At 41.5% G+C, this 143,844-nt stretch overlaps 7 protein-coding genes and 4 long non-coding RNA genes across 16 annotated transcripts; 6 read left to right on the top strand and 5 right to left on the bottom strand.

Annotated features, from left to right (window-relative positions):
• Window positions 1-18,930: 18,930 nt before the first annotated feature.
• LOC145859585 (voltage-dependent calcium channel subunit alpha-2/delta-3-like) lies at window positions 18,931-21,363 on the bottom strand. The gene is made up of 4 exons (XM_082959560.1): window positions 21,267-21,363; window positions 21,022-21,139; window positions 19,800-19,910; window positions 18,931-19,159 (listed from the first exon to the last, which is right to left on the bottom strand). The coding sequence occupies exons 1-4, from the start codon at window positions 21,346-21,348 to the stop codon at window positions 18,931-18,933; spliced, it is 540 nt and encodes a 179-aa protein (XP_082815686.1). The 5' UTR covers window positions 21,349-21,363.
• A 973-nt stretch (window positions 21,364-22,336) lies between these two features.
• LOC145859334 (uncharacterized) lies at window positions 22,337-22,941 on the bottom strand. Its single transcript, XR_014379537.1, has 3 exons — window positions 22,788-22,941; window positions 22,592-22,636; window positions 22,337-22,397 (listed from the first exon to the last, which is right to left on the bottom strand). It is a non-coding gene; the product is annotated as an uncharacterized LOC145859334 (long non-coding RNA).
• Window positions 22,942-35,196: 12,255 nt separating this feature from the next.
• LOC123725599 (uncharacterized) lies at window positions 35,197-39,042 on the top strand. Its single transcript, XR_006758141.2, has 3 exons — window positions 35,197-35,368; window positions 35,674-35,714; window positions 35,855-39,042. It is a non-coding gene; the product is annotated as an uncharacterized LOC123725599 (long non-coding RNA).
• A 31,003-nt stretch (window positions 39,043-70,045) lies between these two features.
• Window positions 70,046-71,161, bottom strand: LOC145859333 (uncharacterized). Its single transcript, XR_014379536.1, has 2 exons — window positions 70,895-71,161; window positions 70,046-70,683 (listed from the first exon to the last, which is right to left on the bottom strand). It is a non-coding gene; the product is annotated as an uncharacterized LOC145859333 (long non-coding RNA).
• Window positions 71,162-74,592: 3,431 nt separating this feature from the next.
• LOC145859584 (uncharacterized) lies at window positions 74,593-87,803 on the top strand. The gene is made up of 15 exons (XM_082959559.1): window positions 74,593-74,650; window positions 74,996-75,022; window positions 79,520-79,957; window positions 80,099-80,155; window positions 80,679-80,741; window positions 80,911-80,934; window positions 81,433-81,486; window positions 81,681-81,737; window positions 81,866-81,952; window positions 83,529-83,547; window positions 83,656-83,687; window positions 83,796-83,836; window positions 84,498-84,564; window positions 84,950-84,990; window positions 85,255-87,803. The coding sequence occupies exons 1-15, from the start codon at window positions 74,593-74,595 to the stop codon at window positions 85,345-85,347; spliced, it is 1,158 nt and encodes a 385-aa protein (XP_082815685.1). The 3' UTR covers window positions 85,348-87,803.
• A 1,181-nt stretch (window positions 87,804-88,984) lies between these two features.
• On the bottom strand, window positions 88,985-99,077 carry LOC145859525 (uncharacterized). 2 transcript variants are annotated; one of them, XR_014379727.1, is made up of 4 exons: window positions 98,844-99,077; window positions 89,740-89,847; window positions 89,471-89,522; window positions 88,985-89,290 (listed from the first exon to the last, which is right to left on the bottom strand). XR_014379727.1 is itself a non-coding variant. In XM_082959107.1 (4 exons), exons 1-4 carry the CDS (start codon window positions 92,127-92,129, stop codon window positions 89,191-89,193), a joined length of 303 nt encoding a protein of 100 aa, XP_082815233.1. In that variant the 5' UTR covers window positions 92,130-92,647; the 3' UTR covers window positions 88,985-89,190. The 2 variants fall into 2 exon arrangements, 1 of the variants encoding a protein (XP_082815233.1); XM_082959107.1 differs by lacking the exon at window positions 98,844-99,077 and adding an exon at window positions 92,087-92,647.
• LOC123732735 (uncharacterized) lies at window positions 98,954-108,796 on the top strand. 2 transcript variants are annotated; one of them, XM_045711990.2, is made up of 6 exons: window positions 99,748-99,985; window positions 100,331-100,357; window positions 102,605-102,892; window positions 103,158-103,439; window positions 103,718-104,002; window positions 108,368-108,796. In XM_045711990.2, exons 1-6 carry the CDS (start codon window positions 99,928-99,930, stop codon window positions 108,721-108,723), a joined length of 1,296 nt encoding a protein of 431 aa, XP_045567946.2. In that variant the 5' UTR covers window positions 99,748-99,927; the 3' UTR covers window positions 108,724-108,796. The 2 variants fall into 2 exon arrangements, with proteins under 2 accessions (XP_082815232.1, XP_045567946.2); XM_082959106.1 differs by lacking the exons at window positions 99,748-99,985; window positions 100,331-100,357 and adding an exon at window positions 98,954-99,090.
• Window positions 108,797-109,394: 598 nt separating this feature from the next.
• Window positions 109,395-116,469, top strand: LOC106584726 (uncharacterized). The gene is made up of 11 exons (XM_045711994.2): window positions 109,395-109,454; window positions 109,594-109,647; window positions 110,146-110,199; window positions 110,394-110,450; window positions 110,579-110,665; window positions 112,242-112,260; window positions 112,369-112,400; window positions 112,509-112,549; window positions 113,211-113,277; window positions 113,663-113,703; window positions 113,968-116,469. The coding sequence occupies exons 5-11, from the start codon at window positions 110,620-110,622 to the stop codon at window positions 114,058-114,060; spliced, it is 339 nt and encodes a 112-aa protein (XP_045567950.2). The 5' UTR covers window positions 109,395-109,454; window positions 109,594-109,647; window positions 110,146-110,199; window positions 110,394-110,450; window positions 110,579-110,619; the 3' UTR covers window positions 114,061-116,469.
• A 1,678-nt stretch (window positions 116,470-118,147) lies between these two features.
• Window positions 118,148-121,332, bottom strand: LOC145859524 (uncharacterized). Its single transcript, XR_014379726.1, has 3 exons — window positions 120,443-121,332; window positions 118,418-118,525; window positions 118,148-118,200 (listed from the first exon to the last, which is right to left on the bottom strand). It is a non-coding gene; the product is annotated as an uncharacterized LOC145859524 (long non-coding RNA).
• A 428-nt stretch (window positions 121,333-121,760) lies between these two features.
• LOC123725650 (uncharacterized) lies at window positions 121,761-130,188 on the top strand. The gene is made up of 10 exons (XM_082959105.1): window positions 121,761-121,964; window positions 122,851-123,138; window positions 123,405-123,686; window positions 123,950-124,243; window positions 124,467-124,751; window positions 124,938-125,249; window positions 125,798-126,106; window positions 126,693-126,755; window positions 126,892-126,945; window positions 127,187-130,188. The coding sequence occupies exons 2-10, from the start codon at window positions 122,958-122,960 to the stop codon at window positions 127,255-127,257; spliced, it is 1,851 nt and encodes a 616-aa protein (XP_082815231.1). The 5' UTR covers window positions 121,761-121,964; window positions 122,851-122,957; the 3' UTR covers window positions 127,258-130,188.
• Window positions 130,189-130,272: 84 nt separating this feature from the next.
• On the top strand, window positions 130,273-139,087 carry LOC145859523 (uncharacterized). 4 transcript variants are annotated; one of them, XM_082959101.1, is made up of 11 exons: window positions 130,273-130,391; window positions 133,496-134,073; window positions 134,331-134,384; window positions 134,480-134,536; window positions 135,360-135,452; window positions 135,615-135,633; window positions 135,742-135,773; window positions 135,885-135,989; window positions 136,317-136,520; window positions 136,843-136,883; window positions 137,027-139,087. In XM_082959101.1, exons 5-11 carry the CDS (start codon window positions 135,389-135,391, stop codon window positions 137,117-137,119), a joined length of 558 nt encoding a protein of 185 aa, XP_082815227.1. In that variant the 5' UTR covers window positions 130,273-130,391; window positions 133,496-134,073; window positions 134,331-134,384; window positions 134,480-134,536; window positions 135,360-135,388; the 3' UTR covers window positions 137,120-139,087. The 4 variants fall into 4 exon arrangements, with proteins under 4 accessions (XP_082815227.1, XP_082815228.1, XP_082815230.1 ...); XM_082959102.1 differs by lacking the exon at window positions 130,273-130,391 and having other exon boundaries at window positions 133,385-134,073; XM_082959104.1 differs by lacking the exons at window positions 130,273-130,391; window positions 133,496-134,073; window positions 134,331-134,384; window positions 134,480-134,536 and having other exon boundaries at window positions 135,060-135,452; window positions 136,317-136,345; window positions 136,454-136,520.
• Window positions 139,088-143,844: the final 4,757 nt, after the last annotated feature.

Raw genomic sequence — 143,844 nt, 5'->3', positions numbered from 1 at the left:
TATACAGCTATATCGTTGGTATTGAGGGTCTAATTTGATCAATTTGATCATATTTCATGTGAATATTGTACACTCAGTATACAAAACATTAAGAACACATGGTCTTTCACCAATTGTATTGGATTTAGGTTTTCTATAATTGATTCAACGTAATCACATTGCATTTTTTGGTTGAAATGATGTGGAAACAAAGTTGATTCAACCAGTTTTTGCCCAGTGGGTAGTTACTAACATGATGTTACTTGTGCACTTTGACTGATGCCAATCGATAAAAATGTTTGAACGTTTGTTCTCATGAATAATACCCCACCATGTTTTTAGTTTCCTTTTCTTAGTCTCAAGTTCGGTCTCAATACCCCATGTTGAGTGTCTCGGTCTGGGATCTATTTTCACTCAGTCTTGACTTGGTCTTGGACAATGATGAGTGAATTTCTTTCTTAAACCAGCTGAGTCTTTGGAGGTGGCAAAATGTTTTCTTTTGTAGTGACATTTGCTGTTTTGGACCTGTAAACATTGATCCTGTAGAGCAGGGCTGCCCAACCCTCTTCCTGGAGATCTACTGTCCTGTAGGTTTCCAGTCCAACCCTAATTTTGCATATCTGATTCAGCTAGTTAAGGTCTTGTTGAGTAGCTAATTAGTAGAATCAGGTGTGTTAAATTAGGGTTGGACTGAAAACCCACAGGATGGTAGATCTCCAGGAAGAGGGTTGAGCAGCCCTGCTCTAGAGGGCCTATAAGCTATTTCGCAAGTATGAAACCATCACAGTCAGTAAATGTGAGGAATTTATTCTGCAATGATCATGGAAATGAAATTAACAATAGGAAATAGATGCCGATTTCAAACTATTTTAGAATCCAAAGATGAAATAAATAGGCCTAGATTTGAACTCTTCTCATTAAAGGCACATTATATTTAGCTACCTGTTTTATTGTTATGAATAAGAGTATCATCACACAGTGTACAAAACATTCCTAATATTGAGTTGCATCCCCTTTTTCCCTCAGAGCAGCCTCAATTCGTTGGGGCATGGACTCCACAAGGTGTCGAAAGCTTTCCACAGGGATGCTGGCCCATGTTGACTCCAATGCTTCCCACAGTAGTGTCATCCCAGAGTCGCCTCTTTACTGTTGACGTTGAGACTGGTGATTTGCGGGTACTATTTAATGCCTAGGCTGGATGTCCTTTGGGTGGTGGATCATTCTTGATACACGTGGTAAACTACTGAGCATGAAAAACCCACCTTTCCCAGTCAGAGGATTACGGCAACCGCACAGCGTTACTCACACTAAATAACTTTATTTCCAGAGGACATATGAGATGGATGTGGTTCTGGACAGAGAATAATATGAATAAATATACTAATAAACATAGTTTGAGAATAAATGAGAAACAGCACATGAGCAATAATAATATTAACTGTATAAGGAGATAGTGACAAAAGCAAAGGACTGTATAATACACAGCATCAACTACTATTAACCACTAGCAATAGTAACAACCAACAGTAAATGCACAACGTTCAATAACAACATCACTCACTTCTGTCCACGCACTCCATCACTCTTGTCTACTTGGAGAGAGACTGAGGAGGCTCTGACCTGAGCAGGCAGAAGGACTGTCAGGTGTCCTGCTCCCTAGCAACCAATTGGTGGCCTGGTAGCAGAGGTCACTGGGAGTTGGGGAAACATTTTGTGATCGCCTAGTCTCTCTGGCAGCAATTCCTCAACTGTCAGCTTCATTAAATAGTACCAGCAAATCACCAGTCTCAACGTCAACAGTGAAGAGGCAACTCTGGGATGCTGGCCTTCTAGGCAGAGTTGCAAAGAAAAAGCCATATCTCAGACTGGCCAATAAAAAGAAAAGATTAAGATGGGCAAAAGAACACAGACACTGGACAGAGGAACTCTGCCTAGAAGGTCAGCATCCCAGAGTTGCCTCTTCACTGTTGACGTTGAGACTGGTGATTTGCGGGTACTATTTAATGAAGCTGCGAGTTGAGGACTTGTGAGGTGTCTGTTTCTCAAACTAAACACTCTAATGTACTTGTCCTCCTGCTCAGTTGTGCCCCGGGGCCTCCCACTCCTCTTTCTGTTCTGATTAGAGCCAGTTTGCGCTGTTCTGTGAAGGGAGTTGAACACAGCGTTGTATGAGATCTTCAGTTTCTTGGCAATTTCTCGCATGGAATAGCCTTCATTTCTCAGAACAAGAGTGGACTGACCATTATGAGCCTGTAATCGAACCCACAAATACTGATACTCCAGATTCTCAACTAGTCTAAAGAAGGACAGTTTTATTGCTTCTTTAATCAGCTCCACAGTTTTTAGCTGTGGTAACATAATTGCAAAAGGTTTATCTAATGTTCAATTACCCTTTTAAATGATTATCTTGGATTAGCTAACACAATGTGCTACTGGAACAAAGGAGTGATGGTTGCTGATAATGGCCTCAGTAGATATTCCATAAAGAATCAGCCGTTTCCAGCTACAAATATCATTTACAACATTAACAACGTCAACACAGTATTTCTGATCAATTTCATGTTACTTTAATAGATTAAAAATGTGCATTTCTTTCAAAAACAAGGACATTTCTACTTGACCACAAACTTTTAAAAGGTAGTGTAAATTAAGCAAGTATTTTTATATTCCACAGGTATTATCAGATTATCTTTTTCTTCAGATATTTATCAGACTCAAGTAAAAAAATATTGTAAACACACAAATACTTTAAGTAAAAAAGATTTTCACAAAAATATAAGCGTTCTGAGCTTTGATCACTGCTGGGAGCAATATATATAGATGTTGACCCATAATTGATTTTCTTTATTCTTAACACCCGCTTGCTTAAACTGGAATCCAGTTGCACCAATGTGTCAGAGGAAACACCACTCAACTGACGAACAGGGTCAGCCTGCAGGTGCCCGGCCCACCACAAGGAGTCGCTAGAGAGTGATGAGCCAAGTAAAGCCCCCCCAGCCAAACTCCCCCAGCCAATCCCGGACAACGCTGAGCCAATTGTGTGCCGCCCTATGGGACTGCCCGGTCACAGCTGGTCGAACCCCAGGCTGTAGTGACGCCGCAACACAGTGATGTGGTGCCTTAGACCGCTGCTCCACTCAGGAGGCCATTAAAGAACATTCTAAAAGAATCCATCCGTTTTAGTATGCCGTACACTTGAGGATTCCATTGATCATTTGGTGTGTCTAAATACGAAGTGCCATTGGTGTAACTCAATTTAATTGTGAGCAAAACGATTAATCATAACGATTTAGTCAATTATTTTGAAAGGGTAATTACCTAAAACGACCAAAACATTGTCATTTGTGTTACTCTACTGGTGGCACAATGTTACCATAATGGTAAACATGATTTAAAGTCATTAATCTGCCATATCAGTTGATTTATAATGGGAAGATGTACCTAAATACATTTAAATTAATAAAAAATCTATAAAAATGTATTAATGCCCAAATGCCACCACAATTCAAGAACGACCCTTGAACATTCAAAGTGTCAAACCAACAGTTGGTTGACTGCTGTTCTAGACAGACAGACAGGATAACTAAGATCTATTTTTCTCTCTCTCTTCCAGGTGGATTCAGGAAGCTACAGTCTGATCATTTCTGTACCATCCACATTAATGCCCACTGTTGGAGTGGATACGCAGGCATCTCAAAAAGTACAGCACAAATAAAAATGATAGCCATAGTTTGTCTTATTCACCATCACCCATGTGATTGTGTTCTGCACTTCTTTAAATGATTCTTACCATATCATTTATATGCCAAACTGTCAAACTGTCTGTTTCTGTCTTGTAGTCTGATATGCACCACATTTACAGCTCAATCCCCGACAGACCAGCAAACTCATAGTGAAACCACAACTGTCACTTTCTCTAGCTACAGATCCCAGAATACCCCTCTCATATAATGTTATATGTCTGTTCCGCTCAACAAGTTAAATGCTCGTCTCTCACAGGATGCTGTATATAGAGCATGTCTTGAGTTTAATGGTCAGACAATAAGACTTTCTGTTAAACACCTACCTATCTCTTACGTCAGTCTCTGTGATTGTATTTTTGGTTTTTCTATTTCTCATGTTTTTATTCTGATAAACTGAGGTGGCTTAATAAGTATATTGGCTTTTTATTCATCTGTTTAGCTAATTCCATTAGGTGTCAGTTAAACAAACTGTAAAACAACACCAACATCCACCTTACACATAAAACCAACTGTTGAAGTTGAACCAAACCTCAGAAACCTCAGATACCTTCAACTGATGCTATGGTTACATTTAATTAACATTTAACATCTTTACCAGACTATTTCAGATATGAAAACCCAAACTAAATACGCCCTCTAAAAATACCAACATGAGAAACATATGAATGCTTCTGACAATTACTGTAAGCACCTCAAGATGTCAACAGAAATGTAGTGTTGTTGAGTTACAGAGCCAGACATGGAGTCACAGCCAGAATATTAACTTGTGGGTGTTGCCAATGCTGTACATGAACCTTCTTTTTATCAGAGTTGTCACAGTCAAAAAGGCCTCAAATAAAACATATGAATTTACTTTGACAGTGAAGCTAATGCTTTTGGGTTCATTTTATATTTTAGGAGCAAAATATAACTACAGAACATTGACTGATTGACCTTCCCCCAACCTCATGATGTGAGACACTACTTGATAGTTAATGGACTTTGTTTGTGGTTTTCCTGCGAGGAAGTGTCTCATCTACCTCTCTATTCAAACCGTTCTCTCAGTCACAGACACCATACTCCTAGTAGTTTGTGAGAGTCGGAGGATCTGTGAAAATGGTGTTGTTCACCCCTGATATGGCTGGTCATCTGTTTTTGGTCATCCTCCTTGTCTGAGAGTTATTCCTCCATTCCAAGTTCTTGTAATAGTCTACAGCTATAGCTGTGGTAAGTTGATGTCTCATTTTATCAGTCCATTCTAATTTGATATGAATATGTAATTTTTTGCCCAGAGGGTTATTGCCATTGCTACTAAATAACGTGAGCTCAATAAGATGTCTGATCCGAAGTAATAATGTCATGAACTTGTGTAAATAGTTACTAACCTTATGTTACTATAGAACTGTGACTCATGCTAATCGATACTGGTTTTGAAAAAATGTGTCTCAAGATTTTCTTAGAATGGCTAATTTGCATAGTGACCCTTTTTTTATTTCTAGATACCTTCCAAATCAAAGCGCAAGGTCAGTATCATCGTGGTCAAATAACTCAAGCATAGTGTCACGGCTGTTATAAGAAGCGGACCAAAATGCAGCATCTGTTTCGTTCCACATATTTATTTGATCGTGAAACTAAATGCAAGTAACAAAGTAAACTTAATGCCAACTCAACAAACCGTGACACAGGATGAACAAACACACTCACAAAATATAATCACCCACAAACAGGAAGAGGAAAAACCCCTACTTAAATACGATCTCTAATCAGAGGCAATGAGGATCAGCTGCCTCCAATTAGAGATCAACCCCAGACAATCCCAACATAGAAATAGACAAACTAGAACTTAAATATAGAAATAGAAAACATAGAACAACCCAAAACACCCCCTGTCACGCCCTGCCCTACTCTACTATAGAAAATGACATCCTACTAGGGTCAGGACGTGACACAGATTGGTAACTCTTTTTCTAATTTGTCACACAGAAACGAGAGGCCATGAGTAATTGGTTAAAAAGAATGGCACCGATTGGTCTATAGGTGGAGCTGTTATAAGAACACTCACTTAAACCCTCATTTCCACCGCCTCATTTGACCTAGAGCAGGAGTGTCAAACATACGGCTGGTTTGAGTGGGGAAAAACAAACTCAATATACAGTGCATTCGGAAAGTATTCTAAAAACCTGTTTTCCCTTTGTCATTATGGGGTATTGTGTGTAGATTGGTGAGGGAATTTTTTTTAAATTCAATTTTAGAATAAGGCTGTAACGTAAAAAAAAAATGGAAAAAGTAAAGGGGTCTGAATACTTTTTGATTTCATTGTACTTTAAAATGACTAAAATCAAATCTAAACTTTAGAAACAGTAATAGACCTACATTCATACAGTTCCTTGACTGTCTAGATTGCTTATAATCACCGAAATGAAAGCTAGACAGTCAGGGAGCTTAAACATTTTTTTAAACGATGGATAGAGGACTATTTAGGGACATTTTTCATGGCGAGGAAATATAAATAATTGTCATCGCTGTCCTCCGGACCTCGTTTATGACCGAATGCAGCCCCCGGGGAAACATTTGTTTAATGCCCCTGACCTAGATACTTGAAACTTTGTATGTAGGTGTCTGTCCGCGTGCCGAACATATTCGCCTCAAGGACAGGGTAGATTTTCCTCCATCTTGGAAATCTTTTCAAACCTTTGAAAAACGTATTCTCAGGAAGGGTCTAAATAACACCTAATTCGGTATGTAGGCCCATGGTACATCTCTTAATTTAGCTAAGCTAAGTGATTGGTTCAGAGATGGCTGAGTTATTGATAAATCAGGGAATCCAATTTTTCCTTTTAAATACTTTGCAAATTCACTCCACAATGACCTATCAACTTGACAATGTTTAGGGTAATCAAAGACATTACCAAGATAATATTTTCCTTATTTTTTAAGTTAACTATTTATTTTATATTTCTTAGATCTAAAATGTCCCCTTGACATCCTTTTCTGGGAGATGTAGGCCAAGATTTGTATAACTAAACCAAGATAGACCACAGCCTGTCGTTTCCAATGGGAGCAAAATCATCCTAGTGGATCATAGTTGGGCAGAGCAAGCAATGAGGTGGGCAGAGCCAAGCATGAACTAGCGAGATCCTATTGGCGAGTTTTAGCATGTATTTGCATATTTCTGTTAGGGAACACCTACTCTGTAAAGTGCACGTGTGCAATAACTCAATTTGCCCTTGCACTCCTTCTAAACAACGCCTTTGCCAAAGGATAGTCTGCAAAACTTAGTCCACTCTGTTCGTAACAGATTTTTGTTTTGGGAACAGAAAACTGTTTGAGATCAAATGTTTTATCGGTGATAAAAATTAGCAGAATAACGGACAAAAATCCATTTCACTCCACCTTCTCAGTCAACATTTCCATGTGGGACCCATATCGGTTAATGAAGGGCTGTTCCACGGGCCCCATTAGAGAAACCCAACAGTGGGCCCACTAAGTTTTGTCCTCAGTATCCACGTTGGCCCCACATGTGGTTGCCATGTTGGGCTTCATAAGTTGTCCTAGCGGGCAAATTGAGGATTTACTTGCATGGGTCCCAGGTGTTTACCCAAATGGGTTACCCAGATGTAACCCATTTGGGTAAACACCTGGGACCCAAGTCCCCAATTTTCCCGCTAGGGCAATAAGTAGGCTGTAGATGTTGATTTCAAATTGCTGTCCACCTGGGACCAAACTGGTTTTATTCTCAGTCTCCAAGCAGGCCCCAGATGTTGCTGCCCAAGCTGCTTTCTTAAGAGATGACAAAATCATAGTTTTCTTTAAAATAAAAAGTGTATTTATATCACATCAAATGCATTGTAGGAACTTCAGTTAGAGGGATAGTTCAACATAATTACACATTTACACATTGGTTTCCTTGTCCTGTAAGCATCCTTTTGACAAGGTATGACAACAATCCATGCTTTGCTTTATTTACCTGGCTACTGTTTCCAAATGCAAACTTTTTACAATTTGTAGTACAAATCCAATGCAAATAAATGATACAAACTTTAGCATTTTTTCACGCTTCATGTCTAAATCATCTTAAATCAATAATACAGTATGTACAATGTGTATTTTCAAAGGTCTAAAGTGAAACTGCCTGTTTCTTTTATCTAGTCTGATATGTACCACGTATACAGCTCAATCCCCGACACACCAGCAACCTCAGCCCAGCAGGACAGCCTACTGATGTAGTTATGAAACCACAACTATGACTTTCTCTACAGTGCCGTGAAAAAGTATTTTCCCCCTTCTGATTTTCTCTATTTTTGCATATTGTTGATTCTGAATGTTATCAGATCTTCAACCAAAACCTAATATTAGATAAAGGAAACCTGAGTTTACAAAAAAAAAAAAATATTTAATGAACAAAGGTATGCAACACCCAATTCCCTGTGTGAAAAAAAATTGCCCCGTTACACTCAATAACTGGTTGTACCACCTTAAACTGCAATGCCTGCAACCAAACGCTTCCTTGGTTTTCATCAGACATAATGGGACCCATATCGTCCAAAATGTTGACTCAAGTTTGCCAAATAGCACCTGGAAGTACCTGGATGATCATCAAGACTCTTGGAAGAATGTTCTATGGACAGATGAGTTTAAGTATAACTTTTTGGACGACATGGGTCCCATTATGCCTTGCGAAAACCAAACACTGCATTCCACAGTGTTTGGACCTTATAACAACGGTCAAGCATGGTGGTGGTAGTGTGATGGCTTTGGAATGCTATTCTGCCTCAGTACCTGGACGACTTGCCTTAATAGAAGGAACCATGAATTCTGCTCTGTATCAAAGAACTCTACAGGAAAATGTCAGGCCATCTGTCTGTAAGCTGAAGCTAAAGCACAGCTGGGTCATGCAGCAAGACAATGATCCAAAACACACAATCAAGTGAAAATGGCTAAAAAGCAACAAATGTGAAGTTTTGGAATGGCCTAGTCAAAGTCCAGACCTAATTCCAATTGAGATGTTGTGGCAGGACTTGAAACGAGCAGTTCATGCTTGAAAACCCACAAATGTCACTGTGTTAAAGCAGTTCAGCATGGAAGAGTGGGACAACAATCCTCCACAGCAACGTGAGAGACTGATCAACAATTACAGGAAGTGTTTGGTTGGAGTCATTGCAGCTTAAGGTGGCACAACCAGTTATTGAGTGAAAGGGGGCAATTATTTTTTCCCACAGGGGTATTGGGTGCTACATAACTATGTTTCTGAAATAAATTAAATAAATATATAATTGTTGTGCTATTTGTTCACTCAGGTTTCCTTTATCTACTATGAGGTTTTTGTTGAAGATCTGATAACATTCAGTATCAAAAATATGCAAAAGTAGAGAAAATTTGAAAGGGGAAAATACTTTTTCACGGCACTGTAGCTACTGATCGTAAAATGTCCTTTGTCTGCACCACACCCTTTGAGCCTCTTACAGGATGTTGTATGTAGAGAATGGCTACAGTATTATCACTGCTCTCTATTATCACCTGGCTCCAAGATTGTATTTATACTTATTTCATGTTTTACTCGTTCTCATGTTTTTGTGTACGATCATTATGATAAACCATAAGGGTTAAATACAGTAGCTTTTTTATTCATTTGCTTAGCTAATTCCATTAGGGTAACTGTAAATCAACACCCACATCAATGCAACTGTTGAAGTTAAGTAAAGAATTAGAGCTGAAAGACAGATGATAGAAAATAGGTATTTGTGTTTATTTAGATAGTAGCAGTGTCCTCAAACGTAGGGGTTTGGGTTCGAGGTAAACATTAAGGGTTATAGGTTACAATAAAAATGTAAAACATGCAAATGTTCATATTTTCAGTTTACAGCCAGAGCTCTGAACTTTATTCCTTTCCCGTAACTTAAATGTATTTTTTTTTATCCTTAACATGCATCTTTTTAATCTGTTTAAGATGTTCTCTGCTGTAAAATTTAAAGCAGGCAGAATAAATTGACTTCAACCATCCTCTCATCTCTGTTATTTTACATGATCCCTTCCATATCCCAAAAGACAGAATTATATTTGTCAAAATAAAGCTACAAATATTTACCTCTAAAATCGTACAATCGCGTCTCTATACCATCTTTTTTACAGTTTCTTTTCAATTGTATAGTACTCTTTTTTTTAAAGGTGGAATTTTTTTGTTATTTTAATTCATATAACTACCTTGACCTAACTCTTGTTATTTTCTACACTGCATGTACAGCACACAGGGATATTGGTTTCTTTGCTCTGGCATCCACAGAGGGGTCTGTAATGTGCTCAGGATCTCATCATTGCTGTCACAGTGCTTTCTCATCCTTTATTAGTGATCCAGAGCCAAGCAGTGAAACATTTTGTTATTCTTCAATTTTTTACCCCTTGACATGGTCAAATAACTCAAGCATAGATTGATAACTGTTTTCTAATTTTGCACACAGAAACTAGAGTAACTTGGTAAAAAAGAATGGCACTGATTGGCCTATAGGAGGCGCTGTTATAAGCAGTCTAACTTAAACCTTCATATCTGCTGCCCCGTTTCACCTAGAGACAGGAAACTTTGTATGTAGGTGTATTTCCTCATGCTGCACACATTTTCCTCAAGATCTCATAAGGTCTGTTTGGATAGATTTTCCTCCATCTTGGACATTTAGGAAAATCTTTGAAAAAGGTATTCTCATGAACCATAGGTCCAAATAAAACCAAATTCAGTGTGTAGGCCCATGGAACATTGTTAAATTTAGGGTTATTGATAAATCTTGAAATCAGACTTGACATGTCCATTTAAATCCTTTGTAAATCCACTTCACAATGGCCTATCAACATCAAACGTGCAGCAAGACAATGATCCAAAACACACAATCAAGTGAAAATCAAGTGAAAATGTGTGCAGCATGAGGAAGGACACCTACATACAAAGTTTCCTGTAGCACATTGTCAAGACAACCATGAGACCAGACATAACCCTGGTCTCAGAGTCCACAAAGACCATCATTATTTTTGAGCTGTCAGTCCCTTGGGAAGATCGTCTTCAGGAGGCGTACGAGAGGAAGAGGGCAAGGTATGAGGGACTGGTCATCGACTTTCAGAAGCAGGGTTGGAAGGCTAGGTGCATGCCTATCGAGGTAGGCTCCAAGGGTTTTGCTGGGCAATCCCTCTACAGAGCCTGCAGCACACTTTGAATCAAGGGAGTGAAGAGGAGAAAAGCCATCAGCAGCACAATGTCCCTGGATCAAGAGAGGAGATCCATTGGGAGCAGCGTAATGCTACCTGGAGACAAGTCAGGATCTGATCAACCTTGGTTGGGTCGCCTGCGCGAGGGTGTGTGATGTTGACCCGAAACACCCTATGACTCCAGGTTACATCACTGATTATGTGTCCAGGAGCATCAAAATATGTATTCATTTGATTCAAAAAACAAGGAAACAATTAACAATTCCCTGTTCCTTATCTGTCGTGATTGGTTTTGAGGCTTCTTTGGTGCGTGACGTCACTCTGAGCCCTTACCAAAACACCAAACATGGCGGAGAGTTTTACTCGTCATCTGAAACCAGTAGTGACCACCAACTTCAATGACACTTAATAACATTGCTGCTGAGGAGGCCTTGCTAGCTAGCTACAGTGTTTGTGGAATCTCAGCTGTTTTCTTGTTAAACAGAATTAGCATTTTGCTAGCTAGCTAATGCGTTAGCTAAACTGCTTCTAGATTTGGGATCTCATGGGGGCTTCAGGTGCCAGTGGGTTTGAATTTAAAACTAGATCCGTGTTTAGACACCTGTGCACATTCGTTGCTATTCCTTGCTAGTTAGTGAGTTATTTGCCCAGTTATAGCAGATTGTTGGTCAGCAAACAGGGTTTGTTTGGTCATGAAAGTCGAGGGGGCTGTTGCTCAAGGAGAGAGAGGCATTGCAGCAGCAGGTAAGCTAGCCTATAGAAGAAATAATAATAAATAGATAGCCAATTCAAACCATATAATGTAGCCTAGTCTGGCTACTTACGTCAGTGTTTAACTACACTGAACAAAAACATAAAGGCAACATGTAAAGTGTTGGTCCCATGTTTCATGAGCTGAAATAAAACAAATCCCAGAAACTTTCCATACACACAAAAAGCTTATTTCTCTCAAATTTTGTGCACAAATTAGTTTACATCTCTGTTAATGAGTATTTGTCATTTGCCAATATAATCCATCCACCTGACAGGTGTGGCGTATCAAGAAGTTGATTAAACAGCATGATCATTACACAGCTGCACCTTGTGCTGGGACAATAAAAGTCCACTCTAAAATGTGCAGTTTTGTCACACAACACAATGCCACAGATGTCTAAAGTTTTGAGGGAGTGTGCCATCGTCATGCTGACTGCAAGATGGTCTTTCCACACAAGCTGTTTACAGAGAATTTAACATTAATATCTCTGTTTTAGAGAATTTAGCGGTACGTCCAACCGACCTTTAACAACGCAGACCACATGTATTGCATTGTGTGGGTGTGCAGTCTGCTAATGTCAGCATTGTGAAAAGAGTGCCCCATGGTGGCGCTGGGGTTATGGTATGGGTAGGCATAAGCTACAGACAACGAACACAATTGCATTTTTATCGATGGCAATTTGAATGCACAGAGATGCCATGACGAGATCCTGAGGCCCATTGTCGTGCCATTCATCCACCGCCTTCATGTTTCAGCATCATAATGCACGGCCCCTTGTCGCAAGGATCTCTACACAATTCCTGAAAGCTGAAAACGTCCCAATTTTTCCATGGCCTGCATGCTCACCAGACATGTAACCCACTGAGAACGTTTGGGATGCTCTGGATCAACTTGTACGACAGCGTGTTCCAGTTCCGGCCAATATCCAGAAACTTCGCACAGCCATTGAAGAGGAGGGGGACAATATTCCACAGGACACAATCAACAGCCTGAACAACTCTATGCGAAGGAGATGTGTCGCGCTACATGACGGAAATGGTGGTTGCACCACATAGTGAAAGGTTTTCTGATCCATGCCCCTACCTTTAAGGTATCTGTGACCAACATATGCATATCTGTATTCCTAGTCATGTGAAATCCATAGATTAGGGCTTAATGAATATATTTCAGTTGACTGATTTCCTTATATGAACTGTAACTCAGTAAAATATTAGAAATTGTTGCATGTTGCGTTTATATTTTTGTTCAGTATATTTAGCCATTAGCAGCATGTATTATTGTCATGTCCTATGTTCTGTCCCTATTTTGCTGTGTGCTCTCACTCTCTCTTCCTACTTTGTGCACGGAGTGAAAAGAGAGGCTCATTCTGAAAGTGCAAGCACATGACAGTTGAGCAAGATTTCAAAATGTAATCGCAGCTTAAACACTGTTTTTAAAACAACTACTGTTACTGTTTTTAAAGAGAGGGGAGTCTCAGCTTTCGGTGAGTAGAAATATTGCATTTAAACGTTCAATGTCATGTCAGATGTCCTCTTTCGTTGGCCTAGTCTTGTTAAATGTTTTTTAAATATAACGTAGGGTATGTGGGGCAAACAGAAAGGGGATTCCAGAGTGTGTAGCTCAAAGTAAGGGGTTCTATGAATTTATACGGTCACCTAGCATTTCACGCACCCTGTCTTATGAAATGGTGTCGTTAATAAAGATCATTGTTTTCTATATCTGTGTTGAGTGTTGGTGTCCTAACCTCGCTGGACCATACCATACCAATCAAACAAAGATGGTGGCTCACAGTAATCTGCTCAATCCAGTACTTGCCCCACCTATCAGGTGGTCTAGCGAGCTTTATTACAGTGGTGGGATATACAGTATGTCAGACCATGAGGACACAAACTTAGGCACAGGTGCGTCCCAGATCGCAGCCCCCGTCCCATATAATGGTCAGCCCCTTCCCCCCCAACATGCAGTCGGTGTGCCCTGTCTTTATGCCAGAAACATTTACCGGTCTGGGGCTGGAATGGTCTGTTTGGGCTGGACAGTTGGAAATGGCTGCCAAGGTAAACAATTGGAATTATGGGCTCAAGTTAAAATATATGTCTTTGTTACTATCGGGGCGGGCTCGAGACATTTATAGCGGTCTCTCCGTTGAGGATAGAAGTGACTACACACAGTTGAAAAATGCTATTGGGAAATGTTTAGACCCTTGTGACAGTCACAATGGGAACTGTGCTAACTTCCTGGCTAGGAGGAGGCTGCATAACGAAACAGCCTGGATAACGAAACAACATGTTTACACGTGATCATGTTATTGATTATGTATGTAGTGGGGACTGGCGTGTCAGTCTTCGGTCTGCTAGGCCCGCTACTAGGGAACAAAGCGGGTTTGCTTATGACCGAGTGAACAGAGGCCGAAGCAAATTCTGCTAGGAATGTGGATGTAACCGTCATATGAGAAGAAACTGCCCCTACCTGCCGGGAAACTAGAGCGGGTGTGCACGGCAGGCCAAATGCTCGCCCCCCCCCCCCTTCCTCCTCCTTCTAGGCTGGCCTCTCCATGTGACAAGAACACTTCTAGGGTGTACCTCAATGCTAAACTAAGTGGGTGGGACTATCGTCTACCAGTTGATACCGGGGCTCAAGCTTCAATTGTTTCCATAGCTAAAAATAACTAATGGAGACACTGAGTTGATGGGTTACCAGGGCTAAGTTGCTGTAGCTAATGGGCGGGAAATTGAGATCCTGAGCCGTTGGCAGACCATTTGTCAATTTGAGTCTTTAGCTGTAGTTACTGAATTCTTATGGTGGATATCCTGCCCTAAGACATTTTGCTTGGCACTGACTTTCTAGCTACATTTGGGGATGTGATTGATATGGAGGAAGATGATACCGACTAATGGGAAAGAAGCTACCTCTCTTGTTGTTGTATGATGCTAACCAACCCAAACTTGTTACTGTTCACTATGATACAGTAGTCTCACCCCACTGCGAAGGAATTATCCCGTGGGCAGTTGAAGGTCTTCCCAAGAAGTACACCAAAGGTATGCTGGAACCCTCTTCCTCTTTGCTCAACCATTGTGATGTCAAGGTGGCTCACGTCGTGTGTACAATTGACCAGGGGGTTATCCCAGTACGTGTAATTAATATGACTGATGAGAACAAGATTCTAAAACGGGGCATGGAAATTGCCACTCTGTTCACTGAGGTGGAGGTAGATAGTGAAACAGTGGACTTCGAAAAGCGGAGTGAAGAGGGCATCACCCCTTCCTGGTCTGTAAACACCATTGTGGCGCAATTTAGTTTGGAAAAGAGACGTTTTGAACGCGCCGAAATCATTCCATTCGTGAACTGCTCCATCGGCACACTTCTGTTTTTAGTACAAGAGATACAGATCTAGGGCAAACTCACCTTACAATGCATCAGATAGATACCGGTAACGCAAAACCCATTAAAATGGCCCCGTGCAGGATCCCCCTCCAACTGCAACAGGAAGCCGCATACAACATTTAGCAGATGCTAAAGCATGGCGTCATCTGCCCCTCATGTAGCTCCTGGACAGCCCCTGTCATTCTGGTAAAAAAAAAGAGACTCAATGATGTCACTGAGAAAGATGCTTACCTGCTCCTGAGAATTGACGATGCTCTTGACAGTTTGAACAAGGCTCGCTGGTTCTCCACCCTCGAGACAGTCGGGTTGGACCCCAAAGACAGATCAAAAACGGTATTTGAATTCAATGTTTTACTTTTTGGTTTATGCAATGCACCTAGTACCTTCCAGAGGTTGATGGATGTAGTCCTAGCAGATTCACAGTAGACCACCCGTTTAGTTGATTTGGATGACCTTATTGTGTCCGATCGTACCGTTCAAGAACATCTCCTCCATTTGGATGAAGTTCTTTCCGAGCTGCACCAGGTAAATCTTGCCCCTCTCTGCATCAGCTTACTGAGAAAGGAAGACAGTTTCAATGGTGGGAAAACTGCCAGCGGGCATTCACGCAGTTGAAAGCTAGCCTCACTACCGCATCAGTCGTGTCCTACCCAGATCCTAACAAGACCTTTAGCCTAGAGACCGATGATAACAATGAAGGAATAGGAGCTGTACCATATCAAAGAAGAAAGGATTGGAGTGTGTGGTAGCATATGCTAGTCGAGCTCTGACAAAGCAAGAATGCAAGTATGCTACAACGAAGAAGGAGCTGTTGGGCATGGTTACTTTCAAGAAGATACTTCAAACATGACCTCTTAGGCAAAGAGTTCATTCTGCGTACAGACCACATCTCCCTACGATGGTTGCACAACTTTCAAGGTTTAGAAGGGCAGCTAGCTCGGTGGGTGGAACAGTTGGCTAATTTTCAGTATAAGATTGTGCACCGTCCCGGAAAGCAGCATGCGAGTGCAGACACTCTGTCGAGGCTACCAGCATTCTCTGTCGTACCCTGTGTTGCGTCAAGCCCTCCCTCTGATCAGTGCCCTGTGGTTTGCGCATTGATGCATGTCAACCAGCTGGCATGGCTAGAACAGGAAGCAGGGGTGGGGGATGACTTGGCAGAAGCCCAACAAGAAGACGCGGAAATACGCCTTCTCCTCTAGCTTACAAGAAGTACAGTATAGGGGACAAGCGCAGGGAGGTAGAGTAATCAAGCCTTAATATGCACCAGTATGGGATCAGCTTCAGGTGCAAGGGCTGAGTTTAGTGCGTGTCCCCTTGCCTAATTCTGATGCCATTTGTAAGATACAAGTGGTCCTCCGCAAAGCTGTGGCGCCTACAGTTTTGGACATGGTACATAGCACAACAACAGGGGGTCATTTAGGAGTGCAAAAGCTACAGGGGAAAGCCAAAGATCGTTTCGACTGGACGGGGTGGTTTGACAATGTAGAAAAATGGTGTAAGGAGTGTGTGGACTGCACGTCCCGTAAACCCCAAGGGCGGCCGTTCTGTGCACCCCTAAACCTGTCTGTCACCTCTTGGCCGTGTGAACGTATAGCAGTGGATATCTTGGGTCCACTCACTAACACCGCCAACGGGAAAAGTACATCCTGGTAGACTGAGATTATATCTCAAAATGGACAGAGGAGTTTGTGGATGTGTTGAACATCCATAAATCTCAAACCTCTGCTTATCATCCCCAGTCAGATGGGTTGCTCGCTCGCATCTAGCACACGAGAGAGGTCATCTGGCCTCCAGCATCCACGAGAGGGGTCTTCCGGTCTTCTTCAGCAATGGGAGGCGCCAACAGCGTCTCCTTCAATGGGAGGGAGGTCAATGGGAGCCCAACTTTCTCAGGGAGCACGAGCAGTGCGACGCCGGAAGCCACTAGCGTGGTCCAAAGTTACCACATGGCTTCGGAGTGACTCATGGACGGTCTTTTCCATCCAGGATGGGGGACAGTGTGTTGAACTGGGATGTTCTTCTACCGTATGTCATGATGGTCTATCATAGTCGTTTTCATGCAAGTACCGGGTTCAACCCATTCAAAGTGCTGTTTGGTTAAGAAATTGTTCTTCTAGTCGATGTGATGCTTGACATAGATCACAGGAAAAATTGTACATCTGTCAGTGAATATGTATTGTGGCTGGATGACACTTTGTCTACATTAGTGCGGTCAGTGAAAAGACACCAAGCTAATGCCTCCGGTCAGCAGAAAGTTAACTTTGATTTTCGTGCCAATTATCTATATTAATCTGTGGTTGAATTGGTTTGGGTTCGAAATAAGGCTAAGAAGCGGGGGGTATGTCCTAAGTTACAGAGGTGCTACAAACACCCTTTCCAAGTGATAGAGCAGGTTTTAGATGTCCTCTGCCGTATAGAACTGGATGGAGAGAGGTCCTTAAACTGAACTTGACATTTGCAGAGACTCCGGTACGACCCAGCTAGGTGGGAGAGAGAGAGATTTCCTGCCCAACCTCGCAGGCCTTCCCACCAACTGGAGGTCAACCCATGACCCAGTTGGGTTATCACAGGCAGGGGTTCCAGTCGGCTGTGGATTATCCCGGAGAGACGCTGTTCTGCATCCAGGGCTGCTGTTGCCAGCTGCATCTAGCACACGATAGGCGTCATCTGACCTCCAGCATCTATGAGACAGTACTTCCGGCATTCTTCAGCAACGGGAAGCACCAGCAGCATCTCTTTCAGTGGGAGGAAGGTCAACGGGAGCCCAACTGTCTCGGGGAGCATGACCAGTGCAAGACTGGCAGCCACCAGCGTAGTCCAAAGGTACCACATGGCTTTGGAAAAACTCAGGGATGGTCTTTTCCACCCAGGATGGGGATAGTGTGGTGAAGCTGTAGGACAGCTTGTAAGGGAAGATATCACAAAATCATTAACTAATTGCTCACACCTGTGCCTGCTTACAAGACTCTGACCAAAACTCTGAGAAACTGATATAAGACAGAGCCGAGAGTGTAGGCAGGTCGTGGCAGGGAAGCTGTGCTTTGATGAACGCTGGACTTGTAGGCTTTGCAATTATCTGCATTGCTCTCACCTTAACAGAGGGAGGTTTTGGCCAGTTCTCCTTAACCGTTCGGACAAGTAAAAAATCTGTCTTACTTGTATGAAGGACAAGTGGCAGAAAGAGTTAATGTCAAGCCCTGCAGATAATTCCACCATGGGCAACTGGCTACAAGAACTGAGCCGATGGACAAGGGGCAATGAAATGTGGTATGTAAACCTTATGTATGTCCATAGAAGCTATGTGAATATGAAGTCACTGCAACCTTAGATGGCTGCACCAGACCAAATGGTGGCACTATAGATCTCATCGTCACCAGTGCCACCATATGATACTAGAGCAATAACTATTGATCAAGTGGACTTTGTCTCATGCAAATAAATTATGTCAAATATTGTGATTAGTATATCTGTATAATCACATATTGTTGCCCATGTTAGGGAAAAGTGGATATTTTATTCTGTAAAATCCTGTCCTGCCGCTTGCAGTCAGCGTACTACAGCTGTGAGAGTGTATTGAAGTATTTAGGAACGCTAATGTGGAGTGAACCAACTGAAATTTAAATCAACATGGTAATGCTTTCATTGACTGCACATAAAGGAAGATAGTTCTTACATCACAGAGGGCTGGCTTTGTTATCCAACTGATCTTGTGTCCTTTCTGTCATCCTGTGAAACCCGTTCATTGCTGCTCGCAGGTATATTTGTTCGGTCTAATGTCCATATTGTTTTCCCCTTGGAATATTGTTCTGTTTCTCTTGAACAATGTCTAATTTCTTATTTCTCTGCTGGTCAGGGAGATGCTTTACAATTGGTACATCACTCTGTTGGTAATAAGCAACTCAGTTAGTTGTGAGCAAGTACTTCTTGTTGGCGAGGCTCCCTGTGCGTTGTCAGCATTTGATGGTGCGCCTGTCTATCAATCTCTCCAGTGTTAGGTCCATTGTTGGGTCCAGGACGGTGGGCCTCAAGGACGGTGTGGTCACCTGCTAATGAGAGTGGCCAGTAGGGGGAGCAGTGCTGCTGTAAGGGGGGCAGAGAGGCCTGCTGCTCCTCCACACTCCATGGCATTCTCCTGCATCAGACACATGGGGCATCACAGGAGTTTCAGACCATAGAAATGAATTAATACATACACTATATATCTATATGCTTCAGACAATATACAGATGGTCACAAAAATGCTTAATGTCATGTTAATATACACTCATAAACAGGCGTTCATGTACTTTCCGTGTAATCACAGAATTGTGACGCCGACGCACACATATCTACACACTGCGTACCTCGGGGTGAAAAGGATGACACGATTCTGGCCACTTTCTGTCTTTCTGAAACTTCAGCCTATCACATTTCAGAGACTCATTGTGTGCAAAGGGGTTATAGAAATACTGATGATGAACCACACCTCAGACACCTCAGATACATTTAACTGATACTGTGGTGACCGTTTCTGCAACATCATTCTAGCATGATGAGACAACCAAACAGTAATGCACGCTTCCTAAATACCTACATGTATGAGACATGTATTAATACCTTTGACAATGAAGAAGCTATTCACGCTCTCAGAACACTAAAGTCTAAGTTCAGAGTTCACTTACAGTTAACTTACAAAACCCATCTACTTACAAAACATTTATACTAAAAAACACTCACAAAAGCTTTGTACTAAAAATACACTCAAACTTATTGAGGGTTAGTAAAGGATATACATAATCTCGATGGGATCCATGGAAACCAGGGGGGCAGAGCTGCAGTCACACTTGTTGTCCACGACAACCATGAAGAGATTACTGCTGGGAATCTGCTGAATTACAAAAGATCTGAGGGAGAGTTGAGTTGAAGGAGAAAGAAAGAGAGAGAGAGAGTTGAGTTGATTCAGTTGATGCTTTTAACATAAGGCTAGGCCCCTATTTTCTCCACTTCCTATCTGACTGACGTGCCCAAAGTAAACTGCCTGTTGTTCAGGCCCTGAAGCCAGGATATGCATATAATTGGTACCATTGGAAAGAAGACACTTTGAAGTTTGTAGAAATGATTAAATAATGTAGGAGACTAACACAATAGATATGGTAGGAGAAAATCCATAGAAAAAACAATGTTTTTTTTTGAGAGAGCCCATGCTATTAAAATGGAACGTATAGGGAAATAATGAAATCTAGCTCCCAGTATGCAATTCCTATGGCTTCTACTGGGTGTCAGTAGTCTTTGTTCAAGGTTTCAGGCTTGTTTCTTCCAAAACGAGTAAGAATAATGAGTTTTACTACAGGGACACAGACTTGGAAATTCGTGTATAATTTAATTCGATTTTAGGGTATCTGAGGATTAAATAGAAACTTATTTTGACTTGTTGAAACAAAGTTTAGGGGTAGATTTTTGGATTCCTATCTTGGCATGTTGAACGAGTGGATTACTCAAATCGATGGCGCCAACTAAAAATACTTTTTGGGATATAAAGAAGGATTTTATCTAACAAGACGACACTACATGTTATAGCTGGGACCTTTTGGATGACAAATCAGAGGAAGATTTTCAAAAAGTACGTGAATATTTAATCGCTATTTGTGAATTTATGAAACCTGTGCCGGTGGCAAAATATTTTGATGTGGGACGTCGTCCTCAAACAATCACATGGCATGCTTTCGCTGTAAAGCCTACTGTAAATCGGACAGTGCAGTTAGATTAACAAGAATTTAAGCTTTCAACTGATATAAGACGCTTGTATGTACCTAAATGTTTAATATCCATAATGTTTATGATTATTTATTTGAATTGCGCGTCCTCCAGTTTCACCGTAAGTTGTCCCGCTAGCGGGGCGTCTATCCCAGAACTAACGCATGAAATTACCCTGTATTGTGTATACACCATCAACACACAGGTTAAGTGAGTTTATCGGTGCCTAATACACAGGTAAGGGAACTGTGTTACAAGTACCTGGCACAGCCCTCACAGTCGATGTTTCCCGTGGTCTCTTTGATGGTACGCTCAGAGACGAAGGCAGGGTACTCCGTGTCACATGGCACCATCATGGTCTTACCCCTCGACTTTTGGGCTGGAAATGGGACATGTAAATCTTAACATAATAAAGACACGAAAGACTCACACACACACATGCATGTGTACAAGCACTCACACACACACACACACACACCTCAAGGTATATTCTTGCACACACTGACCTTTGACTGAGAGATCAACATGCCACCAGCTGTAAAGGTTGAACTCCAGCAGGAAACTGATGAGGAAAACACAAACATACATTGATATAATAATACAATAATATGTACTGTGGTTGATAATCAGTGCATCTCATTTTATCGTATCAAGGTGATTATTTTATTATTCTCACATGACAAGTTTGGTCAGGAGCCATTTCACTATGGAGAAGGGCTGGGAGAGAAGACATTAAATAATTAGTATTGACTGGATGTATGTAAGTCTGATGAGTAGTTTCGGGACAGTACGTACACGTGATACTATTTAGGGACAGTACTTACATGTGAAAATATTTAGGGACAGTACTTACATGTGAAAATATTTAGGGACAGTACTTACATGTGAAAATATTTAGGGACAGTACTTACATGTGAAAATATTTAGGGACAGTACTTACATGTGATAATATTTAGGGACAGTTCGTACATGTGATAATATTTAGGGACAGTACGTACATGTGACAATATTTAGGGACAGTACTTACATTTGACAATATTTAGGGGCAGTACTTACATGTGATAATATTTAGGGGCAGTACTTACATGTGAAAATATTTAGGGGAAGTACTTACATGTGATAATATTTAGGGGCAGTACTTACATGTGATAAAGAGCGTGCGCTGTCACTGCTGCCAGCATACTCTCTACAGAGAGCCTGGTAGTCATACAGAGTGATCCTAGAGAGAAGAGAAAATAGACCATTCATTGTGTGTGTGTGTGTGTGTGTGTGTGTGTGTGTGTGTGTGTGTGTGTGTGTGTGTGTGTGTGTGTGTGTGTGTGTGTGTGTGTGTGTGTGTGTGTGTGTGTGTGTGTGTGTGTGTGTGTGTGTGTGTTCAGGGTAATGACTGTAACATGATTTCTCCTCTAACCTTTTGAAGGAGCCCATGAGAAGCAGCTTGTTCATAACAGCACTCTCCACCTCTCCAAAGAACAGCCCCGTCTGAGGAAGAAGATGTTTATTTAAAGGCAAATACTAAGAACCAGGGGAGCTACAGGACAATACGCACACATATTTAGTATATTATTAATGGTACCTGAGAGTAGTCCTCTGACCAGAATAAATCCGTTGTTGTCTATAAGGTAACACTTAATGTCCTGTTAGATAGAAAGAAAGGAACATTAATTCAGATCTTCAAAGCATGACATCATTTAATAATTCAATACTGAGAGGAAACAGAGAAAGGTCGCAGACAGTACAGACAGGAAGTAGAAAAGCTGAGACACGGACAACGGGCTAAGAAACAGGAAGTAGCATGAGTCAGTGACAGACACCTACTGTCTGGTCTTACCTCATTATCACAGCTAATGGTGCACTTCCCATCCAGAGCAGCACACTGGATCGAATCAATAAGATGAATAAATTATTAGAATAATCCATAAAGCATGTCTCACAGCACTGGATATTGTGTGTGTGTGTGTGTGTGTGTGTGTGTGTGTGTGTGTGTGTGTGTGTGTGTGTGTGTGTGTGTGTGTGTGTGTGTCTACCTGTCTACTAGCGGTCCAGAACTTCCTCTGAAAGAAATCCAGCTTCATCTGAATCCCAACGGCTATAGTGGGTTTTAACAAAAACACAAACAGAACACAGTCAGCACACTGTTCATCTAGAAGAGGAATTAAACATGTATTAAAGAGTTTCTTCACATGTCTTCAGAGGGGGATTTATAGTTACAAGCCTATAACAGGTACAGTAGCTCTCTATGTTAGGGAGAAGTTAAGGGAGAAGTTAGGGGCTTTTCAGGGAGCTTACAAGCAACAATAGGTGACTTCCTGTCATCCAGCAGTTGTATGGCAGTGCTGGCCAAAACCACGCTCTTATTCTCATTTCCTGAACATTAGCCTCAATCAACAAATGCTGTGTAAATGGAAAATAACAATTCCTACTATTTCAATAGATCTTATAAAATACACTATATATTCCATTCCACCCTCAGCACCTCAGCATAATCACAGCTGGAAAACCAAGTCACAGAAACAAAAGGGAATAATCATTTTCTAGCCAAAAGATGGCACCATACCCACAGCCTTCAGCTGGCAATAGCAACCCACAGCACTACACTCAGTGATGGAATCCCATCAGTAGTCTACAACCAGGATGTTAGAAGTGATTCTGACACAGAGAGAGGGATGTGTTCTTATGAAATAAAAACCTGTTCTGGTACTAGCACTACAGAACCTCTGGGGACAGGGATTGTTGGAGGAGGTTATAGTATTAAACAGGGGAGGTGACAGTAAAGGAGGGATATTTTACAACAGACTAAGTGATGACAGCAGTTAGAGGAAGGTAGAGGCTGGTAGACAACAGGGAACAACAGTGAGATCCTGATCCTCTCTTTCCCTCAGTGGGAAGAAAGTGGGGCACATTAATTACAGACAGCAGTGAGAGAGATGAGCTGTACAACAACCCAGCTTCTCTAATATACAATAGCTCACTCTCCCTAACTTGTGGTTGAATTTCATCTGTAGCCTATTTTCCACCCCCACACCCCACTCAATAGATATCTTTAGTTAACCCTGTGTACTGTATCTCTGTGGGTTGTCATGGCGATTCAGTGTGTCTCTGATAGGTTTTACCATGACGATTCGGTGTATCTGTGTCTCTGATATAGGGTGTAGTTAGCCTCTTCGCTCAGTGAGACTTGTACACATTAATCTAGTCTCCTGTCAGTGCAGGTGACATCCCGTACCCCGAAAACATATTAATCAGCCCCTCTGATTGACCTATTTCCGTGAAACCTTTCCAGTCACAAGACAAATCTATAATACGGAATGCCTTACCGATCGGTACGGGCTATAAAATGTGTGAACTGTGGTAAAAATAAACGTTTAAATCCACATTTTCCAGAAGTCACTCCCTTGTCCCCATACTCCGTAGTAGTCGCCATGCAAGATTACCGCGTGATCTCAGCTGGCAACAAATCTTTGGCTTTAGGGTGTGTGAGGGATCAGCCGGGTCAAGTGGTCCGACTCCGCCCTCTGCTGGAGGTGGGCCACAGTACAGCCACTACTGATGAGCTCACCTGAGGCCAATTGACTGGTTATTGTTTGTGCTCCCTGAAGGGGCAGAGGGGGGAGAGTGGTTATGAGCCAGAGACTATGATGAATTCCAGGACAGTAGGATTCCCTGTTATAGGTTTAGCACCAACTGTTATTTTATTTATTTATATTATTTTTTTGATAGCCATTACCCTGGCCTTTGTTTGTACGGTCCCGGGGAGAGTTGAAAGAAGAACACCGATTACAGTGTCCTTCTTTTTGTTGAAGTCACGTCTCTGCGTCTGACATCAAACTGAGATGTCATTACACAGTAGAGACTCACTATCCATCGACGCACAGTCATCCTGCGCCTATCACTATTCTTGGTAAAATAGTATTATTTTTATGAATACACTGATCTGATTGGCTCACTGGAATCAGATTGGAATATGTAATGTCAAGTTAACATATACAAACGATTTGTTTCTTACTCTTTTATTTATCTAGTACAGAAAGAGGTTTGTTTTCTCATGAACCTACAGTATGGACAGTTATTGATGTGTTCTCCTCACAGGGGAACTGCAGAAACCAGACATTAGTGTCAATGACGAATCTTCTCATGACATCACCATTATTTGTGTACTTCCTGAGTCTGTCAGTGATGGTCATAGCTGTAACCTGTACACTGGAGACCAGACTCAGGCCTACAAAGAGGCTTGGGTCAGGACATTTAACACAGCATTATCCAAACTATTCTGTACCTTCAATGTTACCAAGAATGATCTGTTCAGGCATCTGCAGTTGGAGAGAGATGTGAGCTGTGACTATAGAGTGAACACAGGATCACACTCTCTGTCTCCCCGCAGTGATAAATACATTATTATAGGTAAGATACTTCCATAAAAATACAGAAATATGTATTATATGTACATTTTTTAAGTGCAGACTTGTTAGTATGGGCAAAAACTGTCTTTTCAACAAAAAATAGTTTTTCTTCTGATGACATTAAATCAATGTGGAAAATGTATTGGATTTGCCTAAATAATTTTGGGAATGTTGGTCTTTTTTTCACCCAACTTGAACCTAAATCTAATGACATGGCTGAAATGTTGTTGATTTCACTTTGAATTCACATTATCTGACAACTCAATGAAATGTAAATCAACACTAGGTGTGGAACTGACGTCTGTGCCCATTGGACAAATACTTAATTTATAGCTAACTTATTTTGAACAAATCAATTAATTTTAATTAATGTTTTTAAATCACAGTCCAAGTTAATTCAAAATAGTTAAACAAATCACAAGTCCATGTCATGTTTATGACCATCATGATTTGAACTTGCATTGTGAAAGACTGTAGGCTCTACAGTATATTTTTATATGCAGAATAGTGTGCCTTGTACTTCATTAAGTCGTTGTCCTCTCCCAACAGGTCAGAAACCAAATATTACAGTCAGTCTGAAAGAGAACTTCATCATCACCTGTTTAATTCCTGGCTCTGTCAGTTATGACACCACCTGTAACCTGTATGTTGGAGAGCAGAGTAAGCATCTTATAAAAGCACACATCTGGAAGACGAAACACACAGATTCCAAATGCTGGTTCTGTCAATTCTCTGTGGAGGAGAATGATCTTTTTAGAAGTCTACAGTCAGTGAGGAGTAGGGAGGTGAGCTGTGATTACAGAGTGAGCTCAGGACCAAACTCTCTCTCTCCACGCAGTGATGGGTACAACTTTACAGGTGAGTCATTATCTATACATTAAGAATCTATCAGTGCTGCAGGTCTTCATGATCTGACTACCCTTTGATTTGTTTAAAATGACTATATTAATTCTGACCCTCCCTCCACCACTAACTCAATCACTCACTCACTTTCGCTCGCTCCTTGGAGCATAGCACTTTGACATATGGATCTCCACACAGCCTTATTCTGGGCCAGATCCCAGGCTGATCTGGTGTTGAGTCCCAGGTTGTGTAGTTTAAATTCTTTGTTGAACTGGTTCAGTGTTTAGATCATATCTATGCGCTGTTATACTTCTGCTGTTAGATAACATGGTGACTTCATTCTAGGAAACTGTCAACAACAATCAACACCTTATCTGTCCTGAAAGACTTTATCACATTATGAATTGGTCTTATCATCTCTATAATGAGGAGAAATATAATCTACCAGGACTAGAAGCAATCTGTCCGTAGTGATTTTTATAGTCTTACTTTGCCCACTTTGAAAAGACAAGTCATAAAGGAATTTAAAAAGGCCAACAACAACATGATAATCATTAATACGATCTTTAATAAAATGCTAATTTCATTAATATGTGTTTTCTCAGTGGGTATGACTCCAGGTCCTAGATCTACTTTGCCTCCCAGCAAGACAGTGAGTCCTACAGAAGGTGTGTTGGGCCTCTAAATGACCATCTCTGCAAATACAAATTGTACAGTCAATGGTTTAGAATATGGGCCTGTAAAATTAAGAGACCAACATTATGTAATACCTTATTCTTGTGTAATCATATTGCTTCCCACTGGTTTCAACTGTTACTTCTACTTTGACCCCAGACACCACAGTGACAGCAACTTCCAGTAAGTAGATCCACTAATTTTAACCTACATGTATATTTTTGTTCACATTAATTCACTAAAGCTCCATCCAACTTATGAATTGACCCATTCATTGCTGCTTGTAATTTCAGTCCAGATTTGTGTACTTTCAGTCCATCTGATATGTAGGTAATGTGTCGTGTACTTCTCTCTTTCTGCTATTTGAATGACCTTAGATCTTAAATTAATTTACGTGTGTTCTTGTGTAATCTCTTCTCACCAGGTTTGACCTCTCCTTTGACCTCCAGTACAGCAGTGAATCCTACATCAGGTGTGTTAGTCATCTTTCTGTAGTTAGCAGATAGGACCTAAACAAATAGACTAGATTTATTTTACCCAGGTTTTTACTCTCAATTTCCCCTTATTAAAAAAAATAGGTTTATATCTCGTTAATTAAATAAACCTATTTAAATACCTTCATTTTTGTATAATCAGATCCAATGACTTTGCTTTGCACCAGGTTCGACTACTAGTTCTACTTTGACAACTGACACCCCAAAGTGGCCACATGATTTTAGTTTAGTGGCGTAATAAGTTGTGTTGTGTGTTAACTGTTATTAAACAGTCTCTCTCTTGCGTGTGCCCAGGAGGTCAAAGCTCCACAGAAAGCGTTCTGGTTAAGCATCCATCTCTAGCTGACTTTCTTTTCTCAGACAAATGAGACATTTACAGGAAGGAAGTGAAGTTTACAATTAAAAATATTCTATATTATTCTCAGAAGATAAAATGTCGTCCCCCAACTCCCTTACCATGTAGGTCCATTGCTTGTTCAAGAGGTGTTGATATCTGATAGAGTTTTGGTTAATACATCCCATGCCTCAATAGTATTTGCCAGAGCTTTGTTTATCATGGCCACTGATCGCTCTATACGACCAATATCTTGAAAATGTAATAACCATGTTTGAGGCAAGAGGATTGTAGGGGTAATCCACTAAGAATAAACTTTTTTGCTGCCACATAAATGATTATTTTCTGAACCAGTTGCAGTACAAATGAAGAGTTATCATTCAACAAAAATAAAGGTGGATCTTCACAGGGAAACACATGTTTGTAAGGAAATCTGAAACATGTGACCAGAACTGGGACACCACAGGACATTCCCAAAACATTAGTGTTCCAACAGTATTCATATGACATCTGTCACATATTGGAGTAGGAATCAGCTTCATCTTAAAATGTCTAAATGTGGTTGCATAACTTCAATGTATAAGCTTATAATGTGTAAGCTGGTGTGCTGGGTTTTTAGAGGTAAAAAATACATTTTCCCAAACGGTATCCCAGTTCAGGTCGTGCCCCAGCCCTGCATTTCACGGTTCCATACTAGAGTGACACCCAATGTAGAGCATTTAACAGACAGCAGGCAATCATAAGTGGCAGAGACTATTCTAGAAGTTAATGAAGGGAATATCCATGTAAGCATTATGTGGGATGTTAACGGGGTATCCCATGGTACACCATAAGCTTTTAAGGGTCTGGGTTTTAATAATAATATGCCAAATTATGAAATTGTGAACATTTCATCTTTCTACTGACTGAGTTGTGTTGTTCTCTATCAGAAATAATGAATACCTTTCTTCTTGTGTAATCAGATACATAATTCACTTGTATTACTTTCCAGCAGTTTCGACTGTTACTTCTACTTTGACCCCTGACATCACAGTGAGACCAACTAGTAAGTATCCCTTACTTTGCAATTGCATTGTTAGTTCACTCTAATTCACTAAAGCTCCAACAGGTTTACTCATAGACTTATTCATGGCTGCTTGTACGCTAAATTGTTCTACCTGTGTTAAATATGAATGGTGCCGGAGGGGATGGCTGCCGTTTTATGGGTTCCTAACCAATTGTGCTATTCTGGATGTTTTTTTGCGTTGTTTGTAATTTGTTTTGTACATAATGTTTCTGCCACCGTCTCTTATGACCGAAAAGAGCTTCTGGACATCAGAACAGCGATTCCTCGCTGGGCGAAGATTTTTTCTTTAATGAATTGAAGGAGAAAGATTTACGTCTCTTCACAGACCAGGCCCAAAGCCCCGTCATTCGCATGAAGAGGAGACGCCGATACAGGGGCCGCAGATCCTGATGCCTGGTGAGAATTCGTCTGCAAGTGGATAATCCTGCTTTACCATCCGTATCTTATGTTTCACCGAGTCATGGCTGAACGAGGACATGGATCATATACAGTTGGCTGGGTTTTCCCTGCATCGGCAAGACAGAACAATAAACCTCCAGTAAGAAGAAGGGTGGTGGTCTGTGTCTATTTGTCAATAACAACTGGTGCACAATCTCTAATATTAAGGAAGTCTAGAGGTTTTGCTCGCCTGAGGTAGAATATCTCATGATAAGCTGTAGACCACACTATTTACCAAGAGAGTTTATCTATATTTTTTGCAGCTGTCTATTTACCACCACAAACCGATGCAGGCACTAAGACCTCACTCAACGAGCTGTATAAGGCCATAAGCAAACAAGGGAATGCTCATCCAGAAGCGGCGTTCCTAGTGGCTGGGGACTTTAATGCAGGAAAACTTAAATCCATTTTACCTCATTTCTACCAGGATGTGAAATGTGCAACCAGAGAAAATAATCTCTAGACCACCTTCACTCCACAAACAGAGATGTGTACAAATCACTCCCTCGCCCTCCATTTGGCAAATCTGACCATAATTCTATCCTCCTGATTCCTGCTAACAAGCAAAAACTCAAGCAGGACTTACCAGTGACTCGCTCATTACGGATGTGGTCAGATGACACGCTTGCTAAGCTACAGGACTGTTTTGATAGCACAGACTGGAATATGTTTTGGGATTCATCCGATGGCATTGAGGAGTATACCACATCAATCACCGACGTCATCTGTACGTACATATGCCAACCAGAATCCATGGATTACAGGCAACATCCTGTAATAGAGCTGCCGCTTTCAAGTAGAGGGACACTTATCCAGATGCTTATAAGAAATCCTGCTATGCCCTCAGACGAACGATCAGACAGGCAAAGCATTAATACAGGGCTAAGATTGAATCCTACTACACTGGCTCTGATGCTCGTCGGATGTGGCAAGGCTTGCAAACTATTATGGATTACAAAGGGAAACCCAACCGTGAGCTGCCCAGTGACGAAAGCCTACCAAACGAGCTAAATGCCTTCTATGCTTGCATCAAGGCAAGCAACGCTAAACCATGCATGAGATCACCAGCTGTTTCGTACGACTGTGAGATCACGCTCTTCTTAGCCGATGTGAGTAAGACCTTTAAACAGGTCAACATTCACAAGGCTGCAGGGCCAGACAGATTACCAGGACACATACTGAGAGCATGCACTGACCAACTGGCAAGTGTCTTCACGGACATTTTCAATCTCTCCCTGACTGAGTCTGTAATACCGACATGTTTCAAGCAGACCCCCATAGTCCCTGTGCCCAAGAACGCCAAGGCAACCTGCCTAAATGACTACTGGCTCGTAGCACTCACATCTGTAGCCATGAAGCGCTTTCAAAGGTTGGTCATGGCTCACATCAACACCATAATCCCAGAAACTCTAGAACCCACTACAATTCACATACCGCCCCAGCAGATCCACAAATGATGCAATCGCTATTGGTCTCCACACTGCCTTTTCCCAACAGAACAAAAGGAACACCTACATGAGAATGCTGTTTGTTGACTAAAGCTCAGCGTTCAACACCATAGTTCCCCTTAAAGCTCATCTCTAAGCTAAGTACCCAGGGCCTAAAATCCTCCCTCTTCAACTGGATCCTGGAATTCCTGACGGGCCGCCCCCAGGTTGTAAGGGTAGGCAACAACAAAATCTGCCTCATTGATCCTCAACACAGGGGCCCATCAGAGGTGCGTGTTAAGTCTCCTTGTGTACTACCTGTTCACCCATGACTGCGTGATCATGCACGTCTCCAACACCATCATTCAATTTGCCGACGACACAATGGTGGTAGGCCTGATCACCGACAATGATGAGACAGCCCATAGAGAGGAGGTCAGATACCTGGCAGTGTGATGCCAGGACAACAAGCGTTCCCTCAGCACGCCCCCCATTCACATAGACGGGGCTGTAGTGGAGCGGGTTTGAGAGCTTCAACTTCCTTGATGTCCGCATCACTAACAAACTAACATGGTCCAAACACACCAAGACAGTCGTGAAGAAGGCATGACAATGCCTATCCCCTCTCAGGAGACTGAAAAGATTTGGCATGGGTCATCAGATCCTCAAAAGTTATACAGCTGCACCATCGAGAGCATCCTGACTGATTGCATCACCACTTGGTATGGCAACTGCTCGGCATCCGACTTCAGAGGGTACTGTGTACGGCCCAGTACATCATTGGGGACAAGCTTCCTGCCATCCAGGACATCTATACCAGGTGGGGTCAGAGGAAGGCCCTAAAAATTGTCAAAGACTCCAGCCACCCAAGTCATAAACTGTTCTCTCTGCTACTGCATGGCAAGTGGTACAGGATTGCTAAGTTTAGGTTCAAAAGGCTCCTTAACAGCTTCTACCCCCGAGCCATAAGACTGCTAAACAGTTAATGAAATGACTAACCAGACTATTTGCATTGACCTCCTTTTTATTCTGCTGCTGCTCGCTGTTTATTCCCTATGTATAGTCACTTTTCATCTTCCTACATATACATATTACCTGAATGACCTCCTATATATAGCCTCGTTATTGTTATTTTATTGTGTTACTTTTTAAAATTGTATTTGTTTACTTACTTACTTAATAAAACGGCATTGTTGAAAGTAAGTGTTTCATGGTAAGGTTGTATTGTAACACCTGTTGTATTCGGCGCATGTGACAAAACCATTTTATTTTATTTTATTTGAAACAAATTTACATTTCTCTTCTCATCTCTTCTCACCTGGTTTGACCTCTCCTTTGGCCCCCAGCACAGCAGTGAATCCTACATCAGGTGTGTTGGTAATCTTTAGTTAGTAAAATAATTGACTTATATTATCTTACCCAGGTATTTCTATTCTTTTTTTCATCACAAATGTGCCTAATTACTAGAAAAGAGGTTGATATTGGATTGATTAAATCATCCCATTAAGATACCTTATTGTATAACCAGATCCAATGACTTTGCTTTGCACCAGATTTGACTGTTAGTCCTACCTTGACAACTGACACCCCAAAGAGTCCAACTGAAAGTGAGTATGACCACACAATTTTTGTTTATTGGTGTTGACTAAGTTGTGATGTGTGTTAACTGTTAACAAACCGTCTCTATCTTGTATGTGCACAGGAGGTCAAAGCTCCACAGAAAGCGTTGTGAATTCAAACAGTCCAAAAAGAGTTTTGGGTAAGTATCCTTATTTAGTAATCCCACAGCAAAAATACACTTGTCTTTTCCTTCTAGAACTGACTTTGCTGATAACTACTTTGTTGAGGGAAAATGTACTTGTTGTGATTGTGATATGTTGTTGCCTCACCAAGCTATCTTAAGAGGAATGCACTAATGTAAGTCACTCTGGATAAGAGCCTCTGCTAAATGACTAGTCGTGGAAATTTCCATCAGTGACACCTGAAGTCAATATTAAATTAATCATTCTTTATTATCAACAAGCTGGAGAGGTTCCAACAAACTTAATGTACCATAGTAAACATCGGTCGGGAGCTCCGCCGGAGAAGTCCCATTAGTTCTCTTATATAGTGCTTAAATAGACAAGCTATATTTGCAAGATTTAGCTTATTCTTTATTTATAATTAATTTATCATTAACGTTTGGTTCATGCATGTGACCAACCAATACCTCACGAGGCTTCTTCTCTTCAAGCTGAGACTTTGAAACTGATACACAGCCTTTCGGTTTTCAAAACAATGTTCTTGGCGTACTGCCAAATTGCTTATACTGATAGTGAGGATTCCTCCCAGTCACGATCAATCAGTCATTTACATGAACCCAGTCGAATTGGTTATTAGAAAAGCACAAACAACATTTTCCTTCACAGACTCAAATGTAAAACGCTTAGCTGACTAGCTGTCTTTTCTCACATATATGAAAAAGGAAACGTTTACCAAGACTAATAATAATGTGGTATTCTAACACCTGTCTACCATTGAAGTATTTACATTTGGATTAAGAGATAATGACCTCTCCTGATGTCATCATGTCACCAAACAGCGGTGCAATTATGGCAGGCAGCAGTGGGTATGGCTTCTGGAGTGGGCGTGTTCCTGATGGGATTGACAGCTGTCTATCTCTGCAGGAGGACCAGTGAGTACTTCTGATTCTGCATAACAAATCATTTGCAAACATTTTCTTTCTCATATTAATGTAAGTGCCTTTGACATGGGTTAATCTTTCAACTCCTTTTGGTGATATTGTGTATTGTAGGCTATATTCAATATCATTCATGTAGCCTAATTTGTTTTTCAGAGAAAACCAATTCTCAGAGGTAAGAATTCCCTTGTGAATATGATGCAGATTGGATCAACCTTTAGTTCTGTATTGTCCATGATGAGATGTTCTTACCACAACCTTCTTATACTTTTATGTTGTACAGACCTACAGCCAGACAGGATGATCACAGCCAATGTATGTTCCAAACAAAATACATCAAACACTGCACACACTACTAACACAACTACACACATGCATGTACAAACACAAATTCTAATTTAATTTTTATTTATTTTCTGTTGTAGGTGATTTGGTGATGGGACCTATGAGCAGTGCAGCCATGTTGGATTCAAGGGATGCTGGGATCTATTCTCTCATCACTTATGTACCGTCCACGTTTTTGCCCTCAGGTGAGTTTCATCCTGACCTGGGACGTGAATATTGGACCCTCAGCACAATAACACTTGGTCACTCAATGCCAACCATACTAACTTAAAATCTATTAGTCAAAGCATCTTAAGAGTATGAGAACAGAGCTGTAGGTCTCCAGGGTGGTTTGAGTCAGGAGGAGAAGAATGAAGTGACATCAAGCCCTGTTATTTTCACTTCTTCTGACCCCCCCCCCCCCGTCGTGTCTTTGGGGGTACCATTAAACTGAAGATATGTTTATCAATTAGCTCCCTGTAATTATTATCACGCGATTAAACTGATTAATCGTTTAATTGTAATTAACTAGGAGGTCGGGGCACCAAGGAGAATATTCAGATTACAAAGCTATAATTTTCCTAATATAACTTTCCTTTACTATAATATTATATTCTATTATAGTATAGGTCGATTATCTTCTAAGTTTAAATGGTGTATTTACCTCTAGTCCAGTCTCATTCCAAAACGTCGTAAATTGTATCTGCACGAACCCAGTCTTTACTAAAATCATCCATACATCAATTGTCTTAAAATCATTTATTTACTACACTAAGTAATTAACAGAAAAACATACAAACAGTAATTATCGTCAACAAAGGATTGGTATCGGAATGTGCCCTTGTGGGCTAAACAGGCTGGTCGGCCTGTTGAACAATGGGTCGTAAATGGTCAGCTGAGAAGTTTACACAGAGTTCATTAACAATTGACAATTGAAGGCTCACTCATTCGGGAACAATTGCAATCAATATATATATTTACGCTCAGTGTGTCGTTCTGATTCTTGTTGGAGAGTAGTTCTGTTGGGGAGTTTTGTCCGCTTTCTCTCTCTCTCTCTCTCGGTTAGAATGGATCTTTCAGAGCGACATTCATTAATGTCGTCATAGAATGGTGGTTTCGTTGGTCTTCGCGTTCGATGATATAATTTACTTAGCTGCAGACTAATAATTAATATCAAAGACTTGTTCTTATTCTGTCGGTATCAATAGTCTAAAAGTTAACCACGTGGTATGGTTCACTTTCAGTAGAGGAATTGGAAGGTAGAACCTATGTGCCAACGGAGTGTAGGCCTGGTCTGGAGAAATGTAAATCAGGGAGTGTTTTATAGTGCACATCGAACAGGCTGGTCAAATGACGCCTGGTCCTGTATATGTCCCTGGGGCGTGCCTATGACTGAGTTAGAGTTGGTTACAGAAATACAATTCTATCACATTACATCAGTACATAGCATCTCAATGTCTTACAAAGGCTTTATCCTTATCAATACATTCCATACACCCATATGAGGCAAGTTTTAAACTGAGTCTATTATATGAACAGTTGTATGGTAATATGGCTATATTGTCTCTTCTGAGTATCACAAAATGGTACCAGCGGATCAGTTCGTAGCTGGATTCTTCAATTCTATGAGTTGGAAGAATTTCCTTTGTCTCTCTATGAAACATGGGGTAGGAGATTCTCCTCAGAGGGTTTTTTCCAACCCTGGGTTGGGGGGAAGGTAAGTTGGGTGATGGTACAAAGGGGAGGGGGTCAACTGTCCTTCCTGTACCCAAAGAGGCCAACGTCATGACACCCCCCACACACACAACCTCTAACTTATGGCTTTGTCGCTCTCTGTGAGATGCAGGTCCTGTGCAGGTATCTGCAAATGAAGATGCAGGGATCTACAGCCTGATCCCTTATGTATCATCCAAATCTATACTATCAGGTTTGTCTATTTAACTCTATCCCAAAGATTCATAACATGTGGGGCTTTTTATAGGACTCAAAGTTGTTTAGGCTTGGATTTTGGTCTGATGTAGTCATATCAGTAAGCATGTATGTATATAAATTATACATAAGATAATGTGTTAGAGTATCTTGAAAGCATGAGAACAGAGCTGTAAATCTGCAGGATGGTATGAGTCAGGAGAAGTGACATTAAGCACAGCAAAGTAACACACACAACCACACCCACACGTGCACACACACACACACACAAACACTCACTCAGGCTCCCTCTGTGTTGTACAGGTCCTTTTGAAGAAAATGGAAAGTCATCTGAAAATGAGAATGTAAGTTCAGAATCACCCACTGTGTTTGGTGATTGTGAACGACTCTTAGTTTTAGATTGATGTTACATCCTTTTACATGACATTACATTTACAGTACTGTAGAATCAAAGGACTGAAGTTAAACTGTTTCTTTTCTCTAGTCTGATATGTACCGCGTATACAGCCCAATCCTCGACAGACCAGCAACCTCAGCCCAGCCGGATGGGTTGTACAGTCTTCTGCAGACACACTGACACTACACCACTGGCTTTCTGTAGCTATGTATGTGTGTGTATGTGTGTCTCACAGAAATACTTTTTCTTGCAGTATGTCCTTTATTTATCAAACATCATGTTACTGTAAATAAGTATCTAAATCATCTACTGCAGTGCCGTTTCTATTCATAAGTGAAATAAGCGGCCGCTAAAGGCCCCCCCTCCCCCCCAAAAAAGTTGGGAAGTCAGTCGGGGTCTCAACATACTGTTACTTAGGATAGTAGCATACACAACGTGCAGTTTCGAAATGTGGTTCCGCATCAGCAATTTTCCTCTTGTTATGTCAGTCATAGACAGTCACTCAATTAGCCCATATCAGCTAACATTTTATAGATAGCTGGCGAGACCAACTTGCCTAGCAATCTAAGCCTTGTAGTAATGGGCGAATTACTGCCCAGGGGCCTGACCTACAGGGGGCCCCAATTGATTTTGTTAGTCACTCTCACTCAGATATCAAATGAACATGGCATAAGTCATGGCAAAATGTGTAGAATTGCAGGAAATGATCTATAAAATGTCTAAAATGTCTCTCCATCCCATTGCACAATGTGTAGAATTGCAGGAAATTAGCTTTATAATTGCAACTTTCTCTCCGCCCCATGGCAAAATGAGTAGAATTGCATGACATTAACTGTAAAGCTGCACAGTTAAATTGATTTAAATTAAGTCATTAAGATCCAAGGTGGAATTTTCTAAAAACAAATGCAGAAATTCTCCATGTTTTTTTATGAAAAATATGAAACTGCTTGGCCATAATGACCATTGTTATGTTTGGAGGAAAAAGGGGGAGGCTTGCAAGCCAAAGAACACCATCCCAACCGTGAAGCACGGGGGTGGCAGAATCATGTTGTGGGGGTGCTTTGCTGCAGGAGGGACTGGTGCACTTCACAAAATAGATGGCATCATGAGGCAGGAAAATTAGGTGGATATATTGAAGCAACATCTCAAGACATCAGTCAGGAAGTTAAAGCTTGGTCGCAAATGGATCTTCCAAATGGACATTGACCCCAAGCATACTTCCAAAGTTGTGGCAAAATGGCTTAAGGACATCAAAGTCAAGGTATTGCAGCTGGACTTGTACCTGGCAACCATCCACCCGGCTCCTTTGGGCCGTGAGAGGGTGTCCGCCCTCATCTCGTGCCTCATCGGGAAAGCAGATCGGGGTCTGTTGGTTCCATCCTCCTGCACCCAATACCCATGGGTACTCTCCGATACCCATGGAGCTGGGAGGGGCGGTGCGCAGGGAGACTGGAGGGGGTTCCAGCTCACTTTTTCCCCGCATTTTTCCCCGCATTCCCAGCATAAGGCGCTCGTTGATTCAGGTGCGTCTGGGAATTTTATAGATAGATCGTTCGCCCATAGTTTAGGGATCCCCATTGTTCCCGTGGCTGTGCCTTTCCCTGTTCATGCCTTAGATAGTCGACCATTAGGGTCAGGGTTGATCAGGGAAGCCACCGCTCCTCTGGGCATTGTGACGCAGGGGGGTCACAAGGAGAGAATTAGTCTCTTCCTTATTGACTCCCCTGCATTTCCAGTGGTGCTAGGCCTACCCTGGTTAGTTTGTCATGACACCACTGTTTCTTGGCCACAGAGGGCTCTCACGGGGTGGTCGCGAGAGTGCTCGGGGAGGTGTTTAGGGGTTTCCATTGGTGCTACTACGGTGGAGAGTCCAGACCAGGTCTCCACCGTGCGCATTCCCCCTGAATATGCCAATTGGCTCTCGCCTTCTCCAAAAAGAAGGCGACTCAATTACCACCCCATCGACGGGGTCATTGCGCGATAAATCTCCTGGTAGACGCTGCACTTCCCAGGAGTCATGTGTATCCCCTCTCACAGGCGGAGACGGAGGCTATGGAAACATATGTCTCCGAATCCCTGCGTCAGGGGTACATTCGGTCATCCACTTCACCCGCCTCCTCAAGTTTATTTTTTGTGAAGAAGGAGGAGGGAGGTCTGCACCTGTGTATTGACTATCGGGTTCTGAACCAGATCACTGTGAGGTATAGTTACCCGCTACCGGTCATAGCCACAGTCAATGTACGGGGCGCGCTTCTTCACCAAACTAGATCTCAGGAGCGCTTACAACCTGGTGCGTATCTGGGAGGGAGACGAGTGGAAGACGGCTTTCAGTACCAACTCAGGGCACTATGAGTGGGCCGAGATGTCACAGAACTCGCTTTGCCACTCCTCCACTAACCTGTCGCCCTTCCAGTGCATACTGGGGTACCAGCCGGTTCTGGCACCGTGGCATCAGAGTTAGACCGAGGCTCCTGCGGTGGACGACTGGTTCAGGTGCGCGGAGGAGACATGGGAAGCTGTCCGTGTTCACCTTCAGCGGGCCGTGCTGCGCCAAAAAGAGAACGTGGACCGCCACCGCAGTGAGGACCCGGTGTTCGCACCTGGGGACCGGGTCTGGCTCTCGACCTGAAACCTGCCCCTCCACCTGCCCTGCCGGAAGCTGGGTCCGCAGTTTGTGAGGCCATTTAAAGTCCTGAGGAGAGTGAACGAGGTTTGTTATAGGTTACAGCTTCCCCCCGATTACCATATTAACCCCTCGTTCCATGCGTCTCTCCTCAGGCCGGTGATGGCTGGCGCACTCCAGGAGTCTGAGGTGCGGGAGGTTCCTCCGCCCCCTCTGGACATCGAGGGGGCTCCGGCATACTCCGTTCGCTCCATACTGGATTCGAGGCGTCGGGCGAGAGGCCTTCAGTATCTCGTGGAGTGGGAGGGGTACGGTCCGGAGGAGAGGTGCTGGGTTCCGGTCGAGGACGTGTTGGACCCTTTAATGCTGCAGGAGTTCCACCGTCTTCGTCCGGATCACCCTGCACCTCGCCCTCCGGGTCGGCCCCAAGGCCTTGTCTTCTTTTGTCTTGTCTTCCCACACACCTGGTTTCAATCCCATCAATTACATGTTGTGTATTTAACACTCTGTTCCCCCCATGTCCTTGTCCGGTATTTTTTTCTGTAAGTGCTTGTGCACGTTCTGTCTGGTGTGCATCGTGTTATGTACCCAATTATTGATTGTTCTGTTTTCCGGTGGGTTTTTATTATTAAACTGCGCTGTTGGAAACACAGTTTTTGCTCTCCTGCGTCTGACTTCTCTGCCGCCAGTACGCACCCCTTACAGTATGTAAACTTCTGACCCACTGGGAATGCGATGAAAGAAATAAAAGCTGAAATAAATCCTTCTCTCCACCATTATTCTAACATTTCACATTCTTAAAATAAAGTGGTTATCCTAACTGACCTAATTTTTACTAGGATTAAATGTCAGGAATTGTGAAAAACTGAGTTTAAATGCATTGGGCTAAGATGTATGTAAACTTCTGACTTCAACTGTATATATTTTTCAAATGACACTTACATAGACAACAACTTTAAGAATTCATTTTAGACATATTTATATTTTCATATTCATAAGACGACACAAATGACATTTAGCTACAATTGATAAAATGCTGAATAGTTACACTTCATTTTTAAGTATCACTTCAATTTAATTTTTAAGTAAAACTTCTTCAGTGCTCTTCCATATCACTCCTCATCCTCAGCAATGCTGTTCACAGCCAAGGCATTCCAGAACTGCCTTCAATTTGCATGCATCAGAGGACACAGCTTGGTGATGATGTCCATCTTCTTGGACTCTTATAGCTCTATTGCTTATTTGGATTTGCATTTTACAGACCTACATTTTACAGACCTTGTTACTTTCATCCTCATTCTAATCACATTGGCCTACGTTAGCTCAACCGTCCTGCGGAGGGGGGCGGCACACCGATCCTGTAGAGGGCCTATAAGCTATTTTGCAAGTATGAAACCATCACAGTCAGGAAAGGTGAGGAATTTATTCTGCAATGATACAGTAGATGCCGATTTCCAATTATTTTAGAATCCAAAGATAAAATAAATAGGCCTAGACTTGACACTTCTCACTAAAGGCACATTATTTAGCTACCTGTTTTTTTGTTATGACTAAGAGTGACATCATAAGCTGAGTGTACAAAACATTCCTAATATTGAGTTGCACCCCCTTTTGGCCTCAGAGCAGCCTGAATTCGTTGGGGCATGGACTCCACAAGATGTCAAAAGTGTTCCACAGGGATGATGGCCCATGTTGACTCCAATGTTTCCCACAGTTGTGTCAAGCTGGCTATATGTTCTTTGTATCAATCCTGATACACACGGGAAACTGTTGAGCATGAAAAACCCACCTTTCCCAGTCAGAGGAATGCGGCAACTGCACAGAGTTCCACACACTAAATCACTTTATTTCCAGAGGATATATGAGATGAATGTGGTTCTGGACAGAGAATAATATGAATGAATATACTAATAAAAATAGCATGAGAATAAATGCGTAACAGCACATGAGCAATAATAAAGGACTGTATAATACACAGCATCAACTACTATTAACCACTAGCAATAGTAATGAACAACAGTAAATGCACAAGTTTCAATAGCAACATCACTAACTTCTGTCCACGCACTCCATCACTCTTGTCTACTTGGAGAGAGACTGAGGAGGCTCTGACCTGAGCAGGCAGAACGAGTGTCAGGTGTCCTGCTCCCAAGCAACCTATTGGTTGCCTGGTAGCAGAGGTCACTAGGAGTTTGGGGAGACAGTTTGTGATCGCTTAGTCTCTCTGGCAACAGTGGGGGATGATGGGTGGAGTGAGCTGCATGAAGTTATAAAACTCACAGGCAGGGAAATCCGTAACAGTGGGAAGGAACATTGCTGAAGCCCAGATCTTCAGCCCTACAAATTAAATTGAGCCCCTTGATACCCTTGTTTCATTATTAGTTCCTCAAGAAAAAAAACGTTCAAAGAAAAAAATCATAATATATTTGCAAAGCTTCTTGGTATCTTCTAACAGACAGATTCATGAAAGCTTCGATTCATTTGAACAGAATGAATCAGATCACACACACACACACACACACACACACACACACACACGCACACGCACACAGAGAGAGAGACAGAGTTTGGGAGAAACTGATACATACCAACCAGTGTCCAGTTGCAAGTACTGTACGGTTTATGGTAAATAGTTAAGATACTGTAAAGCGGAAGATATCAAAATACTGTTGCTGTGATAAATAATGAAGATGCTTTTTTGTCACACCCTGATCTGTTCCACCTGTCTTGTGCTTGTCTCTACCCCTCACCAGGTGTCTCCCATTTGTCCCCATTATCTCCTGTGTATTTATACCTGCGCTTTCTGTTTGTCTGTTGCCAATTCGTCTTGTCACGTTAAGTCCTACCAGCGTGTTCCCGCATTTCCTGTGCTCTTGTTTTTGTTTTTCTCAGTCTTCCCAGTTGTGACCTTTCTACCTGTCCTGACCCTGATCCTGCCTGCCGTCCTGTACCTGCCTGACTCTGATTTGGATTACGACCCTTTGCCTGCCTTGACTTACCTTTTGCCTGTCCCTTATACTTAATAAACTCTGAGACTCATACTATCCGCTTCCTGTGTCTGCATCTGGGTCTCAGCCTGAGTCCTGATAGTACAAACTGGCCATGACTGAGCCAGCAGACTCGGACCAGCTCCGCAACTCTGTCTCCTCCCAAAGAGCCACCATTGGAAGACACAAGGAGATACTTCAAGGTCTTATGGAAGGATTCCAGACCTTGGCGGAACACCATGACTGTGCCTTCAATACATTGCTGGAGCAATTTCGCGGATTGTCTGCTAGGCAGCCCGCCACTACAGTAACCCCCCAGACTGTAAGTTACCCCGCGACCAGTGGCGCTTCTCCCCAATCTACTCTGGCTTCCTGAGAACCCTGCTTACCTCCTCCGGAGCGTTATTCTGGAAATCCAGGATCCTGCCGGGCATTTCTCTCCCAGTGTTCTCTCATCTTTGAGCTGCAGCATTCTTCATTTACCTCGGATCGCTCGAGGATAGCATACTTGATAACACTGATGTCTGGGAGTTCTCTCGCCTGGCATACAGCGGTGTGGGAGCAACAATCCACCGTTTGCCTCAGTCTGGAGGAGTTTGTGGCAGAGGTACGTAAAGTGTTCGATTCTTTGCTGTCCGGGGGAGAGGCGGCTCATAAGCTGCTCCAACTACATCAGGACTCCCGGCATGTGGCAGACTACGCTGTGGATTTTTGCACGCTGAGAGTGCCTGGAACCCGGAAGCCCTGTTCTCGTACCCCTCTCCATTCCCATGGACGTCAGAGTGCTGGATGGGCGCTCTATTGGCAGAGTCACCCACACTACGTTTCCCATTAACCTGAGAGTGTCAGGTAATCACAGTGAGTCTATGCAGTTCCTGCTCATTGAATCCCCTCATGTACCTGTGGTTTTGGGGTTTTCATGGCTCCAGAGGGACAATCCTGTGCTACTGGTTCTATCATAGATTGGAGCCTCTTCTGCCATGCGCATTGTCTGAAATCGGCGCAGCCTACCCCAGGACGTCTTCCTGCGGGCTTGGGAGAAGCCTCGGATCTCTCTGCCATTCCCGCGGAGTACCAGATCCTCCGGGAGGTTTTCAATAAGGCCCGTGCTACATATCTCCCTCTGCATCGACCCTACGACTGCGCAATCGACCTTCTCCCGGGCACTACACCGCCTTGCGGGCGGCTTTATTCCCTGTCGAGTCCGGAGACCAAGACCATGGAGAGGTAGATTGAGGATTAAGTTGCTGCACGGAGTATTCGTCCATCTGCCTCCCTCGCCGGCGCAGGGTTCTTCTTTGTGGAGAAAAACCCTGCGCCAGTGTATCGACTACCGGGGCTTAAATGACATCACAGTTAAAAACCGTTACCCTCTACCAATCATCTCCATCTCCTTCGAGCGTCTCCAGGGGGTGACAATCTTCTTTAAGTTGGACCTTTGGAATGCCTACCATCTGGTTTGGATACGGGAAGGAGACGAATGGAAGACAGCTTTTAACATGGCAAGCAGGCCCTATGAGTACCTTGTTATGCCATTCGGACTGACCAATGCTCCTGCAGTGTTCTAGGCCCTGGTCAATGATGTGCTCCGTGATATGTTAAACCGGTTCATGTTTGCCAACCTTGACAACACCCTAATTTCTTCCTGGCCTGCTCAAGAACACGTCCAACAGGTCCTTCAGTGTCTCCTGGAAAATCAGCTTAAAAAAAAAAGTGAACTCTATCACTCCATCATCTCCTTCCTTGGGCACATCATTGCTGCTGGAAATATTCAGATGGACTCTGACAAGGTGAGAGCGGTGGTGGATTAGCCTCAACCCAACCCAAAAGTTGCATCCTTGTGCTTTCCTTTCTCATCGTCTTAACCCTGGTGAAAGGAACTATGATACGGGAAATGGAGAACTACTCGCGGTCAAGATGGTGTTGGAGGAGTGGAGGCACTGGATAGAGGGGGTGGAACATCTATTCATAGTGTGGACTGATCACAAGAACCTGGAATATCTCCTCACCGCCATGCGCCTCAACTCTAGGCAAGTGCGATGGGCCCTGCTTTTCACTCAGTTCAACTTTACCATCTCCTACCGCCCGGGGTCAAAGAATGTGAAGACAGATGCGCTCTAACACCGCTCTAGCCCCTCTGCTACACTGTCAGGCCCCGAAACTGTCATCCCTACCTCTTGTCTAGCAGCTGCACTCATCTGTGGTATAGAGAACCAGGCCCGGCTAACCGGATGTTTGTCCCGGACTCTGCCTGTTCCCCGGTCCTGGAATGGGCTCATTCCTCCAGACTTGCCAGCCATCCTGGCTCCCGTCGGACCCTGGCCTTCGCACGACAAAGCTTTTGGTGGGCCACCATGGTTCCTGATGTCTCCACGTTCATCGCCGCCTGCACTGTGTGTGCTCAGAATAAGACTTTGCGGCAAGCTCCAGCTGGCATTCTTCAACCATTCCCTGTGCCTCACCGCCCCTGGTCACATATAGATCCCTGGACTTCGTCATTGGTCTCCATCCATCAGATGGCAACAACACTATCCTTCCAGTGGTGGATAGGTTTTCCAAAGTCGCCCATTTCATTCCCCTTCCCAAGTTATCCTCTGCCAAGGAGGCTGCCCAGCTCATGGTGCAGCAAGTCTTCCGGATCCATGGACTTCCGGTGGACATGGTCTCTGACTGCGGTCCTCAGTTCTCTTCCCAGTTCTGGAAGGCGTTCTGCACCCTCATTGGGTCATCAGCCAGCCTGTCCTCCGGTTTTTACCCCCAGTCCAATGACCTGTCAGAGCGAGCCAGTCAGGACCTGGAGACGGCTCTTCGTTGCCTCGTCTCCGCCAACCCCACCACTTGAAGCCAGCAACTTGTGTGGGTGGAATACGCCCGCAACACCCTTCCCTTCTCGGCCACTGGTCTCTCGCCTTTCGAGTGTTCCATGGGATATCAGCCCCTGCTCTGTCCTGAGTAAAAGGAAGAGGTCAGCATGTCTTTGGCCCAGATGTTTGTCCGCCACTTGTCACCATACATGCAAGAAAACTTGGTTTGCTCTTCTCAAGACGCCCTACAGGTATCGGCAACAGGTGGACCGCCACCGGACCCCTGCTCCCCGCTATCGTCTCAGGCAGAGGGTATGGCTGTCCACTCGAGATCTGCGGAGGGTGGAGTCCTGTAAACTTTCCCCCCGTTTTCTCGGCCCTTTCCCCATCTCTAAGATCCTTAGCCCCTCTGCTGTTCGTCTTCTGTTGCCCCGCACTCTCCGTTTACATCCCACTTTTCATGTATCTAGAATTAAACCCCTGTCTCAAATCTCTTTGTCTCCTGTTTCCAGAATCATCTAGAAAGTCATTGTATGCTGTATCTTTAAAATGTCCCTTCACTGGAACTAAGGGGCCTAGCCTGAACCATGAAAAACGGCCCCAGACCATTATTCCTCCTCCACCAAACTTTACAGTTGACACTATGCATTGGGGCAGGTAGCGTTCTCCTGGCATCCGCCAAACCCTGATTCATCCATCAGACTGCCAGATGGTGAAGTGTGAATCACCACTCCAAAGAATGCATTTCCACTTCTCCAGAGTCCAATGGCAGCAAGCTGACACCTCCCCAGCCGACGCTTGGCATTGGGCATGGTGATCTTTGGCTTGTGTGCGTCTGCTCGGCCATTGAAACCCATTTCATGAAGCTCCCGACGCACGACGCAAAGTCATTGCGCTGACGTTGCTTATAGAGGCAGAAATTGGGGCAGCCCTAGCAGGGCAGAAATTTGACGAACAGACTTGTTGGAAAGGTGGCATCCAATGATGATGCCACATTGAAAGTCGCTGAGCTCTTCAGTAAGGCCATTCTACTGCCAATGTTTGTCTATGGAAATTGCATGAATGTGCACTCGATTTAATACACCTGTCAGCAATGGGTGTGGCTGAAATAGCCGAATCCACTAATTTGAAGGGGTATCCACGTACTTTTGGCGATGTAGTGTATTTATAAGTGACTATTTACCAGTTGTGCACTCATTCTTAGAGAGTCGGTTTTTGCTTGTTTGGGGGATGTCTACAAATGAAAGGAGTTGCAGGTTGGTTTTAAAAATGCCTTTTGTCCGGTATCTCACAAACACACTGTCAGCAGCGTCTTGAGCCAACTCCGAGCTGGGGTAGTTCATTTAAAGTCTAACCGTTTGAGAGAGTGGCACAGCCACAGGAAGTAGGGGTGCCCCCCCCCCCCAAAAAAAGAAAATGTAAAAAAAAAATAATAATAATAACAAAATCTTGTCCTTAAACGTTGCAAAGTTATGGGCAAAGACACAAAACATCCACATCAAATTAAATATTTTTCTTGATCAAATAACATGGAAAATAACCACTTTTTGTTTAGTATTAATTTACCATCCTTACAAACCACTTAATGTAAATGTACATTACTGTATTGTACATAGGCTGGTCATCTAGGTGTGTACCTGTATACTTTCCATCACCATGAGGAAAAACAATGCACAATACAGTAATTGAGTACATTGAGACACCAAGTGGTTTGTGATGATGTGGCTCAGTTGGTAGAGCATGGTGCTTGCCATGCTAGGGTTGTGGTTCCGATTATCATGGGAGACCGGTATTTAAATGTATGCACTCACTACTGTAAATTGCTCTGGATAAGAGTGTCTACTGAAAATAAATTAATAGACCATTTTAGTTTTCAATAGTAGCATTTTCAGACTAGATCTTTCATTTAATCAGTAGCGGGGCGTGGGTAAAATCATTGGGGAAGCCAATCCAGAAAAAAAGCCATATTGCAAACCTTGTGTTGTGATAATTGTGTTGTTTGCTCTATAACTATAATTGTGTTGTTTGCTCTTCATATGCCTTGCGTGTCACGTCCTGACCAGTATAAGGGTTAATTGTTATTGTAGTTTGGTCAGGACGTGGCAGAGGGTATTTGTTTTATGTGGTTCGGGGTGGTGTTTTATTTAGTGGGGCATTTGATTTGTGTATTCCGGGGTTTGGGCACTGTTTTGTATTCATGTATTTCAATGTTTGGTTAATTGGGGTGGGGACTCTCAATTGAAGGCAGGTGTTGTCTATTTGCCTTTGATTGAGAGTCCTATATATTAGGGGGTGTTTGTAATTTGTGGGGGATTGTTTCTTGTTTAGCGTGTGTGAGCCTGACAAGACTGTTTCGTTGATCGTGAGTTTGTCGTTATTATTATTTTGGTGTTCACTTTTGAGTTTAATAAACGTCAAGATGAGCATCCACATACCTGCTGCATTTTGGTCCTCCTTTCCCGACGACAACCGTGACATTGCGACTGTGATATATAGGCCTAAGGCTGAGACAATAAGACACAGTGGCAGAATAAATTCAATCACACCTTTGTTTCATCACAAAACCGGAGTAAACTCTGTCCAGTGAAGTATACAAGGCATATTGCATGTAACAAACAGTTACATGACCTACAGTATGGTCAAGTAATTCATGTTTCTGACATTTTTGGACTACTAAACAACTACGGATTTAGAACCACAGAGAGTTACCGCAAGTCACAAAGAAAACAGGAGCTGCCTCCACTATTCCAGCACCATTTCAACATCATCAAATCACCTATGCTTAGTCTAGTACAGTGACAACTAAAAGATACCAAAAACAATTTATTCCAATCAACGTAAGCTAAATATGATGTGGCTGTTCTGATTTGTGTGTGTGTGTGTGTGTGCGTGCTTTCGTGCAAGTACAAAAAACCTGTCAACTCACCCTGCTTGTAGAAAAATGCCAATGCCATCCTCCTCTCTTTCATGTTCATGAAACGTTCTATGACTGTCATACAGTACACGCTATTATTTTTTGTTGTCCTAGGCTGCCTGGATAAAATGCTAGCTAGCTCGCTAGACTAACTTCCTTTTATGGGCAACGTTAGCTAGTTAACACTAGCCTCCTATATCTCAAATCAAATTTTATTGGTCACATACACATGGTTAGCAGATGTTAACACGAGTGTAGCGAAATGCTTGTGCTTCTAGTTCTGACTATGCAGTAATATCTAACAAGTAATCTAACAAATACACAACAACTACCTTATACAAACAAATACACACAAATGTAAAGGGATGAATAGAATATGTACATATAAATATATGGATGAGTGATGGCGTGCGACATAGGCAAGATACAGTAGAAGGTTTTAGAATACAGTATATACATATGAGATGAGTAATGTAGGATATGTGAACATTATTGAAGTGGCGTTATTTAAAGTGACTTGTGATACCTTTATTAAGTCAATTTATTTAAGTGGCCAGAGATTTGAGTCTGTATGTTGGCAGCAGCCTCTCTATGTTAGTGATGGCTGTTTAACAATCTGATGGCCTTGAGATAGAAGCTGTCTTTCAGTCTCTCGGTCCCAGCTTTGATACACCTGTACTGACCTCACCTTCTGGATGATAGCGGGGTGAACAGGCAATGGCTCAGGTGGTTGTTGTCCTTGATGATCTTTTTGGCCTTGCTGTGACGTCGGGTGCTGTAGGTGTCCTGGAGGGCAGGTAGTTTGCCCCCGGTGATGCGTTGTGCAGACTTCACTACCCTCTGGAGAGCCTTGCAGTTGAGGGCGGTGCAATTGCTGTACCAGGCGGTGATACAGCCCAACAGGATGTGCTTGATTGTGGATTTGTAAAGGTTTGTGAGCATTTTAGGTGTCAAGACACATTTCTTCAGCCTCTTGAGGTACTATGGTGTTAAATGCTGAGTTATAGTCAATGAACAGATTTCTTACATAGGTATTCCTCTTGTCCAGATGGGATAGGGCAGTGTGCAGTGTGATGGCGATTGTATCGTCAGTGGACCTATTGGGGCGATAAGCAAATTGGAGTGGGTCTAGGGTATCAGGTAGGGTGGAGGTGATATGATCCTGGGGCGATAGTCATTTAGTTCAGTTACCTTAGCTTTCTTGGGAACAGGAACAGAGGTGGCCATCTTGAAGCATGTGGGGACAACAGACTGGGATAGGGTTTGGTTGAGTATGTCTGTAAACACACCAGCCTGCTGGTCTACGCATGCTCTGAGGATGTTGCTAGGGATGCCGTCTGGGCCGGCAGCCTTGCAAGGGTTAACACCTTTAAATGTTTTACACACGTTGGCCACGGTGAAGAAGAGCCCACAGGCTTTGGTAGAGGGCCGTGTCAGTGGCACTGTATTGTCCTCAAAGCAAGCAAAGAAGCTGTTTAATTTGTCTGGGAGCAAGACGTCGATGTCCGCGACGGGGCTGGTTTTCTTTTTGTAATCCGTGATTGACTGTAGACCCTTTCACATATGCCTCGGGTTTGAGCAGTTGAATTGCGACTCTACTTTGTCTCTATACTGACACGTTGCTTGTTTGATTGCCTTGCGGAGGGAATAGCTGCACTTTTTTTGTATTCGGTCATGTTTCCGATCACCTTACTATGATTAATTAAAAGCGATTGTTCGCTCTTTCAGTTTTGCACAAATGCTGCCAACAGTGAAGAGGCGACTCCGGGATGCTGGCGTTCTAGGCAGAGTTGGAAAGAAAAAGCCATATCTCAGACTGGCCAATAAAAAGAAAAGATTAAGATGGGCAAAAGAACACAGACAGTGGACAGAGGAACTCTTCCTAGAAGGCCAGCATCCCGGAGTCGCCTCTTCACTGTTGATGTTGAGACTGGTGTTTTGCGGGTACTATTAAATGAAGCTGCCAGTTGCCAGTTGAGGACTTGGGAGGCGTCTGTTTCTCATACTAGACACTCTAATGTACTTGCTCAGCTGTGCACCGGGGCCTCCCACTCCTCTTTCTATTCTGATTAGAGCCAGTTTGCGCTGTTCTGTGAAGGGAGAGGTACACAGATCTTCAGTTTCTTGGCAATTTCTCGCATGGAATAGCCTTCATTTCTCAGAACAAGAATAGACTGATGAGTTTCCGAAGAAAGTTCTTGGTTTCTGGCCATTTTGAGCCTGTAATCAAACCCAGAAATGCTGATGCTCCAGATACTCAACTAGTCTAAAGAAGGACAGTTTTATTGCTTCTTTGAGCAGAACAACAGTTTTCAGCTGTGCTAACATAATTGCAAAAGGGTTTTCTAATGATCAATTTGCCTTTTAAAATGATAAACTTGGATTAGCTAACACAACGTGCCATTGGAACACAGGAGTGATGGTTGCTGATAATGGCCCTCTGTACGCCTATTTAGATATTCCATTAAAGATCAGCCGTGTCCGCTACAGTAGTCATTTACAACATTAACAATGTCTACACTGTAATTCTGATAAATGTGATATTATTTTAATGGACAAAAAAATAGCTTTTCTTTCAAAAACAAGGACATTTCTAAATGACCCCAAACTTTTGAACGGTAGTGTATATCAAGCAAGTATTTTTATATTCCACAGGTATTATCAGATTAACTTTTTCTACAGATATTTATCAGACTCAAGTAAAAATGCTGGTAAACACACAAATACGTTTAGTAAAAAAGATTCTCACAAAAGTAGTGCACTGAGCCTTTACTAGTCTTGTAATAGCGGACCGATATAGATGTCTTCAACAAGGCTAACTACTTCCCGTGGCTATGGAGAGTGGTGAATGTTCTGCTAATGAACTAATCACTGTTAATGATTCCACTCGTTCGCAGAGGCATGCACGATTAGAGCTCAGACAGATCAAAAATATAAGCGTTCTGAGCTTTGATCACAGCTGGGAGCAATATATAGATGTTGACCAATAATTGATTTTCTTTATTGTGTACAAAATATATATTTTTATTATTATGTATGTTAAAAAATAGAGGAAATTACAGAGGTCCGGACCTTGGTGTCCTCCTATGTTTTTACGGCCCTGCGGGGAGGGGTCTATATTAAAGAATTAATTTGTATTTTTCCCCAATTTCGTGACTATGATCTTTTCTCATCGCTGCAACTCCCTTACTGGCTCAGGAGAGGCGAAGGTCAAGTCATGCGTCTTTCAAAACATGACCTACCAAGCCACGCTTCTTAACACTCGCTTGCTTAACCCGGAAGCCAGCTGCACCAATGTGTCGGAGGAAACACAGTTCAACTGACGACTGGGTTCAGCCTGCAGGTGCCCAGCCCACCACAAGGAGTCACTAGAGCACAGTGAGCCAAGTAAAGCCCCCCCAGCCAATCCCGGACAACGTTGAGCCAATTGTGCGCCGCAATATGGGGAGGGCCGGTCACAGCCAGTTGTGATACAGCCTGGGATCGAACCCCAGTCTGTAGTGATGCCACAACACTGCGATGCAGCTCCTTAGACCGCTGTGCCACTCAGGAGGCCATTAAACAGCATTCTAAAAGAATCCCACCCTTTTAGTATGCCGTTCACTTGAGGATTCCATTGATCATTTGGTGTGTCTAAATACAAAGTGCCACTCAGTGTAACTCAATTTAATTGTGAGCAAAACGATAAATCATATTGATTTAGTCAATTATTTTTAAAGGGTAATTAACTAAAACGACCAAAACATTCTCATTGGTGTTACTCTACTGGAGGCACAATGTTACCATAATGGTAAACATGATTTAAAGTTATTAAGCCGCCATATCAGTTTATTTACAATGGGAAGATGTACCTAAATACATTTAAATTTATAAAAAATCTACAAAAATGTATTAATGCCCAAATGCCACTGCAAATCAAGAACGTTCCTTGAAAATTCAAAGTGTCAAACGAAGAGTTGGTTGACTGCAGTTCCAGACAGACAGACAGGATAACTAAGATCTATTTTTCTCTCTGTCTCTTCCAGGTGGATTCAGGGGAAACAGGAAGCTACAGTCTGATCATTTCTGTACCATCCACATAAATGCCCACTGTTGGAGTGGATACGCAGGCATCTCAAAAAGTACAGCACAAATAAAAATGATAGCCATAGTTTGTCTTATTCACCATCACCCATGTGATTGTGTTCTGCACTTCTTTAAATTATTCTTACCATATCATTTATATGCCAAACTGTCAAACTGTCTGTTTCTGTCTTGTTGTGTGATATGCACCACATGTACAGCTCAATCCCCGACAGACCAGAAAACTCTTAGTGAAACCACAACTGTCACTTTCTCTAGCTACAGATCCCAGAATACCCCTCTCATATAACGGCATATGTCTGTTCCGCTCAACAAGTTAAATGCTCGTCTCTCACAGGATGCTGTATATAGAGCATGTCTTGAGTTTAATGGTCAGACAATAAGACTTTCTGTTAAACACCTACCTATCTCTTACGCCTGTATCTGTGAATGTATTTTTGGTATTTCTATTTCTCATGTTTTTATTCTGATAAACTGAGGTGGCTTAATAAGTATATTGGCTATTTATTCATCTGTTTAGCTAATTCCATTAGGTGTCAGTTAAGCAAACTGTAAAACAACACCAACATCCACCTTACACATAAAACCAACTGTTGAAGTTGAACCAAACCTCAGAAACGTCAGATACATTCAACTGACGCTATGGTTACATTTAATTAACATTTAACATCTTTACCAGACTATTTCAGATATGAAAACCCAAACTAAATACGCCCTCTAAAAATACCAACATGAGAAACATATGAATGCTTCTGACAATTACTGTAAGCACCTCAAGATGTCAACAGAAATGTAGTGTTGTTGAGTTACAGAGCCAGACATGGAGTCACAGCCAGAATATTAACTTGTGGGTGTTGCCAATGCTGTACATTAACCTTACTTCTTTTTATCAGAGTTGTCACAGTCAAATAGGCCTCAAATAAAACATATGAATTTACTCTGACAGTGAAGCTAATGCTTTTGGGTTCATTTGATATTTTAGGAGCAAAATATAACTACAGAACATTGGCTGATTGACATTCCCCCAACCTCATGATGTGAGACACTACTTGATAGTTAATGGAGTTAATTTGTGGTTTTTCTGCGAGGAAGTTTCTCATCTATCTCTCTATTCAAACCGTTCTATCAGTCACAGACACCATACTCCTAGTAGTTTGTGAGAGTCTGTGAAAATGGTGTTGTTCACCCCTGATATGGCTGGTCATCTGTTTTTGGTCATCCTCCTTGTCTGAGAGTTATTCCTCCATTCCAAGTTATTGTAATAGTCTACAGCTATAGCTGTGGTATGTTGATGTCTCATTTTATCAGTCCATTCTAATTTGATATGAATATGTAATTTTTTGCCTAAAGGGGTATTGCCATTGCTACTAAATAACGTGAGCTCAATAAGATGTCTGATCTGAAGTAATAATGTCATGAACGTGTGTAAATAGTTACTAACATTATGTTACTATAGAACTGTGACTCATGCTAATCGATACTGGTTTTGAAAAAATGTGTCTCAAGATTTTCTTAGAATGGCTCATTTGCATAGTGACCCTTTTTTTATTTCTAGATACCTTCCAAATCAAAGCGCAAGGTCAGTATCATCGTGGTCAAATAACTCAAGCATAGTGTCACGGCTGTTATAAGAAGCGGACCAAAATGCAGCGTCTGTTTCGTTCCACATATTTGTTTGATCGTGAAACTAAATGCAAGTAACAAAGTAAACTTAATGCCAAAACAACAAACCGTGACACAGGATGAACAAACACACTCACAAAATATAATCACCCACAAACAGGAAGAGGAAAAACCCCTACTTAAATATGATCTCTAATCATAGGCAATGAGGATCAGCTGCCTCCAATTAGAGATCAACCCCAAACAATCCCAACATAGAAATAGACAAACTAGAACTTAAACATAGAACTAGAAAACACAGAACAACCCAAAACACCCCCTGTCACGCCCTGCCCTACTCTACTATAGAAAATGACATCCTACTAGGGTCAGGATGTGACACATAGATTGGTAACTCTTTTTCTAATTTGTCACACAGAAACGAGAGGCCATGAGTAATTGGTCAAAAAGAATGGCACCGATTGGTCTATAGGTGGAGCTGTTATAAGAAGACTCACTTAAACCCTCATTTCCACTGCCCCATTTGACCTAGAGCAGGAGTGTCAAACATACGGCTGGTTTGAGTGGGGAAAAACAAACTCAATATACAGTGCATTCAGAAAGTATTCTAAAAACCAGTTTTTCCTTTGTCATTATGGGGTATTGTGTGTAGATTGGTGAGTGAATTATTTTTAAATTCAATTTTAGAATAAGGCTGTAACGTAACAAAATGTGGAAAAAGTAAAGGGGTCTGAATACTTTTTGATTTCATTGTACTTTAAAGTGACTAAAATCAAATCTAAACTTTAGAAACAGTAATAGACCTACATTCATACAGTTTCTTTACTGTCTAGATTGCTTATAATCACCGAAATGAAAGCTAGACAGTCAGGGAGCTTAAACATTTTTTTAAACGATGGATAGAGGACTATTTAGGGACATTTTTCATGGCGAGGAAATATAAATAATTGTCATCGCTGTCCTCCGGACCTCGTTTATGACCGAATGCAGCCCCCGGGGAAACATTTGTTTAATGCCCCTGACCTAGATACCTGAAACTTTGTATGTAGGTGTCTGTCCTCATGATGAACATATTCGCCTCAAGGACAGGGTAGATTTACCTCCATCTTGGAAATCTTTTCAAACCTTTGAAAAACGTATTCTCAGGAAGGGTCTAAATAACACCTAATTCGGTATGTAGGCCCATGGTACATCTCTTAATTTAGCTAAGCTAAGTGATTGGTTCAGAGATGGCTGAGTTATTGATAAATCAGGGAATCCGATTTTTCCTTTTAAATACTTCTCAAATTCACTTCACAATGACCTATCAACTTGACAATGTTTAGGGTAAACAAAGACATTACCAAGATAACTTAAAAAATAAGGAAAATATTAACTATTTATTTTATATTTCTTAGATCTAAAATGTCCCCTTGACATCCTTTTCTGGGAGATGTAGGCAAAGATTTGTATAACTAAACCAAGATAGACCACAGCCTGTCATTTCATATGGGAGCAAAATAATCCTAGTGGATCATAGTTGGGCAGAACAAGCAAGGAGGTGGGCAGAGCCAAGCATGAACTAGCGAGATCCTATTGGCGCGTTTTAGCATGTATTTGCATATTTCTGTTAGGGAACACCTACTCTGTAAAGTGCACGTGTGCAATAACTCAATATGCCCTTGCACTCCTTCTGAACAAAGCCTTTGCCAAAGGATAGTCTGCAAAACTTAGTCCACTCTGTTCATAACAGATTTTCGTTTTGGGAACAGAAAACTGTTTGAGATCAAACGTTTTATCGGTGATAAAAATTTGCAGAATAACAGAAAAAAATCCATTTCACTCCACCTTCTCAGTCAACATTTCCATATGGGACCCATATCGGTTAATGAAGGGCTGTTCCACGGGCCCCATTAGAGAAACCCAACAGTGGGCCCACTAAGTTTTGTCCTCAGTATCCACGTTGGCCCCACATGTGGTTGCCATGTTGGTCTTTATGTCGGTTCATGTTGGTCTTATTGAGGGACCACAGTGGGCAAATGTATGATAACCCATGTGGGTGCCCCAGATTTTAACCCAAGTGGGTTAACCCTTCCTTAACACTTGAGCCCTTATAAAGAATAACCACAAGGGGCCCACAAAGGTTTGTCCTAAATAACCACGTTGGCCCCACATGTGGTTGCCATGTTGGGCTTCATAAGTTGTCCTAGCGGGCGAATTGAGGATTTACTTGCATGGGTCCCAGGTGTTTACCCAAATGGGTTACCCAGATGTAACCCATTTGGGTAAACACCTGGGACCCAAGTCCCCAATTTTCCCGCTAGGGCAATAAGTAGGCTGTAAATGTTGATTTCAAATGGGCTGTCAACCTGGGACCAAACTGGTTTTATTCTCAGTCTCCAAGCAGGCCCCAGATGTTGCTGCCCAAGCTTCTTTCTTAAGAGATGACAAAATCATAGTTTTCTTTAAAATAAAAAGTGTATTTATATCACATCAAATGCATTGTAGGAACTTCAATTAGAGGGATAGTTCAAAATAATTACACATTTACACACTGGTTTCCTTACCCTGTAAGCATCCTTTTGACAAGGTATGACAACAATCCATGCTTTGCTTTATTTACCTGGCTACTGTTTCCAAATGCTAACTTTTTACAATTTGTAGTACAAATCCAATGCAAATAAATGATACAAACTTAAGCATTTTTCGCGCTTCATGTCTAAATCATCTTAAATCAATAATACAGTATGTGCAGTGTGTATTTTCAAAGGTCTAAAGTGAAACTGCCTGTTTCTTTCCTCTAGTCGGATATGTACCACGTATACAGCTCAATCCCCGACACACCAGCAACCTCAGCCCAGCAGGACAGCCTACTGATGTAGTTATGAAACCACAACTATGACTTTCTCTACAGTGCCGTGAAAAAGTATTTTCCCCCTTTCTGATTTTCTCCATTTTTGCATATTGTTGATACTGAATGTTATCAGATCTTCAACCAAAACCTTATATTAGATAAAGGAAACCTGAGTTTACAAAAACAATATATATACTTATTTTATTTATTTAATGAACAAAGTTATGCAACACCCAATTCCCTGTGTGAAAAAAAATTGCCCCGTTACACTCAATAACTGGTTGTACCACCTTAAACTGCAATGCCTGCAACCAAACGCTTCCTTGGTTTTCATCAGACATAATGGGACCCATCTCGTCCAAAATGTTGACTCAAGTTTGCCAAAAAGCACCTGGAAGTACCTGGATGATCATCAAGACTCTTGGAAGAATGTTCTATGGACAGATGAGTTTAAGTATAACTTTTTGGACGACATGGGTCTCATTATGCCTGGCGAGACCTTATAACAACGGTCAATCATGGTGGTGGTAGAGTGATGGCTTGGGAATGCTATGCTGCCTCAGTACCTGGACGACTTGCCTTAATAGAAGGAACCATGAATTCTGCTTTGTATCAGAGAACTCTACAGGAAAATGTCAGGCCATCTGTCTGTGAGCTGAAGCTAAAGCACAGCTGGGTCATGCAGCAAGACAATGATCCAAAACACACAATCAAGTGAAAATGGCTAAAAAGCAACAAATGTGAAGTTTTGGAATGGCCTAGTCAAAGTCCAGACCTAATTCCAATTGAGATGTTGTGGCAGGACTTGAAACGAGCAGTTCATGCTTGAAAACCCACAAATGTCACTGTGTTAAAGCAGTTCAGCATGGAAGAGTGGGACAACAATCCTCCACAGCTTAGAGACTGATCAACAATTACAGGAAGTGTTTGGTTGGAGTCATTGCAGCTAAAGGTGGCACAACCAGTTATTGAGTGAAAGGGGGCAATTATTTTTTCCCACAGGGGTATTGGGTGCTACATAACTATGTTTCTGAAATAAATTAAATAAATATATAATTGTTGTGGTATTTGTTCACTCAGGTTTCCTTTATCTACTATGAGGTTTTTGTTGAAGATCTGATAACATTCTGTATCAAAAATATGCAAAAGTAGAGAAGATTTGAAAGGTGAAAATTATTTTTCACCGCACTGTAGCTACTGATCGTAAAATGTCTTATGTCTGCACCTCACCCTTTGAGCCTCTTACAGGATGTTGTATGTAGAGAATGGCTACAGTATTATCACTGCTCTCTATTATCACCTGGCTCCGTGATTGTATTTATACTTATTTTATGTTTTGCTAGTTCTCATGTTTTTGTGGAAAATCATTATGATAAACCGTAAGGGTTAAATACAGTAGCTTTTTTATTCATTTGTTTAGCTAATTCCATTAGGGTAACTGTAAATCAACACCCACATCAATGCAACTGTTGAAGTTAAGTAAAGAATTAGAGCTGAAAGACAGATGATAGAAAATAGGTATTTGTGTTTATTTAGATAGTAGCAGCGTCCTCAAACATAGGGGTTTGGGATCGGGGTAAGCATTAAGGGTTATAGGTTACAATAAAAATGTAAAACATGCAAATGTTCATATTTTCAGTTTACAGACAGAGCTCTGAACTTTATTCCTTTCCCGTAACTTACATTTTTTATTTTTTTTATTTATTTAACCTTTATTTAACCAGGAAGGGCTCATTGAGATTTAAAATCTCTTTTTCAAGAGCGTCCTGGCCAAGATAGGCAGCGCCAAGTCATTACAAAAATTACAGACAAACAACATAAAAAACTACAATTAATCTAGTAAAAACCATAGAATTAACAAAGAATATAACAAAATCAAAAACAGCAAATTAAAAACATTGACATGTCAGGGAATCAGTCTCCAGATCATTCATCAGTGATTTAAAAATACCAATCGGGACAAGTTCTTCCAGTTTAAAAGTATTTTGTAAGGCATTCCAAGACGATGGCGCAGAGTACATAAAAGCCCTCTTACCAAATTCAGTTCGGACATTTGGAACAGTTAGCAGGATAAAGTCCCGCGAACGAAGAGAGTACCCACCACATTTCTGAACAATAAAATGCCCAAATAAAAAGGTAGTAGACCCAAAATGGCTTTGTAAATAAAAGTATACCAGTGACTGAGCCTACGAGTGACTAGAGAAGGCCAGCCAACCCTGGTATACAAAGTGCAGTGGTGCATAAGGGTTTTGCAATTTAAAAGAAATCTCAAAGTACCATGGTAAAGGGTGTCAATTGATCTCAAACACTGAGCGGAAGCATTCATATATTAAATATCCCCATAGTCTAGTAAAGGCAGAAATGTAGCTGATACTAGCCTCCTTCTGGCTTCAAAAGAAAAACAAGCCTTATTCCTAAAATAAAATCCTAATTTCAGCTTCAATTTTTTTGTAAATTGTTGAATATGCATTTTAAAAGAGAGGCCATCATCAATCAAAATTCCAAGATATTTATATGAGGTTACAACCTCAATCTCCTTGCCCTGACAGGTAGTAATAGGTGAAAGGTTCAGAGGTCTATTTCTTGCTTTAGAAAACACCAATAGTTTAGTTTTGTCAGTATTGAGGATAAGCTTCAATTGAGACAAGGTATGTTGAACAGTATTAAAAGCAGTTTGCAAGTTCTGGAAAGCTTTTGTAAGAGATGAAGCACAACAGTAAATAACAGTATCATCAGCATAAAAATGAAGTTGTGCATTTTGGACATTTTTGTCTAAATTATTTATATTAATAGTGAATAAGAGAGGACCAAGTACAGAGCCTTGGGGCACACCATTTAAGACAGACAATTTAACAGACCTAAGCCCATCAAATTGAGTGCACTGAGTTCTATCAGACAGATAGTTAGCAAACCATGCAACTGCATGCTCTGAAAGACCTACACTCGACAATCTCTGCCTTAGTATAGCATGATCAACTGTATCAAAAGCCTTAGAGAGATCAATAAAAAGTGAGACACAATGCTGTTTTTTGTCAAGAGCTTCAGTGATATCATTTAAAACCTTCATGGCTGCTGTAATTGTGCTATGCTTCTTCCTGAAACCCGATTGGTACATTGATAAAATAGAGTTAGTAAATAAAAACTATTTTAGCTGTTCACTCACAAGGGTTTCAAGTATTTTCACCAGGGGTGACAGCTTTGAGATTGGCCTATAATTATTTAAAAGAGTTGGATCTCCCCCTTTTAAAAGTGGCAGGACAAATGCTGATTTCCAGATCTTTGGAATTTCATTACATTCCAGGGTTAGATTAAACAAAAATGTAAGTGGTTCAGCTATGAAATCAGCTGCCAGATTTAAAAAGCAGGGATCCAAAAGATCAGGACCTGCAGGCTTCCTCTGATCTAAGGATTTCAGGGCTTTATGTACCACCTGCACTGAGAATGGCAAAAAGCTAAAAGTTTGACCAGCTCTCACTGGTTCATCCACACAGGGTTGTACAGAGACAGAGGACACTGAATCAAACAGCCTACCAGATGATACAAAGTGCTCATTGAAACAATTCAGCATTTCAGTTTTGTCATATATAGCAACAGAGTCCTTCAATACACATGACGGTAATTCATTTACATTACTGTTACCAGACATAGACTTAATAGCCTTCCAAAACTTTCTAGGGTCATTCAGGTTATCAGTGGTAACAGACATAAAATATTCAGACTTGGCCTTCCTAAGAAGAAAAGAACACTTGTTTCGTAACTGCCTAAAAACAAGCCAATCAGCATCAGAACACGATTTCCTTGCTTTAGCCCAGGCTAGATTACGGTCGTGAACAATGCAAGAAAGCTCAGACGAAAACCATGGATTATCCCTCCCTTTAACCCTGAACCTGCGGAATGGAGCATGCCTGTTTACTATTTGGAGAAAACCATCATGAAAGAATTTCCAGGCAGTTTCCACATCACGGATAAACTCAATCTTGCTCCAGTCAAAATAAAACAAATCATGAAAGAAAGCCTGCTCAATGAAACACTTCAGATTTCTCTTACGAATAAAACGCGGGTTAGACTTAGAAATCTTAGTATTTCTAATAGCAACAACAGCACAATGGTCACTTAAATCATTACAAAAAACACCAACCGCAGAATATTTATGAGGAACATTTGTCAATATCAAATCAATCAGGGTAGATTTATCTGGGCATTTTAGATTTGGGCGAGTGGGTGAGTTAATCAACTGGGTAAGATTCATAGAATTACAAAACATTTTTAAATCATCAGACACCGGCATTAACCAACACCAGTTGAGATCACCAATCAAAATCATTTCACTGTAAAGAAGTTTAGACATGAGGTGCGTCAAAGAAGAAAATGCATCACCGAGAGCAGAGGGGGGTCTATAACAGCCAATCACAGTTATAGAAAGACCCTTTGAAACCTCAATATTCAAAGCAAGAAATTCCAACTGTTTTTACATATATAGCCACAACCCTTTCTTAACCCGATCAGTGCGATAAACATTGTAACCAGTTATACAAATATCCGTATCAAGAACAGACTTGCTGAGCCAGGTTTCAGAAAACACAATTATATCAGCATCAGTTGATTTAGCCCAAATCCTAACCCCATCCATTTTTGACAACAGGCTGCGTACATTTAAATGAAAAATACCAAGACCAGATCTTGATTTAAAATCAGAGGGGGTTTGGAGGCATTGCATATCAGGGCCAGGGTTAGGCTGCACGTTACCTGATATCAACAATAGAAGAATAACTAGGCACCTCTGTTTAATAACTTTGCACGGCTTCTCTTTTTTAAGAGACCTACTGCAAGCGAAGTCTACAAGTGAGTTTCCAGACAATACAAAACAGTCATTTAAAACCATTAGACTTTGGTAGTGACACAAATTCGTAATGTTAACATCATGCCACAAATACATCGGCACTTGGACGAGTGGAACGAGTGAAAAAGAGCGAGTTCCTACAAACAAAATGTCCAATGGACGGGAGAGCACATTGTCAGATGTACTCACCCAGCGACAATGTTCGTTTTCTCCAGATCTCGTTAAAGTCAGTGCACAAAGCAATAACACGAAAATTGTCATTTTCTCTAACAAATGTAAATAATAGAGCCCAATGAAGGTAAGGGGAGAGAGGGGCAGCGTATATGTAAGTCTGAATGTGAGTATTTGCACGTGTGAGTAGATTGGGTGTTGAGGTCGATTGAGAGAGCGGGTTGGGGATTGTTGAGCTGCCACTGACAGCCAGACGAAGAGCAAAAAGGAGCGGCTTAGACGAGACACTCCGTGGATAAAGAAGGAACTCAGGCCAGCCAGAGATAGGGTTACTTTGGTAAACTTCAGTGCCGAGTTGAAGTGCCAAGTTGAGGAAGACCCGTGATCTTTACAGCAGCAAAAATAAAATAGTTTGCACTAGACAACAAGGAAGTTACTCAGCCATAAATAAATAGGTTATTAGTAGGTTAAAATGTACTAGTCACAGACAAACGACTTGACATGCTACCATCTTGGATGTCATAAATGTATTTTTTTTATCCTACACATGCATCTTTTTAATCTGTTTAAGATGTTCTCTGCTGTAATATTTAAAGCAGGCAGAATAAATTGACTTAAACCATCCTCTCGTCTCTGTTATTTTACATGATCCCTTCCATATCCCAAAAGACAGAATAATATTTGTCAAAATAAAGCTACAAATATTTACCTCTAAAATCGTATAATCGCGTACCTATACCATCTTTTTTTACAGTTTCTTTTCAATTGTATAGTACTCTTTTTTTTAAAGCTGGAATTTTTTTTGTTCTTTTAATTCATATAACTACGTTGACCTAACTCTTGTTATTTTCTACAGTGCATGTACAGTAGTACACAGGGATATTGGTTTCTTTGCTCTGGCATCCACAGAGGGGTCTGTAATGTGCTCAGGATCTCATCATTGCTGTCACATTGCTTTCTCATCCTTTATTAGTGATCCAGAGTGAAGCTGTGAAACCTTTTGTTATTCTTACATTTTTTACCCCTTGACATGGTCAAATAACTCAAGCATAGATTGATAACTGTTTTCTAATTTTGCACACAGAAACTAGAGTAACTTGGTAAAAAAGAATGGCACTGATTGGCCTATAGGAGGCGCTGTTATAAGAAGTCTAACTTAAACCTTCATATCTGCTGCCCCGTTTCACCTAGAGGCAGGAAACTTTGTATGTAGGTGTATTTCCTCATGCTGCACACATTTTCCTCAAGAACTCATAATGTCTGTTAGGATAGATTTTCCTCCATCTTGGACATTTAGGAAAATCTTTGAAAAAGGTAATCTCATGAACCATAGGTCCAAATAAAACCAAATTCAGTGTGTAGGCCCATGGAACATTGTTAAATTTAGGGTTATTGATAAATCTTGAAATCAGACTTTACATGTCCATTTAAATCCTTTGTAAATCCACTTCACAATGGCCTATCAACGTCAAACATTTTAGGGTCATCAAAGACATTATTGTGATGATCCATGTTAAGTTCCTGTAGCACATTGTCAAGACAACCATGAGACCAGACATAACCCTGGTCTCAGAGTCCACAAAGACCATCATTATTTTGGAGCTGTCAGTCCCTTGGGAAGATCGTCTTCAGGAGGCGTACAAGAGGAAGAGGGCAAAGTATGAGGGACTGGTCATCGACTTTCAGAAGCAGGGTTGGAAGGCTAGGTGTATGCCTATCGAGGTAGGCTCCAAGGGTTTTGCTGGGCAATCCCTCTACAGAGCCTGCAGCGCACTTGGCATCAAGGGAGTGAAGAGGAGAAGAGCCATCAGCAGCACAATGTCCCTGGATCAAGAGAGGAGATCCATTGGGAGCAGCGTAATGCTACCTGGAGACAAGTCAGGATCTGATCAACCTTGGTTGGGTCGCCTGTGCAAGGGTGTGTGATGTTGACCCGAAACACCCTATGACTCCAGGTTACATCACTGATTATGTGACCAGGAGCATCAAAATATGTATTCATTTGATTAAAAAAACAAAGAAACAATTAACAATTCCCTGTTCCTTATCTGTCGTGATTGGTTTTGAGGCTTCTTTGGTGCGTGACGTCACTCTGAGCCCTTCCCAAAACACCAAACATGGCGGAGAGTTTTAATCGTCATCTGAAACCAGTAGTGACCACCAACTTCAATGACAGTAAATAGCATTGCTGCTGAGGAGGCCTAGCTAGCTAGCTACAGTGTTTGCATAATCTCAGCCGTTTCCTTGTAAAACAGAAATAGCATTTTGCTAGCTAGCTAATGCGTTAGCTAAACTGCTTCTAGATTTGGGATCTCATGGGGGCTTCAGGAGCCAGCAGGTTTAAATTTAAAACTAGATCCGTGTTTAGACACCTGTGCACATGTGTTGCTATTCCTTGCTAGCTAGGGAGTTATTTGCCCAGTTATAGCGGATTTTTGGTCATCAAACAGGGTTTGTTTGGTCAGGAAATGTCAAGCGGGCTGTTGCTCAAGGAGAGAGAGACATTGCAGCAGCAGGTAGGCTAGCCTATAGAATAAACAATAATAAATAGATAGCCAATTCAAATCATATAATGTAGCCTAGTCTGGCTACTTACGTCGGTGTTTAACTACACTGAACAAAAACATAAATGCAGCATGTAAAGTGTTGGTCCCATGCTTCTTGAGCTGAAATAAAAAAAATCCTAGAAACTTTCTATACACACAAAAAGCTTATTTCTCTCAAATTTTGTGCACAAATTAATTTACATCCCTGTTAGTGAGCATTTCTTCTTTGACAATATAATCCATCCACCTGACAAGTGTGGTGTATCAAGAAGTTGATTAAACAGTATGATCATTACACAGGTGCACCTTGTGCTGGGACAATAAAAGGTTACTCTAATATGGGCAGATTTGTCACACAACACAATGCCACAGATGTCTAAAGTTTCGACGGAGCGTGCAATTGGCATGCTGACTGCAGGATGGTCTGTCCACCCAAGCTGTTCACGGAGAATTGAATGTTAATTTCTCTGTTTTAGAGAATTTAGCAGTACGTCCAACCGGCCTTTAGCAACACAGACCACATGTATTGCATTGTGTGGGCGAGCGGTCTGCTGATGTCAGCGTTATGAACAGAGTGCCCATGGTGGTGCTGGGGTTCTGGTATGGGCAGGCATAAGCTACGGACAACGAACACAATTGCATTTTTATCAATGGCAATTTGAATGCACAGAGATACTATGATGAGATCCTGAGGCCCATTGTCGTGCCATTCATCCACCGCCTTCATGTTTCAGCATCATAATGCACGGCCCCTTGTCTCAAGGATCTGTACACAATTCCTTGAAGCTGAAAATGTCCCTGTTCTTCCATGACCTGCATACTCATCAGACATGTCACCCACTGAGCATGTTTGGGATGCTCTGGATCAACGTGTACGACAGCGTGTTCCAGTTCCCGCCAATATCCAGCAATTTCGCACAGCCATTGAAGAGGACTGGGACAATATTCCACAGGCCACAATCAACAGCCAGATCAACTCTTTGCGAAGGAATCGTGTCGCGCTACATGAGGGAAATGGTGGGTTGCACCACATAGTTTAAGGTTTTCTGATCCATGCCCCTACCTTTAAGGTATCTAGATAGATTAGGGCTTAATGAATTCATTTCAGTTGACTGATTTCCTTAAATGAACTGTAACTCAGTAAAATATTTGTAATTGTTGCATGTTGCGTTTATATTTTTGTTCAGTATATTTAGCCATTAGCAGAATGTATTATTGTCATGTCCTATGTTCTGTCCCTGTTTTGCTGTATGATCTCACTCTCTCTCCCTACTTTGTGCGCGGAGTGAAGGGAGAGACTCATTCTGAAAGTGCAAGCACATGACAGTTGAGCAAGATTTCAAAATGTAATCGCAGCTTAAACACTGTTTTTAAAACAACTACTGTTACTGTTTTTAAAGAGAGGAGAGTCTTAGCTTTCGGTGAGTAGAAATATTACATTTAAACGTTCAATGTCATGTCAGATGTCCTCTTTTGTTGGCCTAGTCTTGTTAAATGTTTTTAAAATATAACGTAGGGTATGTGGGGCGAACAGAAAGAGGATTCCAGACTGCGTAGCTCAAAGTAGGGGGTTCTATGAATTTAGTAGGTCACCTAGCATTTCATGCACCCTGTCTTATGAAATGGTGTCGTTAATAAAGATCATTGTTTTCTATATCTGTGTTGAGTGTTGGTGTCCTAACCTCGCTGGACCATACCATACCGGTCAAACAAAGATGGTGGCTAACAGTACTCTGCTCAATCCAGTACTTGCCCCACCTATCAGGTGGTCTAGCAAGCTTTATTACACTTGTGGGATATACACTATATGTCAGACCATGAGGACACAAACTTAGGCACAGGTGCGGCCCAGATTGCAGCCCCCGTCCCATATAATGGTCAGCCCCTTCCCCCCAACATGCAGTCGGTGCACCCTGTCTTTATGCCAGAAACATTTACTGGTATGGGGCTGGAATGGTCTGTTTGGGCTGGACAAAAGGTAAACAATTGGAATTATGGGCTCAAGTTAAAATATGTCTTTGTTACTATCGGGGCGGGCTCGAGACATTTCTAGCGGTCTCTCCGTTGAGGATAGAAGTGACTACACACAGTTGAAAAATGCTATTGGGAAATGTTTAGACCCTTGTGACAGTCACAATGGGAACTGTGCTAACTTCCTGGCTAGGAGGAGGCTGCATAACGAAACAGCCCGTGAATTTGGTAATGCTCTACGTCGGTTAATGGAGAAAGCGTACCCAAAAGCAGATGCCACTACTCTGGATATGTTTACACGTGATCATTTTATTGATTATGTATGTAGTGGGGACTGGCGTGTCAGTCTTCGGTCTGCTAGGCCCGCTACTAGGGAACAAAGCGGGTTTGCTTATGACCGAGTGAACAGAGGCCGAAGCAAATTCTGCTAGGAATGTGGATGTAACCGTCATATGAGAAGAAACTGCCCCTACCTGCCGGGAAACTAGAGCGGGTGTGCACGGCAGGCCAATTGCTCGCCCCCCTTCCTCCTTCTTCTAGACTGGCCTCTCCATGTGACAAGAACTAAGCGGGTGGGACTATCGTCTACCAGTTGATACCGGGGCTCAAGCTTCAATTGTTTCCATACCTAAAAATAACTAATGGAGACACTGAGTTGATGGGATACCAGGGCTAAGTTGCTGTAGCTAATGGGTGGGAAATTGAGATCCTGAGCCGTTGGCAGAGCATTTGTCAATTTGAGTCTTTAGCTGTAGTTACTGAATTCTTATGGTGGATATCCTGCCCTAAGACATTTTGCTTGGCACTGACTTTCTAGCTACATTTGGGGATGTGATTGATATGGAGGAAGATGATACCGACTAATGGGAAAGAAGCTACCTCTCTTGTTGTTGTATGATGCTAACCAACCCAAACTTGTTACTGTTCACTATGATACAGTAGTCTCAACCCACTGCGAAGTAATTATCCCGTGGGCAGTTGAAGGTCTTCCCAAGAAGTACACCAAAGGTATGCTGGAACCCTCTTCCTCTTTGCTCAACCATTGTGATGTCAAGGTGGCTCACGTCTTGTGTACAATTGACCAGGGGGTTATGCCAGTACGTGTAATTAATATGACTGATGAGAACCAGATTCTAAAATGGGGCATGGAAATTGCCACTCTGTTCACTGAGGTGGAGGTAGATAGTGAAACAGTGGACTTCGAAAAGCGGAGTGAAGAGGGCATCACCCCTTCCTGGTCTGTAAACACCATTGTGGTGCAATTTAGTTTGGAAAAGAGAGGTTTTAAATGCGCCGAACTTCATTCCATTCGTGAACTGCTCCATCGGCACACTTCTGTTTTTAGTACAGGAGATACGGATCTAGGGCAAACTCACCTTACGATGCATCAGATAGATACCGGTAACGCAAAACCCATTAAAATGGCCCCGTGCAGGATCCCCCTCCAACTGCGACAGGAAGTCGTAGACAACATTTAGCAGATGCTAAAGCACGGCGTCATCCGCCCCTCATGTAGCTCCTGGACAGCCCCTGTCATTCTGGTAAAAAAAAGAGACTCAATGATGTCACTGAGAAAGATGCTTACCTGCTCCTGAGAATTGACGATGCTCTTGACAGTTTGAACAAGGCTCGCTGGTTCTCCACCATCGAGACAGTCGGGTTGGACCCCAAAGACAGATCAAAAACGGTGTTTCCTACCAGATGGGGCTTGTTTGAATTCAATGTTTTCTGTTTTGGTTTATGCAATGCACCTAGTACCTTCCAGATGATGATGGATGTAGTCCTAGCAGATTCACAGTAGACCACCCGTTTAGTTGATATGGATGACATTATTGTGTCCGGTCGTACCGTTCAAGAACAACTCCTCTATTTGGATGAAGTTCTTTCCGAGCTGCACCAGGTAAATCTTGCCCCTCTCTGCATCAGCTTACTGAGAAAGGAAGACAGTTTCAATGGCGGGAAAACTGCCAGCGGGCATTCACGCAGTTGAAAGCTAGCCTCACTACTGCATCAGTCGTGTCCTACCCAGATCCTAACAAGACCTTTAGCCTAGATACCGATGATAACAATGAAGGAATAGGAGCTGTACCATATCAAAGAAGAAAGGATTGGAGTGTGTGGTAGCATATGCTTGTCGAGCTCTGACAAAGCAAGAATGCAAGTATGCTACAACGAAGAAGGAGCTGTTGGGCATGGTTACTTTCAAGAAGATACTTCAAACATTACCTCTTAGGCAAAGAGTTCATTCTGCGTACAGACCACATCTCCCTACAATGGTTGCACAACTTTCAAGGTTTAGAAGGGCAGCTAGCTCGGTGGGTGGAACAGTTGGCCAATTTTCAGTATAATATTGTGCACTTTCCTGGAAAGCAGCATGCGAGTGCAGACACCCTGTCGAGGCTACCAGCATTCTCTGCCGTGCCCTGTGTTGCGTCAAGCCCTCCCTCTGATCAGTGCCCTGTGGTTTGCGCATTGATGCATGTCAACCAGCTGGCATGGCTAGAACAGGAAGCAGGGGTGGGGGATCACATGGCAGAAGCCCAACAAGAAGACGCGGAAATACGCCTTCTCCTCTAGCTTACAAGAAGTACAGTATAGGGGACAAGCGCAGGGAGGTAGAGTAATCAAGCCTTAATATGCGCCAGTATGGGATCAGCTTCAGGTGCAAGGGCTGAGTTTAGTGCGTCCCCCCTTGCCTAATTCTGATGCCATTTGTAAGATACAAGTTGTCCTCCGCAAACCTGTGGCGCCTACAGTTTTGGACATGCTACAAAGCACAACAATAGGGGGTCATTTAGGAGTGCAAAAGCTATAGGGGAAAGCCAAAGATCGTTTCGACTGGCCAGGGTGGTTTGACAATGTAGAAAAATGGTGTAAGGAGTGTGTGGACTGCACGTCCCGTAAACCCCAAGGGCGGCCGTCCTGTGCACCCCTAAACCTGTCTGTCACCTCTTGGCCGTGTGAACGTATAGCAGTGGATATCTTGAGTCCCCTCACTAACACCGCCAACGGGAAAAGTGCATCCTGGTAGACTGAGATTATATCTCAAAATGGACAGAGGAGTTTGTGGATGTGTTGAACATCCATAAATCTCGAACCTCTGCTTACCATCCCCAGTCAGATGGGTTGCTCACGCGCATCTAGCACACGAGAGAGGTCATCTGGCCTCCAGCATCCACGAGAGGGGTCTTCCGGTCTTCTTCAGCAATGGGAGGCGCCAGCAGCGTCTCCTTCAATGGGAGGGAGGTCAACGGTAGCCCAACTTTCTCGGGGAGCACGAGCAGTGCGAGACCGGAAGCCACTAGCGTGGTCCAAAGTTACCACATGGCTTCGGAGTGACTCATGGACGGTCTTTTCCATCCAGGATGGGGGACAATGTGTTGAACTGGGATGTTCTTCTACCGTATGTCATGATGGTCTATCATAGTAGTGTTCATGCAAGTACCGGGTTCAACCCATTCAAAGTGCTGTTTGGTAAAGAAATTGTTCTTCTAGTCGATGTGATGCTTGACATAGATCACAGGAAAAATGTAACATCTGTCAGTGGATATGTATTGTGGCTGGATGACACTTTGTCTACATTAGTGCGGTCAGTGAAAAGACACCAAGCTAACTTTGATTTTCGTGCCAATTATCTATATTAATCAGTGGTTGAATTGGTTTGGGTTCGAAATAAGGCTAAGAAGCGTGGGGTATGTCCTAAGTTACAGAGGTGCTACAAACAACCTTTCCAAGTGATAGAGCAGGTTTTAGATGTCCTCTGCCGTATAGAACTGGATGGAGAGAGGTCCTGAAACTGTGGTGCATTTCAAACAACTCAAACCCTTTGTTCCTTGATCATTTGCAGAGACTCCAGTACGACCCGGCTGGGTGGGAGAGAGAGAGAGATTTCCTGCCCAACCTCGCAGGCCTTCCCGCCGACTGGAGGTCAACCCATGACCCAGTTGGGTTATCACAGGCCGGGGTTCCAGTCGGCTGTGGATTGTCCCGGAGAGAGGCTGTTCTGCATCCAGGGCTGCTGTTGCCAGCTGCATCTAGCACACGATAGGCGTCATCTGACCTCCAGCATCTATGAGACAGTACTTCCGGAATTCTTCAGCAATGGGAAGCACCAGCAGCATCTCTTTCAGTGGGAGGAAGGTCAACGGGAGCCCAACTGTCTCGGGGAGCATGACCAGTGCAAGACTGGCAGCCACCAGCGTAGTCCAAAGGTACCACATGGCTTTGGAACAACTCAGGGATGGTCTTTTCCACCCAGGATGGGGATAGTGTGGTGAAGCTGTAGGACAGCTTGTAAGGGAAGATATCACTAAATCATTAACTAATTGCTCACACCTGTGCCTGCTTACAAGACTCTGACCAAAACTCTGAGAAACTGATATAAGACAGAGCCGAGAGTGCAGGCAGGTCGTGGCAGGGGAGCTGTGCTTTGATGAACGCTGGACTTGTAGCCTTTGCAATTATCTGCATTGTACTCACCTTAACAGAGGGAGGTTTTGGCCAGTTCTCCTTAACCGTTCGGACAAGTAAAAAAATCTGTCTTACTTGTCTGAAGGACAAGTGGCAGAAAAAGTTAATGTCAAGCCCTGCAGATAATTCCACCATGGGCAACTGGCAACAAGAACTGAGCCGATGGACAAGGGGCAATGAAATGTGGTATGTAAACCTTATGTATGTCCTTAGAAGCTATGTGAATATAAAGTCACTGCAACCTTAGATGGCTGCACCAGACCAAATGGTGGCACTATAGATATCATCGTCACCAGTGCCACCATATGATACTAGAGCAATAACTATTGATCAAGTGGACTTTGTCTCATGCAAATAAATTATGTCAAATATTGTGATTAGTATATCTGTATAATCACATATCGTTGCCCATGTTAGGGAAAAGTGGATATTTTATTCTGTAAAATCCTGTCCTGCCGCTTGCAGTCAGCGTACTACAGCTGTGAGAGTGTATTGAAGTATTTAGGAACGCTAATGTGGAGTGAACCAACTGAAATTTAAATCAACATGGTAATGCTTTTACTGACTGCACATAAAGGAAGATAGATCCTACATCACAGAGGGCTGGCTTTGTTATCCAACTGATCTTGTGTCCTTTCTGTCATCCTGTGAAACCCGTTCATTGCTGCTCGCAGGTATCTTTTTTCTGTCTAATGTCCATATTGTTTTCCCCTTGGAATATTGTTCTGTTTCTCTTGCACAATGTCTAATTTTTTATTTCTCTGCTGGTCAGGGAGATGCTTTACAATTGGTCTGTCTCTCTGTTGGTAATAAGCAACTCAGTTAGTTGTGAGCAAGTTCTTCTTGTTGGCGAGGCTCCCTGTGCGTTGTCAGCATTTGATGGTGCGCCTGTCTATCAATCTCTCCAGTGTTAGGTCTAGTGTTGGGTCCAGGACGGTGGGCCTCAAGGGTGGTGTGGTCACCTGCTAATGAGAGTGGCCAGTAGGGGGAGCAGTGCTGCTGTAAGGGGGGCAGAGAGGCCTGCTGCTCCTCCACACTCCATGGCATTCTCCTGCATCAGACACATGGGGCATCACAGGAGTTTCAGACCATAGAAATGAATTAATACATACACTATATATCTATATGCTTCAGACAATATACAGATGGTCACAAAAATGCTTAATGTCATGTTAATATACACTCATAAACAGGCGTTCATGTACTTTCCGTGTAATCACAGAATTGTGACGCCGACGCACACATATCTACACACTGCGTACCTCGGGGTGAAAAGGATGACACGATTCTGGCCGCTTTCTGTCTTTCTGAAACTTCAGCCTATCACATTTCAGAGACTCATTGTGTGCAGAGGGGTTAAGGATAGAAATACTGATGATGAACCACACCTCAGACACCTCAGATACATTTAACTGATACTGTGGTGACCGTTTCTGCAACATCATTCTAGCATGATGAGACAACCAAACCGTAATGCACGCTTCATAAATACCTACATGTATGAGAAATGTATTAATACCTCTGACAATGAAGAAGCTATTCACGCTCTCAGAACACTAAAGTCTAACTTCAGAGTTCACTTACAGTTAACTTACAAAACCCATCTACTTACAAAACATTTATACTAAAAAACACTCTCAAAAGCTTTGTACTAAAAATACACTCAAACTTATTGAGGGTTAGTAAAGGATATACATAATCTCAATGGGATCCATGGAAACCAGGGGGGCAGAGCTGCAGTCACACTTGTTGTCCACGACAACCATGAAGAGATTACTGCTGGGAATCTGCTGAATTACAAAAGATCTGAGTTGATTCAGTTGATGCTTTTAACATAAGGCTAGTCCCCTATTTTCTCCACTTCCTATCTGACTGACGTGCCCAAAGTAAACTGCCTGTTGTTCAGGCCCTGAAGCCAGGATATGCATATAATTGGTACCATTGGAAAGAAGACACTTTGAAGTTTGTAGAAATGTTAAAATAATGTAGGAGACTAACACAATAGATATGGTAGGACAAAATCCATAGAAAAAACAATGTTTTTTTCTTTAGAGAGCCCATGCTATTACAATGGAGCGTATAGGGAAATAATTAAATCTAGCTCCCAGTATGCAATTCCTATGGCTTCTACTGGGTGTCAGTAGTCTTTGTGTCACATCCTGACCAGCAGAGGGAGCAATTGGATTAGTTTTGGTCAGGATGTGGCAGGGTTTTTGTGTGTGTGAATGGTTGTGTTGGTGATTAGGATTCCCAATTGAAGGCAGGTGTGTTGAGTTGCCTTTGATTGGAGTCCTATATAGGAGTGTGTGTTTGTCTTTGGGGTTGTGGGTAATTGTTTCTTATTTAGTGTGGTTGCACCTGACAGGACTGTTGGCTGTCAGTTTCCTTGTTTTTGTAGAGTGTTCTTTCTATTAAATTCAAGATGACGAACACTAACTCTGCTGCATTTTGGTCCTTTCCTGAAGACAGCTGTGACACTTTGTTCAAGGTTTCAGGCTTGTTTCTTCCAAAACGAGTAAGACTAATGAGTTTTACTACAGGGACACAGACTTGGAAATTTGTGTATAGTTTAATTAGATTTTAGGGTATCTGAGGATTAAATAGAAACGTATTTTGACTTGTTGAAACAAAGTTTAGGGGTAGATTTTTGGATTCCTATCTTGGCATGTTGAACGAGTGGATTACTCAAATCAATGGCGCCAACTAAAAATACTTTTTGGGATATAAAGAAGGATTTTATCTAACAAAATGACACTACATGTTATAGCTGGGACCTTTTGGATGACAAATCAGAGGAAGATTTTCAAAAAGTACGTGAATATTTAATATGACAGTGCAGTTAGATTAACAAGAATTTAAGCTTTCAACTGATAGACGCTTGTATGTACCTAAATGTTTAATATCCATAATGTTTATGATTATTTATTTGAATTGCGTGTCCTCCAGTTTCACCGTAAATTGTCCCGCTAAAGTGGCACCTATCTCAGAACTAACACATGAAATTACCCTGTATTGTGTATACACAATCAACACACAGGTTAAGTGAGTTTATCGGTGCCTAATACACAGGTAAGGGAACTGTGTTACAAGTACCTGGCACAGCCCTCACAGTCGATGTTTCCCGTGGTCTCTTCGATGGTACGCTCAGAGACGAAGGCAGGGTACTCCGTGTCACATGGCACCATCATGGTCTTTCCCCTCGACCTTGTTGTGTTGTGGCCATAGACACAATACATCGATTTTTGGAACCTCTTACCCTGGCATTTTGAGTGGTAACTCATGGGTACACTAGCAATGGATGCCAGTCCTGATTAAAAGGGAACTGCCGTCCATGGATTATATGTATATAGTTGGTTGCAGTTGTCTGTTTGCACATGTCAAAACAAAAATCTTGGGAAAAAACAGTTTGTAAACCAAATGCCTACTGCTGAAAATAGAAGACTGACTGTAGAACCAATATAATTCTCAACTCCCATTTTTTAGTGACCAGCAGCACTGTTTTTCAAAGTAGCTCATCTTGAGATAGGCTATTGCCAAGAGGAGCGCATTGGCCCTCACCGTGAGTAGTAGCCTATGGCTTCATCATTACGTGAGTCAGTGTGCCACTGGAAATTGTATGTAATTGCTCAATGTAGTAATATATAAATAAAAAACACAATTCAAACAGGAAAGCTGCTTTAACATACTCAATTAGAATTGTTGGGAAGGAAAACCATTTCACTCATGTTGTAAATTATAGGTCATATTTCATAGAAATCTGGAAACACTGGGCATTTACTTTAAGAAGATTTAGACATGCATGGGTCACTTACCCGAAACCTCCCCTGTGCGCCGTTTGCTATCGAGTTGGTGTCCTCACCAATACCCCGCCCTCGGTTCCTTTTTTGGGGGTCTTGTGTGTCATGTACTTCAACCTCATCAGGTCCACAGATGGATATTTCTCTGTTATGTAGCCGCGAATGGCCTGCGATGAGACCATTCGAGAGTCCAACTCGCTTCTTTAACCATCACCATCGTAGGTGGATGAAGAGGAGTTTTCCGTGCCACAGCAGGTGCTTGTTGGATTCTAACAATGAAATTGACAAATGTATCAACCGTAATCTAACCAAATAGCCGTTACTTCTTCGGCGGCTGCTGCTTTTTTTTAGGAGGCATGATCAAACGGTTAATTTCAAAGTTAGGCTATATAAAAACGTTAGTTTAAAAACAGCAACTGCATTCTCAGCCTACACACGTTCAATGTTATGCACTTCAAGCAAAGCACGCGGTTCATCTGAACGGGCGCTGACATTTAGGTACCAGTCAGAGCATTCAAGGTAAACTGATCAGTCCGAGTAGTGTGAACTCGCTTCTTCTCTCCTCCGTTCCTTCCTTTCCTTCGCTGCTCTGGCATATTATTAAACATGACTCACCAAACATAAATGAAATATGAAAACCCTTCTACATTTTAGAGATCATCAAACTCTCCACTACAAATGCAGGGTTTTTGTAGTTAAACTTTGTGCAGCTGTAAAAAAGGTGAAACAAAAAGTCGAAGATAAATATTTTTCTCAGACAGACAAGTTAGTTTGTTAGTTTTAAAAATCGAATTGCCGGCAATAATGATACAAAATAAAATCTGTTAAAGACAGTTAGCTTTAGATCATATTGTAAAGTGGTTGTTCCACTGGATATTATAAGGTGAATGCACCAATTTGTAAGTCGCTCTGGATAAGAGCGTCTGCTAAATGACTTAAATGTAAAAATGTAAATGTATAATGACCGATAAATGATTCTGAATGTTCAGCCTCCTTGTCCTCTGCAACATGACATTAGCCCACAGTTGTCATATGAGACATGTGGTTTTCCTGTGAACAAGCACCACATCTACTTTTCTATTGAAACATTTATTCTTTGTCCCAGTCACAGCCACCATCTTCTGTGAAGTCAGACTAACAGTATGTATGTAGCTGTCTAAATAATGACCTTGTTCATCCCTGATATGGCTGGTCGTCTGTTTTTGCTCATCCTCCTTTTCGGTGAGTTATTTTTCCGTTCCAAGTTCCATCATCTGTTTGTGCTACAGGATATTCCATTCTTCTTTCCCCTCTTTTAGTCTTTTACTTTAGGAACTCTTAATATTTCAACATATTATGGTTATAATAAGTGTGTCTTATTCCATTGATCATCCTATTAATTTATATTTCTCTGTCATTATTGTACATTTTGTTCAGATAAGAATGACCACTGCTTGATAACATGGCTGTGAATGCATTCCAGGCTATTCTGCTTCGCCAGCTTGTGTAAAGTGTTCCCATCTCATGTTTTCTTATTTTTCATAATGGCTAAAAGAGCATGATAATGACCCATGTTGTTATGTCTAGATACCTTCCAGTACATCAAAGCCAAAGGTCAGTATCATTATTATGAATTTAAAGCTGCATTATGGAACATTTTAGGATACCAGACAAAACAACGGGTTACCAAAATATTCAAATAGTGATTGAAATATTTTCAATAAAAACGTTATTTTGATGAATTCATCGGAGTCAACATGGGTCAGCATCCCAATGGAATGCTTTCGACACTTTGGAAAATCCATGCCCGACTGTTTGGTATACTCCGTGTAGTCCCGACACAAATCTAGGGTTGGTACCCAAGCCAGCTGGTGGATCATTCTAAATGTTCCGTTGCCAGGATGGCTGTCAATGTTATTATCCCTTGCTTGCTAGCTAGGCAACTTTGTCTAACACAGTCACGTCAAACAGTGCAGCCAGAATAACAGCAAAGAAGCTGCATTTGCATTTGTTTAAGCTGTTTTCTATAGATTTTGTTGGGGGATACATCCATAACAATGAGCTAATGACTCGATGCGAGATTTCGCCTGGTATAGAAAATGTGCTCTCTCTCCAGGACACTATTCAGAGGAGTTAGCCAACTACAGTACACAGTTAACATAATCACTTTAAACTGAAGCTGGAATGACAGTAAACTTGCTGCATTTTGTGTTTTTCTATTGGCATTTCTTTGAATATATCCATAATAATTATACTGATTCCTGATTTTGACTGGCTGAGAAAAGCTGCCAAACTGTCTCATCCCGACACATTCGTTCATTACTATGTGACAGCTGGAGATGATCGGATTTCAATATTGAAACAAGGTTGCAAATGTCGGAGACAGACAGCAAGGTTAATACAAATCTCCGCTGTTGAAAACCAAATGCTAGTCTAAAGTAAATGGGATATAATATCTAAATTCTTTTTACAGTGGAGATCAAGTTTATAAATTGCCTGGCTGGGTTGATGAGATGGTGGACTGAGCAGTCAAATGGAATAGTGAATAGACTATTTTTTGTGTTTGCAAATGTTGCACGCATCGCTCTCGTGCGGCAACGTTTACAAACACAAAAAATAGTCTATTCACTATTCAATTTGACTGCTCAATCCACTGTGGTGACAGAACAAAAAAAGACTCTATTTACATGTTGCATATGAGTGCATTTCACACTACTTTGGATTATCATTGGAGTTTAAGGCTCGTATGAATGTCCTGCTTAAAATAATGTTACTGTCATCATTGCAAATCAACTGCATTATACTTAAAATAACTTCAACTTCAAACAGTAAAATGTATCTTTTGCTATGGCTTTGTCAGTGAGTGATTAGCATTCTAGCGAACAACTTGCTGCATCCAAAATAGTTATTTTACAAAGATCACAACCAAATATAATCTCAGTGACTGTTCAAGCAAGAATCAAAACATCATTGTCAGCGTAGGTGAGCCCCCCAAAAGTTATTTTGTTTAGAAGTAATAAAAACGTAAATCTAGGCTATGTTGAATGGGAGCAGATGGCGTGGCTTTCTTACTGCAGCCAAGAGTCACGCGCATCTGTACGTGATGTCAGTGTGTCGTGCACTGGAAAGTATGGAATGCCATTTGGGTCTAATAACACTATTTGAAGCGTAAAATAAGCTTGTTGACCAATCAGGACCTGGATATGACTGTACGCCACATAATCATTTAACACGTTCGTTAGTTTTTTACGTAGTATTACATATTGATTACACGATCACTTGTTTTTCATATGTCACAGCGATTCACCGATATGTATGATGCTGGTAAAGCGCAGACACACCTCCACAAGCTCTGGGACAGTTCTGGTCAGAAAAAAATCCATCACTTCCGTTGTTTGGCTGTGCCCATATAGCAACGTTCCACAATGAGCATATGTCCTGGTGGAAGGATGAAAATAAAACACATTTACTCAGAACAATAATACGTCTTTAATGAAAGACATGTTCTTAATCTTTTGTTTAAATGTTGGCAACCGTTTTACAAAAGCAAAATGCCCATCGAAGCCGAGGATTATTGTGTGATAACTCCCTCCTAAGGGCTGTTCCTGCCACGGGTTCTCATTGTTTATTGTTAAATAGACAACAGTGTCTTAATTGTTTTCTCTTTCAAACTCATATAATATTAAGTGGTACATTATCTGTATGAGTAGTTAAACATTGAAAATGAATTTATAATTCAATTAAAAAATACACTCCATCATCCCTCTGTCACAGATCTTCCTCAGCCCAGTCTGACAGTGATTCCTGCAGTCATCAAAGAGAGAGACTCAGTTCAGCTGAACTGTCAGACTCCATCTGTCTCTGAGTGTTACTTCAAAATGGAAGGGCAAGTGGAATTCACCCTACCATCACCCTGTCAACAGACACTCACAGGAACACTACTGGTGAGGTGGACAGGTCAGAGTTCACCAGCTGAGGTCAAAATACAATGTCAGTACAGTGCTACAGGTTCACAGTTTAGATCCATATACAGTGAGCCTTCAACAGTCACAATTCAGGGTAAGAAGACTATTTGAATGGTTGTAAACAATGTACTGTTGTGCCATCATTACCATGTTCCTCTTGTGATATGTTATCATACTGTTTGTTGTCATAAACTATTACATGAAGCATTCAAGGAATGTATTATATCTCCTTAACTTCCCATACTGTCGCTGCATGAGGTAATGGACTCAAGATCCTTAAGTGTGAAGTAACAAGGAGGGACTAGGCTATCAGTACATTTCTCAAAACCACAAAATGCTAAATGCTATATTCCCCTATTCTCAGACATTCCTCAGCTGACAGTGAGTTCTACAGTCATCAGAGAGACAGAATCAGTTCAGCTGAGTTGTGAGACTCCTCCATCTCGCCATGTGTCTAACTGTTACTTCTACATAGAGGTGGGGAAGAATTTTCCAAGGTCATTGTGTACGCAGACAATAACAGGAACTGAGCTGCTGAAGAGGGCAGGTCCAACATTTCCAGCTGTGGTCAAAGTGAAATGTTACTATGCTGTAGGGAGGTCTCACACATCTCCTTTAAGTAACCCTGTCTCAGTCACTGTTCGGGGTAAGTAGGGGGTTTATAAAATGATACACTTCACTGTTATACCGTATTAATTATGCTCGTTCTGAAAATGAGATCTTCTGTCGTATTTCCTAAACGTCTTCATTTCACATAATGATAGGATTTACTGTACTTTGTACAAACATAAATGCTGACATAGTTGAACATTTTATTAATGGATCTACCATACTGTTAGTATGTATGGATTAGCTGTAATGTTTTTAAATGCAACTTTCAAAGAGACACACCTCCTCCCAGGCTGGCCGTTCTACAGTCATCAGAGAGAGAGACTCAGTTCAGCTGAGCTGTCAGACTCCTCCATCTGTCTCTGTGTCTCACTGTTACTTCTACACAGAGGGGAGAGATCCTAAACACTCACCCTGTACACGTTCACTCACGGGGACTGAGCTGCTCTCGTGGGCAGGTCAAAGTTCATCTGCTGAGATCAAACTGAGATATCTTTACACAGTAGAAACTTACTATCCATCGATGCACAGTGGTTCTGTCTCTCTTACTATTCTTGGTAAGAAATGTTATATTCAGATTCTCTTGAATGATTCTGTTTAAATCACAATCTCATCCAATGTCATTTCAAAATAGTTGTTGTGAAGACAAATATTTGAAATGTATATGTCAGAAGTAGAGTTCTAAGATCCCACGGCAAACAACCACAGAGACAGGCCAAAGTACAATCAAAGGTTCTTTATAAACTCATCTTTACACAGTAATACACAGTATCACTACGGTCCTATAAGAAACGTATAAATAGGCTGGGATTTAGGGCTGTAGGCTAACTAGAAGCAACGGGCCAAACTAAACCTTCCGAGCAGGGTTTTTTCGTTCGGTTCTACCCGAGCAGGATTAGTTCGGCTCTACCCAAACAGGGTTCGGCTCTTCCTCCCGAGCAGGGATCATTAGTTGATGGCTGGTCTGGTAGTCGATTGCTGGTTTGGTGTTCAATGGCAGGTCACCTTCTGTCCCTCGCTCTGCACCGGCCTGGCTGTGTGGTAGAGTTGGGTGTAGCCTCTCAGCTGCGTCAGGCGTGTCCCCCGTGTCTGTAGTCGTGGGGGACAGAAAATATACAATTAGAGGATGTACTGGCCAACAATTGGTGTCACACTCACACGTTCGCAACAAGCACTTTCCTTTAGTAGTGCAATAGAGAGCATTGTGATTTGTGTCTTTCCAACATCAAGCGACCAGCGGAGACGAGAAGCTTGTCGGTTGAGAGGTCCCTGGTTCAGTTCCTTTTAACTCTAGTTCTGAGGCGTGTTTAGCGATTGGTTTGGGGAGGCAGGAGGTGATAGAGAATCATCTCAATGTCACTTTAGTCCATGTTAATCTGTGGAATCACAGCACACCATACAAGCAAGCAAAATAGTCCATGCGATTCAATTTGATTTCACACGTGAGCATGTAAGGAATTAAGTGAAAGGAAATCGTTGTAAACACACAGCACACATGATTAAATGGAACTCATAAATATAAATGATATCAAATAAGATATTCTGATACGTAATATAAAAAGAATTGCAGGCTCTAGTTTAGTAAGAGTCAGTGTCACTTGTGACATATACATTACATTCAAATATAGTGATGTAAAAAGGAGTCTCTGTTCTTTCCTAACAGATCCAAAACCAGACATTACAGTCCAATTTGATGAGGACTTCACCATCATCTGTTTGATTCCTGGATCCGTCAGTCCTGACAGCACCTGTAACCTGTATGTTGGAGAGGAGAGTCAGCCATCCTTCACAGCAAAGATCAAGAAGAGACAATCCACCTCAGCACCCAGACAGGAGTTCTGTCAATTCACTCCAAATCATAGTGATCTGATCAGTGGTCTACAGTCAGTGAGGAGTAAGGAGGTGAGCTGTGATTACAGAGTGAGCTCTGGACCAAACTCTCTCTCTCCACGCAGTGATGGGTACAGCTTTACAGGTGAGTCATTATCTAAACAAATCTATCAGGGCTGCAGGTCTTCATGATCTGACTCACTTTGATTTTAGCATCTTCTTGGTATGACTATATTCATTCTGACCAACAAACTAAATATCACATTTCAATCCCAAATGATTTCAGATCTGGTGGGAGTTCACATCAGTGATCCAACAACTGTACAGACACCTTCTACAGCAGGTAGGCTACACATTTGTGCTTTTATAGTGGCGCAGCTGTTATTTTTAAGCAAAGCAAGTTTCAGCAGTAAGAATAGTTGTGTAAATGAAGCTGTTCTGTTAGATAATTAAGCTGTTCTATAGATATGACACCAGCCTGAATACCAATGTCTGGGATCTTCAGCACAAGTAATAGAATGTCTGTGTTCATCTAGTGGAGTGTTTAGATCGTATCTATGCGCTGTTATACTTCTGCTGTTAGATAACATGGTGACTTCATTCTAGGAAGCTGTCAACAACAATCAACACCTTATCTGTCCTGAAAGACTTTATCACCTTATGAATTGGTCTTATCATCTCTATAATGAGTAGAAATATAATCTACCAGGGCTAGAAGCAAACTGTCCGTAGTGATTTTTATAGTCCTACTTTGCCCACTTTGAATAGACAAGTTATGAAGGTATTTCAAAAGGCCAACAACACCATGATGATCATTAATACGATCATGAATAAAATGCTAATTTCATTAATATGTGTTTTCTCAGTGGGTTTGACTCCAGGTCCTAGATCTACTTTGCCTCCCAGCAAGACAGTGAGTCCTACAGAAGGTGTGTTGGGCCTCTAAATTACCATCTCTGCAAATAGTAATTATACAGTCAAGAATTTAGATTACGGGCCTGTAAAATTAAGTGACCCAAATGTGAATGTAATACCTTATTCTTGTGTAATCATATTGCTTCCCACTAGTTTCAACTGTTACTTCTACCTTTACCCCAGACACCACAGTGACACCAACTACCAGTAAGTAGATCCACCAATTTTAACTTAGTTTCAAATACAATATCTTTGTTCACATTCATTCACTAAAGCTCTGACCGGTTAACTAATAGATGTATTCATAGCTGCTTGTAATTTCAGTCCAGATTTTTAACCACTTTTAATCCATCTGATTTGTAGGTAACGTGTAGTGTACTTCTCTCTTTCTGCTTATTGAAAGACCTTAGATATTACATTAATTTACGTTTGTTCTTGTGTAATATGAGTAATCTCTTCTCACCATGTTTGACCTCCCCTTTGACCCCCAGCACGGCAGTGAATCCTTTATCAGTTCTCTTAGTCATCTTTATCTAGTTAGCAAATAGAAGTAAAATAAATAGAGTAGCTTATCTTCTCCATGTTGAGTTTTTTCCCATCACAAATTTGCCTCATTACAAAAAGAGGTTGATATTTGATTGATTAAAATCAACCCATTTAGATGTATTTTTGTATAATCAGATCCAATGATTTGCTTTGCATCAGGGTCGACTGTTTGCTGTACTTTTACCACTGACACCCCAGCGAGTCCAACTGAAAGTAAGTATAGCCAATAGATTTAATTTAGTTTGCTAAGTATTTTTGTCTATTAAAGCATAAACCAGTTTTGCAAATATAGTCAAATGTAAATTCAGTCAAAGGTTAAGGATGAATCAAACAATTAATTTGTCTCTTTATAGAAATATTTGCATAAATCTGTTATTAAACTGTCCTTCTGTCTTGCATGTGCCCAGGAGGTCAAAGCTCCACAGAAAGTGATGTGGAATCAAACAGTCAAGAAAGCATTCTGGGTAAGTATCCTTTTCTAGCTGTCTTTTATCACACATATGAAAACAGAGCTGTGCACATTTTTTCAGAAGAACAATAATGTGGTCCAAGAGCTAATGACCTCTCCCGTTGTCATCATGTCACCAAATAGTGGGGCAATTATGGCAGGCAGCAGTGGCTTCTGGAGTGGGCGTGCTCCTGGTAGGATTGACAGCTGTCAGTCTCTGCAGGAGGACCAGTGAGTACATTTGATTCTGCCTAACAAATCATTTGCAAATTTACCGTGCTGACATTAATGTAAGTGCCTTTGGCATGGGTTAATTTGTCAACTCATTTTGATCAAATTGTATAGCCTGTTTGGGATAGGGGGCAGTATTTTCACGGCCGGATGAAAAAAAAGTACCCGATTTAAACTGGTTACTACTCTTGCCCAGAAACGAGAATATGCATATTATTAGTAGATGTGGATAGAAAACCCTCTGAAGTTTCTAAAACTGTTTAAATGGTGTCTGTGAGTATAACAGAACTCATATGGCAGGCAAAAACCTGAGAAGATTCCAAGCAGGAAGTGGCCTGTCTGTGAAATTGTAGTTCTTCTTTTGGTTCTCTATCGAAACTACAGTATCTGAGCTGTTACGAAGCACTTTCTAAGGCTTCCATTGGCTTTCTAAAGCCTTCAGAAAGCGGATTGAGGTGTCTCCTGTCACTGGGCAGAGTATGGTAGCACAGTTTGTCAGTGGTCTGCCTGGTGACAAAGAGATCATGCTGTTTTTTCTTTTCCTCTTTGAATGAATACACTATTGTCCGGTTGGAATATTATCGCTATTTTATGAGAAAAATACCATAAAATGTATTTTAAACAGCGTTTGACATGCTTCTAATTACGGAAAAGGAACATTTTGAATATTTTTGTCTCGAAATGCGCTCGCGCGTTACTCTTTGGATAGTGACCTGAACGCACGAACAAAATGGAGGTATTTGGACATAACTATGGATTATTTGGAACAAAAACAAAATTTGTTGTGGAAGTAGCAGTCCTGGGAGTGCATTCTGACGAAGATCAGCAAAGGTAATACAATTTTTCTAATAGTAATTCTGAGTTTAGTGAGCCCCGAACTTGGCGGGTGTCAAAGTAGCTAGCCGTGATGGCTGAGCTATGTACTCAGAATATTGCAAAATGTGCTTTCGCTGAAAAGCTATTTTAAAATCTGACATAGCGATTGCATAAAGGAGTTCTGTATCTATAATTCTTAAAATAATTGTTATGTATTTTGTCAACGTTTATGATGAGTAATTTAGTAAATTCACCGGAAGTTTTGGGTGGGAATGCATGTTCTGAACATCACATGCTAATGTAAAAAGCTGTTTTTGGATATAAATATGAACTTGATTGAACAAAACATGCATGTATTGTATAACATAATGTCCTAGGAGTGTCATCTGATGAAGATCATCAAAGGTTAGTGCTTCATTTAGCTGTGTTTTGGGTTTATGTGACATATATGCTTGCTTTGAAAATGGCTGTGTGATTATTTTTGGCTGTGTACTCTCCTAACATAATCTAATGTTTTGCTTTAACTGTAAAGCCTTTTTGAAATCGGATGATGTGGTTAGATTAACGAGAGTCTTGTCTTTAAAATGGTGTAAAATAGTCGTATGTTTGAAAAATTGAAATTATAACATTTTTGAGGTTTTTGTATTTTGCGCAACGCACTACCATTGGATATTGGCGAGGCGTTGGCGAGGCGTCTGTCCTCAACAGGATAGGTTAGACTATATTCAATATAATTCATTTAGCCTCATTTGTTTTTCAGAGAAAACCAATTCTCAGAGGTAAGAATTCCCTTGTGAATATGATGCAGATTGTATCAACCTTTAGTTCTGTTTTGTCCATGATGAGATGTTCTTACCACAACCTTCTTATACTTTTATGTTGTACAGACCTACAGCCAGACAGGATGATCACAGACAATGTATGTTCCAAAACTAAATACATCAAACATACACACACACGACTTACAGAACTATATACATGCATGTACAAACACTGTAATTCCATTTTTATTGTGTTTCTGTTCTAGATGAATTGGTGTCTATGGGAGCGGTGAGCAGAGGAATCATGGTGAGTATTCTACATTTACAGTGGTATCTGTACACATATACCACCTGACAGAGGAGGCTGGTGGGATGAGTTATAGGAGGACGGAATCATTGTAATGACTGGAATGGAATTAATGGGACGGAGTCAAACAAATCAAACACATTGAAACTACGTGTTTGACTCCGTTCCATTCATTCATTTCAACGATTACAATGAGCCTGTCCTCCTATAACTCCTCTCACCAGCATCCTCTGCCCTCTGACTGTCTGATCTGAGGATCAAGACCTTAATGTTTCATTAGTAGTGCTTCAACATATGAATGTTCAATGTATCAAACCAACAGCTATATTTATTTACAGATTAATATGGTAATTTGTATTTATTACCAAATAAGATGTTTTTACCCAAAACAGTTTCTTAATACATTCATTATTGTTAAACCCTGTAAATGTGTTCCTAAGTAGGTACAGAGTTTAGTCGTACAAATAAAATTTTTAAATCAAATAACCTACATCTTGCATTGGACATGTGTAGACCTCAGAATGACACAAAACCGACAAACACTTCCTGTGATACAAAGGAGGGTGCAGTTCATGTCACGAGTTAGATTAGAATAGACAGACAGTTTGATAGACTGGAGGATAAAAAGTCTCTCTCTTCTCTCCCTCTCTCTCTACTACAGGTGGATTCAGGAGATGCTGGAATCGATTCTCAGATCACTTCTGTACTGTTCACGTTCACGCCCTCAGGTTTGTCCCTCAGATCTCGGGACCATCTGCAAGTGCACAGCTACTGTACATGCTTAAACTTTGGGCCTAACCTTATCAACCTTATCAAAACGCATATATGACACTTAAAACAGAAATGAATGTGTCAGAGCATCTGTGGAGCATGAGAATAGAGCTGTAGATCTGCAGGGTGGTTTGAGTCATGAGGAGAAGTGTGAAATGACATCAAGCCTTGTTACTTGCACTTCTTCTATTTGGATGTTACCAACGCAACAGAGCAAACTCGACTAAGTAACTCACATGCAATGTAGACATGTAATATACACACGATCCACCCTCAAACACACACTCATACATACATACACAACCTCTTAATCATGGAATTGTCTCTCTCTGTGATGTGCAGGTAACGTTGATGTGGATACACAGGCATTTGCAAATAAACATGTAAGTACAGCACAAATAATTGCATGGAGTATTCTTATATCGGTTGTACTATTCATTGTATTATATTGTTATATTATTATTATTATTTATAGCATTGTTTTCACAGACAGACGGACTCGAGGATACAAGTATCTCTCTTTCTCTCACTGTGATTTGACTTTCAGTTTAAGATTGGTCTTACATCCTCATAAAATACCCCTTATGAATTACATTAACTGTACTGTAGATTCGAAGCCCTAAAGTGAATCTGTTTCTTTCCTCTAGTCTGACACTTACCATGTATACAGCTCAATCCCCGACAGACCAGCAACCTCAGCCCAGCCGGATGGGTTGTACAGTCTTCTGCAGACACACTGACACTACACCTCTGGCTTTCTGTAGCTATGTCTCACACAAATACATTCTATCTCACACGACATCCATTGTTTATCACACATCCAGTTACTGTAAATAAGTTGCTTAACAGGTAATATATCTACTGTATTACACATGGACAACTGGTTTCTGTTACATGTCTATCCATAATATCTGTTACTGTGTTAATATATATATATATATTTTTTTAGGGGTCCAGGGGGCATAGTCCCCTTTGAGCATTTTTCTTATTTCTTTCCCCTAGTTAATGCTAAATCTACTGTATTTATGTATTTTACGTTGACTGTGTGATACCTCCTTCCATAGCGGTTGGATACAATTAATTTCCTGTTGGGCAAAACATAATCCAAAACACAACCAAAACAAACTGCAAATGCATCCAACAAGTTTGTTGAGTCACAAGCTTGATGTATTTATTGGGTGCAAAGAATCAAGGACCAAAATACAAAATGTTTGACTACCTTAATACACTATAAATGAGTTTGTCCAAATACTTGTGACTTTTTCAAATGTGGGGACTATATAGATAAAGTGCATTTATATCAAAACGGTAAAACATACAATGCCTTCAGAAAGTCTTCACACCCCTTGACGATTTCCACATTTTGTTGTGTTACAGCCTGAATTTAAAATGTATGAAATTGAGATTTTTTTTGTAACTGGCCTACACACAATACCCCATATCGGGGTGGCAGGTAATCCAGTGGTTAGACCGTTGGACTAGTAATCGAAAGGTTGCAAGATCGAATTCCCGAGCTGACAAGGTAAAAATCTGCCGTTCTGTCTCTGAACAAGGCAGTTAACCCACTGTTCCTAGGCCGTCATTGAAAATAAGAATTTGTTCTTAACTGACTTGCCTAGTTAAATAAAGGTAAGGTCAAAGTGGAATTATGTAAAAAAAAAAAGAGTGTCATTGAGTATTTAACCCCTTTGTTTTGGAAATCCAAAATAAGTTCAGAAGTAAAATTCTGCTTAACAAGTCGCATAATATGTTGCATGGACTCACTCTGTGTGCAATAATAGTGTTTAACATGATTTTTTAATGGCCTCATCTCTGTACCCCACACTTATAATTATCTGTAAAGTCCATCAGTCACGTAGTGAATTTCAAACATAGATTCAACCAAAAAAACAGGGAGGTTGTCTAATGCCTCACAAAGAAGGAAACTTATTGTTTAAAAAAAGCAGACATTGAATATCCCTTTGAGTAAGGTGAAGTTATTAATGGATGGTTTATCAATATACCCAGTCACAACAAAGATAACGGCATCATTCCTAACTTAGTTGCCGAAGAGGAAGAAACCTGCTCAGAGTTTTCACCATGAGGCCAATGGTGACCTTAAAGCAGTTACAGAGTTTAATGACGCTCAGCAGCACCTTCTCCACGCTGCTCTTCGTCGTCCTTCTCGCCTTCCTGTGGAGGAACTGGGAGGTCATCTCGCAGTACCTGGATCCCCTCCTGATGTCCCCGAGTCGACCTACACGGGTGGGGCTCTCTTAATGAGTGACGAAGGGAGGTGATGGTGGGGCGGGGCTCCCTGAACAATGAGGGACAGAGGCAGGGACTGGTGTGTGGGGGGGGGACTAACTAACAAACCCGTACACTGCCTCTGATGCATGTGGTGGAGCCAGGCAAGTACAAAGGGTGGGCTTAGCGGAAAGGAGGAGGATGATGAGGTGCCAGGAGATCTGCACACTTACTTCTCTCTCTCTCAGAACTGTGAAATTGTTTACACGTGGAAGATGTTTTCTTGATTTAGAATTGATTCAAGTGGTATTGAATTTGTTTCTTCTTATTATTGCAGTCATTAATGCAAATGCTTGAGGGCTTTCTCTTGTGGCAGGATTGGGAAGGTAAACAGCTGGCATGTTGATGATCCACATGGCTAGTGACTTCACCCTTTTTTTTATCTCCTTTTCTCTACGTCCAAAATCTCTTTCCTTTTCTCTCTTTAACCCTAAAATCTCTCCTTTCTCCCTTTTCTTACTCCCAATATGGTCTCTTCCGTGTTTGTCTTCCTCTGCCCCTCTTCTCAATCACCCCAGTCTTTGCCCATTTCACCAAATCGCTCTTCTTTCTGGGAGGATTGATGTGACTAGCTACAGTGCACTGTTGTGGACAAAATCTAATTCATCACTGGATCAAGCAAGTGATGGGTTCTTGACTTGTTTCTATTGGACGAGCTAAATGCGACGTTGGGCTTGATTGGATCAGGACTGAGTCGGAATATGCTCAGCTTGACGCCTTGCACTCTTGGCCTGGCCTGTTGGATCTGCCCCTGCTGAGACTATAAACTAATCTATAAACTGAATGAACATACTTGAAGAGCTGTGAAACTGCTCAGACTTTCAGTGCTTCCGTACTGTTTCTATTAGTGAAAATGAAATGTAAACTTTTTATTTTTTTAAACAAATAAACATGCGGTTTTAAAAATGAAGGATTGAGTCAACAAACCCAGTTTCTATTTCAACCTCGTGTTTTTGATGTGTTGCAAATGTTGCCTATATTGACAAGCTAGTCGAGCTCTAACAATGTCCTAAAAGATGGAAAGCAGGCGAGACCGTTCCAGCCAATGAGGGCAGATAAGTGTGACTGGGTCATAGATAGGCCTCATCTGTGACAGCTTCAATGGCGTCACATTTAAAGTATTCAATTTTCTTTAATGGCAGATTTCTCCTGACTCGTAGGAATTCCCACCCAGTTGACTATGTTAAAATAGTGAAAGCCCTCCATTGCAATGTCTATGCTAAAATGGGTTATCCATAAGTATCACAACAGGCATAACTCCAATATGAAGTCGTTTTTTCAGTTGCAGAAATGCCACGAGTCCACAATCTAACAATTACAAAACTTGGATTCGATCAAATAACCCCCATGTAGCAAATTGGCAAATATTTGTTGATCAAATAAAACTCATTGACCTCCATATGAATTGCAGGGAATAAAGAACCAGGAGCACCAGCGGACAGCAATGCTCTGGTTTGGGTACCTTTGAATATCAAACTGAAGACCCAATTAGTTCTTCCTCTCCCTTGTGGACAAACTCAAGTGGTACAACATTTTTTATTGCACCATTGTGGGCACTGACCCATAACAGACTAGTTTTGAGTAATTTCCCATAGCTTCATAATTAACAGCGAAAAACCAGTATCAAGGCCGTCCCTCAGGAGACTCGTACCAAGATGTCATGTCCTGTGTGCCGAATTGTTCCAGACTCAGATTGGTCTCAACCATCTGCCCACTCACTGTACCAGATTATCCTAATGAATCGTGCCATGGTCATCAACCTATGATGGATGAACAACAAAGTCCTGACTGTATAGCAATACTCTGGTTTGGGTACCTTTGAATATTAAACTGAAGACCCCTGACGTTAGCCATCAATATTTTTCACTGTACTACTGATACAATTAATCTGGCAGAAGAGGGTACTGATTTAAGCAGGTGTAAGAAATAATAACTTAACAGGTTTTTATATATATAAATATCTTGCATCAGTGAATCATTAAACATCTTAACAAACCCCTAGCCACCATCAACACTTATCTACAGGAAAAGTGGACATTTTACTGCAGCTAGGTCTACACTTAAATGACACAAAGAAGAACTACAAAAAACAGCTTTATTTAAAAACATACAAAGTGGATAAAAGGAGTGCAGTCATTCTGCTGCTGCCCTCTTGCCTCGTTTCACTGTGATTTTTAGCTTCAGGAGCAGCAGTGTCCCCTTCATCACCCTCTGCAGGCTTCTGGAAAGCTTTGGCCTTTGCACCCTTCTTGGCTGCCCCTTCACCCTTGGTAGTCTTCTGTGCTTTGGGTTGATCCTCAGCTGTCCCCTCTTCCCCATTGTCCTGTTCGACTTGGGCTTCTTAGCAGGGGGCACCTTGGAAGAGGATGCTTTTGCGGCCTTCCTGAGTTTTGCATCCTGAAAGATGAAAATGACAGGTTTGCAATACAATCACCCATTTAGAGATTCCATTTAACCATGATAAAACCCAAATAGGGAACAGTACCCATGACAAAAGTATATATATAAAAAAGTCCCTATACACCAAAACCACTTGAACAATGCCAATAGTCAGAACATTACTGAAACCACACTTGCCTCTGAAGGTTTCTCCTTCTGCTTTTTGGCTGTAGCTTTTTTTTCTCAGCTTCTAGAGACAAGAGTTAGTGATGTGTGTGTATGCATGCAATCATGGACACCATGAGAAGTGAGATACCCATACAAGTCATTGAATGAGCAATGTTAAATGTCCTCCATTGCAATGGGTGTAGCTCAATAACAATGATCCCATACAATTGGGCGGATTATAGGGTGATGTCTTAATCCTAGGAGTGATGAGCACAATCAATTCAGTGGATTCAGTTTACCGGCTTCCTTGTCCTTAGTCTTCTTGGCTCCAACCTTGGCAGCCTTCTCCACATTGGGATCAGTGTTCTCAGTGGCCTTTGGCTTGGGCTCCTTCACCCTAACCCTGACTGCAAGATGTCAAGGGAGAGTAAACACACATTGAGCTACATTATATTAAACAGCAAACCCATGTTAAATATGTTTGTCATATAATGTTGACTTATATAATAAACACAAAACGTTATATTCAGAACTGGTACCATAAAGTTTTGTTTCGTCGAACAACCACCTGATTGGTAGAAGACTAAAAGGCTACACTGCACACAAACTATGGGGTTTGGGACATAATCTATAATAATTTGGCTGCTCTATATTATTTAGACCAGCAGGTGCCACTAGTGTGCTCTTGATCAAAGCCTTGAGAATTTAACCTATTTCAGACAATTAGCTGGAAAATCTCAACGCTCCAGGAAGCTTTGTTTCCCCATCACTAATCCTATACTACTATTTGTTGCCAAAGCATAACTTGAAAAAACAAAACAAAAAAATACTTAAACTTGTAACACAAAACAGACAGTTTCGATAATGCTTGCCATTTCCTCATTCAACATTATATCATGTTGGCTCATTGGCTGAGCTGGCCAATCAGCAGTATACTTGATTTAATATTTTTTGTAACAGGTATATGCCCACACCATTCTGTTGTTGGGGTACGCCCAGGGCCGGAATAACAAAGGGGCTTCTCGGGCTGAAGCCCCTGGGCCCAGGAGGCAGAAAAAAAGTCACAAATATATACATACATTATACAGTACATATTAGATATGTAATATATATTTTCACTGCAACAGCAAACCACAGGAGGATTCAGGATTCCACTCTCAATGAGTGTAGACAGCTTCCTGCTGCCACTCTGCTAATCATCAGATGGGGGGGAGGAGAGGTTTGGGTAAATGGGGGGCCCTGCCTTGATTGGGTAACTGAAAAAATGAATTGCAATATAACTAAATGTGACTGGTCAATTATGTGAGTCAGGGGCTGGGCCCAAGAGGAAAAACATTGTTTTAACTTATTTTATAACCAACCAAGGGAACCTGTTCTCAATGTTCAAAATAAACCAGAGAACATATTTAGCCATAGAGGATCAATAGTTTCTCAAAAATAACTGGATTAAATGTTATCACAAGCGCATGCAGGTAACTGCCAATATAAAGAAAACGCCAACAAAGTGTCTTAAAAAGGGTGTTTGGCCTTAACCAGCTGCAAGAACAGCTTCAATGCTCCTTGGCATAAATTCTACAAATTGACCTAAACAGTGGCAGTAAAACACACCCCACACACACACTATAAACTTTGTCCCTCATTTACTCAATTTTTTCCTTGATTTCGGCAGTTTCTGGTTGCCTACTGTCGGGAAGGCTGCAATTTGGGCAGCATGATCAGCTTGTTGTGTTGTGGCCATAGACATAATACATCGATTTTTGGAACCTCTTACCCTGGCAATTTGAGTGGTAACTCATGGGTACACTAGCAATGGCTGCCAGTCCTGATTTGAATGGGAACTGCCATCCATATGTATATAGTTGGTTGCAGCTGTCTGTTTGCACATTTCAAAATAAAAATCGCGGGAAAAAACAGTTTGTAAAGCAAATGCCTACTGCTGAAAATAGAAGACTGTCTGTAGAACCAATATAATTCTCAACTCCCATTTTTTTGTGACCAGCAGCACTGTTTTTCAAAGTAGCTCATCTTGAGATAGGCTATTGCCAAGAGGAGCGCATTGGCCCTCACCGTGAGTAGTAGCCTATGGCTTCGTCATTACGTGAGTCAGTGTGCCGCTAGAAATTGTATGTAATTGCCCAATTGTTACGCACGCCTCTAGAAAGAGGGAACGCAACACCCTGCTACAACTCAACTCTCCTTGTTGTGAATAAGGTAGGGAAGTGTAGGTGTGAACAAGTATGACGAATAGGCAGAGAATACCGTTAACAGGGAATTTATTCCTTCACGTGGTAAGGTTTGGGAAAAAGGGGCTGGACGGAACCAAAGCAAAGAAAGTAAATATCAAAGCCCCCTCTCCTACCTTACCTGACTACCCACTACTTACCTATCTAGCACCACCTGGTGCACTAACCAAAATACAGGGGATGGTCCGCCCAGGTCTTTCCTAGTGTGCATAGACAGCAAACTACTACGGGTATATGTATGCCCGCGGGCCTCTTGCCTAAACACTCCCTAGGTGCCTTCCCCTTCCCCCCTGGGAACAAATGAAACAGAATAACACAAATGTAAGTCAATAATCAAAACACTGCATCCTATTGACACACACAACCAATCAGCTCCCTCAGCAACAACGGACACAGTACATACCAAAATTCTTGGAAACAACCAACATGCTATAACCCTCAGCCATTAGCCTTGTCTCTCAGCAATCATCTCCCTTCTGAGCAACAGAACTGGGGCTTATATAGCTTCAGAAGAAGTTAGTAATTGGAGACAGCTGCGTCCTGATGAGGGGGGGCGGGGTCAGCTCTCCAAACAATCAATGTTGATTGCTCAATCAGCTGCTCGTTGATAACTTCAGGAATCCATCTCCTGAAATACATACATGATAATACACAAACCACAACAGAAACTGGGGAACGTAACACGCCCAACACAAAAAATGCAAACATACAGTTTGCAATAACAAAAATCAACGCTTCCCCAGTTACTAAACCCGTGATAGAGCGTCGGCAACCACATTTGCCGAGCCCTTCACATAGGCTATCTGTACATTATATCCTTGTACAATCAGAGCCCACCGCATAAGGCGGCGGTTCTGATTGTACATTTGCTTTAAGAACACCAAAGGATTATGGTCCGTGAAGACCATTACAGGCAAGGCACTGGAACCCACATATACCTCAAAGAACTGTAATGCTAGCAATAAAGCCAGCGTTTCCTGTTCAATTGTGGAGTACCTTGACTGACACGAGTTGAACTTACGGGAGAAGAAACTGACGGGTCGATCCACTCCATCTTCATCTTCCTGCAAGAGAACCGCACCCACCCCCACTATACTAGCGTCTACCTCCAACTTAAAAGGTTTGTCAAAGTTGGGGGCGGCAAGCACTGGGGCACTACAAAGTAGCGCTTTAGCGGACTCAAAAGCATAGTTACAGTCCTGGGACCACTTAAATGGTACCTTCGGACTAAGCAGAGATGAAAGGGGAGCTACTACCGTCGAGAAATTCTTACAGAAAGTACGATAGTAACCTACCATCCCCAGGAATCTGCGCAACTGGCGGCGAGTCGTGGGAGCAGGAAAAGCAACAATTGCTTCCACTTTGCCAGTTACTGGGCGCACTTGACCTCGTCCCACTTGTTTCCCCAAGTAAGTCACTGTAGCCTTCCCAAACTCACACTTGGCCAAATTGAGGGTTAAAGAAGCATTCGCCAACCGCTGAAACACACTTTTCAAGGTGGCGAAATGATCAGACCAAGTAGACGAATGTATTACCACATCGTCAAGATAAGCAGTACAATTTGGTACATCGGCAAAAACAATGTTAACTAACCGCTGAAAAGTAGCAGGTGCATTACACATTCCAAAGGGCATCACAGAATATTGTACGAAGTTATCTGGCGTAACGAAAGCCGAGATGTCAGAAGCTCGAGAGGTCAAAGGCACCTGCCAATAACCTTTTAGCAAATCTAATTTACTAACGTAAGCAGCAGAGCCAATTCTATCAATGCAGTCATCTAAGCGAGGTAGAGGAAAAGAATCAGTCTTTGTAACGGCATTTACTCGACGATAATCCGTACATAAGCGAGACGTACCGTCAGGCTTAGGAACAAGAATACACGGGGAACTCCAGGAGCTGTTACTGGGTTTTGCCATGTCATTCTGTAATAAATAAGCTACCTCACTTTTCATTACCTCCCTTTTCTTTGCATTAACCCGGTACGGATGCTGACTTATAGGAACAGCGTCCCCCACATCCACGTCATGTTCCAAGATGGACGTGCGACTTGGAACATCCTGAAACACAGTGAGAAAACTGTTTATCAATAAGACAAGATCCTTAGTTTGGTCTTTATCCAAATGTTCCATTTGAGATGGTAACTTTTTCAGCATCTCTGAATTACATAAGCGTTCACACTGCTGTAACGTATGGCGTAACTCCAACCCATCCTCCTTATCCTCCTCTAGATACCAGCCAGGCTTCAGCACCACCGCAGCCACACTGGAAACGGCGGGCTGGACAGGCTTTCTTGAGGAGCTGTTGGGAGAATCACGCATATAATATGCTTTCAGCATGTTAACATGACACATTCGGGAAGAACGCCTCCGATCTGGGGTCTTTATCACATAATTGGTGTCACTGAGTTTCTTTTCCACAAGATATGGTCCAGAAAAACGTGCTGACAGAGATGAGCCAGGGATTGGCAACAAAACTAAAACTTGATCACCTGGTGCAAAAGAACGGCCAACAGCCTTTTTGTCATAATGCAACTTCATGCGTTTTTGAGTAGAGGAGAGAGACTTTTGGGCTAATGCACCTGCAGCGTGCAGTCTCTCCCGCATCTTACTGACATAATCCAACACATTTTTAGGGGCGCTACTGGGTGTAGGAGATAAGATATGCTCCTTCAAAACCTTTAGCGGACCCCGTGGGGTGTGTCCAAACACAAGGTCAGCAGGGCTGAACCCTAAGGACTCTTGGATTGTTTCCCTAATAGCAAATAAGACAAAGGGCACCCCCTCATCCCAATCAGTACTGGTATCCATGCAATACTTGCGTAGCATTGCCTTCAGCGTCTGATGCCAGCGTTCGAGAGCCCCTTGACTCTCTGGATGATACGGACTGGAGACCTGATGGGAAATACACAGCGTCTTTAACACACTAGAGAACAGCTTTGACATAAAGTTGGATCCCTGGTCAGTTTGGATTACTTTAGGGAGTCCAAACGTAGAGAAGAACTTCACTAATGCCTTCACCACAGTCTTAGCCGTTATTGTCCGTAGAGGAATAGCCTCTGGGTATCGAGTAGCACTGCACATTATTGTTAGTAAGAACTGGTTACCTGACCTGGTTTTCGGCAATGGACCTACACAATCAATTATCACTTTTTCAAACGGTTCCCCCACCACAGGAATCGGGCAGAGCGGCGCACGTGGAACTGTTTGATTCGCTTTCCCAGTGAGTTGACATACGTGGCATGTCTTACAGAATTGGACAACGTCAGACTTCAAACCTGGCCAAAAAAAATGTCGAAGGACTCGGTTATAAGTCTTCGTGATCCCTAAGTGTCCGGACCACGCCTGGTCATGGGCGAGTGACAGCACCTGCTGTCGGAATGGTGTAGGAACAACCACTTGACACACTTCACTCCAGTCACTAACGGTGTCATGAGCTGCCCATTTACGCATCAAAACTCCTGCTTCCATAAAGTAGGCAGTCTCTTTAGTTTTAGCTTCCTCAATGGAAGTTACCGAAGCAAAACACTTGCGAAGACTGATGTCTCCCTTTTGACATTCAATCACCTTCTCGGGGGTGACAGTCAAAAGAATGTCATGTAATTGGGGCGCGATTTCACTTCCCCTGGGCTGTTTGTCAGAGGTGATCAGCTTCTTAGAGGTAGTACACAACCCATCCTCTTGATCAACTTCTTTAAACAAAACAGTTTTTGACAAATCTATCACGTCACCCATTTGTCTTGCCTGAGCACGAGTGACAGCACAAGCGGGGAACACATGGGGATAACTCTGTGCCAACTCATTGGAGAGAGAGTGGTCACTTTTATCCAACACTTCCAATACGGGTACTACCTTTCCTCCAGCAATATCGTTACCCATTATAAAGGTCACTCCTTTTACTGGCAACTTAGGACGTACCCCTACTCTGAATATTCCACTGATTAACTCAGAGTGTACATTCACAAAGTGCAACGGCACTGGGACAAAACCCATTTCAATACCCTGAACTAACACACTGGAACCACAGTATGTATTGTCGGATAAGGGCAACACATCAACCAATATAAATGACTGCGCCGCCCCTGTATCTCTAAGGATTTTAACAGGACGCTGAGATGCTTCGTCATTCGCTATGGACACAAACCCCTCAAAAATGAACGGTTCGTAACTGCGGTCGGGTACTGAGACTTTCAAACTACAGTTACCCTGAGGCACCTGTTTTGTTTCAGACCTCACAACAGTACGAATTAGCCCAACACCTGTTGGCGGCTTGGCACGAAAAGGCATCCCTTGTTTGCGTTTTAGTAGGAAGCAATCATTAATCACATGTCCCACTTTATGACAATAGAAACAGGGACGCTCATTTTTCTGGCGTGCTTGATATACTGTGGGCCGACTGGGACTAAAAGTAGGCAACTCAGTAGCTCTACTCTCAGTATGAGCCGAAAACACACTCTTGTGCGTCAATACAAACTCGTCTGCCAACACAGACGCTTCTGACAGGGAGGATACTTTCTGTTCATTTAGGTATACTACAATGCGTTCGGGTAAGCAATTTTTAAACTCTTCCAACAAAATTAACTCCCGGAGAGAGTTGAAATCAGTTACCTTACTAGCAGCATGCCATTTATCAAACAGATTTCCCTTGTCTCTAGCAAATTCCACATAAGTCTTACTAGGAGACTTTCTATGAGACCTAAATCTCTGTCGGTATGCCTCAGGCACAAGCTCATAAGCACGAAGAACGGTAGCTTTGACCACTTCATAGTTCAAACTATCTTCCAAAGGTAGCGCTGATAAAACCTCTTGGGCTTTTCCAGTTAATTTACACTGAAGTAATAAGCACCATACTTCTTCAGGCCATTTCAAGGCTACGGCTATACGTTCAAACACACAAAAATAGGAGTCAACCTCTGATTCTCTAAACAAAGGTACTAAGGCAATCTGCCTACTAATGTCAAACGTGTTGGAAACTCCAGCTGGTGAGGACGACTCACTAACAGGCACAGTAGGAACAAAGGCTAGCCTCGCTGTCTCTGCCTCCAATTCCATTTGGCGCATTTTGAAATCCATCTGCCGCTGTTCTCTTTCTTTTTCAGCCTCTATTTTACAGATTTCCAACTGCCGCTGTTCTCTTTCTTTTTCAGCCTCTATTTTACAGATTTCTAACTGGAGATTTTCTCGCCTAATTTGGGCTCTCTTCCGCTTCCAGTTGAAACTGTATAGAACGGACATCCCTTCTGGCATCACCAGTTGACAGTGGGGAGAGCGGATCAAAACGGGGCAATGTGGCTGGAGCTTTAGCCTCGCCTTCGGTCTCAGAAACCGACGGGCTTACAGGAGCAGCAACATCCCCTACAGGGGTAGTAGGTTCAGGCAGCGGTAACTCAAGCACCTCCTCTTCTAACAATACATTTAACACTAGTTTCTTAACCTCCGCCTTAACTAAATTGTGCGAAATAGACAATGAATAATGGTCAGCCAAGGTCATTAAATCACTTTTACGACACTTATTAAACACCTCCCACGACGGGTTATCCAAAAAGGATTGTACATCAAAAGTAGCCATTGTAAACTACTACACCAAACACAAGAGCCAACAAATAGCTAATGCTATGACGCTCAACACTGAACTAACCACAAACTAAACTAGTCACCCTTTACTCACAAATCACAGAAAGCTCAGTGCAGCAGGGTCCGGGGGGTTTTAATGGGATCCCGGATGAGCCCCCATTATGTTACGCACGCCTCTAGAAAGAGGGAACGCAACACCCTGCTACAACTCAACTCTCCTTGTTGTGAATAAGGTAGGGAAGTGTAGGTGTGAACAAGTATGACGAATAGGCAGAGAATACCGTTAACAGGGAATTTATTCCTTCACGTGGTAAGGTTTGGGAAAAAGGGGCTGGACGGAACCAAAGCAAAGAAAGTAAATATCAAAGCCCCCTCTCCTACCTTACCTGACTACCCACTACTTACCTATCTAGCACCACCTGGTGCACTAACCAAAATACAGGGGATGGTCCGCCCAGGTCTTTCCTAGTGTGCATAGACAGCAAACTACTACGGGTATATGTATGCCCGCGGGCCTCTTGCCTAAACACTCCCTAGGTGCCTTCCCCTTCCCCCCTGGGAACAAATGAAACAGAATAACACAAATGTAAGTCAATAATCAAAACACTGCATCCTATTGACACACACAACCAATCAGCTCCCTCAGCAACAACGGACACAGTACATACCAAAATTCTTGGAAACAACCAACATGCTATAACCCTCAGCCATTAGCCTTGTCTCTCAGCAATCATCTCCCTTCTGAGCAACAGAACTGGGGCTTATATAGCTTCAGAAGAAGTTAGTAATTGGAGACAGCTGCGTCCTGATGAGGGGGGGCGGGGTCAGCTCTCCAAACAATCAATGTTGATTGCTCAATCAGCTGCTCGTTGATAACTTCAGGAATCCATCTCCTGAAATACATACATGATAATACACAAACCACAACAGAAACTGGGGAACGTAACACCAATGTAGTAATATATAAATAAAAAACACAATTCAAACAGGAAAGCTGCTTTAACATACTCAATTAGAATTGTTTGGAAGGAAAACCATTTCACTCATGTTGTAAATTATAGGTCATATTTCATAGAAATCTGGAAACACTGGGCATTTACTTTAAGAAGATTTAGACATGCATGTGTAGCGTGGTTCGTTCTGCGTTGTGTATTTTTATTTAGGACACTGCCACAACTGGAATTCTGTTGGTAGAATCATTTTTATTCGACCTGCACACGAAGAGACAACACACAATATGTTAGCCCTCGGTGCAGTCACAGCTCTCGGGCACCTTGCTAGCTGAAGGTCCGGCAAAAGAGAACGATAAAAGGGTACGTAAGTACGGATAACCGCGATGGACCAAACCAAAATATACCAACTTTTACAATTAGGTGTATTTACAATATAGATATCAAAAAAAAAATGTACACCGAAAAATAACATTAACTATGCTGCTGTAATTAAATAAAGAAAACACATTGAATTATTATTATTGTTATTAACTTATTAACATCCCCTCTTGACCTGGCCTACTTGAACTGTCCTTGTGCGCAACTTGGTGCATAATCTAGGGGAACAACATCACTCTACTACACATGGGTCACTTACCCGAAACCTCCCCTGTGCGCCGTTTGCTATCGAGTTGGTGTTCTTACCAATACCCCGCCCTCGGTTCCTTTTTTTGGGGTCTTGCGTGTCATGTACTTCAACCTCATCAGGTCCACAGATGGATATTTCTCTGTTATGTAGCCGCGAATGGCCTGCGATGAGACCATTCGAGAGTCCAACTCCTTCAGCGCTTCTTTAACCATCACCATCGTAGGTGGATGAAGAGAAGTTTTCCGTGCCACAGCAGGTGCTTGTTGGATTCTAACAATGAAATTGACAAATGTATCAACCGTAATCTAACCAAATAGCCGTTACTTCTTCGGCGGCTGCTGCTTTTTTTTAGGAGGCATGATCAAACGGTTAATCTCAAAGTTAGGCTATATAAAAACGTTAGTTTAAAAACAGCAACTGCATTCTCAGCCTACACACGTTCAATGTTATGCACTTCAAGCAAAGCACGCGGTTTATCTGAACGGGCGCTGACATTTAGGTTCCAGTCAGAGCATTCAAGGTAAACTGATCAGTCCGAGTAGTGTGAACTCGCTTCTTCTCTCCTCCGTTCCTTCCTTCCATCCTTTCCTTTCCTTTACTGCGCTTATCAGTTTGCCTTCACTGCTCTGGCATATTATTAAACATGACTCACCAAACATAAATTAAATATGACAAGCCTACTACATTTTAGAGATCATAAAACTCTCAACTACAAATGCAGGGTTTTTGTAGTTAAACTTTGTGCAGCTGTAAAAAAGGTAAAACAAAAAGTAGAAGATAAATATTTTTCTCAGACAGACAAGTTAGTTTGGTTTTAAAAATCGAATTGCCGGCAATAATGATACAAAATACCATCTGTTAAAGACAGTTAGCTTTAGATCATAAAAATAATGACCGATAAATGATTCTGAATGTTCAGCCTCCTTGTCCTCTGCAACATGACATTAGCCCACAGTTGTCATATGAGACATGTGGTTTTCCTGTGAACAAGCTCCACATCTGCTTTTCTATTGAAACATTTATTCTTTGTCCCAGTCACTGCCACCATCTTCTGTGAAGTCAGACTAACAGTATGTATGTAGCTGTCTAAATAATGACCTTGTTCATCCCTGATATGGCTGGTCGTCTGTTTTTGCTCATCCTCCTTTTCGGTGAGTTATTTTTCCGTTCCAAGTTCCATCATCTGTTTGTGCTACAGGATATTCCATTCTTCTTTCCCCTCTTTTAGTCTTTTACTTTAGGAACTCTTAATATTTCAACATGTTATGGTTATAATAAGTGTGTCTTATTCCATTGATCATCCTATTAATTTATATTTCTCTGTCATTATTTTACATTTTGTTCAGATAAGAATGACCACTGCTTGATAGCCTGGAATGCATTCACAGCCATGTTATTCTGCTTCGCCAGCTTGTGTAAAGTGTTCCCCTCTCATGTTTTCTTATTTTTCATAATGGCTAAAAGAGCATGATAATGACCCATTTTGTTATGTCTAGATACCTTCCAGTACATCAAAGCCAAAGGTCAGTATCATTATTATGAATTTAAAGCTGCATTATGGAACATTTTAGGATACCAGACAAAACAACGGGTTACCAAAATATTGAAATAGTGATTGAAATATTTTCAATAAAAACGTTATTTTGATGAATTCATCGGAGTCAACATGGGTCAGCATCCCCATGGAATGCTCTCGATACATTGTAAAATCCATGCCCCGACTGTTTGGTATACTCCGTGTAGTCCCGACACAAATCTAGGGTTGGTACCCAAGCCAGCTGGTGGATCATTCTAAATGTTCCGTTGCCATGATGGCTGTCAATGTTCTTATCCCTTGCTTGCTAGCTAGGCAACTTCGGCTAACACAGTCACGTCAAACAGTGCAGCCAGAATTACAGCAAAGAAGCTGCATTTGCATTTGTTTAAGCTGTTTTCTATAGATTTTTTTGGGGATACATCCATAAAAATGAGCTAATGACTCGATGCGAGATTTCGCCTGGCATAGAAAATGTGCTCTCTCTCCAGGACACTATTCAGAGGAGCTAGCCAACTACAGTACACAGTTAACATAATCACTTTAAACTGAAGCTGGAATGACAGTAAACTAGCTGCATTTTGTGTTTTTCTATTGGCATTTCTTTGAATATATCCATAAAAATGATACTGATTCATGATTTTGACTGGCTGAGAAAAGCTGCCAAACTGTCTCATCCCGACACATTCGTTCATTACTATGTGACAGCTGGAGATGATCGGATTTCAATATTGAAACAATGTTGCAAATGTCGGAGACAGACAGCAAGGTTAATACAAATCTCCGCTGTTGAAAACCAAATGCTAGTCTACAATAAATGGGATATAATATCTAAATGCTTTTTACAGTGGAGATCAAGTTTATAAATTGCCTGGCTGGGCTGATGAGATAGTGGACTGAGCAGTCAAATTGAATAGTGAATAGACAATTTTTTTGTGTTTGCAAATGTTGCACGCATCGCTCTCGTGCGGCAACGTTTACAAACACAAAAAATAGTCTATTCACTATTCCATTTGACTGCTCAATCCACTGTGATGACAGAACAAAAAAAGCCTCTATTTACATGTTGCATATGAGTGCATTTCATGCTACTTTGGATTATCATTGGAGTTTAAGGCTCGTATGAATGTCCTGCTTATTATAATGTTTCTTTCATCATTGCAAATCAACTGCATTATACTTAAAATAACTTAAACTTCAACCAGTAAAATGTCTCTTTTGCTATGGCTTTGTCAGTGAGTGTTTAGCATTCTAGCTAACAACTTGCTGTATCCAAAATAGTTATTTTACAAAGATCACAACCAAATATAATCTCAGTGACAATTCAAGCAAGAATCAAAACATCATTGTCAGCGTAGGTGAGCCCCCAAAAGGTTATTTTGTTTAGAAGTAATAAAAACATAAATGTAGGCTATGTTGAATGGGAGTAGATGGCATGGCTTTCTTACTGCAGCCAAGAGTCACGCGCATCTGTACGTGATGTCATTGTGTCGTGCACTGGAAAGTATGGAACGCCATTTGGGTCTTCTCATTTCAAAAAAGATACACGTGAAATAACACTGTTTGATGTGTCAAATAACACTATTTGAAGCGTAAAATAAGCTTGTTGACCAATCAGGACCTGGATATGACTGTACGTCACAATCATTTAACACGTTCGTTACCTTTTTACGTAGTTATTACAGATTGATTACACTATCACTTGTATTTCATATGTCACAGCGATTCACCGATATGTATGATGCTAGTAAAGTCTTTGGTCTTGCGCACCTGCCGCTGCAGCACAAGCGCAGACACACCTCCCCAAACTCTGGGACAGTTCTGGTCAGAAAATCCATCACTTCCGTTGTTTGGCTGTGCCCATATAGCAACGTTCCACAATGAGCATATGTCCTGGTGGAAGGATGAAAATAAAACTCATTTACTCAGAACAATAATATATATGTCTTTAATGAAAGACATGTCCTTCATCTTTTGTTTAAATGTTGGCAACCGTTTTACAAAAGCAAAATGCCCATCGAAGCCGAGGATTATTGTGTGATAACTCCCTCCTAAGGGCTGTTCCTGCCATGGGTTCTCATTGTTTATTGTTAAATAGACAACAGTGTCTTAATTGTTTTCTCTTTCAAACTCATATAATATTAAGTGGTACATTATCTGTATGAGTAGTTAAACATTGAAAATGAATTTATAATTCAATTAAAAAATACACTCCATCATCCCTCTAATGTCACAGATCTTCCTCGGCCCAGTCTAACAGTGATTCCTGCAGTCATCAAAGAGAGAGACTCAGTTCAGCTGAACTGTCAGACTCCTTCATCTGTCTCTGAGTGTTACTTCAAAATGGAAGGGCAAGTGGAATTCACCCTACCATCACCCTGTCAACAGACTCTCACAGGAACACTACTGGTGAGGTGGACAGGTCAGAGTTCACCAGCTGAGGTCAAAATACAATGTCAGTACAGTGCTACAGGTTCACAGTTTAGATCCATGTTCAGTGAGCCTTCAACAGTCACAATTCAGGGTAAGAAGACTATTTGAATGGTTGTAAACAATATACTGTTGTGCCATCATTACCATGTTCCTCTTGTGATATGTTATCATACTGTTTGTTGTCATAAACTATTACATGAAGCATTCAAGCAATATATTATATCTCCTTAATTTCCCATACTGTCGCTGCATGAGGTAATGGACTCAAGATCCTTAAGTCTGAAATAACAAGGAGGGATTAGGCTATCAGTAAATTTCTGAAAACTACTAAATGCTAAATTCCCCTTTTCTCACAGACCTTCCTCAGCTGACAGTGAGTTCTACAGTCATCAGAGAGACAGAATCAGTTCAGCTGAGTTGTGAGACTCCTCCATCTCTCCCTGTGTCTCACTGTTACTTCTACATAGAGGGGAGGAAGAATCTTCCAGACTCATTGTGTACGCAGACAATAACAGGAACTCAGCTGCTGAAGAGGGCAGATCAAACATTTCCAGTTGTGGTCAAAGTGAAGTGTTACTATGCTGTATGGAAGTCTCACACATCTCCGTTTAGTAACTCTGTCTCAGTCACTGTTCAGGGTAAGTAGGTGGTTTAAACAATGATACACTTCACTGTTATACTGTATTAATTATGCTCGTTCTGAAAATGAGAAGAAAAAAAAATAGAAAATTAGATGTATTTCCTAAACGTCTTCATTTGACATAATGATAGGATTTACTGTACTTTGTACAAACATAAATGCTGACATAGTTGAACATTTGATTAAAGGATTTTCCATACTGTTAGTATGTATGGATTACCTGTAATGTTTTTTAAATGCAACTTTCAAAGAGACACTATTCTCCTGATCTCACAGACCCACCTCCTCCCAGGCTGACAGTCAGTTCTACAGTCATCAGTGAGAGAGACTCAGTTCAGCTGAGCTGTGACTCTCCTCCATCTGTCTCTGTGTCTCAGTGTTACTTCTACACAGAGGGGAGAGATCCTAAACCCTCACCCTGTACGAAGTCACTCACGGGGACTGAGCTGCTCTCGTCGGCAGGTCAAAGTTCATCTGCTGAGATCAAACTGAGATGTTTTTACACAGTAGAAACTCACTTTCCATCGATGCACAGTGGTTCTGTCTCTCTATCTATTCTTGGTAAGAAATTAATATTCAGATTGTCTTGAATGATTCTGTTAAAATCACAATTTCACCCAATGTCATTTCAAAATAGTTGTTGTGAAGACAATAAATCCATATAATATTTGAAATGTATATGTCAAAAGTAGAGTTCTAAGATCCCTCAGGAAACAACCACAGAGACAGGCCAAAGTACAATCAAAGGTTCTTTATAAACTCATCTTTACACAGTAATACACAGTATCACTACGGCCCTATTAGAAACGTATAAATAGGCTGGGATTTAGGGCTGTAGACTAACTAGAAGCAATGGGCCAAACTAACATAGAAGTTGATTCGCGATCGGTGGCCAATGTTCATTTGAGTCCTTCCGAGCAGGGTTTGTTCGTTCGGTTCTACCCGAGCAGGATTAGATTGGCTCAACCCGAGCAGGGATCGTTAGTCGATGGCTGGTCTGGTAGTCGATTGCTGGTTTGGTGTTCAACGGCAGGTCACCTTCTGTCCCTCGCTCCTCACCGGCCTGGCTGCGTGGTAAAGTTGGGTGTAGCGACTCAGCTGCGTCAGGCGTGTCCCCCGTGTCTGTAGTCGTGGGGGACAGAAAACATACAATTAGAGGATGTACTGGCCAACAATTGGGGACTGACTGTCACACTCACACGTTTGAAACAAGCACTTTCCTAGTAGTGCTGTAGAGCTTTGTGATTTGTGTCTTTCCTACAGCAGGGGACCAGAAGAGAGGTGCAGGGAGTCGGTCGAAAGGTCCCTGGTTCAGCTCCTTTTAACTCTAGTTCTGGGGCGTGCTTAGCAATTCGTTTGAGGAGGGAGGAGGTGATTGAGAATTGGCATCAGCTGTCTCAATGTCCCTTTAGTCCATGCTAATCTGTGGAATCACAGCACACCACACAAAAATAGTCCATACCGATTCAATTTGATTTCACACGTAAGAATGTAAGGAATTAGGTGAAAGGCAGTCATTGTAAACACACAGCACACATGATTAAATGGCACTCATAAATATAAATGATATCAAATAAGACATGCTGATATGTAATATAAAGAGAATGGCAGGCTCTAGTTTAGTAAGTCAGTGTCACTTGTGACATATAAACTCAGAAAAAAAAGAAATGTCCCTTTTTCAGGACCCTGTCTTTCAAAGATAATACGTAAAAATCCAAATAACTTGCAGATCTTCATTGTAAAGGGTTTAAACACTGTTTCCCATTCTTGTTCAATGAACCATAAACAATTAATGAACATGCACCTGTGAAACGATCGTTAAGACACTAACAGCTTATGGTTCATTGAACAATGCTCGTTCATTGAACAAGCATGGGAAACAGTGTTTAAACCCTTTACAATGAAGATCTGCAAGTTATTTGGATTTTTACGTATTATCTTTGAAAAACAGGGTCCTGAAAAAGGGCAAAACAATATTTTGCTGAGTTTATATGTCACAAGTGAAGCAATTAAGGTCACAGTTAGGACACTAAAGAAACTTAAGACACTAAAGAGACCTTTCTACTGACTATGTGTCACGCCCTGGCCATAGAGAGGGTTTTTATTCTCTATTTTTGTTAGGCCACGGTGTGACTAGGGTGGGCATTCTATGTCTTTTTTCAATGTTTTTGTATTTCTTTGTTTTGGCCTGGTATGGCTCTCAATCGGGGACAGCTGTACATCGTTGTCGCTGATTGGGAGCCATACTTAGGTAGCCCTTTTTCCCACCTGTCCTTGTGGGTAGTTAACTTTGTTTGTGGCACTTTGCCCTGTAAGCTTCACGGTAGTTTTGTAATGTTAATTGGTTTTGCTGGCGTTATTTCAATAAAGAGGAAAATGTAGGCTCACCACGCTGCACCTTGGTCTACTTCATCCGACGGTCGTGACAGAACTACCCACCTTCAACGGACCAAGCAGCGTGGTAAGGAGGAGCAGAGGGTTCAGGACTCCTGGACTTGGGAAGAGATACTGGACGGAAAGGGACCCTGGAGACAGGCTGGAGAATACCGCCGCCCGCCAGAGGAGATAGAGGCAGCGAATGCAGAACGGCTTTTCTGGGAGGATCGGCTGGCACGGCAAGAGGAGGAGAGGCAGCCCCAAGATTGTTTTGGGGGGGAGGCACACGGGACGGTCGGCGGAGCCAAGGATGGAACCAGAGCCAGTCGGGGTGAAGTTGGAGGTGAGCGAAGGGAGCGAAGCAGAGACAGTGAAGGAGTTGATGGGGAGATTGGAGGAGAGAGCTATGAGAGAGCTGCTGTGTTGGTGCATGAGGCACGACATTTGCCCTACGGAGCATGTCCTCGAATTGATGTCACCTGAGTCAGCTCTCCATACTCATCCTGAGGTGCGTGCTAGCCATCTGGTGAAGACTGTGCCAGCCCCACGCACCAGGCCTCCTGTGTGCCTCCCCAGCCCTGCACGTCTTGTGTTAGCTTTGCGCTCCAGACCTCCAGTGCGCCTCCACAACCCGGTGAGTCCTGCGCCCTCTCCACGCACGGTTTCCCCAGTTCGCCTGGAGAACCCAGTGCGGCTTCAGCCAACTCCCCGTGCTTACCGTGGCGAGCATTTGACTGGTCAGGCACCGTGCTATGGGGTGATGCGCACGGTGTCGAGGCCGAGCATCCACAGGCCAGTGTGCTCGGTGCCAGCGTCCCACATTTGCCGGGGGGAAGCGGGCACCCAGCCAGTAGGGGTGGTGCCAGTCCTGCACTCGTGACCGCCAGTGCGCCTCCACGGCCCAGTGTATCCGGTGCCTGCTCCCAGAGCCAGGCCTCCTGCATGTCTCTCCAGCCGGGTGAGTCCTGTGCCTGCTCCCAGAGCCAGGCCTCCTGCATGTCTCTCCAGCCGGGTGAGTCCTGTGCCTGCTCCTAGAGCCAGGCCTCCTGCAAGTCTCCCCAGCCTGGTGAGTCCTGTGCCTGCTCCCAGAGCCAGGCCTCCTGCATGTCTCCCCAGCCTGGTGCGTCCTGCGCCAGAGCCGTCTGCCTGACCGGAGCTGCCAGAGCCGTCCGCCTGTCCTGTGCCGCCAGAGCCGCCCGCCTGTCCGGCGCAGCCAGAGTTGCCCGCCTGTCCGGCACAAGTTAGGCAATTAAGGTCACAGTTATGAAAACGTAGGACACTAAAGAGGTCTTTCTACTCACTCTGAAAAACAGCAAAAGAAACATGCCCAGGGTGCCTGCTCATCTGTGTGAACGTGCCTTAAACATGCAGCAAGGAGGCATGAGGACTGCAGATGTGGCCAGGGCAATAAATTGCAATGTCCGTACTGTGAGACGCCTAAGCCAGCGCTACAGAGAGACAGGACGGACAGCTGATCCGGGATCGGTACATCCAAACATCACACCTGCGGGACAGGTACAGGATGGCAACAACAACTGCCAGGGTTACACCAGGAACGCACAATCCCTCCATCAGTGCTCAAACTGTCCGTAATAGGCTGAGAGAGGCTGGACTGAGGGCTTGTAGGCCTGTTGTAAGGCAGGTCCTCACCAGACATCACTGGCAAAAATGTCGCCTATGGGCACAAACCCACCGTCGCTGGACCAGACAGGACTGGCAAAAAGTGCTCTTCACTGACGAGTTGCGGTTTGGTCTTACCTGGGGTGATGGTCAGATTCGCGTTTATCGTGAAGGGACGAGCGTTACACCGAGGCCTGTACTCTGGAGCGGGATCGCTTTGGAGGTGGAGGGTCCGTCATGGTCTGGGGCGGTGTGTCACAGCATCATCGGACTGAGCTTGTTGTCATTTCAGGCAATCTCAATGCTGTGCGTTACAGGGAAGACATCCTCCTCCCTCATGTGGTACCCTTCCTGCAGGCTCATCCTGACATGACCCTCCAGCATGACAATGCCACCAGCCATACTGATGGTTCTGTGCATGATTTCCTGCAAGACAGGAATGTCAGTGTTCTGCCATGGCCAGCGAATAGCAAGGATCTCAATCCCATTGAGCACGTCTGGGACCTGTTGGATCGGAGGGTGAGGGCTAGGGCCATTCCCCCCAGAAATGTCCGGGAACTTGCAGGTGCCTTGGTGTAAGACTGGGGTGACATCTCGCAGCAAGAACTGGCAAATCTGGTGCATTCAATGAGTAGGAGATGCACTGCAGTACTTAATGCAGCTGGTGGCCACACCAGATACTGACTGTTACTTTTGATTTTGACCCCCCCCTTTGTTCAGGGACACATTATTCCATTTCTGTTAGTCACATGTCTATGGAAGTTGTTCAGTTTATGTCTCAGTTGTTGAATCTTGTCATGTTCATACAAATATTTACACATTGCTGAAAATATATGCAGTTGACAGTGAGAGGACGTTTCTTTTTTTGCTGAGTTTACATTACATTCAAATAGAGTGATGTAAAAAGGAGTCTCTGTTCTTTCCTAACAGATCCAAAACCAGACATTACAGTCCATTTTGATGGGTACTTCACCATCATCTGTTTGATTCCTGGATCCGTCAGTCCTGACACCACCTGTAACCTGTATGTTGGAGAGGAGAGTCAGCCATCCTTCACAGAAAAGATCTGGAAAGAAAAAAGCAAAGCTTCCAAACAGTGGTTCTGTAGATTCACTGTAACTGAGAGGGATGTTATCAGAACTCTACAGTATGTGAGACGTATGGAGGTGAGCTGTGACTACAGAGTGAGCTCAGGACCAAACTCTCTCTCTCCACGCAGTGATGGGTACAGCTTTACAGGTGAGTCATTATCTAAACAAATCTATCAGGGCTGCAGGTCTTCATGATCTGACTCACTTTGATTTTAGCATCTTCTTAGTATGACTATATTCATTCTGACCAACAAACTAAATACCACATTTCAATCAGAAATTCAGATTTCACGTCTGTGATCCAACAACTATACAGACACCTTCTATAGCAGGTTGGCTACACATTTGTGCTTTTATAGTGGCGCAGCTGTTATTTTTAAGCAAAGCAAGTTTCAGCAATAAGAATAGTTGTGTTAATGTGTAAATGAAGCTGTTCTGTTAGATAATTAAGCTGTTCTATAGATATGACACCAGCCTCAACACCAATGCCTGGGATCATCAGCACAAGTAATAGAATGTCTGTGTTCATCTAGTGGAGTGTTTAGATCGTATCTATGCGCTGTTATACTTCTGCTGTTAGATAACATGGTGACTTCATTCTAGGAAGCTGTCAACAACAATCAACACCTTATCTGTCCTGAAAGACTTTATCACCTTATGAATTGGTCTTATCATCTCTATAATGAGTAGAAATATAATCTACCAGGGCTAGAAGCAAACTGTCCGTAGTGATTTTTATAGTCCTACTTTGCCCACTTTGAATAGACAAGTTATGAAGGTATTTCAAAAGGCCAACAACACCATGATGATCATTAATACGATCATGAATAAAATGCTAATTTCATTAATATGTGTTTTCTCAGTGGGTTTGACTCCAGGTCCTAGATCTACTTTGCCTCCCAGCAAGACAGTGAGTCCTACAGAAGGTGTGTTGGGCCTCTAAATTACCATCTCTGCAAATAGTAATTATACAGTCAAGAATTTAGATTACGGGCCTGTAAAATTAAGTGACCCAAATGTGAATGTAAAACCTTATTCTTGTGTAATCATATTGCTTCCCACTAGTTTCAACTGTTACTTCTACCTTTACCCCAGACACCACAGTGACACAAACTACCAGTAAGTAGATCCACCAATTTTAACTTAGTTTCAAATACAATATCTTTGTTCACATTCATTCACTAAAGCTCTGACCGGTTAACTAATAGATGTATTCATAGCTGCTTGTAATTTCAGTCCAGATTTTTAACCACTTTTAATCCATCTGATTTGTAGGTAACGTGTAGTGTACTTCTCTCTTTCTGCTTATTGAAAGACCTTAGATATTACATTAATTTACGTTTGTTCTTGTGTAATATGAGTAATCTCTTCTCATCATGTTTGACCTCCCCTTTGACCCCCAGCACGGCAGTGAATCCTTTATCAGGTCTCTTAGTCATCTTAATCTAGTTAGCAAATAGAAGTAAAATAAATAGAGTAGCTTATCTTCTCCATGTTGAGTTTTTTCCCATCACAAATTTGCCTCATTACAAAAAGAGGTTGATATTTGATTGATTAAAATCAACCCATTTAGATGTATTTTTGTATAATCAGATCCAATGATTTGCTTTGCATCAGGGTCGACTGTTTGCTGTACTTTTACCACTGACACCCCAGCGAGTCCAACTGAAAGTAAGTATAGCCAATAGATTTAATTTAGTTTGCTAAGTATTTTTGTCTATTAAAGCATAAACCAGTTTTGCAAATATAGTCAAATGTAAATTCAGTCAAAGGTTAAGGATGAATCAAACAATTAATTTGTCTCTTTATAGAAATATTTGCATAAATCTGTTATTAAACTGTCATTCTGTCTTGCATGTGCCCAGGAGGTCAAAGCTCCACAGAAAGTGATGTGGAATCAAACAGTCAAGAAAGCATTCTGGGTAAGTATCCTTTTCTAGCTGTCTTTTATCACACATATGAAAACAGAGCTGTGCACATTTTTTCAGAAGAACAATAATGTGGTCCAAGAGCTAATGACCTCTCCCGTTGTCATCATGTCACCAAATAGTGGGGCAATTATGGCAGGCAGCAGTGGCTTCTGGAGTGGGCATGCTCCTGGTAGGATTGACAGCTGTCAGTCTCTGCAGGAGGACCAGTGAGTACATTTGATTCTGCCTAACAAATCATTTGCAAATTTACCGTGCTGACATTAATGTAAGTGCCTTTGGCATGGGTTAATTTGTCAACTCATTTTGATCAAATTGTATAGCCTGTTTGGGATAGGGGGCAGTATTTTCACGGCCGGATGAAAAAAAAGTACCCGATTTAAACTGGTTACTACTCTTGCCCAGAAAGGAGAATATGCATATTATTAGTAGATTTGGATAGAAAACCCTCTGAAGTTTCTAAAACTGTTTAAATGGTGTCTGTGAGTATAACAGAACTCATATGGCAGGCAAAAACCTGAGAAGATTCCAAGCAGGAAGTGGCCTGTCTGTGAAATTGTAGTTCTTCTTTTGGTTCTCTATCGAAACTACAGTATCTGAGCTGTTACAAAGCACTTTCTAAGGCTTCCATTGGCTTTCTAAAGCCTTCAGAAAGCGGATTGAGGTGTCTCCTGTCACTGGGCAGAGTATGGTAGCACAGTTTGTCAGTGGTCTGCCTGGTGACAAAGAGATCATGCTGTTTTTTCTTTTCCTCTTTGAATGAATACACTATTGTCCGGTTGGAATATTATCGCTATTTTATGAGAAAAATACCATAAAATGTATTTTAAACAGCGTTTGACATGCTTCTAATTACGGAAAAGGAACATTTTGAATATTTTTGTCTCGAAATGCGCTCGCGCGTTACTCTTTGGATAGTGACCTGAACGCACGAACAAAACGGAGGTATTTGGACATAACTATGGATTATTTGGAACAAAAACAAAATTTGTTGTGGAAGTAGCAGTCCTGGGAGTGCATTCTGACGAAGATCAGCAAAGGTAATACAATTTTTCTAATAGTAATTCTGAGTTTAGTGAGCCCCGAACTTGGCGGGTGTCAAAGTAGCTAGCCGTGATGGCTGAGCTATGTACTCAGAATATTGCAAAATGTGCTTTCGCTGAAAAGCTATTTTAAAATCTGACATAGCGATTGCATAAAGGAGTTCTGTATCTATAATTCTTAAAATAATTGTTATGTATTTTGTCAACGTTTATGATGAGTAATTTAGTAAATTCACCGGAAGTTTTGGGTGGGAATGCATGTTCTGAACATCACATGCTAATGTAAAAAGCTGTTTTTGGATATAAATATGAACTTGATTGAACAAAACATGCATGTATTGTATAACATAATGTCCTAGGAGTGTCATCTGATGAAGATCATCAAAGGTTAGTGCTTCATTTAGCTGTGTTTTGGGTTTATGTGACATATATGCTTGCTTTGAAAATGGCTGTGTGATTATTTTTGGCTGTGTACTCTCCTAACATAATCTAATGTTTTGCTTTAACTGTAAAGCCTTTTTGAAATCGGATGATGTGGTTAGATTAACGAGAGTCTTGTCTTTAAAATGGTGTAAAATAGTCGTATGTTTGAAAAATTGAAATTATAACATTTTTGAGGTTTTTGTATTTTGCGCAACGCACTACCATTGGATATTGGCGAGGCGTTGGCGAGGCGTCTGTCCTCAACAGGATAGGTTAGACTATATTCAATATAATTCATTTAGCCTCATTTGTTTTTCAGAGAAAACCAATTCTCAGAGGTAAGAATTCCCTTGTGAATATGATGCAGATTGTATCAACCTTTAGTTCTGTTTTGTCCATGATGAGATGTTCTTACCACAACCTTCTTATACTTTTATGTTGTACAGACCTACAGCCAGACAGGATGATCACAGACAATGTATGTTCCAAAACTAAATACATCAAACATACACACACACGACTTACAGAACTATATACATGCATGTACAAACACTGTAATTCCATTTTTATTGTGTTTCTGTTCTAGATGAATTGGTGTCTATGGGAGCGGTGAGCAGAGGAATCATGGTGAGTATTCTACATTTACAGTGGTATCTGTACACATATACCACCTGACAGAGGAGGCTGGTGGGATGAGTTATAGGAGGACGGAATCATTGTAATGACTGGAATGGAATTAATGGGACGGAGTCAAACAAATCAAACACATTGAAACTACGTGTTTGACTCCATTCCATTCATTCATTTCAACGATTACAATGAGCCTGTCCTCCTATAACTCCTCTCACCAGCATCCTCTGCCCTCTGACTGTCTGATCTGAGGATCAAGACCTTAATGTTTCATTAGTAGTGCTTCAACATATGAATGTTCAATGTATCAAACCAACAGCTATATTTATTTACAGATTAATATGGTAATTTGTATTTATTACCAAATAAGATGTTTTTACCCAAAACAGTTTCTTAATACATTCATTATTGTTAAACCCTGTAAATGTGTTCCTAAGTAGGTACAGAGTTTAGTCGTACAAATAAATTTTTTAAATCAAATAACCTACATCTTGCATTGGACATGTGTAGACCTCAGAATGACACAAAACCGACAAACACTTCCTGTGATACAAAGGAGGGTGCAGTTCATGTCACGAGTTAGATTAGAATAGACAGACAGTTTGATAGACTGGAGGATAAAAAGTCTCTCTCTTCTCTCCCTCTCTCTCTACTACAGGTGGATTCAGGAGATGCTGGAATCGATTCTCAGATCACTTCTGTACTGTTCACGTTCACGCCCTCAGGTTTGTCCCTCAGATCTCGGGACCATCTGCAAGTGCACAGCTACTGTACATGCTTAAACTTTGGGCCTAACCTTATCAACCTTATCAAAACGCATATATGACACTTAAAACAGAAATGAATGTGTCAGAGCATCTGTGGAGCATGAGAATAGAGCTGTAGATCTGCAGGGTGGTTTGAGTCATGAGGAGAAGTGTGAAATGACATCAAGCCTTGTTACTTGCACTTCTTCTATTTGGATGTTACCAACGCAACAGAGCAAACTCGACTAAGTAACTCACATGCAATGTAGACATGTAATATACACACGATCCACCCTCAAACACACACTCATACATACATACACAACCTCTTAATCATGGAATTGTCTCTCTCTGTGATGTGCAGGTAACGTTGATGTGGATACACAGGCATTTGCAAATAAACATGTAAGTACAGCACAAATAATTGCATGGAGTATTCTTATATCGGTTGTACTATTCATTGTATTATATTGTTATATTATTATTATTATTTATAGCATTGTTTTCACAGACAGACGGACTCGAGGATACAAGTATCTCTCTTTCTCTCACTGTGATTTGACTTTCAGTTTAAGATTGGTCTTACATCCTCATAAAATACCCCTTATGAATTACATTAACTGTACTGTAGATTCGAAGCCCTAAAGTGAATCTGTTTCTTTCCTCTAGTCTGACACTTACCATGTATACAGCTCAATCCCCGACAGACCAGCAACCTCAGCCCAGCCGGATGGGTTGTACAGTCTTCTGCAGACACACTGAGACTACACCTCTGGCTTTCTGTAGCTATGTCTCACACAAATACATTCTATCTCACACGACATCCATTGTTTATCACACATCCAGTTACTGTAAATAAGTTGCTTAACAGGTAATATATCTACTGTATTACACATGGACAACTGGTTTCTGTTACATGTCTATCCATAATATCTGTTACTGTGTTAATATATATATTATTTTTTTTTAGGGGTCCAGGGGGCATAGTCCCCTTTGAGCATTTTTCTTATTTCTTTCCCCTAGTTAATGCTAAATCTACTGTATTTATGTATTTTACGTTGACTGTGTGATACCTCCTTCCATAGCGGTTGGATACAATTAATTTCCTGTTGGGCAAAACATAATCCAAAACACAACCAAAACAAACTGCAAATGCATCCAACAAGTTTGTTGAGTCACAAGCTTGATGTATTTATTGGGTGCAAAGAATCAAGGACCAAAATACAAAATGTTTGACTACCTTAATACACTATAAATGAGTTTGTCCAAATACTTGTGACTTTTTCAAATGTGGGGACTATATAGATAAAGTGCATTTATATCAAAACGGTAAAACATACAATGCCTTCAGAAAGTCTTCACACCCCTTGACGATTTCCACATTTTGTTGTGTTACAGCCTGAATTTAAAATGTATGAAATTGAGATTTTTTTTGTAACTGGCCTACACACAATACCCCATATCGGGGTGGCAGGTAATCCAGTGGTTAGACCGTTGGACTAGTAATCGAAAGGTTGCAAGATCGAATTCCCGAGCTGACAAGGTAAAAATCTGCCGTTCTGTCTCTGAACAAGGCAGTTAACCCACTGTTCCTAGGCCGTCATTGAAAATAAGAATTTGTTCTTAACTGACTTGCCTAGTTAAATAAACCCCTTAACCCCTTTGTTTTGGAAATCCAAAATAAGTTCAGAAGTAAAATTCTGCTTAACAAGTCGCATAATATGTTGCATGGACTCACTCTGTGTGCAATAATAGTGTTTAACATGATTTTTTAATGGCCTCATCTCTGTACCCCACACTTATAATTATCTGTAAAGTCCATCAGTCACGTAGTGAATTTCAAACATAGATTCAACCAAAAAAACAGGGAGGTTGTCTAATGCCTCACAAAGAAGGACACTTATTGTTTAAAAAAAGCAGACATTGAATATCCCTTTGAGTAAGGTGAAGTTATTAATGGATGGTTTATCAATATACCCAGTCACAACAAAGATACCGGCATCATTCCTAACTTAGTTGCCGAAGAGGAAGAAACCTGCTCAGAGTTTTCACCATGAGGCCAATGGTGACCTTAAAGCAGTTACAGAGTTTAATGACGCTCAGCAGCACCTTCTCCACGCTGCTCTTCGTCGTCCTTCTCGCCTTCCTGTGGAGGAACTGGGAGGTCATCTCGCAGTACCTGGATCCCCTCCTGATGTCCCCGAGTCGACCTACACGGGTGGGGCTCTCTTAATGAGTGACGAAGGGAGGTGATGGTGGGGCGGGGCTCCCTGAACAATGAGGGACAGAGGCAGGGACTGGTGTGTGGGGGGGGGACTAACTAACAAACCCGTACACTGCCTCTGATGCATGTGGTGGAGCCAGGCAAGTACAAAGGGTGGGCTTAGCGGAAAGGAGGAGGATGATGAGGTGCCAGGAGATCTGCACACTTACTTATCTCTCTCTCAGAACTGTGAAATTGTTTACCCGTGGAAGATGTTTTCTTTCTTTAGAATTGATTCAAGTGGTATTGAATTTGTTTCTTCTTATTATTGCAGTCATTAATGCAAATGCTTGAGGGCTTTCTCTTGTGGCAGGATTGGGAAGGTAAACAGCTGGCATGTTGATGATCCACATGGCTAGTGACTTCACCCTTTTTTTGATCTCCTTTTCTCTACGTCCAAAATCTCTCTTCCTTTTCTCTCTTTAACCCTAAAATCTCTCCTTTCTCCCTTTTCTTACTCCCAATATGTTCTCTTCCATGTTTGTCTTCCTCTGCCCCTCTTCTTAATCACCCCAGTCGTTGCCCATTTCACCAAATCGCTCTTCTTTCTGGGAGGATTGATGTGACTAGCTACAGTGCACTGTTGTGGACAAAATCTAATTCATCACTGGATCAAGCAAGTGATGGGTTCTTGACTTGTTTCTATTGGACGAGCTAAATGCGACGTTGGGCTTGATTGGATCAGAACTGAGTCGGAATATGCTCAGCTTGACGCCTTGCACTCTTGGCCTGGCCTGTTGGATCTGCCCCTGCTGAGACTATAAACTAATCTATAAACTGAATGAACATACTTGAAGAGCTGTGAAACTGCTCAGACTTTCAGTGCTTCCGTACTGTTTCTATTAGTGAAAATGAAATGTAAACTTTTTATTTTTTTAAACAAATAAACATGCGGTTTTAAAAATGAAGGATTGAGTCAACAAACCCAGTTTCTATTTCAACCTCGTGTTTTTGATGTGTTGCAAATGTTGCCTATATTGACAAGCTAGTCGAGCTCTAACAATGTCCTAAAAGATGGAAAGCAGGCGAGACCGTTCCAGCCAATGAGGGCAGATAAGTGTGACTGGGTCATAGATAGGCCTCATCTGTGACAGCTTCAATGGCGTTGTCTATACTCTCAAATTTAAAGTATTCAATTTTCTTTAATGGCAGATTTCTCCTGACTCGTAGGAATTCCCACCCAGTTGACTATGTTAAAATAGTGAAAGCCCTCCATTGCAATGTCTATGCTAAAATGGGTTATCCATAAGTATCACAACAGGCATAACTCCAATATGAAGTAGTTTTTTCAGTTGCAGAAATGCCACGAGTCCACAACCTAACAATTACAAAACTTGGATTCGATCAAATAACCCCCATGTAGCAAATTGGCAAATATTTGTTGATCAAATAAAACTCATTGACCTCCATATGAATTGCAGGGAATAAAGAACCAGGAGCACCAGCGGACAGCAATGCTCTGGTTTGGGTACCTTTGAATATCAAACTGAAGACCCAATTAGTTCTTCCTCTCCCTTGTGGACAAACTCAAGTGGTACAACATTTTTTATTGCACCATTGTGGGCACTGACCCATAACAGACTAGTTTTGAGTAATTTCCCATAGCTTCATAATTAACAGCGAAAAACCAGTATCAAGGCCGTCCCTCAGGAGACTCGTACCAAGATGTCATGTCCTGTGTGCCGAATTGTTCCAGACTCAGATTGGTCTCAACCATCTGCCCACTCACTGTACCAGATTATCCTAATGAATCGTGCCATGGTCATCAACCTATGATGGATGAACAACAAAGTCCTGACTGTATAGCAATACTCTGGTTTGGGTACCTTTGAATATTAAACTGAAGACCCCTGACGTTAGCCATCAATATTTTTCACTGTACTAGTGATACAATTAATCTGGCAGAAGAGGGTACTGATTTAAGCAGGTGTAAGAAATAATAACTTAACAGGTTTTTATATATATAAATATCTTGCATCAGTGAATCATTAAACATCTTAACAAACCCCTAGCCACCATCAACACTTATCTACAGGAAAAGTGGACATTTTACTGCAGCTAGGTCTACACTTAAATGACACAAAGAAGAACTACAAAAAACAGCTTTATTTAAAAACATACAAAGTGGATAAAAGGAGTGCAGTCATTCTGCTGCTGCCCTCTTGCCTCGTTTCACTGTGATTTTTAGCTTCAGGAGCAGCAGTGTCCCCTTCATCACCCTCTGCAGGCTTCTGGAAAGCTTTGGCCTTTGCACCCTTCTTGGCTGCCCCTTCACCCTTGGTAGTCTTCTGTGCTTTGGGTTGATCCTCAGCTGTCCCCTCTTCCCCATTGTCCTGTTCGACTTGGGCTTCTTAGCAGGGGGCACCTTGGAAGAGGATGCTTTTGCGGCCTTCCTGAGTTTTGCATCCTGAAAGATGAAAATGACAGGTTTGCAATACAATAACCCATTTAAATATTCCATTTAACCATGATAAAGCCCAAATAGGGAACAGTACCCATGACAAAAGTATATATATAAAAGAGTCCCTATACACCAAAACCACTTGAACAATGCCAATAGTCAGAACATTACTGAAACCACACTTGCCTCTGAAGGTTTCTCCTTCTGCTTTTTGGCTGTAGCTTTTTTTTCTCAGCTTCTAGAGACAAGAGTTAGTGATGTGTGTGTATGCATGCAATCATGGACACCATGAGAAGTGAGATACCCATACAAGTCATTGAATGAGCAATGTTAAATGTCCTCCATTGCAATGGGTGTAGCTCAATAACAACGATCCCATACAATTGGGCGGATTATAGGGTGATGTCTTAATCCTAGGAGTGATGAGCACAATTAATTCAGTGGATTCAGTTTACCGGCTTCCTTGTCCTTAGTCTTCTTGGCTCCAACCTTGGCAGCCTTCTCCACATTGGGATCAGTGTTCTCAGTGGCCTTTGGCTTGGGCTCCTTCACCCTACCCCTGACTTCAAGATGTCAAGGGAGAGTAAACACACATTGAGCTACATTATATTAAACAGCAAACCCATGTTCAATATGTTTGTCATATAATGTTGACTTATATAATAAACACAAAACGTTATATTCAGAACTGGTACCATAAAGTTTTGTTTCGTCGAACAACCACCTGATTGGTAGAAGACTAAAAGGCTACACTGCACACAAACTATGGGGTTTGGGACATAATCTATAATAATTTGGCTGCTCTATATTATTTAGACCAGCAGGTGCCACTAGTGTGCACTTGATCAAAGCCTTGAGAATTTAACCTATTTCAGACAATTAGCTGGAAAATCTCAACGCTCCAGGAAGCTTTGTTTCCCCATCACTAATCCTATACTTGTATTTGTTGCCAAAGCATAACTTGAAAAAACAAAACAAAAAAATACTTAAACTTGTAACACAAAACAGACAGTTTCGATAATGCTTGCCATTTCCTCATTCAACATTATATCATGTTGGCTCATTGGCTGAGCTGGCCAATCAGCAGTATACTTGATTTAATATTTTTTGTAACAGGTATATGCCCACACCATTCTGTTGTTGGGGTACGCCCAGGGCCGGAATAACAAAGGGGCTTCTCGGGCTGAAGCCCCTGGGCCCAGAAGGCTGAAAAAAAGTCACAAATATATACATACATTATACAGTACATATTAGATATGTAGTATATATTTTCACTGCAACAGCAAACCACAGGAGGATTCAGGATTCCACTCTCAATGAGTGTAGACAGCTTCCTGCTGCCACTCTGCTAATCATCAGATGGGGGGGAGGAGAGGTTTGGGTAAATGGGGGGCCCTGCCTTGATTGGGTAACTGAAAAAATGAATTGCAATATAACTAAATGTGACTAGTCAATTATGTGAGTCAGGGGCTGGGCCCAAGAGGCAAAAACATTTTTTTAACTTATTTTATAACCAACCAAGGGAACCTGTTCTAAATGTTCAAAATAAACCAGAGAACATATTTAGCCATAGAGGATCAATAGTTTCTCAAAAATAACTGGATTAAATGTTATCACAAGCGCATGCAGGTAACTGCCAATATAAAGAAAACGCCAACAAAGTGTCTTAAAAAGGGTGTTTGGCCTTAACCAGCTGCAAGAACAGCTTCAATGCTCCTTGGCATAAATTCTACAAATTGACCTAAACAGTGGCAGTAAAACACACCCCACACACACACTATAAACTTTGTCCCTCATTTACTCAATTTTTTCCTTGATTTCGGCAGTTTCTGGTTGCCTACTGTCGGGAAGGCTGCAATTTGGGCAGCATGATCAGCTTGTTGTGTTGTGGCCATAGACATAATACATCGATTTTTGGAACCTCTTACCCTGGCAATTTGAGTGGTAACTCATGGGTACACTAGCAATGGCTGCCAGTCCTGATTTGAATGGGAACTGCCATCCATATGTATATAGTTGGTTGCAGCTGTCTGTTTGCACATTTCAAAATAACAATCGCGGGAAAAAACATAGTTTGTAAAGCAAATGCCTACTGCTGAAAATAGAAGACTGTCTGTAGAACCAATATAATTCTCAACGCCCATTTTTTAGTGACCAGCAGCACTGTTTTTCAAAGTAGCTCATCTTGAGATAGGCTATTGCCAAGAGGAGCGCATTGGCCCTCACCGTGAGTAGTAGCCTATGGCTTCATCATTACGTGAGTCAGTGTGCCGCTAGAAATTGTATGTAATTGCCCAATGTAGTAATATATAAATAAAAAACACAATTCAAACAGGAAAGCTGCTTTAACATACTCAATTAGAATTGTTGGGAAGGAAAACCATTTCACTCATGTTGTAAATTATAGGTCATATTTCATAGAAATCTGGAAACACTGGGCATTTACTTTAAGAAGATTTAGACATGCATGGGTCACTTACCCGAAACCTCCCCTGTGCGCCGTTTGCTATCGAGTTGGTGTCCTCACCAATACCCCGCCCTCGGTTCCTTTTTTCAGGGTCTTGCGTGTCATGTACTTCAACCTCATCAGGTCCACAGATGGATATTTCTCTGTTAAGTAGCCGCTAATGGCCTGCGATGAGACCATTCGAGAGTCCAACTCCTTCAGCGCTTCTTTAACCATCACCATCGTAGGTGGATGAAGAGGAGTTTTCCGTGCCACAGCAGGTGCTTTGTTGGATTCTAACAATGAAATAGACAAATGTATCAACCGTAATCTAACCAAATAGCCGTTACTTCTTCGGCGGCTGCTGCTTTTTTTTAGGAGGCATGATCAAACGGTTAATTTCAAAGGTAGGCTATATAAAAACGTTAGTTTAAAAACAGCAACTGCATTCTCAGCCTACACACGTTCAATGTTATGCACTTCAAGCAAAGCACGCGGTTTATCTGAACGGGCGCTGACATTTAGGTACCAGTCAGAGCATTCAAGGTGAACTGATCAGTCCGAGTAGTGTGAACTCGCATCTTCTTCTCTCCTCCGTTCCTTCCTTTCCTTCCTTTCCTTTCCTTTACTGCGCTTATCAGTTTGCCTTCACTGCTCTGGCATATTATTAAACATGACTCACCAAACATAAATGAAATATGAAAACCCTTCTACATTTTAGAGATCATCAAACTCTCAACTACAAATGCAGGGTTTTTGTAGTTAAACTTTGTGCAGCTGTAAAAAAGGTAAAACAAAAAGTCGAAGATAAATCTTTTTCTCAGACAGACAAGTTAGTTTGTTGGTTTTAAAAATCGAATTGCCGGCAATAATGATACAAAATAAAATCTGTTAAAGACAGTTAGCTTTAGATCATAAAAATAATGACCGATAAATGATTCTGAATGTTCAGCCTCCTTGTCCTCTGCAACATGACATTAGCCCACAGTTGTCATATGAGACATGTGGTTTTCCTGTGAACAAGCTCCACATCTGCTTTTCTATTGAAACATTTATTCTTTGTCCCAGTCACTGCCACCATCTTCTGTGAAGTCAGACTAACAGTATGTATGTAGCTGTCTAAATAATGACCTTGTTCATCCCTGATATGGCTGGTCATCTGTTTTTGCTCATCCTCCTTTTCGGTGAGTTATTTTTCCGTTCCAAGTTCCATCATCTGTTTGTGCTACAGGATATTCCATTCTTCTTTCCCCTCTTTTAGTCTTTTACTTTAGGAACTCTTAATATTTCAACATGTTATGGTTATAATAAGTCTGTCTTATTCCATTGATCATCCTATTAATTTATATTTCTCTGTCATTATTTTACATTTTGTTCAGATAAGAATGACCACTGCTTGATAACATGGCTGTGAATGCATTCCAGGCTATTCTGCTTCGCCAGCTTGTGTAAAGTGTTCCCATCTCATGTTTTCTTATTTTTCATAATGGCTAAAAGAGCATGATAATGACCCATTTTGTTATGTCTAGATACCTTCCAGTACATCAAAGCCAAAGGTCAGTATCATTATTATGAATTTAAAGCTGCATTATGGAACATTTTAGGATACCAGACAAAACAACGGGTTACCAAAATATTGAAATAGTGATTGAAATATTTTCAATAAAAACGTTATTTTGATGAATTCATCGGAGTCAACATGGGTCAGCATCCCCATGGAATGCTTTCGATACATTGTAAAATCCATGCCCCGACTGTTTGGTATACTCCGTGTAGTCCCGACACAAATCTAGGGTTTGTACCCAAGCCAGCTGGTGGATCATTCTAAATGTTCCGTTGTGACAGCTGGAGATGATCGGATTTCAATATTGAAACAATGTTGCAAATGTCGGAGACAGACAGCAAGGTTAATACAAATCTCCGCTGTTGAAAACCAAATGCTAGTCTAAAGTAAATGGGATATAATATCTAAATTCTTTTTACAGTGGAGATCAAGTTTATAAATTGCCTGGCTGGGCTGATGAGATAGTGGATTGAGCAGTCAAATGGAATAGTGAATAGACTTTTTTTTGTGTTTGCAAACGTTGTGCGCATCGCTCTCGTGCGGCAACGTTTACAAACACAAAAAATAGTTTACTCAGAACAATAATACGTCTTTAATGAAAGATGTGTCCTTAATCTTTTGTTTAAATGTTGGCAACCGTTTTACAAAAGCAAAATGCCCATCGAAGCCGAGGATTATTGTGTGATAACTCCCTCCTAAGGGCTGTTCCTGCCACAGGTTCTCATTGTTTATTGTTAAATAGACAACAGTGTCTTAATTGTTTTTCTCTTTCAAGCTCATATAATATTAAGTGGTACATTATCTGTATGAGTAGTTAAACATTGAAAATGAATTTATAATTAAATTAAAAAATACACTCCATCATCCCTCTGTCACAGATCTTCCTCAGCCCAGTCTGACAGTGATTCCTGCAGTCATCAAAGAGAGAGACTCAGTTCAGCTGAACTGTCAGACTCCTCCATCTGTCTCTGAGTGTTACTTCAAAATGGAAGGGCAAGTGGAATTCACCCTACCATCACCCTGTCAACAGACACTCACAGGAACACTACTGGTGAGGTGGACAGGTCAGAGTTCACCAGCTGAGGTCAAAATACAATGTCAGTACAGTGCTACAGGTTCACAGTTTAGATCCATGTTCAGTGAGCCTTCAACAGTCACAATTCAGGGTAAGAAGACTATTTGAATGGTTGTAAACAATGTACTGTTGTGCCATCATTACCATGTTCCTCTTGTGATATGTTATCATACTGTGTGTTGTTATAAACTATTACATGAAGCAATCAAGCAATATATCATATCTCCTTCATTTCCAATACTGTCGCTGCATAAAGTAATTGACTCAAGAACCTTAAGTGTGAAATAACTAGGAGCGATTAGGCTATCAGTAAATTTCTCAAAAACCGCTAAATGCTAAATTCCCCTTTTCTCACAGACCTTCCTCAGCTGACAGTGAGTTCTACAGTCATCAGAGAGAGAGAATCAGTTCAGCTGAGTTGTGAGACTCCTCCATCTCTCCATGTGTCTCACTGTTACTTCTACATAGAGGGGAGGAAGAATCTTCCAGACTCATCGTGCAAGCAGACAATAACAGGAACTGAGCTGCTGAAGAGGGCAGATCAAACATTTCCAGCTTTGGTCAAAGTGAATTGTTACTATGCTGTAGGGAAGTCTCACACATCTCCTTTAAGTAACCCTGTCTCAGTCACTGTTCGGGGTAAGTAGGGGGTTTAAACAATGATACACTTCACTGTTATACCATATTAATTATGCTCGTTCTGAAAATGAGATCTTCTGTCGTATTTCCTAAACGTCTTCATTTCACATAATGATAGGGTTCACTGTACTTTGTACAAACATAAATGCTGACATAGTTGAACATTTGATTAAAGGAGTATCCATACTATTAGTATGTATGGATTACCTGTAATGTTTTTTAAATGCAACTTTGAAAGAGACACTATTCTCCTGATCTCACAGACCCACCTCCTCCCAGGTTGACAGTGAGTCCTGAAGTCATCAGGGATACAGACACAGTTCAGCTGAGATGTCACACTTCTCAATCTACCTCTGTGTCTCAGTGTTACTTCTACATAGAGGAAAGACAACATCTCCAACAAACCACATCCTGTCAACAGTCACTCACAGGGACCAAGCTGCTTGAATGGGCAGGTCAACGTAGAACCACCAAGGTCAACATGAGATGTATCTACTATGCTGTAGAGATGTCTATCTACTCTCCTTACAGTGACCCTGTCTCAGTCACTCTCCTGGGTAAACGGGGTAGTTTATGTATTATTATACCCTGTGTTTTTCTATTCTGGTCCAAGATTAACACACCAGATTATTGTATATTATTTATATAATATACATTTTAAATACTGACTGAAGCAATAAGAGATGAAGTTATGCACTTTTGGATTTTGAGGGATTTTTTCATGCAATGTATTTTAGCAAACTGTTAAAAGTGGTTTACTTCTTTATTCTGATATTACAGACCTCCCTCCTCCCAGGCTGACAGTGAGTTCTACAGTCATCAGAGAGAGAGACTCAGTTCAGCTGAGCTGTCAGACTCCTCCATCTGTCTCTGTGTCTCAGTGTTACTTCTACACAGAGGGGAGAGATCCTAAACCCTCACCCTGTACGAGGTCACTCACAGGGGCTGAGCTGCTCTTGTGGGCAGGTGAACGTTTATCTGCTGAGATCAAACTGAGATGTTTTTACACAGTAGAGGCTCACTATCCATCGACGCACAGTCATCCTGCTCCTATCACTATTCTTGGTAAAATAGTATTATTATTATGAATACACTGATCTGATTGGCTCACTGTAATCAGATTGGAATACGTAATGTCATGCTAACATACAAACTATTTATTTCTTACTCTTTTAGTTATCTAGTACAGAAAGAGGTTTGTTTTCTCATGAACCTACAGTATGGACAGTTATTGATGTGTTCTCCTCACAGGTGAACTTCAGAAACCAGACATTAGTGTCAATGACGAATCTTCTCATGACATCACCATTATTTGTGTACTTCCTGAGTCTGTCAGTGATGGTCATAGCTGTAACCTGTACACTGGAGACCAGACTCAGGCCTACAAAGAGGCTTGGGTCAGGAGATTTAACACAGCATTATCCAAACTATTCTGTACCTTCACTGTTACTAAGAATGATCTGTTCAGGCATCTGCAGTTGGAGAGAGATGTGAGCTGTGACTATAGAGTGAACACAGGATCACCCTCTCTGTCTCCCCGCAGTGATAAATACATTATTATAGGTAAGATACTTCCATAAAACTACAGAAATATGTATTGTATGTACATTTTTTAAGTGCAGACTTATAAGTATGGGCAAAAACTGTCTTTTCAACAAAAAATAGTTTTCCTTCTGATGACATTAAATCAATGTGGAAAATGTATTGGATTTGCTGAAATAATTTGGGGAATGTTTGTCTTTTTTTCACCCAACTTGAACCTCAATCCAATGACATGGCTGAAATGTTGTTGATTTCTCTTTGAATTCACATTAGCTGTCAACTCAATCAAATGTAAATCAAAACTAGGTGTGGAACTGACGTCTGTGCCCATTGGACAAATGCTTAATTTATTGCTAACTTATTTTGAACAAATCAATTAATTTGAATTAATGTTTTTAAATCACAGTCCAAGTTAATTCAAAATAGTTAAACAAATCACAAGTCCATGTCATGTTTATGACCATCATGATTTGAACTTGCATTGTGAAAGACTGTAGGCTCTACAGTATATTTTTATATGCAGAATAGTGTGCCTTGTACTTCATTAAGTCGTTGTCCTCTCCCAACAGGTCAGAAACCAAATATTACAGTCAGTCTGAAAGAGAACTTCATCATCACCTGTTTAATTCCTGGCTCTGTCAGTAATGACACCACCTGTAACCTGTATGTTGGAGAGCAGAGTAAGCGTATTTTTAGAGCACACATCAGGAAGAAGAAACACACAGATTCCAATTGCTGCTTCTGTCAATTCTCTGTGGTTGAGAGTGATCTGATCGGACGTCTTCAGACAGTGAAACGTAAGGAGGTGAGCTGTGACTACAGAGTGAGCTCAGGACCAAACTCTCTCTCTCCACGCAGTGATGGGTACAGCTTTACAGGTGAGTCATTATCTATACATTAAGAATCTATCAGGGCTGCAGGTCTTCATGATCTGACTACCCTTTGATTTGTTTAATATGACTATATTAATTCTGACCCTCCCTCCCCCAATAACTCAATCACTCACTTTTGCTCGCTTCTTGGAGCATAGCACTTTGACATATGGATCTCCACACTGCCTTATTCTGGGCCAGATCCCAGGTTGATCTGGTATTGAGTCCCAGGTTGTGTAGTTTAAATTCTTTGTTGAACTGGTTCAGTGTTTAGATCGTATCTATGTGCTGTTATACTTCTGCTGTTAGATAACATGGTGACTTCATTCTAGGAAGCTGTCAACAACAATCAGCACCTTATCTGTCCTGAAAGACTTTATCACCTTATGAATTGGTCTTATCATCTCTATAATGAGGAGAAATATAATCTACCAGGACTAGAAGCAATCTGTCCGTAGTGATTTTTATAGTCTTACTTTGCCCACTTTGAAAAGACAAGTCATAAAGGAATTTAAAAAGGCCAACAACAACATGATAATCATTAATACGATCTTTAATAAAATGCTAATTTCATTAATATGTGTTATCTCAGTGGGTTTGACTCCAGGTCCTAGATCTACTTTGCCTCCCAGCACAACAGTGAGTCCTACAGAAGGTGTGTTGGGCCACTAAATTTCCATCTCTGCAAATAGTAATTATACAGTCGAGAGTTTAGATTACGGGCCTGTAAAATTAAGAGACGAACATTATGTAATACCTTATTCTTGTGTAATCATATTGCTTTCCACTAGTTTCAACTGTTACTTCTACTTTGACCCCAGACACCACAGTGACAGCAACTTCCAGTAAGTAGATCCACTAATTTTAACCTACATGTATATTTTTGTTCACATTAATTCACTAAAGCTCCATCCAACTTATGAATTGACCCATTCATTGCTGCTTGTAATTTCAGTCCAGATTTGTGTAATTTTAGTCCATCTGATTTGTAAGTAATGTGTAGTGTACTTCTCTCTTTCTGCTTATTGAATGACCTTAGATATGAAATTAATTTACATTTGTTCTTGTGTAATCTCTTCTCACCAGGTTTGACCTCTCCTTTGACCCCCAGCACGGCAGTGAACCCTACATCAGGTGTGTTAGTCATCTTTCTCTAGTTAGCATATAGGACCTAAACAAATAGACTAGATTTATTTTACCCAGGTTTTTCCTCTTAATTTCCCCTGATTAAAAAAAGAGGTTTATATCTCGTTAATTAAATCAACCCATTTAAATACCTTCATTTTTGTATAATCAGATCCAATGACTTTGCTTTGCACCAGGTTCGACTACTAGTTCTACTTTGACAACTGACACCCCAAAGTGGCCACATGATTTTAGTTTAGTGGCGTAATAAGTTGTGTTGTGTGTTAACTGTTATTAAACAGTCTCTCTCTTGCGTGTGCCCAGGAGGTCAAAGCTCCACAGAAAGCGTTCTGGTTAAGCATCCATCTCTAGCTGACTGTCTTTTCTCAGACAAATGAGACATTTCCAGGAAGGAAGTGGAGTTTCCAATAAAAAAGATTCTATATTATTCTCAGAAGATAAAACGTCGTCCCCCAACTCCCTTACCATGTAGGTCCATTGCTTGTTCAAGAGGTGTTGATATCTGATAGAGTTTTGGTTAATACATCCCATGCCTCAATAGTATTTGCCAGAGCTTTGTTTATCATGGCCACTGATCGCGCTATACGAACAATATCTTGAAAATGTGCTAACTATTTTTGAGGCAAGAGGATTGTAGGGGTAATCCACTAAGGATAAACTTTTTTACTGCTGTTAACGCCGCATAAATGATTATTTTCTGAACCAGTTGTAGTACATATGAAGAGTTTGAGAGTTCAACAAAAATAAAGGTGGATCATCACAGGGAAACACATTTTTGCAAGGAAATCTGAGATATGTGACCAGAACTGGGACACACAGGACATTCCAAAAACATTAGTGTTACAACAGCATTCATATGACATCTATCACATATTGTAGTAGGAGTCAGCTTCATCTTAAAACTTTTAAATGGGGTTGCATAACTTCTATGTCTAAGCTTATAATGTATAGTCTGGTGTGCTGGGTTTTTAGAGGTAACAAATACATTTTCCCAAATGGTATAGCAGTTCAGGTCGTGCCCCAATCCCTGCATTTCACGGTTCCATACTAGAGTGACACCCAATGTAGAGCAACCCCTATTACTAGCCTGTTCAACCTCTCTTTCGTGTCGTCTGAGATTCCCAAAGATTGGAAAGCAGCTGCGGTCATCCCCCTCTTCAAAGGGGGGACACTCTTGACCCAAACTTCTACAGACCTCTATCTATCCTACCCTGCCTCTCTAAAGTCTTCGAAAGCCAAGTCAACAAACAGATTACTGACCATTTCGAATCTCACCGCACCTTCTCCGCTATGCAATCTGGTTTCAGAGCTGGTCATGGGTGCACCTCATCCACGCTCAAGGTCCTAAACGATATCTTAACCGCCATCGATAAGAAACAATACTGTGCAGCCGTATTCATTGACCTGGACAAGGCTTTCGACTCTGTCAATCACCACATCCTCATCAGCAGACTCAACAGCCTTTGTTTCTCAAATGATTGCCTCGCCTGGTTCACCAACTACTTCTCTGATAGAGTTCCGTGTGTCAAATCGGAGGGCCTGTTGTCCGGGCCTCTGGCAGTCTCTATGGGGGTGCCACAGGGTTCAATTCTTGGGCCGACTCTCTGTATACATCAATGATGTTGCTCTTGCTGCTGGTGAGTCTCTGATCCACCTCTACGCAGATGACACGATTCTGTATACTTCTGGCCCTTCTTTGGACACTGTGTTAACTACCCTCCAGACGAGCTTCAATGCCATACAACTCTCCTTCCGTGGCCTCCGACTGCTCTTAAATACAAGTAAATCGCTGCCTGCACCTGCCCGTCCGTCCAGCATCATTACTCTGGACGGTTCTGACCTAGAATATGTGGACAACTACAAATACCTAGGTGTCTGGTTGGACTGTAAACTCTCCTTCCAGACTCACATCAAACATCTCCAATCCAAAATTAAATCTAGAATTGGCTTCCTATTTTGCAACAAAGCATCTTTCACTCATGCTGCCAAACATACCCTCGTAAAACGGACCATCCTACCAATCCTCGACTTCGGCGATGTCATTTACAAAATAGCCTCCAATACCGTACTCAATAAATTGGATGCAGTCTATCACAGTGCCATCTGTTTTGTCACCAAAGTCCCATATACTACCCACCACTGCGACCTGTACGCTGTCGTTGGCTGGCCCTCGCTTCATACTCGTCACAAACCCACTGGCTCCAGGTCATCTACAAGACCCTGCTAGGTAAAGTTCCCCCTTATCTCAGCTCGCTGGTCACCATAGCAGCACCCACCTGTAGCACGCGCTCCAGCAGGTATATCTCTCTGGTCACCCCCAAAGCCAATTCCTCCTAAACTGGAAACTAAAACTGGAAACACTTATCTCCCTCACTAGCTTTAAGCACCAGCTGTCAGAGCAGATTACTGCAGCTGTACATTGCCCATCTATAATTTTGCCCAAACAACTACCTCTTCCCCTACTGTATTTATTTATTTATTTATTTAGCTTCTTTGCACCCCATTATTTCTATTTCTACTTTGCACTTTCTTCCACTGCAAATCTACCATTCCAGTGTTTTACTTGCTATATTGTATTTACTTTGCCACCATGGCCTTTTTTGCCTATACCTCCCTTATCTCACCTCATTTGCTCACTTTGTATATAGACTTATTTTTCTACTTTAATATTGACTGTATATTTGTTCAACTCCATGTGTAACTCTGTGTTGTTGTATGTGTCAAACTGCTTGCTTTATCTTGGCCAGGTCGCAGTTGTAAATGAGAACTTGTTCTCAACTTGCCTACCTGGTTAAATAAAGATGAAATAAAAATAAAATTTAACAGACAGCAGGCAATCATAAGTGGCAGAGACCATTCTACAAATTAATGAAGGGAATATCCATGTAAGCATTATGTGGGATGTTAACGGGGCATCCCATGGTACACCATAAGCTTTTAAGGGTCTGGGTTTTATTAATACTATGCCAAATTATGAAATTGTGAACATTTCATCTTTCTACTGACTGAGTTGTGTTGTTGTCTATCAGAAATAATGAATACCTTTCTTCTTGTGTAGTCAGATAGAGAATTGACTTGTATAACTTTCCAGTAGTTTCGACTGTTACTTCTACTTTGACCACTGACGTCACAGTGAGACCAACTAGTAAGTATCCCTTACTTTGCAATTACATTTTTAGTTCACTCTAATTCACTAAAGCTCCAACAGGTTTACTCATAGATTTATTCATAGCTGCTTGTACGTTCACTTTATTTTGTTGTGCTTTTCTTAGATATGAATGGCCCCTGGAGGGGATGGCTGCCGTTATACGGGTTCCTAACCAATTCTGCCATTCTTGGTCTTTTTATTGCGTTGTTTGTAACTTGTTTGGTACATAATGTTTCTGCCACCGTCTCTTATGACCGAAAAGAGCTTCTGGACATCAGAACAGCGATTACTCAATGAATTGGAGGAGAAAGATTTACGTCTCTTCCCGGACCAGGCCCAAAGCCCCGTCATTCGCATGATTATGAGACGCCAATACAGGGGCCGCAGATCATAATGCTTGGTGAGAATTTGTCTGCAAGTGGATAATCCCGCTTTACCATCAGTGTCTTATGTTTCACTGAGTCATGGCTGAATGAGGACATGGAAAATAAACAGTTGGCTGTGTTTTCCGTGCATCGGCAAGACAGAACAATAACCCTCCGGTAAGACGAGGGGTGGTGGTCTGTGTCTGTTTGTCAATAACAGGTGGTGCGCGATCTCTAATATTAATAAGGAAGTCTAGAGGTTTTGCTTGCCTGAGGTAGAGTATCTCATGATAAGCTGCAGACCACATTATTTACCAAGAGAGACCATAAGCAAACAAGAGAATGCTCATCCAGAAGCGGCGCTCCTAGAGCTGGGGACTTTAATGCAGGAAATCTAAAATCCATTTGTCCTAATTTCTACCAGCATGTCAAACGTGCAACCAGAGGAAAAACAATTCTAGACCACCTTTACTCCACACACACAGAGACTCGTACAAATCTGTCCTTCACCCTCCATTTGGCTAAATTGACCATAATTCTATCCTCCTGATTCCTGCTAACAAGCAAAAATTCAAGCAAGACTTACCAATGACTCGATCATTACGGAAGTGGTCAGGTAACGCGCATGCTAAGCTACAGGACTGTTTTGCTAGCACAGATTGGAATATGTTTTGGGATTCATTCAATGGCATTGAGGAGTAAATCACATCAGTCACCGACTTCATCTGTACGTACATATGCCAACCAGAAGCCATGGAATACAGGCAACATCCCCACTGAGCAAAAAGCTAAAGCTGCCGCTTTCAAGGAGCGGGACACTAATCCGGATGCTTATAAGAAATCCCGCTATGCCCTCAGACAAACCATCAAACAGGCAAAGCATCAATACAGGGCTAAAATTGAATCCTACTACACTGGCTCTGATGCTCATCGGATGTGGCATTGCTTGCAAATGATTCCGGATTACAAAGGGAAACCCAGGCGTCAGCTGCCCAGTGACGAAAGCCTACCAGACGAGCTAAATGCCTTCTATACTTGCTTCGAGGCATGCAACACTGAACCATGCAGGAGAGCACCAGCTGTTCCAGACGACTATGAGATCACACTCTTCGTAGCCGATGTGAGTAAGACCTTTAAAAAGGTCAACATTCACAAGGCTGCAGGGCCAGACGGATTACCAGGACACGTACTGAGAGCATGCACTGACCAACTGGCATGTGTCTTCACTGACATTTTCAACCTCTCCCTGACCGAGTCTGTAATAACAACAAGCAGACCACCATAGTCCCTGTGTCCAAGAACACCAAGGTAACCTGCCTAAATGACTACTGGCCCGTAGCACTCACATCTGTAGCCATGAAGTGCTCTCAAAGGCTGGTCATGGCTCACATCAATACCATCATCCTAGAAACCCTAAACCCACTACAATTCACATACCACCCCAACATGTCCACAAATGACGCAATCGCTATTGGTCTCCACACTGCCTTTTATACCACCTGGACAAAAGGAACACCTACATGAGAATGCTGTTTGTTAACTTAAGCTCAGCGTTCAACACCATAGTTCCCCTTAAAGCTTATCACTAAGCTAAGGACCCAGGGCCTAAAATCCTCCCTCTGCAACTGGATCCTGGACATCTTGACAGACTGTCCCCAGGTGGTAAGAGTAGGTAACAACACATCTGCCTCGCTGATCCTCAACACAGGGGCCAGTCAAAGGTGTGTGTTGAGTCCCCTTGTGTACTCCCTGTTCACCCACAATTGCGTGGTCATGCACGTCTCCAACACCATCATTAAGTTTGTTGACAACACAATGGTGGTAGGCCTGACATTGATGAGACAGCCTACAGGGAGGAGGTCAGAGACCTGGCAGTGTGATGCCAAGACAACAAGCACTCCCTCAGCACGCCCCCATTCACATCGACTGGGCTGTAGTTGAGCGAGTTCGAGAGCTTCAACTTCCTTGGTGTCCACATCACTAAGAAACTATCATGCTCCAAACACACCAAGACAGTCATGAAGAAGGCATGGCAATGCCTATGCCCTCTCAGGAGACTGAAAAGATTTGGCATGGGTCCTCAGATCCTCAAAAAGTTATACAGCTGCACCATCGAGAGCATCCTGACTGATTGCATCACCGCATGGTATGGCAACTGCTCGGCATCCGACCGCAGAGGTTAGTGCGTACGGTCCAGTACATCACTGGGGACAAGCTTCCTGCCATCCAGAACATCTATACCAGGCGGGGTCAGAGGAAGGCCCTAAATATTGTCAAAGACTCCAGCCACCCATGTCATAAACTGTTCTCTCTGCTACCGCATGGCAAGTGGTACCGGATTGCCAAGTTTAGGTCCAAAAGGCTCCTTAACAGCTTCTACCCCCAAGCTATAAGACTGCTAAAGAGGTAATGAAATGGCTAAACAGACTATTTGCATTGACCTCCTTTTTTATTCTGCTGCTACTCGTTGTTTATTACCTTATTACGCATAGTCACTTTACACCTTCCTACATATACATATTACCTCCTGTAAATAGCCTCGTTATTTTATTGTTACTTTTTAAAACGTTTTTTTAATTTAATTTATTTAATTATTTATAAAAAAATAGCATATATTTTCTTACTTTAAAAAAAATGCATTGTTGAAAGTAAGTGTTTCATTGTAAGGTTGTATTGTAACACCTGTTATTTTATTTGATATGAAACAAATGTACATTTCTCATCTCTTCTCACCAGGTTTGACCTCTCCTTTGGCCCCCAGCACAGCAGTGAATCCTACATCAAGTGTGTTGGTCATCTTTAGTTAGTAAAACTGAAAATATTTTTGTTTATTGGTGTTTATTAAGTTGTGATGTGTGTTAACTGTTAACAGCTTCTTCCCCAAGCAATAAGACTGCTAAACAGTTAATCAAATGGCTAACCAGACTATTTGCATTGACCTCCTTTTTTACGCTGCTGCTGCTCACTGTTTATTACCTATGTATAGTCACTTTACACCTTCCTATATATACATATTACCTGAATTACCTCCTATATATAGCCTCGTTATTGTTATTTTATTGTGTTACTTTTTTAAATGTTTGTAAAAAAAAATTGTTTAGAATTTTTTTAGCAAATATTTTCTTCTTAAAAAAAACTGCATTGTAACTGCAGTGTTTCATGGTAAGGTTGTATTGTAACACCTGTTTTATTCGGCGCATGTGACAAAAAACATTTTATTTTATTTGAAACAAATTTACACTTCTCTTCTCATCTCTTCTCACCAGGTTTGACCTCTCCTTTGGCCCCCAGCACAGCAGTGAATCCTACATCAGGTGTGTTGGTCATCTTTAGTTAGTAAAACTGAAAAAGATTGACTTATTGACTTCTAACCCAGGTCTTTGTATTATTTTTTCATCACAAATGTGCCTAATTACTAGAAAAGAGGTTGATATTGGATTGATTAAATCATCCCATTAACCTCTTGAGGATACCCTAGGATAGGGGGCGCCACAGCGCATTTTGAAAAAAAATCGTTCCCATTAAGATACCTTATTGTATAACCAGATCCAATGACTTTGCTTTGCACCAGATTTGACTGTTAGTCCTACTTTGACAACTGACACCCCAAAGAGTCCAACTGAAAGTGAGTCTGGCCACACGATTTCTGTTTATTGGTGTTGACTAAGTTGTGATGTGTGTTAAGTGTTAACAAACTGTCTCTATCTTGTATGTGCACAGGAGGTCAAAGCTCCACAGACAGCGTTGTGAATTCAAACAGTCCAAAAATAGTTTTGTGTAAGTATCCTTATTTAGTAATCCCACAGCAAAAATGTACTTTTCTTTTCCTGCTAGAACTGACTTTGCTGATAACTACTTTGTTGAGGGAAAATGTACTTGTTGTGATTGTGATATGTTGTTGCCTCACCAAGCTATCTTAAGAGGAATGCACTAATGTAAGTCACTCTGGATAAGAACCTCTGCTAAATAACGTGTCGTAGAAATTTCCATCAGTGACACCTGAAGTCAATATTAAATTAATCATTCTTTATTATCAACAAGCTGGAGAGGTTCCAACAAACTTAATGTACCATAGTAAACGTCGGTCGGGAGCTCCGCCGGAGAAGTCCCATTAGTTGTCTTATATACTGCTTAAACAGACAAGTTATATTTGCAAGATTTAGCTTATTCATTATTCATAATTAATTCATCATTAACGTTTGGTTCATGCATGTGACCAACCAATACCTCACGAGGCTTCTTCTCTTCAAGCTGAGACTTTGAAACTAAGACACCCCTTCCGGTTTTCCAAACAATGTTCTTGGCGCACTGCCAAATTGCTTATACTGATAGTGAAGCTTCCTCCCAGTCACGATCAATTAGTCAGTTGCATGAACCCAGTCTAATTGGTTATTAGAAAAGCACAAACATAACATATTCCTTCACAAACTCAAATGTAAAATGTTTAGCTAACTAGCTGTCTTTTCTCACATATATGAAAACAGAAACGTTTACCAAGACTAATAATAATGTGGTTTTCTAACACCTGTCTACCATTGAAGTATTTACATTTAGATTAAGAGCTAATGAACTCTTCTGATGACATCATGTCACCAAACAGCGGTGCAATTATGGCAGACAGCAGTGTGTATGGCTTCTGGAGTGGGCGTGTTCCTGATGGGATTGACAGCTGTCTATCTCTGCAGGAGGACCAGTGAGTACTTCTGATTTTGTATAACAAATAATTTGCAAACATTTTCCTTCTCATATTAATGTTAGTGCCTTTGACATGGGTTAATCTTTCAACTCCTTTTGATCATATTGTATAGGTTAGACTATATTCAATATAATTCATTTAGCCTCATTTGTTTTTCAGAGAAAACCAATTCTCAGAGGTAAGAATTCCCTTGTGAATATGATGCAGATTGTATCAACCTTTAGTTCTGTATTGTCCATGATGAGATGTTCTTACCACAACCTTCTTATACTTTTATGTTGTACAGACCTACAACCAGACAGGATGATCACAGCCAATGTATGTTCCAAAACTAAATACATCAAACACTGCACACACTACTAACACAACTACACACATGCATGTACAAACACAAATTCTAATTTAATTTTTTTTTATTTTCTGTTGTAGGTGATTTGGTGATGGGAGCTATGAGCAGTGCAGACATGTTGGATTCAAGGGATGCTGGGATCTATTCTCTCATCACCTCTGTACCGTCCACGTTTTTGCCCTCAGGTGAGTTTGTAACAGAATGTCTTCTATACCCGTCTTCCTGACCTGGATGTGAATTTGGGACCCTCAGCACAATAACACTTAATCACTCAATGCCAACCATACTGACTTACATTTTTCAGTCAGAGCATCTTGAAAGCGTGAGAACAGAGCTGTAAGTCTCCAGGGTGGTTTGAGTTAGGAGGAGAAGTGTGAAGTCACATCAAGCCCTGTTATTTTCACTTCTTCTGACCCCCCCCCCCCCCCCCCCCCCCCCCCCCCCACACACACACACACACACACACACAGAGACACACAACCTCTTACTTTGTCTCTCTCTGTGAGATGCAGTTCCTGTGCAGGTATCTGCAAATGAAGATGTAAGTACAGCAAAAATAATAGCCTTGGATATAGATACATACTTGTTTTCGTACGGACAGGCAGACAGTCTGAGGGACAATAAGGACCTTTCTCTCTCTTTCCTCCAGGCTGATTCAGAGAATGCAGGGGTCTACAACCTGATCACTTCTGTACCATCCACATCTATACCATTAGGTTTGTCTATTTAACTATTTCCCACTGATTCATAACATGTAGGGCTTTCTATAGGACTCAAAGTTGTTTAGGCTTGGATGTTGGTCTGAGGTAGTCATATCAGTAAGCATGTATGTATATAAGTTATACATAAGATAATGTGTTAGAGCATGAGAATAGAGCTGTACGTCTACAGGATGGTTTGAGTCAGGAGGAGAAGTGTGAAGGGACATTAAGCACAGCAAAGTGACACGCAGAACCACACCCACACTGACACGTGCACACCCACGCACACACACACACACACACAAACACTCACTCAGGCTCCTTCTGTGTTGTACAGGTCCTTTTGAAGAAAATGGAAAGTCATCTGAAAACGACAATGTAAGTTAGAATCACCCACTGTGTTTGGTGATTGTGATCGACTCTCAGTTTCAGATTGATGTTACATCCTTTTAAATGACATTACATTTACAGTACTGTAGAATTAAAGGACTGAAGTTAAACTGTCTGTTTCTTTTCTCTAGTCTGATACGTACCACGTATACAGCTCAATCCCCGACAGACCAGCAACCTCAGCCCAGCCTGATGGGTTGTACAGTCTTCTGCAGACACACTGAAACTACACCACTGGCTCTCTGTATGTCTCACAGAAATACTCTTTCTTTCAGGATGTCCTTTATTTATCACACATCATGTTACTGTAAATAAGTATCTAATACATCTACCACAGTGCCGTTTCTATCTATAAGCGACATACAGTAAGCAGCCGCTAGAGGCCCCTCCCCCCTCCAAAGAAATCGTAGGATAGTAGAATACACAACGTGCAGTTTAGAAATGTGGTTCTGCATCAGAAGTTTTTCTCTTGTTATGTCAGTCACTGACAGTCACTCAATTATCCCATGTCAGCTAAGATTTTATAGATTGCTAAGCAAGTTAGTCTCGCCAGCTATCTAAGCCATGTAGTAATGGCCGAATTACTACCCAGGGGCCCCCAATGATTTTGTTAGTCACTCTCACTCGGATATCAAATGAACATGGCATAAGTCATGGCCAAATGTGTAGAATTGCAGTAAATTATCTTTAAACCCAAATTGTATTATTTCAACGACAATGACATAATGTGTTGAATTGCAGGAAATTAGCTTCATAACTGCAAAGTTCTCTCCGCCCCATGGCGAAATGTGTAGAATTGCAGGACATTAACTTTAAACCTCCAAATGTTTCTCTCCGCCGCCATGAGCGGGGCCACTAAAATATTTTGTCCGCGAGGTGGGCAAATCTCGCTTAGGGCCCCCAAAATGCTTGGAACTGCCTTAATTTACTGTAATACACATTGACAAATGGCATGTGTTACATGCCTATCCATAATATCTGTTCATGTGTTAGTATTTTTTGGGGGGGATTTTGGAGGGGTCCGGGGCATAATACAAATTTTAAGTAAATGCCCAAGTAAATATATACTGTATTTATATATATTCTGTCATCTGTGTGATACCTCCTTCCATAACGGTTTGATACAATTTACAAAATAAAATATATTGGTGATCAAAATCGATAGATACAGACAATTTCAAAATCAATAAATATATAACATATTCACACATAATTAAAAAAGACAGGTAACTAGGAAATAAAGTTAAATTAATTGAAATTAAGTCATTAAGATCCGAAGTGGTACTGCTAAGACATTTTTTGGGGTCAAATTCATCTTGCGTTGAAATATGCTTATAATATAAGCCAGATGCACCCCAAAAAACTGGGGAAAAAGTCTAATGTTAATTTAACAATTTTTGCGGCAAAAGTTATCAAACCCCAAAAGCCCGATCTTATAACAAAAGTATTGATATTGATATTGCCCACATACTTTTTTGTATAAGCTACAAAATATAACATTTGGTTTTAAAAATGTTTACATTGTTGGCAACATCAGATCATCAAAACTGAAAAATATAGATTTCCTAAATGCTTTTCAAATCTCCCAATTCCTCCATGTTTACTTGTTATTTTCCAGGTTCCCAGTTTAATTTCAACTTACTCAGCACCTCAGTCGCTCCTTCAATGTACAGTGTTGTAGACACATTCTAGCCTTTTAGTCCAGTGACTGCGGAGTGGTTAAGATGTAAATGGTGTGAGAACACAACTTCATTACATTGTTTTCCAGTTAACATGAGCTTACATTCTGTTTCGATGCACACTTGAGCCCAGCGGTCAGGATAGTCGATTATTCTATGGGGGATGGCTTTGTTTGTTGAAAAAGGGGTGGCTCCCCCCTCACCTCCCATATACACTGTACAACCTGTACATAGATCTTATTATTGTGTTATTGACTGTACGTTTGTTTATGTGTAACTCTGTGTTTTTGATTTTGTCGCACTGCTTTGCTTTATCTTGGCCAGGTCGCAGTTGTAAATGAGAACTTGTTCTCAACTGGCCTACCTTGTTAAATAAAGGTGAAATAAAATAAAATAAAAAATAAATCCCTATTCTATAAGAGATTTAAGGTACAGTAAATACAAATCCTATGTTTTTTGCTCCGTTTGAAATGCTCTCTTCTGTAAAACAATAAAGTAAGCAGAATAAATAGACTTCAACCATTCCCTCGTCTTTGTTAGTATTTTACATGATTTGATTTTGATCTTGATTATTCAAGAAAATGCAGAAAATATGTACTGTTGTCTATGTCACCTTTTTCTGGCCATTTCTGTACATAAAAACTGAAAATTAGATTTAAATAAGTATTCAGACCCATTACTCAGTACTTTGCTGAAGCACCTTTGGCAGAAATTACAGCCTCAAATCCTCTTGGGTATGATGCTACAAGCTTGGCACACCTGTATTTGGGGAGTTTCTCCCATTCTTTTCTGACCCTCTCAAGTTCTGTTAGGCTAGATGTGGAGCGTCGCTGCACAGCTATTTTCAGACCTCTCCAGAGATATTTGACCGGGATCAAGTCCGGATTCTGTCTGGGCCACTCAAGGACATTCAGAGACTTGTCCCAAAGCCACTCCTGTGTTGTCTTGGCTGTGTGCTTAAGGTCGTTATCCTATTGGAAGATAAACATTTGCCCCAGTCTGAGGTCCAGAGTGCTCTGGAGCAGGTTTTCATCAAGAATCTCTCTGTTCTTTGCTCTGTTCATCTTTCCCTCGATCCTGACTAGTCTCCCAGTCCCTGCTGCTGAAAAACATCCCCACAGCATGATGTTTCCACCACCATGCATCACCATAGGTTTTGTGCAAGGTTTCCTCCAGACGTGATGCTTGGCATTCAGGCCAAAGACTTCAATCTTGGTTTCATCAGACCAGAGAATCTTGTTTCTCATGGCCTGAGAGTCCTTAAGGTGCCGTTTGGCAAACTCTAAGCGGGCTGTCATGTGCCTTTTACTGAGCAGTGGCTTCCGTCTGGCAACTCTACCGTAAAAGCCTGATTGGTGGAGTGGTGCAGAGATGATTGTCCTTCTGGATGATTCTCCCATCTCCACAGAGGAACTCTGGTGCTCTGTCAGAGTGACCATCGGGTTCTTGGTCACCTCCCGGACCAAGGCCCTTCTCCCCTGATTTTCCCAGAGACAGAAAATGCTTAGTCCTGGACTAAAAATATTATTCAAAGGACAATTTACAGATGATCTGTATTGTGGTTAGTTCTAATGTGAGGGAGGCAAAGATGCCTACATTCTCCTGCAGCAGTCACAGACAGTCTACAGATCACATACCAACCAGTACATGTATGCTCTCACGTATCCACACCTCAAACAGGTGCACGAGTGCACACATGCACACACACACACACCACAGTAGGGTGTAAAGTTAGACGAGACTCTTACCGCATCCTGTCCTTCTGACACTTCAGCCTATCATATTTCAGAGACTAGTTGTGTTGAGGAGATTGACAGAAGTACCGTTGAACCAAACCTCAGATACATCTAACTGAAACTATTAATCTACTTTACCAGATATTTTTAGCAAGATATAAAAAAAACTCAACTAAATTCACCCTCCAAAAACACCAATATGAGAAATGTATTCATGCTTCTGACAATTACAACAAGCATCTCACAAGTGATGAAACCCCACTTGTCATGCTATATTTCCATGGAAATGTTCAGTGTCATTGTTTACTGCTTATGTATCTGCACCTCTATTATCTTATTAAGCTAATAACTACAGTAGATAGGAAAGATATTGCCTCTAATGCACAATGTGGAGAGTCATATGGAGCCACAGCAAGACTGTTTCTTATTTCTTGCTTTTGGATGTTGGCAATATATACTGCAGCTGTACATGAAACCTGCTTTTTATTGTGCAGTATAGTTAAAAAATAAAATATTGTTATTTCCTCTGACAGATAAGCAAATGGTTTTGGCTCATGTTAGGAGCAGGAGATATTTACCTCTAATCACACCAGTTGATGGACTATCTTTGTGGTTTTCCTGTGAGCAGGCTCCTCGTCTTCCTCTCTATTAAAAGCATTCTCTCAGTCACAGACACGGTACTTATTATGTAGTTTGTGATAGTCTGTTTCTCTGAAACATTGCGTTATTCACCCCTGATCTGGCTCGTCATCTGTTTTTGATCATCCTCCTTTGCTGTGAGTTATTCCTCTGATCCAACTCTTGCACTACAATATATACACTGTATACAGCTATATCGTTGGTATTGAGGGTCTAATTTGATCAATTTGATCATATTTCATGTGGATATTGTACACTGAGTATACAAAATATTAAGAACATATGGTCTTTCACCAATTTTATTGGATTTAGATGAAAAGTCGGTTGAAAAGAGATCAAATATTTTTTTCAAATCCAATCAGTTTTCCACATTGATTCAAGATAATCACATTGTTTCCACATCATTTCAACAAAAAATACAAAGTTGATTCAACCAGTTTTTACCCAGTGGGTAGTTACTAACATGATGTTACTCGTGCACTTTGACTGATGGCAATCGATATAGATGTTAAACGTTTGTTCTCAAGAATAATATCCCCACCATGTTTTTCATTTCCTTTTCTTAGTCTCGAGTTCGGTCTCGATACCACATATTGAGTGTCTCGGTCTGGGATCCATTTTCACTTGGCCTTGACTTGGTCTTGGACAATGATTGAATTTCTTCCTTAAACCAGCTGAGTCTTTGGAGGTGGCAAAATGTTTTCTTTTGCAGTGACATTTGCTGTTTTGTACATGTAAACACTGATTCTGTGGAGCAGGGCTGCCCAACCCTCTTTCTGGAGATCTACTGTCCTGTAGGTTTTCAGTCCAACCCTAATTTAACGTATCTGATTCAGCTAGTTAAGGTCTTGTTGAGCAGATAATTAGTAGAATCAGGTGTGTTAAATTAGGGATGGACTGAAAACCCACAGGAAGGTAGAGCTCCAGGAAGAGGGTTGGGCAGCCCTGCTGTAGAGGGCCTATACGCTATTTTGCAAGTATGAAACCATCACAGTCAGTAAATGTGAGGAATTTATTCTGCAATGATCGTGGAAATGAAATTAACAATAGGAACTAGATGCCGATTTCGAACTATTTGAGAATCCAAAGATGAAATAAATAGGCCTAGATTTGAACTCTTCTCGTTAAAGGCACATTATATTTAGCTACCTGTTTTTTTTTGTTATGAATAAGAGTATCATCACACAGTGTACAAAACATTCCTAATATTGAGTTGCATCCCCTTTTTCCCTCAGAGCAGCCTCAATTCGTTGGGGCATGGACTCCACAAGGTGTCGAAAGCTTTCCACAGGGATGCTGGCCCATGTTGACTCTAATTCTTCCCACAGTTGTGTCAAGTTGGCTGGATGTCCTTTGGGTGGTGGATCATTCTTGATACACGTGGTAAACTACTGAGCATGAAAAACCCACCTTTCCCAGTCAGAGGATTACAGCAACCGCACAGCGTTACTCACACTAAATAACTTTATTTCCAGAGGACTTATGAGATGCATGTGGTTCTGAACAGAGAATAATAGAGAATAATAATGAGAAACAGCACATGAGCAATAATAATATTAACTGTATAAGGAGATACTGATATAAGCAAAGGACTGTATAATACACAGCATCAACTACTATTAACCACTAGCAATAGTAACAACCAACAGTAAATGCACAACTTTCAATAACAACATCACTCACTTCTTGTCCACGCACTCCATCACTCTTGTCTACTTGGAGAGAGACTGAGGAGGCTCTGACCTGAGCAGGCAGAATGACTCTCAGGTGTCCTGCTCCCTAGCAACCTATTGGTGGCCTGGTAGCAGAGGTCACTGGAAGTTGGGGAGACAGTTTGTGATCGCCTAGTCTCTCTGGCAGCAAGTCCTCAACTGGCAGCTTCATTAAGTAGTACCCGCAAATCACGTTGAGACTGGTGTTTTGCGGGTACTATTTAATGAAGCTGCCAATTGAGGACTTGTGAGGCGTCTGTTTCTTAAACTAGACACTCTAATGTACTTGTCCTCATGCTCAGTTGTGCACCAGGGCCTCCCACTCCTCTTTCTATTCTGATTAGAGCCAGTTTGCGCTGTTATGTGAAGGGAGTAGTACACAGCATTGTACGAGATCTTCAGTTTCTTGGCAATTTCTCACATGGAATAGCCTTAATTTCTCAGAACAAGAATAGACTGACCATTTCGAGCCTTTAATCGAACCCACAAATGCTGATACTCCGGTTACTCAACTAGTCTAACGAAGGACAGTTTTATTGCTTCTTTAATCAGAACAACAGTTTTTAGCTGTGCTAACATAATTGCAAAAGGTTTTTCTAGTGATCAATTAGCCTTTTTAAATGATCAACTTGGATTAGCTAACACAATGTGCCACTGGAACAAAGTAGTGATGGTTGCTGATAATGGGCCTCTGTACGCCTATGTAGATATTCCATAAAGAATCAGCCGTTTCCAGCTACAAATATCATTTACAACATTAACAATGTCTACACTGTATTTCTGATCAATTTCATGTTATTTTAATAGATTAAAAATGTGCTTTTCTGTCAAAAACAAGGACATTTCTGCTTTACCACAAACTTTTAAATGGTAGTGTATATCAGATCAGTGCCCTGTGGTTTGCGCATTGATGCATGTCAACCAGCTGGCATGGCTAGAACAGGAAGCAGGGGTGGGGGATGACTTGGCAGAAGCCCAACAAGAAGACGCGGAAATACGCCTTCTCCTCTAGCTTACAAGAAGTACAGTATAGGGGACAAGCGCAGGGAGGTAGAGCAATCAAGCCTTAATATGTGCCAGTATGGGATCAGCTTCAGGTGCAAGGGCTGAGTTTAGTGCGTGTCCCCTTGCCTAATTCTGATGCCATTTATAAGATACAAGTGGTCCTCCACAAAGCTGTGGT

Source organism: Salmo salar, chromosome 12 (genome assembly GCF_965601325.2).
Source record: "Salmo salar chromosome 12, fSalSal1, whole genome shotgun sequence".
NCBI classification, from domain to species: domain Eukaryota; kingdom Metazoa; phylum Chordata; class Actinopteri; order Salmoniformes; family Salmonidae; genus Salmo; species Salmo salar.
This window is presented reverse-complemented; position numbering and strand designations above follow the sequence as displayed.

Bases quoted from the DNA above. Each gene is read 5' to 3' on its own strand.
- LOC123725650 (XM_082959105.1), top strand. From the start codon at position 122,958: ATGGAAGGGCAAGTGGAATTCACCCTACCATCACCCTGTCAACAGACA. The intron at 125,250-125,797 runs GTAAGATACTTC...CTCTCCCAACAG, and splicing joins TGATAAATACATTATTATAG to GTCAGAAACCAAATATTACA. The intron at 126,107-126,692 runs GTGAGTCATTAT...GTGTTATCTCAG, and splicing joins TGATGGGTACAGCTTTACAG to TGGGTTTGACTCCAGGTCCT.
- LOC145859525 (XM_082959107.1), bottom strand. From the start codon at position 92,129: ATGGCTGAGGGTTATAGCATGTTGGTTGTTTCCAAGAATTTTG. The intron at 89,523-89,739 runs GTAAACTGAATC...TCTTGTCTCTAG, and splicing joins GACTAAGGACAAGGAAGCCG to AAGCTGAGAAAAAAAAGCTA. The intron at 89,291-89,470 runs GCAAGTGTGGTT...TTCATCTTTCAG, and splicing joins AGAAGGAGAAACCTTCAGAG to GATGCAAAACTCAGGAAGGC.
- LOC145859523 (XM_082959100.1), top strand. From the start codon at position 135,338: ATGACATCATGTCACCAAACAGCGGTGCAATTATGGCAGACAGCAGTG. The intron at 135,990-136,316 runs GTGAGTTTGTAA...TGTGAGATGCAG, and splicing joins GTCCACGTTTTTGCCCTCAG to TTCCTGTGCAGGTATCTGCA. The intron at 136,521-136,842 runs GTTTGTCTATTT...TGTGTTGTACAG, and splicing joins ATCCACATCTATACCATTAG to GTCCTTTTGAAGAAAATGGA.
- LOC123732735 (XM_045711990.2), top strand. From the start codon at position 99,928: ATGACCTTGTTCATCCCTGATATGGCTGGTCGTCTGTTTTTGCTCATC. The intron at 100,358-102,604 runs GTCAGTATCATT...CTAATGTCACAG, and splicing joins CCAGTACATCAAAGCCAAAG to ATCTTCCTCGGCCCAGTCTA. The intron at 103,440-103,717 runs GTAAGTAGGTGG...CTGATCTCACAG, and splicing joins TGTCTCAGTCACTGTTCAGG to ACCCACCTCCTCCCAGGCTG.
- LOC145859584 (XM_082959559.1), top strand. From the start codon at position 74,593: ATGACCTTGTTCATCCCTGATATGGCTGGTCGTCTGTTTTTGCTCATC. The intron at 81,487-81,680 runs GTAAGTATAGCC...GCATGTGCCCAG, and splicing joins CCCAGCGAGTCCAACTGAAA to GAGGTCAAAGCTCCACAGAA. The intron at 83,837-84,497 runs GTGAGTATTCTA...TCTCTACTACAG, and splicing joins CGGTGAGCAGAGGAATCATG to GTGGATTCAGGAGATGCTGG.
- LOC145859585 (XM_082959560.1), bottom strand. From the start codon at position 21,348: ATGTATGTTTGTGTTTTCCTCATCAGTTTCCTGCTGGAGTTCAACCTT. The intron at 21,140-21,266 runs GTCAGTGTGTGC...TCCCATTTCCAG, and splicing joins TGTTGATCTCTCAGTCAAAG to CCCAAAAGTCGAGGGGTAAG. The intron at 19,160-19,799 runs GTATATCCTTTA...TGTCTGATGCAG, and splicing joins ATGGATCCCATCGAGATTAT to GAGAATGCCATGGAGTGTGG.
- LOC106584726 (XM_045711994.2), top strand. From the start codon at position 110,620: ATGCTCCTGGTAGGATTGACAGCTGTCAGTCTCTGCAGGAGGACCA. The intron at 112,550-113,210 runs GTGAGTATTCTA...TCTCTACTACAG, and splicing joins CGGTGAGCAGAGGAATCATG to GTGGATTCAGGAGATGCTGG. The intron at 113,704-113,967 runs GTAAGTACAGCA...TCTTTCCTCTAG, and splicing joins AGGCATTTGCAAATAAACAT to TCTGACACTTACCATGTATA.